This window comes from Zingiber officinale, chromosome 5B (assembly GCF_018446385.1).
Source record: "Zingiber officinale cultivar Zhangliang chromosome 5B, Zo_v1.1, whole genome shotgun sequence".
In the NCBI taxonomy this organism is placed as follows: Eukaryota; Viridiplantae; Streptophyta; class Magnoliopsida; order Zingiberales; family Zingiberaceae; genus Zingiber; species Zingiber officinale.
This window is the reverse complement of record NC_055995.1, coordinates 1,674,781-1,818,959: the sequence shown is the minus strand read 5'-3', so window position 1 is coordinate 1,818,959 and position 144,179 is coordinate 1,674,781. Positions and strand designations below refer to the sequence as shown.

The 144,179-nt window shown below is 36.3% G+C and overlaps 8 protein-coding genes across 12 annotated transcripts; 4 read left to right on the top strand and 4 right to left on the bottom strand.

Moving 5' to 3' along the window:
• Nucleotides 1-6,624: 6,624 nt before the first annotated feature.
• LOC121987195 (probable WRKY transcription factor 72) lies at nucleotides 6,625-8,164 on the top strand. Its single transcript, XM_042541092.1, has 3 exons — nucleotides 6,625-6,687; nucleotides 6,816-7,202; nucleotides 7,288-8,164. The coding sequence occupies exons 2-3, from the start codon at nucleotides 6,855-6,857 to the stop codon at nucleotides 7,999-8,001; spliced, it is 1,062 nt and encodes a 353-aa protein (XP_042397026.1). The 5' UTR covers nucleotides 6,625-6,687; nucleotides 6,816-6,854; the 3' UTR covers nucleotides 8,002-8,164.
• Nucleotides 8,165-46,513: 38,349 nt separating this feature from the next.
• LOC121983887 (protein PLASTID MOVEMENT IMPAIRED 1-RELATED 1-like) lies at nucleotides 46,514-50,409 on the top strand. Its single transcript, XM_042536569.1, has 2 exons — nucleotides 46,514-48,961; nucleotides 49,067-50,409. The coding sequence occupies exons 1-2, from the start codon at nucleotides 46,614-46,616 to the stop codon at nucleotides 50,175-50,177; spliced, it is 3,459 nt and encodes a 1,152-aa protein (XP_042392503.1). The 5' UTR covers nucleotides 46,514-46,613; the 3' UTR covers nucleotides 50,178-50,409.
• A 134-nt stretch (nucleotides 50,410-50,543) lies between these two features.
• Nucleotides 50,544-58,652, top strand: LOC121983888 (protein arginine N-methyltransferase 1.1-like). Of its 2 annotated transcripts, none has more exons than XM_042536571.1 (7): nucleotides 50,544-52,825; nucleotides 53,478-53,529; nucleotides 53,608-53,747; nucleotides 56,688-56,775; nucleotides 56,943-57,058; nucleotides 57,139-57,238; nucleotides 58,320-58,652. In XM_042536571.1, the coding sequence occupies exons 1-6, from the start codon at nucleotides 52,727-52,729 to the stop codon at nucleotides 57,205-57,207; spliced, it is 564 nt and encodes a 187-aa protein (XP_042392505.1). In that variant the 5' UTR covers nucleotides 50,544-52,726; the 3' UTR covers nucleotides 57,208-57,238; nucleotides 58,320-58,652. The 2 variants fall into 2 exon arrangements, with proteins under 2 accessions (XP_042392505.1, XP_042392504.1); XM_042536570.1 differs by lacking the exon at nucleotides 58,320-58,652 and adding an exon at nucleotides 57,340-58,272 and having other exon boundaries at nucleotides 51,544-52,825.
• Nucleotides 58,653-69,079: 10,427 nt separating this feature from the next.
• On the bottom strand, nucleotides 69,080-74,572 carry LOC121983886 (protein HEADING DATE 3B-like). 3 transcript variants are annotated; one of them, XM_042536566.1, is made up of 5 exons: nucleotides 74,389-74,572; nucleotides 73,924-74,306; nucleotides 71,519-72,444; nucleotides 70,422-70,473; nucleotides 69,080-70,341 (listed from the first exon to the last, which is right to left on the bottom strand). In XM_042536566.1, exons 2-5 carry the CDS (start codon nucleotides 74,143-74,145, stop codon nucleotides 69,322-69,324), a joined length of 2,220 nt encoding a protein of 739 aa, XP_042392500.1. In that variant the 5' UTR covers nucleotides 74,146-74,306; nucleotides 74,389-74,572; the 3' UTR covers nucleotides 69,080-69,321. The 3 variants fall into 3 exon arrangements, with proteins under 3 accessions (XP_042392500.1, XP_042392501.1, XP_042392502.1); XM_042536567.1 differs by having other exon boundaries at nucleotides 73,924-74,217; XM_042536568.1 differs by having other exon boundaries at nucleotides 73,924-74,164.
• A 3,946-nt stretch (nucleotides 74,573-78,518) lies between these two features.
• Nucleotides 78,519-86,728, bottom strand: LOC121983885 (casein kinase 1-like protein 2). Its single transcript, XM_042536565.1, has 15 exons — nucleotides 86,532-86,728; nucleotides 86,336-86,439; nucleotides 86,199-86,239; nucleotides 84,699-84,768; nucleotides 84,457-84,605; nucleotides 84,020-84,115; nucleotides 83,864-83,934; nucleotides 82,210-82,271; nucleotides 81,981-82,044; nucleotides 81,817-81,901; nucleotides 81,607-81,733; nucleotides 81,413-81,495; nucleotides 81,269-81,329; nucleotides 80,693-80,838; nucleotides 78,519-79,154 (listed from the first exon to the last, which is right to left on the bottom strand). Exons 2-15 carry the CDS (start codon nucleotides 86,409-86,411, stop codon nucleotides 78,864-78,866), a joined length of 1,422 nt encoding a protein of 473 aa, XP_042392499.1. The 5' UTR covers nucleotides 86,412-86,439; nucleotides 86,532-86,728; the 3' UTR covers nucleotides 78,519-78,863.
• A 2,616-nt stretch (nucleotides 86,729-89,344) lies between these two features.
• LOC121987194 (putative transcription factor bHLH041) lies at nucleotides 89,345-91,279 on the top strand. Its single transcript, XM_042541091.1, has 4 exons — nucleotides 89,345-89,570; nucleotides 89,674-90,108; nucleotides 90,337-90,714; nucleotides 91,033-91,279. The coding sequence occupies exons 1-4, from the start codon at nucleotides 89,514-89,516 to the stop codon at nucleotides 91,123-91,125; spliced, it is 963 nt and encodes a 320-aa protein (XP_042397025.1). The 5' UTR covers nucleotides 89,345-89,513; the 3' UTR covers nucleotides 91,126-91,279.
• A 3,979-nt stretch (nucleotides 91,280-95,258) lies between these two features.
• Nucleotides 95,259-125,127, bottom strand: LOC121983884 (DENN domain and WD repeat-containing protein SCD1-like). Of its 2 annotated transcripts, XM_042536563.1 has the most exons (31): nucleotides 124,753-125,124; nucleotides 123,794-123,887; nucleotides 120,822-121,023; nucleotides 120,568-120,709; nucleotides 120,349-120,449; nucleotides 114,870-114,933; nucleotides 114,555-114,668; nucleotides 111,939-112,159; nucleotides 110,887-110,941; nucleotides 110,717-110,803; nucleotides 109,314-109,509; nucleotides 109,023-109,146; nucleotides 108,812-108,872; nucleotides 108,680-108,724; nucleotides 108,112-108,187; nucleotides 107,944-108,017; nucleotides 107,811-107,861; nucleotides 106,370-106,527; nucleotides 105,320-105,367; nucleotides 104,882-104,939; nucleotides 104,716-104,799; nucleotides 104,396-104,627; nucleotides 104,067-104,275; nucleotides 102,070-102,134; nucleotides 100,191-100,314; nucleotides 99,167-99,348; nucleotides 99,012-99,083; nucleotides 98,777-98,937; nucleotides 98,627-98,668; nucleotides 96,453-96,664; nucleotides 95,259-95,647 (listed from the first exon to the last, which is right to left on the bottom strand). In XM_042536563.1, the coding sequence occupies exons 1-31, from the start codon at nucleotides 124,939-124,941 to the stop codon at nucleotides 95,552-95,554; spliced, it is 3,639 nt and encodes a 1,212-aa protein (XP_042392497.1). In that variant the 5' UTR covers nucleotides 124,942-125,124; the 3' UTR covers nucleotides 95,259-95,551. The 2 variants fall into 2 exon arrangements, with proteins under 2 accessions (XP_042392497.1, XP_042392498.1); XM_042536564.1 differs by lacking the exons at nucleotides 95,259-95,647; nucleotides 96,453-96,664; nucleotides 98,627-98,668; ... (1 more) ...; nucleotides 99,012-99,083; nucleotides 99,167-99,348 and adding an exon at nucleotides 101,877-101,950 and having other exon boundaries at nucleotides 124,753-125,127.
• A 4,678-nt stretch (nucleotides 125,128-129,805) lies between these two features.
• LOC121987193 (DENN domain and WD repeat-containing protein SCD1-like) lies at nucleotides 129,806-134,626 on the bottom strand. Its single transcript, XM_042541090.1, has 5 exons — nucleotides 134,233-134,626; nucleotides 133,274-133,367; nucleotides 130,311-130,512; nucleotides 130,057-130,198; nucleotides 129,806-129,938 (listed from the first exon to the last, which is right to left on the bottom strand). The coding sequence occupies exons 1-5, from the start codon at nucleotides 134,419-134,421 to the stop codon at nucleotides 129,834-129,836; spliced, it is 732 nt and encodes a 243-aa protein (XP_042397024.1). The 5' UTR covers nucleotides 134,422-134,626; the 3' UTR covers nucleotides 129,806-129,833.
• Between the last annotated feature and the right edge of the window lie 9,553 nt (nucleotides 134,627-144,179).

Here is a 144,179-nt window from a genome sequence, read left to right as displayed (position 1 = left end):
GAGTCTGCTTGGCTTGACGGAATCTCAAGCTAAGTCCTCAAGATGGTCAACCTTGTTTAGCCAACCTAACCCCATTCGAGAGCAACGTCCAAATAGACATTAAAGGAAACTCGATCGGTCGACCAGCAAAGCGCACTAAGGGCCTCTCATATTAACGAACTAATATTACTTTTTGGCATCTTGCGTAATTGTTGTCAAAGGGTTAGGGGAATATTCCCCATGTAAGTTGTACACAAGAAGCTTCTAACATATAAAGCGCAAAAATTACAAGCTTATTTTAGAAAGCTTCAGAATGTCATAATGGTTGTCTAGTAATGATCAAAATGTCTGGTATAAAGTCTGGTGACAAATGAATTAATTAGTCCCTTTTAAATGTCATTAATTCATTTTAATAGAAGCTTCTAACATTTGTCAAAATGTCATAATGATCAGTTCTATTTTAGTAATACACCGAGATTCATGCCGATAGGAAAAGTAATATGATATAAGGGGATCTCCACCTACATGCGCAGGTACGTGAGGCTTCATTCTTCTTCTTCACTTTTCTCCACCACTGTTTGCCTGACTTGAGTATCGAAGTACATACGTCGAAGATCCCTTCCTAGTTCAACGACTGATGTTTTTTACCTCTAGTTTTTCTTTATGATACGCAGGTCCGATAACTGTGCTAGGTCCCTATTTCTTGCAATCGATCTCCTCACTATTAACATCGATGCCCCATAATCAACGTACCATCTTTCCGTATTCTAGACAAGATCACCCAGCTTCCTACCAACTACAACTCCTTCCCAAATTAAAGAGTGAACAAGTTCAGTAACTTTAGGGAAAAGTGATTAGAGAGATGAAAAAGAGATGTATTGAAGTTATTCACTGTCATAAATTTTTAGTAAATTTATGATTATAGATAAAAGACAGTTGCTAAATTTTTGGATCCACTGTAATCAATGAATTGAATGAGCATCAATAAACTACTGACAGAGAGACCTGTCAGCCCAACTTAAATGGGCCAATTAGGAATAGATTAGTTGGAATATAATAGATATTAATTCGGTGCAATAAGAATGCTTACCAAACTACTCTGAGATACATCAATAATTCCAAAACTCATTGAAAGTCTGGTGACAAATGAATTAATTAGTCCCTTTTAAATCTATTAAAACAATAACTTTATCCTAATTAATTCAACTAGATATATAAATGCATTACCTACGCTCATATATTTAATTCCATTTTGACGGCCGGTTGGAGTTGAATATATTTAATATGACCAAAGTGTTCGACTTTCTCTCAACTCACTTTTAGTTGACATTTTCTCTGTCTTTTATCGTGGCCGATACGCGTATGCAATTACAAGTCAGATACGAGGATACATGCATGTGTAAGTTGAAACTGCATTAAATGAAATACTTTCAATAAATTATTGTTTTGTTTATAAAGGTATAAGAACATGCAAAAGACTAGACTGAAGATTATTTGACTGGAAAACCTAATAAAGATATGGAAGAACTTGACCATGGATTCAAATGGTTCAGACATAGGATAAAATATTGAGAGTTGTGGAACATGAGTTCCTCATCTAAACAATCACTGACCTTGCAATTTATTAGTGCCAATAAAACCCTAAAATAAATCGTTTCACTGATGTCAACTTTGATCTACATATATATCATATTGGATCACCGTATGACATTAATGCATGTCATTAGAATTCAATGAGTTAGTCAAGAGTAGGTTGATTCATTACAATGTATCACAAAGTTGCTAAAATGAAACTTCAAAGTTCAAACTACTAAAATATAATCTTAAAAAAAAATTATATTAATTCCAATATTCATATATTAGGACAGCTATACGTTGTAGTTGCAAACTTGGAAAAAGGACACAAATTTTCGTCAACGTTGAGAAACTCTTATCATTTTGTATGCAAAGTCCTTAAAATTTGTCTTCAAATATAAATTGTCAACGATGAAATTTTCAACTATCGTAGAGTAGTGCATACTCCCTGTTCTTCTGCCGGTTTGGCCAAGCAGAGAGTTTTATTTCAAACATACTTAATCATCTTGTCCGAAAGCTGTCCGAAAGTCGATAAGACAGAATATTGAGGATATGATATTCCTATTGATCTCTTGTGGATTTCGCTCCCGCATGCAACATAAACGACGTCAGTGTCGAGTCAAGGAAGGGGTCCCCGACGATAACCCTCCGACACTCAAGTAAATTTCCGGCGAAGCAAGAAAAAGAAAAGGCGAGAACTGTAATGCAATAGTAGAAATTAATAGCGAGAAAAGTATACCTCCGTCGATACTTGAACCCCCCCTTTATATAGAGTCCCGAGAGCGCGTATACACGCTTCCCAAGACGAGCACGTATTTCAAAGCTTTTCCTGAAAAGATATGTCAATAAAGTATCCCTGACACAATACCTTAACGGGCCGAGCATATCTTTTAAGTGACAGTGGAAGTTTCAGTCGTACGATCCTCCGTCTAATCATGCTGCATGTCAGTGGCACTAGTTCGCAAAAGGATGTCAAATGAGACCCTATTGCGCCTGTTGCTTGGCCGAGCGGAATGGTCGTTCAGTCGGAATTTTGTTATCCTTGCGCTGTTTGTTGTCCTGCTGAGTGGGATGACCGCTCGGCTGAAAGTCCGCTGTCCAAGTGTCGCTCGTCGTCAGGCCGAGCGGGATGGCCGCTCGGCCACAAGCCCACTGTCCATATGCTAGATTGATGGGCCGAGCGCGATAGCCGCTCGGTGGGTAGTTCACTATCTGCGTGCTCAGTTGATGTCGAATCTGCTGCTAGGCCGAGCGGAGGAGCCCTCGGCTCGGCTTCCGCACGTCCCTTGAGTGTCGGTTTAATTACTCCGTACCCATGGTCGGGATATGCCTCGCCCAACCGATCAACATCGCGCGCTCATTAATCGTCCTGATTTTAACCTCCACCTTGATAACATGGTAGGATCTCTCCTAATCACCACATCAGTTAATTTCATTGTGGTTCATAGTTTCAATTTTACTTGTAATTTATTTTTTGTGACGACGATGAAACTTTGAAAACGATGACTTTAATCATTATTTTAGTCACAGCAATTTATAGTACAGCTTAGAAGTTTGAACATGATCTTAATTATCAGCTTGAAATTATTGTCCAAGTCGGCTGTTGTATCGGTTAAAAGATCTTAATTTGTACTGTTAACACTTATTTAGGTCTAGTCAATATTGTATGGGATTTGAAGGATTAAATTTCGATCAAATTAAAACACCTAAACATAAAAGGGCTTCAAAATAATGATTAAATAATAAAAAATACTAATATGATTCAGGGGGCATTTGGTATGAGCATGGGAATGAGAATGGGAATCGGAATAGAAATCATTATATTGTGGAATGGGAATGGGTATGAGCATGGATATCGTTCTTAAAAGTAATGTTTGGTTAGTTGCATACTTTCTATCGGAATAAATCAATATTTCCTTTTTTACCCTTAAAGGAAAATAAGAAAAAAAAATTAGATGTGAGATAAAGATGAATGTGAGAGAAAAATATGATGAAAGAGAATAATGAGAGAGAAAGTATAATGAGAGAGAAAGTGTGATGAGAAAGAATAGAGAGAGAGAAAGTGTGATGAGAGAAAATGAGAAAAGAGAGTGTGATAGAAGAGAGTATGATGAGAGAAGATGAGAGATAAAATATGATGTGAGAGAAATTATGATGGGAGAGGATGAAGAGATAGAAAATGTAATGAGAAAAAATGAGGGTAGAGAGAGTGTGTAATGAGAGAGATTGAGGAGAGAGAAAGTATGATGAGAGATAAAGTGTGATGAGAAAAAAAGAGAACAGTGAGTGTGATGGGAGAGATTGAGAAGAGAGAAAGTATGATGAGAGAGAAAGTGTGTTGAGGAAAAAAAAAGGGGAGTGTGATAAGAGAGATTGAGGAGAGAGAAAATGTGATGAGAGTGAAAGTGTGATGAGAAAAAAAAAGAGAAAAGAGAGTGTGATGAGAGAGATTGAGGAGAGAGAAAGTATGATGAAAAAAAGAAGGAAGAGAGTGTGATGGAAGAGATTGAGGAGAGAGAAAGTAAGATAAAGGAGAAAGTGTAATGAGAAAAAAGAGGAAAGAGAGTGTGATAGGAGAGAGAAAGTGTGTGATAAAATGATGAGAGAGAAAATATGATGAGAGAGAACAAGGAGAGAGAAGTGATATGAAGAAAAAATAAATAAATAAATTTTGATATTTGATATTAAGGGAGAAAATTTTAGTTTTAAGTCAAGGGTATTTTTGGAATAAGAGAATATTTTGATTGATGAAAATAGGGTAATGACTCATTGAAGGGGAGGTACATAAGAATGAGTTATTACCTAATTTCAAGGATTCATTCCCTTATTTGTATTCATATTCCTATAATTCAAACATTAACAATGACAATCAATGATTCATATTCCCATTCCTCACTCCTATTCCCCTAAACCAAACGTCCCCTCAATTGTGCCTATATATATATGACATGATTTTGAATGTCTTTTGATTATTAAGATATAGGTTTTGGTTAAAATATTTTGAAGAACTCAAAATCATAGTTAAACAACATCTCAGTAAACTAATAGAGATGAAGTAGTGATTATATATATATAAAATATATAATATAATATAATTTTGAGGGCTTTTTGAGCTATCAAAGAAAGGAGCAGAAGTCGTCAATTTGAGTTGAGTCTACAAGATAAATCTATTATGTTAAAATAATTTAAATAGATTGAGTTAAAATTTTATCAACCCATTTTTATGTAGGTCCAGATGGGTGACCCTCCTAAGCCCGTAACCCACACAGATTGGTATGCTATGAATTTAAATTAATCTACATATTGAGAAATATATGTAAATCAAATTTTATTATAGTTGATTATTTTTATTTGTTGCAATCTTAAAATAAAAGTAGCACTTTAATTTCATCAAATATGAGTATCCATTTTGTGTCCATTGACAATTAAAATACTTATTTCTGAAATACATTTGATTGAGATTATCTCATAAAAAATATACTTAGATGGAAATTCATGCTATCTTTCGTAAGTAAACTTTTTGTGAAGTAAAACCTTTAAGATATGAAATAAAAGTAGTACTTTAATTTCATCAAACATGATTATCCATTTTATGTCCATTTACATTTAAAATAATATAAATATCTATTTCTAAAACACATTTGATTGTGATCATCTTGTGAAAAATATGCTTAGATGGAAATTAGTATTATCTTTCAGAGGTAAATCTTTAAGATATGAAATCTTTTTTAATTTTTAATGAGCTTGTGAGTTGGCCCGCCTAACTCGTAACCTGTCTTAGATTAGATTGGATTGAGGATTTTTCAACAAGCCAAGATGATGAATCGACCGGCCTCGTCTAACCATGTCAAATGACTAGCCCATCATAGACCATACCATCCCATCCCATCCCACTACAAGTAAGTCCATCTAACAGCTCTAAGGAGTCTTTTGATCCCATTTGATAAAAATAACATGACAAAAAGTTAAAAAATTATAGTCAAAAGAGCCCCTTAGTTTGAATTAAAACAATCAAAATAATATTTTATCCTAATTTTCATAGATATTTAGCCAAAATTATCATAATATAAAATAAAAATATTCATATTTAGTTAAAAAATATTATACATGAATTTTTATTATATCAAAATATTATTTTTTTAATTTATTTAAAAAAAGTTCAAACTTGATTAAAATTGTTCTAACCTAATCAAATTTACTCCAACAATATTATAATAATTTTCATCAAAATTACGACACGTGCAATATTTTTAACTAAAACTATTACAATAGTTATTTTTAATGAGGCTGTTCACATGAAGCAATTTTAAACAAAATTGTTCATATATATATTTATATTTTTCAAACTTGGATGTCTTTTTTTTTTTACTATAATAAAAAAGGGTTTTATCTAACACGAAATTAAATATAAAAAAAATTAAAAAAATAATAATTTCGATTAGTCTCATTGATTATCTACGGATGATCGATCGACCAAGATAAATCGGAAAGCGCACGTGATGATCAACCCAGAAATTCAACATCTTTTCATTATGCCCCCCATTTAAAGAAAAAATTTCTACAAATATATTGTAATTGGGATTTGAATCGTGAATATTTAAATGATAATCTGAATATTCTATCGCGACATCATGACCTCATATAGTAAAGATTTAATTGACAAATAATTATAATGCCGGAAGGCAACGAGAAGACGACTTACTTTTAAAGTTGACATACGGCATTCCCGAAAAGTGGTATGTTTGAACGCAGGCCGACGAGAAGACGACTCAGTATCAAAAGTTGACAATTAAGTTTTTATGCGGAAAGGTCAACGCCAGAAGCCAATGAGATTGCGCGTGCCTTGCGCGGGGGCGCGCATGACGCAGCCCTACTCTAGCTACGACCTGAACTTGCGTTGAACTTGGAAACCTTCTTAAATTTTGCTTCATCTGGCTGGCCGTTGACATTTAAGCCAATTAGAAGAGATAGGAGCCATATATTTATAGTTTATTAATTGTTTACAAGTCAACAACAACAACAACAGCCCTTGCCTTATCCTATATATTCATGTGGCATGGTCTGGTTCTTGAAACAGGAAGAAGAACTGTATTTTTTGTTGAAAGTTTCAGATATTTCAAGATAAGTTTCAAGGTATTATTGGTGAAACTAATTATACAAGCCTTGTTCTTATTTTCTTCTCATTTATGTCATTATATATGTGTTCTTTATTCTCTTTTGCCTTGCAATCTTCATCTTTCTATATCCTTGATCCTGTACAGGATCCTGAAACAAGATATATAAACAATTAAGAAGATAGAATGAGTCTATTTCTGGAAACCCAAATGAAAGATCACTTGGGATTAATAGCTAAGCGAGAAGAAGGCGGTGAAGAATCCAATCTTGTTCTAAGCCTCGGAACTCTAAGCGCGAAAACCCTGACCGGAAAAGAAGACAGAGCTAAGCAAACCAATCATATCGAAACCGATGAAGTTGATGGCGATCTCTCGCTAGGTTTGGAGTACTTCCAACAAGCTCCGAGTCCAGATAATCACGACAATCTGAAAGGACCTAAGAAGGATGTTGTTGCAGAGGAGATCATATCGCATCAACAAACCAACATGAAGAGAGCCAGAGTTTCAGTGAGAGCCAGATGCGATACCCCAACAGTAAGTAAATTAAAGAGTACCAATTAATTGATGTATATTCATGCATGCTTCTGCTTTAATCAAATCAAATGGTATTTAAACTTAGATGAACGATGGGTGCCACTGGAGGAAATACGGGCAGAAGACGGCCAAAGGAAATCCATGTCCACGGGCGTATTACCGCTGTACTATTGCACCAGGATGCCCTGTGAGGAAACAGGTACAGAGATGCGCCGAGGACATGTCCATTTTGATAACCACCTACGAAGGAACTCATAATCACGCGCTGCCCCTCTCTGCCACGGCCGTTGCCTCGACCACCTCTGCCGCCGCGAGCATGCTCGTGTCCGGCTCGCTGACCTCCTCTGCTAGCCAGATGCAGAGCCAATTCGCATCCTCGCATCCTACCGTCACGCTGGATCTCACGGCTCCTTCCTCGACGCCCCAGTTGAAAATCTCTCATCCCGCGGCCTCGAGGTATTATCCCTCATCGAGCTTCGGCTTCGCCCCTTGGAACCGTAGTAGCAGCGGCGCGCCGTCGCAGGTTGCGGCGAGCCAGTCTGCGCTGACCGAAGCGATCGCGGGGGCGATCACGTCGCACCCGAGCTTCCGGTCTGCTTTGGCGGCCGCCATAACCTCGTACATCGGCGGAGAGCACGGAGCTCCGCCTCATGGCTTGTTCGTCGAGGATGGCTCGAGCCGTATTAATGATGTTCATGTGCATCGTCAACCAGAGAAGGAAAAGGCACTTGCGATGCAAGCACCGAGGTCCTCGACGGTGTTCGATTCTTTGAACCTGAACCTGAACCAGATACAATAGGAACAAAGGTCAGTGACGGCTAGCTAGATTTCAGTTGGACATCGATCGTGTATATATATTTAAGTCGGAAGACATGCATTATATTGGAGCTCGATTGTTAAATGTATTTAGTCAGAACAGTTTGCTTCGTTTGTTTGAGATAAAATTGAAGAAAGAAGAGAGGTTCTAGATCCATTCATGAATGAATTTTAATCTCGTTTTCGTTCGTCTAAAATGGGATCGACCGAATTTTCCTTCCATTAATAAACTTACCTCTGGGAACGGTGCCCACCTAAATTCAAATTTTCAATTAGATTCCCATTATTCTGGTCTGAAAATCTCATCATGATGATGACGTGACGGTAGAAGTCTACCTTGGCACAAAGAAAACGTTGAGGTATCCTTTTAGGTTTCTTTATGTATCATGATGATTTCTGCGATGAGTAACAAATATCAAAAGCTCGCTGAGAGTTTTCCAGTTAAGCTATTCTGATGCCTAAGTTAGCATAGTATTTCAATAGTAGAGGAAAAAAGTATAACATGAGAGATACAGCTAGAGAGTTGGAGAGAAGAGAGAGAGCTCCCTTCCCACCATCACCTACCATCACCTTATATAGGGAGAGAATGATAGAATAAATTGGGTTGAGAAATATCAACATAAAACTTATGCATTCTATTTAAATTCTTAAGAAATTATGAACTGGATAGATAGAAAATTACGGAAGCGTACCAGAATCCATAGTATGCAATTGATTTTGGGCAAGATCTTCAATTTACAGATCTTCCTTAGTATCCAGAAAGTTTTGTCGATGAGGAAACAAAACAAAAGCGTCATCTGCAAACTGGGACCATAACCCTTATTTATAGAAGCATAAGTTGCTTATTTCTAATTTGGTCCCTCAACAAATTAGAAAACAAATTAGAAATTGCACATGGTATCCACATTAATTTATTCATAACAATTAAACCCTTAAGTCATATTCCTTAATCATAAATTAGATCACATTAAACTATGACTTCTTTAATTGATGACATTAGACATTTATAATTACAATTATGGTCCCAAAATTCTAACAATCTCCCACTGGACCATATGTGTAAACTTATAAATGTTAACCTTAATGAGCTCATAACTTTTGTCATCATAGTTGTAGGGTTTCCTTAACAATCTCGTCCATTAATTATATAGACATAGGATCAATGTAGTCTTCGTTGTATCTTTCACAACTAAACCATCAATGGTCACGTACATCAATATAATCAAATGACATAGATCAATTATGAATATGTGGCATGAAAATTACATGCAAGGTGATCTATTCATGTCAATTTTCAACTGGTCCTCCTTATAACCAAGGTGAGATCAAAACTTTAACTTAAGTTATACAAAGTGTAATGAAGTAAACATTGAACTTTATATCTGATCGGATAATCTCCAAATACATATGTTTCATCAACATAACCAAACATATATAGAAAACATATATAGTACAAACTCCCACTAGATTTAGATTTCACCAAACTGAATAACACCCATATGAGTGGTATGCTCATAGAAGACATTGGGTGGTAAACCCTTTGTAAAAGGATCTGTAATCATGGAGTTTGTGCCTATGTGTTCTATCGAAATCTGTCCACTTTGTACTCTTTCTTTCACAACAAGGAACTTGATATCGATGTGCTTCGATTTTGTCGAGCTCCTATTGTTGTTAGAATATAATACAGCTGATCGATTGTCACAAATAACTTCAGTGGTCTTTCAACATTTCCCAAAATACGCAGCCCAGTGACAAAATTTTTCAGCCATATTCCATGATTAGATGCCTCATAACATGCTATAAACTCTGCTGCCATTGTGGAAGAAGCTGTCAATGCCTGTTTGACACTTCTCCAAGAGATAGCTCCGCCGACCAACAGAAAAACATAACCTGAAGTGGATCTCATGCTATCTTGGCATCCCGCAAAATCAGAGTCAGAATATCCCATGATCTCAAGAGTATCTGACCTCTTATATGTGAGCATGTAATCACTAGTTCTCTTTAAATATCTCATTACCCTCTTTGCTGCTTTCCAATGATCCATTCCTGGGTTGCTTAAATATCTGCCCAACACTCCAACAATGTACGCAATATCCGGACGCGTACAAACTTGAGCATACATAAGACTTCCTACAGCTGAAGCATAAGGAATCTTTTGCATTTCTTGAGTCTCGAGGCTTCCTTTAGGGCATTGTTTAAGACTAAACTTGTCTCCTTTAGCGACTGGGGTATTACCTGGTTTGCAATCTTGCATGCCAAATCTTTTAAGCACCTTATCGATATAGTTCTTTTGCGATAATCCAAGAATACCTCGAGAACGATCTCGATGTATTTGGATTCCTAATACAAAAATGCGTTACCAAGACCTTTCATTTCAAAATATCTAGATAGAAATCTCTTGGTATCATTTAACATATCTATATCGTTTGTGGCAAGCAAAATGTCATCAACATATAGAACTAGGAAGATATGCTTACTCCCACTGAACTTATGATACACACAATCATCTACCACATTTACCTCAAAACCAAATGAGATGATTATTTGATGAAATTTGTGGTACCATTGACGAGATGCTTGTTTTAACCCATAGATGGACTTCTTAAGTTTGCAAACCATACTCTTTGGATCTCCTAATACAAAGTATTCTGGTTGCACCATATAGATTGTTTCCTCAATGTCTCTATTGAGAAAAGCTGTCTTGACATCCATCTGATGGAGTTCCATATCGAAGTGTGCAACAAGTGCCATGATTGTCCTTAAAGAGTCCTTCGTTGAAACTGGAGAAAAGGTTTCTTTAAAGTCAATCCCATATTTCTGAGTATAGTCTTTAGCTACAAGACGTGCTTTATACCTTTCCACATTACCATTTGAATCCCGTTTGGTTTTAAAAATCCACTTACAACCAATGGGTTTCACACCTTCAGGTAATAGGACAAGTTCCCAAACATTATTGTCTTGCATTGACTTATACTCCTCATTCATTGCCTCAATCCACTTTTGAGAATTTGAATCTTGCATGGCTTGATGAAAGTTGATTGGATCATCCTCCGCCATACCATCATTTTCCTCATGTTCTTGAAGTAGTACTATGTAATCATCCAAAATAGCACTCCTCCTTTCTCTAATGGACCTTCGTAAAGGCACTTGTTCTACATGCACTAGTTCTTGAGGTTGTTGAGTTTGTTCTTCTGGGAGTTGATTAACAATGTCTTGTTGTTCTTGTATTGCATCCTGATCACTGACAGGAATAAAATCCTGATCATTATTAGAAGCAATCATAGGAATATAAACCATTTCCTCTTGAAGAGTAGTGAGAATACATTCCTCTTCAAAGACAAGGTCAGTTACTTTATTCTTCCCCCCAAACTCAATATCCTCAAAGAACATTGCAGTTCCCGTCTCAAAGATGGTCTTTACTTTGGGATCATAAAACTTATAGCCCCGTGATCGCTCAGAATATCCAATAAAGTAGCTACTTACTGTTCTGGAGTCCAGTTTCTTTTCATGTGGCCTATACGGTCTAGCCTCAGCTGGACATCTCCAAATATGAAAATGTTTAAGACTTGGCTTTCGCCTTGTCCAAAGCTCAAAAGGTGTTTTAGTAGCTGCTTTAGTGGGTACTCGATTTAGAATGTAAGCTGCTGTCTTTAATGCTTCTCCCCAGAGTGACATTGGTAAGGTTGAATGACTAATCATACTCCTTACCATTTCCTTAAGAGTTCTATTACGTCGTTCAGCTACACCATTCATGCTTGGTGAGCCTGGCATGGTGTACTGTGGGACTATTCCACACTCCTCTAGGTATTGAGCAAAAGGTCATGGACGTTGCTCACCTGAACCGTCATATCTACCGTAGTATTCACCACCACGATCAGATCTGACTTTCTTAATTCTTTTGTTTAGTTGGTTCTCAACTTCAACCTTAAATGATTTGAAAACGTCCAATGTTTGAGCCTTCTCATAAATAAGAAATAGGTATGCATATCGAGAATAATCATCAATGAATGATACAAAATATTGTTGACCATTCCAAGAAGGTGTTGGAAATGGTCCACAAACATCTGTATGTATCAATTCCAATACTTCTGTAGCTCTATATGCACCCTCTTTCTTTCTTTTGGTCTGTTTGCCCTTAATGCATTCAATACAAACATTTAGGTCTAAAAAATCAATGGAATGTAAAATTCCATCTGATACAAGTCGTTCAACTCTATTTCTAGAGATGTGTCCTAAACGTTTGTGCCATAAGACACCTGAATTTTCATTATTAAATTTACGCTTAGTACCACGTGATTCCACATTCAGGGTTTCAATATAAGAAGTATTTATATCAAGCATATATAGATTGTCATAAATTATAAGTGAACCAGTTCCAACAATAATAGAGTTAATAGATAAACTGAATTGACCATTTCCAAACGAACAACAGTAACCTAATTTGTCCAAATTAGAAACAGAAACCAAATTCCGTCTAAATGACGGTACAACAAAAGTATCTATTAAGTCTAAATAGTAACCAGTGCTTAACAACAATCTAAAATGCCCTATTGCTTCCACCTCAACCGACTTGCCATCACCCACATAAATGCATCTTTCAGCATTAGTTGACTTTCGGTAGCTCAGGCAACCCTGCATTGAAACACCGATGTTAGTAGTAGCACCAGAGTCTAACCACCAAGTGTTTCTAGGTACTGAATCTAAATTTACTTCAGAACAGACCAAAGTGAAAAATGTACCCTTTTTCGTACGCCAGGCATGGTACTTAGGACATTCTTTCTTGACATGATTAGGCTTGTTATAGAAGAAACAACCTTTCTTGTCAGTATCCTGCTTTTGTTTCTTCATATAAGGACCTTTAGTAGCCTCATTCTTTCTTTTGTTGCCCTTATCTTTAGGGGTGCTTGCCAAATATGCACTTTCAGCCTTGATTTGCTTCAACCTCTCTTCCTCTTGAACACAGTATGAAATGAGCTCATTAAGAGTCCATTTCTCCCTTTAACAGTTATAATTGATTTGGAACTGACTGAACTGGTTCGGGAGAGATATAAGCACTAAATGCACAAGCATGTCATCTGACAATTCAAGATTAAGTGCCTTCAACTTTGATGCAAGGTGAGACATTTCCATGATATATTCCCGAATATTTCCCTTCCCTTTATACTTCATGGAAATCAAGTTCTTCAGAATTGTGCTTGTTTCCGCCTTATCGCTTTTGGCAAAGCGTTTTTCAATCTCATCGAGATATTCCATAGCTTTGGTGACACTATTAGACACTGCGCCCCTAAAAGCCTCAGGTATGCCGCGCTTGATGATCATAATTAAGACTCATGCGGTTAGAGCGATCCCACTTCTCATATTTAGCTCTCTGTTCAGAGGAACTAGTATCTGTAGGAGCAGTGGGTTGCTCTGTCCTAAGAGCAAGATCCAGATCCATGCAGCCAAGAACAATTAGAATGTTCTCCTTCCAATCCTTAAAATTTGTACCATTAAGGATCGGTACTGAACTTAAGTTAGCAGAAATAGTAGCAATATTTGCTGAAAAGAGAACACAAGAATTATAACATAAATAACATGCTCATTTTGAATTAATCAAAAATAAATGGTAAATCCCATCTAAAGATATCTAGTGCAACAACAATATCAAGTCTTTGGACAGTAATATTATTTGCAAGTGGTACTCTTTCTGTAATAATCAAACAGTAACAATAATGCATGGCAAATAATAAACCTATCTTTGGATCGATTTATTATATGCATGAACTATAACAGATAAAACCTTATAATTGTTACGTGTTTATTATCACAAGTAAATGTATAATTTGTTAAGTATAAATCTTCCTTTGGGCCGATTAATACTCATATAAATATATACATTTACACTTTATTTAATACCTCAATAATATCTCAATATTTCAAATAAAATTAAATTCAAATAATAGAGGTCACTTTGGTGACATATAATTCAAATTTAATTTAATTTAAAATAATAGATATTAATAAAACCTATATAATCCAATTAAATTAATATTATAAAATAAATTGATTATTTAATTTAAATAATAAATTTAATGGATTATCTTTTAATGGGAGAAATTATATTACTGATGTGTAAGATTTTGATTCCTCAGAGAAAACATGCACCAAAATCCTTTTATCAAAATTCTAAAATATAAAATTTTATAAAACTTGTTATTCTTAAACGTGGCCTCAGTCCTACGTGGCCATCACGCCATGTACTGGCCTCACTCCACGTTCCACGTACGTGTTTTTTTTTTTTTTTTTTTTTAACAAAGAAACGAACCGTTTCTTCGCCAGTTTCGCCACACGTCTCCACGCCGCATGAACTGCCACAACCATAGTTGCCTACCACGACAACCAATCGACAGGATACCGAAGCAGTCGGCAGCCCTTTCCAGCGCCGAACGTCGGTCACGAAATAGGGAGAGGCGGCCACAGCCATCTCGCCGGCCACAGGCGCATCTCCGGTCAACTGTAACACTTTATTTTGATCCGGAAAACAACCTCCAGTATGAAGCTGGTCATCGGTGGCCTAAGAAACCAGTTGCAAGCAACCTCCCATGACGTTTTCCCTTTCCCGGTGGAATTTGCGATGCAGTCGCAAATTTTTCCAGCCGATTGTGATACAGAATAGTGTCGAAAATCGCGATGAATAAAATCGCAACATGATATATCATGAACCAAAACCGAGATTGCACAAAAATAAAATTTTATACCCAAAATAAAAAATTTTCTTAAGAATTTGGAATAGAAGGCTCTGATACCAATTGATAGAATAAATTGGGTTGAGAAATATCAACACAAAACTTATGCATTCTATTTAAATTCTTAAGAAATTATGAACTGGATAGACAGAAAATTACGGAAGCGTACCAGAATCCATAGTATGCAATTGATTTTGGGCAAGATCTTCAATTTGCAGATCTTCCTTAGTATCCAGAAAGTTTTGTCGATGAGGAAACAAAACAAAAGCGTCATCTGCAAACTGGGACCATAACCCTTATTTATAGAAGCATAAGTTGCTTATTTCTAATTTGGCCCCTCAACAAATTAGAAATTGCACATGGTATCCACATTAATTTATTCATAACAATTAAACCCTTAAGTCATATTCCTTAATCATAAATTAGATCACATTAAACTATGACTTCTTTAATTGATGACATTAGACATTTATAATTACAATTATGGTCCCAAAATTCTAACAGAGAAGACTTCAATAATGCCGCTTTATACCTCATTAATGTGTCATTTGTAACCCTTGTATCATTTAATGTTAGTAACCATTGCATACCTAGAGCTTGAGAGGTTCGTAGGTTGGCCGCTTGGCGAATCGATGAGTCGGAGATCTGAAACTTGGTTGGATCAATTCGACGAGAAAAGAAACTACCCAAAAGAGGAATTTTATTAAGAAATAGAGGATTATCCTTCAAACAAATATACATATATTTATATAGACTTTAAATCTTAATACTAAATAAAAGAAATAAATTTTAATATATAGATTCCAATTCTTATCATGTGAAGCAAAGTAAAAAAATAATATTAACGTACTCATAATTCTAAAATTTATAAACAAACTCAAATCTAAAAAAATACAAAAATAAAAATTGTCAAAGATACTTAAATTTTTAAAAATATCTTTAAAAGATAAAAATTACCAAAAAAATAATAATAAAATTCCTCATATCTTCCTGTATCAGTCATCTCGAGTTGAAAGAATTCATCCTCAGGTTGAAAGAACTTGTCATCAAATTTAAAGTAATATCATATGATAATTCAGAATGAAAATCATCTGACACTGAATCATTGATTCTTTATTATGGACATAAATTAACATATTTGACTACTAAAAAATAGATAGCAAATGCTCCTGTGATCACTAGAGTAGGATCCATCATTCTTTCATACTTTTTGAATTTGACCTTACACTTACCACACCTTATCTTGGAGAGCAAGTTGCCGCTAAAAGTTTACTATACGAGTGTTGTTTCCTCTAGGACTATAAATAAACTAAGCGTTTGTAAACAAGCTTAGTGTTCGATTTGGTAAGAGCTTGTGTATGTTCGTTCAATAGACACAAGATCAATTAAACAAATAAGCTTGAACAACTCATTAAATTAATTAAACAAATAAATAAACTTGAACACATATATATTCAGCTCGTTAGCGTTTGTAAACAATATTCTTGAACAATGTTCGTGAATAACATTCGTGAACAATGTTCACGAATCATATTCATTAATAAAACTCTTATTAATATGCTAAATAAACAATAAAATAAATAAATAAATAAATAAGTTTAAATTATCAAACTCAATAATCAATCAAACAACTAAAAGTTTCAAACAATCAAATAAGCTTGAATTGAAAGTTCGATAACATCTAAACGAACCAAGCTCGAATCAATCTCAAGTCAAACTTTAATTGAAAGCTCGAAAACATCTAAACGAACTAAGCTCAAGTCAAGTTTCAAATAAGTTCAAGCTCATAAAAAATAAACCAAGTCTAGGTTAAATAATCATTTCAAAAGCTTGGTTCATTTTAAGTTCGGCTCGACTCGACTCAATTATCTTATCAAACATGAACAATATCCCAAAGTTTGACTCGGCTCGACTCGTTTACAACCTTAGTTTTCTCTACCAGCACACTTTCAATTTGGTTTTGCTCTTGCTTTTATGCATTTAGAGTGTCCATCCCTCAAAAATTCATGGGCATCTTGCTGTTGCCGAAGACAAATTCTTTCCCATATTGTGTAAATGGAGAGTATCCAAGGAGGGAATAAAGATATATGATTGACCTTGCTTTACGTGCATCATGTGTTGGAAAAGGAATTATGGGAGAAGAAATAAAAGGAATTATAGAAGAAAAAAATATGGAGGAGGAGGAGAATCTCTACGTGGAAGAATAGGAGAAATAAAATAAAACACTCAACTTGCTTCATTTATAAAAGAAGTACATATTTATAGGCTTAATGGATAGGCATCAATTGAATTATTCTACCTCTATGAAACTTCTTCTTCTTATCATAATTGTCACCTCACGAAGTCTAGTCAAACTTGCCACCTCATCATTCTATTTTCACAAACTTTTATCAACAAGTTTTATCTCTAAAATAAAGTTTAATTTCCAACACCCCCTCTTAAACTTAATTTTGTGACTCCAAGTAGATTCCGCATCTTGATGAAATCTTCAAATTTGAGTGGCTTTGTAAAGATGTCAGAAACTTGATCTTTAGTCTTCACATAGACTAGCTCCACATCTTTGTTTTTCACATGTTCGTGAATAGAATGAAAGTGAACATCAATATGTTTACTTCTTTGATGATATACTGGATTCTTCCCCAATGCAATTATCGATTTGTTGTCAATGCAAATTTGAGTTGCTTCATTTTGTTCAAATTTTATCTCCTTTAGTAAGCTTCTTAGCTATATAGCATGACTAACACATGAGGATGTTGATTTGACATCAAGTTGAAATATTTGCCACTTTAGTTGAGCGGCTAAAGAGATTATCAACCATATAGTCTCCATTCGAACAACGGAAGCAAACACTTCTTCGTAGTCAATGCCGGCCTTTTGTTTGTAGCCTTTTGCCACAAGTCGCGCTTTGTACTTTTCTATTTCTCCTTGAGCATTTTTCTTCACTTTATAAACCCACTTCACACCAATGGGTTTGTGGCTATCGGGCAAAGTAGTAAGATGCCAAGTTTCATTCTTCTCAATTGCCTTCATCTCTTCATCCATGGCTTTCTTCCATTTTCTATCTTTAATAGCTTCTTCAAAAGATACAATCTCTTCATTAGCATAAAGACAAATGAGATTAAGTGGAGTTGCCACCTCATATAATTCTTGGAGACTCCTTGTATTTTGTGGTGGAGGATCTTCTTCATCCAAGGGTGATGAAGAAGTAGGCGACGGTGGTGGAGTTGGTTCTTTCTCCTTCACTTGCTCTTCTTCTTGAATCATCACCATATTAGTGTTCCAATTCCAAGCACCATCTTCTTGAAATTCAACATCTCTACTTATGATAATCATTCTGTTCACTGGATTATAGAGTCTATAAGCCTTCGATCTTGTATTATAGCCAATGAAAATGGAAGGTACGCTTTTGTCATCAAGCTTCGTTCTTCTTTGATCCGGAATGTGTGCATAGGCAATACACCCGAAAATCTTCAAATGAGATACACATGGCTTGTATCCGGTCCATGCTTCTTGAGGTGTAATTCCTTCTAGATTCTTTGTAGGAGATCTATTTAGCAAATACACCGCACAGTTTACGACTTCGGCCCAAAATTCTTTAGGCAGTTCTTTCGTTTTTAGCATACTTCGAACCATGTCAAGAATGGTTCGATTCTTCCTTTCAGCAACTCCATTTTATTGAGGGGAGTAAGGTGCGGTTAAAGGCCTCCAAATTTCATGATTTTTGTAGAATTTTTCAAATTCCTTTGAAGTGAATTCACCACCATGATCTGACCGCATTGTCTTGATAGTATAACCGGATTGATTTTCTACCAATCCTTTGAATTCCTTGAACTTCTCAAAAGCATCGTCTTTATTTATCAAAAGATAGACCCAAGTTTTCCTGCTGAAATCATCAATAAAGGTTAGAAAATATCGACGAACTCCAAAAGAAGTCGGAGTGATTGGCCCACATATGTCTGTATGAATGAGTTCAAGAGGCTTCTTAACTCGGTTGTGTGACTCATTTGGAAAACTTGCTCTAGGGTGTTTGCCAAGAAGGCACCCTTCACAAATATCATCTTGGGTATTAATATGAGGAAGACCATTCACCATTCCTTTGCTTGAGAGAAGCTTTAGAGCTCTGAAGTTCACATGCTCATATCTCATGTGCCATAGCCATGTACTATTCTGTATGCATGCACTTAAACATTTTGCAGTAACATGCTTAATATCAAGAGAAAACATCCTATTTTTAGACATAGGAATATGAGCAATAAATTTGCTTTGCTTTCTCAAACGAAGACTACCATCTTTTAGTTGCATATTAAAACCTTTCTCAAGTAATTGTCCAAGACTAATAATATTAGTTTTCATGTCGGGCACATAATAAACATTAGTAATGTATGTGTGAGCTCCATCTTTAAGTTTGATGAGAATCTTACCAACGCCTCTTGGATTTTGGATGCATCTCCAAACGAGACTTGTCCATTCACTATTTCATCCAACTCAGCAAACATATCTTTATGCCTGCATATATGATTTCTTGCCCCGAAGTCTAAGTACCACAAATTCTTGTTTGTGGAATCTCCATCCTTTCTTGCTAGCAAAACTACATCATTGTCATTGCCTTCTTTTGATGCGTAATTAGCATTCCCTTGCACATTGTTAGAGCGGCATTCCGATGCATAATGTCCAAATTTGTTGCAAGTATAACATCTTACATTTCTTTTGTCATACCTCTGGTCTCTACCTTGATTGTTGTCTTTACTTCTTCCTCGGCTCCGAGCAAAGCCCCTGCCACGGCCTCTACCTTGGCCACGTCCACAGAAGTTACCACGACCACCGCCGTTTTCTTGTGAACCTTCGGTCTTTGACTCTTCTTTCTAGTCAGTGATGGTGAGCTTGGTTTGTAGAGCCTGCTCCAAAGCTCTCTCTGTCTTCTTTGCATTCTTGCTTCATGAGCTTATAGAGAGCTTAATAGTTCTTGCACCTTTTTTTCTTTCACATCTTTTGATTCTTCTATGGCCGTAACTACATAATCATACCTTGGCTCCAACGAACGTAGAATTTTTTCTATGACGTGACTATCTTCAATGTCATCGTCATTTCTTCTCAATTGGTTGACAATAACCAATACCCTTGCAAAATAATCTAATACACTTTCAGACTCTTTCATCTCTAATGATTCAAATTCCCCACTCAGGATTTGAAGGCGAATACTTTTTGCTCTTTCATCACCTTTGTATGCTACTTGTAGGATCTCCCATGCCTTTTTGGAAGTTGTAGCTTCGGCTACTTTCTCAAAACGTAGTTTCATCAAGAGCTTTATAGATAAAGAAAAGAGCTTTCTTATATTTTCTCTTTTGTTCCGTCATTGCCGTCTTCTGTGCCTCCGTTTGGTCGACTCATTCTTAAGGCGCTTTATAGCTTCTTTCAACAATATCCCACAAGCCTTCGCTCTTCAGTAAGGCACTCATTTGGATACTCCAATTACCATACTTCAAATCAACAAGACGAGGGATAGGAAGCATTGACATGGCTCTGATACCATTTTGTTGGAAAAGGAATTATGGGAGAAGAAATAAAAGGAATTATAGAAGAAAAAAATGTGGAGGAGGAGGAGAATCTCTACATGGAAGAAGAGGAGAAATAAAATAAAACACTCAACTTGCTTCATTTATGAAAGAAAGTACATATTTATAGGTTTAATGAATAGACACCAATTAAATTATTTTACCTCCACGAAACTTCTTATTCTTATCATAATTACCACCTCATCAATCCTATCATGAAGTCTAGTCAAACTTGTCACCTCATTATTCTATCTTCACAAACTTTTATCAACAAGTTTTATCTCTAAAATAAAATTTAATTTCCAACCTCATGTACACGCTTTCTTTGAATATTTCAAAGAATGAAGACCTTCAAGGAGATAGGCTGACAGTGGCCGAGTAAATTGGAAAGTAGCATTAGCAGGAACCATCACTTCCTGTCAGGTTTCAATCACTTCCTACAGATGTTGACAGGACTTCTAAGGTAGCACCAGAAGCATCATTTGATCTAATTGCTCCTCTAAGAGCATTGCCAATTTCCTAGTATTCCCAGGAAGTGATGGTCTGACCACAACTGCTATTTGATAATTGATTAGAAGCAAATGCTAAAGATCTCAACGTACAAGAAATAAGTGACTGTGTTTCAATTATCATCCCATTAGCAACAGTCATTGACTTTAAAACATCGATCTGGTTAATCAGAAACTGGTAACCAACACATGCATGTGATTAGGAAAGTTTCAAAGACCCTGACTGCCTATAGGCTTCTTGGAATGAACCAATGAGAATTTGTGACACCATCCTCCGTACTGACAATGTCGATCTTCTTTCCACATAGAAATCTCCAATGTCATCCCTTGGAGTAGTTCTCTTTGAAGAATCTTCCTTGGTGAACTCCGATCCAGCTAAGATCTTTGATGCCTGAGCCTCTGCAGCATTGGAACCCAAAAACTGTAACCCTTCATATATTTCTGCAAGTTTCTCTCCACTATCATTGTCGTCTTCATTGTCTCCTCCTTCAGGCTTCTCGGAGAGATCAGTAGCCTCCTTGCGGAGCCTCGCCAGCTCCTCGTTATCATTATCCTGGGAACTATCCCAGGAACCTTTTTGATTGATGATGAAGTTGGTGCTTTCAAAGCCACCATTGTCACTACTGTCAAGATTGCTGCTGCAACTGTCATCGTTACCACTACCTGCAACATTGCAACACTTAAATTACTTCTAGCATCATTGCCTATATATCCATAACTGTCAGTAAGGTTCCTTGATCCTGAATGATCAACAGCAGAGACGAGATGGACCTGGTATGCCCTTTGAGAACGATGTCGCCGTCATTAACTCTCTGGATCTGTTGAAATCCACCAGAAGGTTGGCCGATATCAGGCCTACCGGTCAGAATAGATGGCTGTGGAGGAGGGGCCTACCAGAAGGTTGGATCCCGTGGTTGTTTTGATGTGATCAACCAAGTTAGGTTAGATCCTGTTTGTTATCTGATCTCTGTGTCTAAGTGTGCAGGAGCTTAGGAGCGCAGGAAGTCGAGCAGAAGACGCAGCTAACGAGAAGGACGGCACGGGAAGGGAGCCGACGGGCTCGGTATATCCGAAGGACGAAAGAGCTGTGGAAGAGTACACCGGTGGATGAGAAGAACATGTGCGGCGTTCAAGGGACGAGAAGCCGGGTCGGAAGCCTGCTCGAGGAGAAGGCCGAAAATTGGATGCGGGTGAGCCCTATTTCAGTTGGCCACAATCACCCATGCATTCGGAGCCTCGGAAGAAGAGAACAAGTTAAAAGGAGCTGGAAAAGCTAGCTGGAGGTGCCTTCAACGAATTGCTGAAGGCGCCTACGGAGACTGCAGTCTTGGAGGCGCCTTCATTACCTTGAAGGCGCCCTCAACCTTGTCCAGGGCGCCTTCAATACCATTGAAGGCGCCTTCGACCCAATCTAGATGACTGTTGCGAGTTCAGATAAAGTTTTATTCGTTGACTCGACTGGAGGCGCCCTCAACCTCGTTGGAGGCACCCTCAAGGTTCGAGATAGGTTTTCCAGGAGCAATATAAAGGCCCCTAGAGCTAGAAAATTATTCAATCAACTCAGTATTCAATTTCTAGCAACTTCTGTACTTTCTTAGTGTGTAAAAAGGCTTCTCCGTCTACCGTGAAGGAGACTTTTCTAGTGCACTTTCTAACCACCTTGGATTAACAACCTTTTTGATTGTAACCAAGTCAAAATCGCTGAGTCTTCTTTCTTTTCTGTTATTCTCCTTTATTTTATTTTCTTATTATCATTGTTGTTATTATTTAGACTTGAAAGTTGAGGAGGGTACTTTTCATTTGCAGTCAATTCATCCCTCCCCTCTTGCCGGCCCTGCTGCACCAACAAGTGGTATCAGAGCTAAACCACCTCAGAAGGACTGACCGCTGACTGAAGCATCAAGATCAAGACGATGGCCGGAACAAGCATTCATCCCCCGAAGTTCGACGGTGACTTCGCTATGTAGAAACGTTGAATGGAGGTATTCTTCAAAATAGAGTTTGATATTCTTCTAATTATGAAAATGGTTTCGTAGCCCCTAAAGACAAGGAAAAATACAACTGGATGAAGAAGGAGCAAGTTGATTTCGTGGCCAATGGAAAGGCTGAGTTTCATCTGCTCAACGTTCTGCCGCCCCAGGAGGTAAGTCAGATCGGAAGCTACGACTTCGTTAAAGACCTCTGGGAAAAATTCCTGGAGCTCCACGAAGGCACCTTAGAAGCGAAACTAGCAAGGTGCGACATCCTCCTGCCTCAACTGATAAATCTCTAAATGAACAACGACGAAAAGGTAGCACAACTCCAAGCAAGGATAAAGGAGCTGATAACTCAACTGACAAATCTCGGAGAATTGGTAACGAACTGAGATTCTATCCGGTATGCGCTCAACGCCTTCCCAAGAACTCCAGAGTGGGCGTCCTTAGTAGATGCTTATTACATCTCTAAGGACTTTGAGGTAAGTACTTTAGAAAATTTATTTTCTACTTTCGAACTTCACGAGTCTCAAATTGCAGAGTCGAAACAAATAGAGAAGACAAACCTCAATGTTGCCCTACAAGCCGAGATGGACGATCCTGACTCCGAAGTGTCGATCGATGAAACTGAAGCAGCACTATTGGTAAGGAAGTTAAATAAATTTATTAAAACTAATAAATTTAGATCACAGTCGAGGAAACATCAACGCAATAAAAGGACGGTCCGATGCTACAACTGCAACGAGGAAGGACACATCAAGGATGACTGCCCGAAGATGAAGAAAAAGAACAACGAAAAAGAAAAGTACAAAAGACCAATGTCCTCAAAGCGCAAGAGTCTGAAGGCTACATGGGATGAATCGTCATCCTCATAATCAGAAGTCGAAGCATTCTCAGGTGTAGCACTGATGGCCAACCATCAAATAGAAGAAGATGAGTCCAACTCAGAAATGAGCATAAATGAAGAGGGAGGATCATCAGAAGAAGAAAGATGCGATAAAGGAGGAGAATCAGAAATAGAGGTAAGTAAGGTATGTTCTCTAACTCCCAAGTAGTCCTTTCAGTTTATTAAAGTACTCACTAAAAATTTAGTTAAATTAGAAAACGAAAACAATGATTTAAAACTAGACTTAGCTAAAGAATGTCCTCTTGAGATGTACGATAATCTAAAATCAGAAAATGAAACATTGAAAATTGAAATTGAAAACTTGAAAAATAATGCATGCTTAAATAAATTTTCAAAATCAAAACTTAGAATTTATGGAAAATTGAGTTGGTATATTAGAAAACATCAGGGACAACTTAGAAAAGTTCTCAAAAGTTATGTACCCCCTAAGTTATTGATTAATCCAGTAGGAATGAACCTATACTGGATTCTAAAATCTCTACTAGTTTAATTTTTAAGTTAAACGCTTACAACAAGAAAAATTAAGCAGTTAATTTCTTTTGAGGCTTTGTCTAAGAAAGTGATTATTGCTCCAATAACTAAGAAGACCTAGTGCCTCGCCACTGCCTGGAAGCCAATATATTGAAATAAAATGTTTAATTAACTTACTGAAATAATGCTTTAAAATGTTTTTCAAAACTGCCTAAGTTAGATTTTTTTTTCACTTAGAAAATTTTCTTGCTTAAAATTTTTTTTACTAATTCGCAAAAATTATTTTGTCTAAAAATGGCCTGAGTTAGAAAAGTTACTTAGAACATTTTCTTGCTTAAAATTTTTACAAAAACTTAATTTACTTCTCGAAAACATTTATGTTTGCAAAAACTTAAAAAAAAAATCTTGGTTTTTTCTTTTAACTTAGAAATTATTTTTGAAAATGATTTATTTTAGAACTTGAACTTTTACTTCAAAATTTTTTTATTATTACCCTGTGATCAAAGGGGGAGAGAGAGGTACAAGTTTAGGGGGAATTTTAGGGAAGTTATTATTTTTTTAGTTTTTTTTATTTTACTTAGTGTTGCAAATTCTTTTATTGCAACCTTTTTGCTTAAAATGTTAGTTTAGTAATTTCTTTAAATTACTTGTCTGTTTTTTCCCTAACTTGAACGTGGGTTGAAGCATATCAAAAAGGAAGAGATTGTTGGGCCCCGTGGTTGTTTTGATGTGATCAACCAAGTTAGGTTAGGTCCTGTTTGTTATCTGATCCCTGTGTCTAAGTGTGCAGGAGCTTAGGAGTGCAGGAAGTCGAGCAGAAGTCGCAGCTAGCGAGAAGGACGATACGGGAAGGGAGTCGACGGACTCGGTGCGTCCGAAGGACAAAAGAGCTGCGGAAGAGTACACCGGTGGACGAGAAGAACGTGTGGGACGTTCGAGAGACGAGAAACTGGGCCGGAAGCCTGCTCGAGGAGAAGGCCAAAAATTGGGTTCGGGTGAGCCCTATTTCGGTTGGCCGCAATCACCCATGCATTTGGAGCCTTGGAAGAAGAGAACAAGTCAAAAGGAGCTGGAAAAGCTAGCTGGAGGCGCCTTCAACGAATTGCTGAAAGCGCCTGAGCAGACTGCAATCTTGGAGGCGCCTTCATTACCTTGAAGGCACCCTCAATCTTATCCAGGGTGCCTTCAAGGCCATTGAAGGCGCCTTCGACCCAGTCTAGATGACTGTTGCGAGTTCGGATAAAGTTTTATCCATTGACTCGGCTGGAGGCGCCCTCAACCTCATTGGAGGCGTCCTCAAGGCTCGAGATAGGTTTTCTAGGAGCTATATAAAGGCCCCTGGAGCTAGGAAATTATTCAATCAACTCAGTATTCAATTCCTAGCAACTTCTGTACTTTCTTAGTGTGTAAAAAGGTTTCTCCGCCTACAGTGAAGGAGACTTTTCTAGTGCACTTTCTAACCGCCTTGGATTAACAACCTTCTTGATTTTAACCAAGTCAAAATCACTGAGTCTTCTTTATTTTCTATTATTCTCCTTTATTTTATTTTCTTATTATCATTGTTGTTATTATTTTAGAGTTGAAAGTTTTAGGAGGGTACTTTTTATTTGCAAGCAATTCACCCCTCCCCTCTTGCCAACCCCGCTGCAACAATATTTATACCATGGCTTGAACGGGGAATTGTAGTTGGCTTAGGTCTGGCTAAATGAATAATTTAGGGATTTAATATAGGGGGTTTGATTTGGGTTGAGCACAATGAATTTGCTCCTTTAGACAAGTTGCATCAATTTGGTAGAACTTATTTTGGAATTGGGTTGCTCCCTCTTGAATTTGTTAGGATCCTTCGTACGGCTAGAGAGGGGGGTGTGAATAGCCGCCCCAAATCGATCGCGTTTCTTCCTACAATTCGTTAGTGCAACGGAAATACAACGTAGAAAGAAAACAGAAGAAGAAATCAAACCTCAACACGCAGCGATGTAACGAGGTTCGGAGATGATACTCCTACTCCTCGGCGTGTCCGTAAGGTGGACGAGCCCTATCAATCCGTTGGTGGATGAGTCCCCGGAGAACCGGCTAATATCAACTCCTTGTGGGTGGAGAAACCTCGCCACAAACGTTTGCAACAGCAAACAAAGAGTACAAGTACAAAGAATAAGCAAGAAATACAGTAAGAATACACAAGCACTCTACCAATCTTGCTTTCTCGTCGACTGGAGTCCGGATGAAGCAGCAGCTTCAAAGCAACTGTTCCAGTCGGGAAGCTCACGCGAAGCTTGCGAGGAAGGAACTCAACACAGCACCCACAGCCTCAAGAGAAGAGGAAGAAGAAGTAGTGCAGCTACACCCTCGACCCCTTTATACTGCGAAGAAGACAACGAAGAAACTAGCCGTTCCGTGCCCTGCTCGATCGGTCTGCGGACCGATCAGCCTAGGGCGTGAAGCTTGTTTGTCACCGATCGGTCCCGGACCGATCAGGTGTCGCGATCAGCCCTGATCGGTCCGTGGATCGATGGGGAACCTCTGATCGGTCCATAGACCGATCGGGCTCGGCCTCACGCCATCGATCTATGCCTGATCGGTCTGCCGGATCGATCAGGCCATGGGTGGATCGGTCGGCAGACCGATCCACGGCTTTCTTCTCGCGAAGTTGCGTTGCCTCCTGATCGGTCTCCAGACCGATCAGATTATAATCGATGAGCCATCGATCTGATTACGATCGGACCGATCGAGGCAAACGCAATATCACTGGATCGGTCACCATCCGATCCAACTCCTAGGTTTAGAGTGCCCTCTCTAACCTAGTTCGGAGAACGAGCTACCGAGCCCTCTCCGACTCCATATGCCAAGCTTCACTCACTTGGACTTCTCAACACCGGATGTCCGATCACCCTTGATCCATCTGGATTTTCCCTTGCCGGCTTTACTCACCAGACTTTCCCGGCTTCACTCACCAGATTTCCCACCGCCTAACATCCCAGTTAGGACTTTCCCCTTGCACTTTCACTAGGATTTTCCACCGCCTAACATCCCAGTTAGGACTTTCCCCTGCTTCACTCACCGGACTTTCCCGTGCCAAGTCTTCATACTTGGACTTTTCGATGCCAAGTCTCCATACTTGGACTTTTCCCAAGTCTCCATACTTGGACTTTTCGCGTGCCAAGCTCCCTGCTTGGACTTTTCCGTGCCAAGTCTCCATACTTGGACTTTTCCAGTGCCAAGCTCCCTACTTGGACTTTTCCGTGCCAAGTCTCCATACTTGGACTTTTCCCGAATCAGGTCAACCAGGTCAACCCTGACCTACGGTTGCACCAATAATCTCCCAAACATCTATTCTTGTCCCACATCAAGAATAGAACTCTCTCACGAGTGTCAAACATCAACATGCAACACAACTAGGTCAACCTTGACCTAAGGTTGCACCGACAATCTTCCCAAGTCAAACATCAAAATACAACTCGAGTCACGTCAACTCGAGTCGGGTCAACCAGGTCAACCTTGACCTAAGGTTGCACCAACAATCTCCCCCTTTTTGATGTTTGACAAAACCATAATCAAGTTAGGTTAAACCGATAACCTTAACTCAGGTTTTCCAATGTTCTTCCTTGAACATTCTTTCCAAACTCCAATATTCTCCCTTGAACGTTTCTCCCCCAAACTTAGGTTAACCCGATAACCTAACTTGGGTTCCCCAATAATTCTTCCCTTTTGACACACATCAAAAGAATTCCAATATTCTTCCTTGAACATTCCTTGACATTCTTCCCTAGCTTAGGTTAACCCGATAACCTAACTTGGGTTCCCCAATAATTCTCCAATGACTACTCTCCCCTTTTTGACACACATCAAAAAGAAAAAGGAGGGTATCAAGGTCAAGAGTTTCTTCCTAATGAAAGTCCCATACCTTTCATTTGAAACTCTTAATTTCCCCCTTGATACTAAACTCAACAATCAACTTAGTGATAATCCCATATCACTAATCCTTAAAAGTCTTTTGGAGTAAAAACTCCCCCTAAAAGTCAACTCCCCCTTGACAATTAGGTAAAACTTCCCCTAAAGGTCAACTCCCCCTTGACCATTGCACCAACAATGTCTTGGCGAGTTTCAAACCTTTAGAAATCCACAAAACCCAACTTCCAGCTGAAATTTCAGACCAACAGCGGAAGCTCCTGATCGGTCCCGGACCGATCAGAATCGATCGATCCCGCACCGATCCACCCTTCATCGATGCGATGGATCGTCACCGATCGGTCACCGGACCGATCGAACTTCTGGATCGGTCCGTGACCGATCCATACTGAATCGAGATTTCTGATTTCCCTTCCCGGAAATTCAGAAACTCCTAATAAATTCCAGAAAATTCCAAAAATCGTAAAATTTTGAGGATACATTCCTCATATCATATATTATCATGGAAAAATAGTTTTCTATGAAAATAACTTCCATTTTTCAATCTTGATACAAAGTTCAAAAACTTTGAAATATTTCAAGTTTAACTCAACTTTGTATCACAATGTTCAATGATGAATGCTATCACTAAGATGGCTTCATCAAGGTTTTCTAAATCAATTTCAAAATGATTTTAAACCTTTTAATTTAGGACCATAATCTTAGGGCTAAATGTACATGACTTGTACACAAGCTTTCCCTATGATCCTCCATTTCTTGAATTAGGCTCATCTAGGTACAAGAACTATGCACCTTGATCCTAACTCATGATCCTAATATCTCACACACATCTAAAGTGTATCAAACACATCCATGTCAATTTTGATGTGAGATATGGGTTTAGGTATCTTAGACTAAGGTCTCATGCATTTTCTAAACACAAATTTGATCTCAATATCAAAATGTGTTTTTCATCCTTAAATCAATTCAATTGATTATTAATGCAAGAGATGATGACATGACATAAAATGATATCATAAATGGAAAACATGTGTCAATGTCATGATGTCATGGCATAAAGTATGAAACTTAACTAGAGCATGACATATAATAACCTAAGCATTATCATGACATTTCAAATGATCATAAATTAAATATGATGTCATGACATGGCATATGACAAACAACCATGGTAAGTTAACACAAATAAAATACCTAGATTACCTATCTAAGTATCCTTAATCACTTAGCTAACTTAAATTCTAATCCTAGATTGCCAAAAGTGCTCCAAGAAAATGTCAAAACCCAAATTGGCATTTCTTGATCTCTTGTTTGATTTATACCATTTAAAATTCTACAAGAGTAGCATTTCTAAATTAAGGCCCGGATTGCCTTGATTACCTAAGAGAATATCAAAATCCCAATTTGATATTTCTCTAGGTTTTTCCAAATTGTGTCAATTTAAAGTAAGATTAATATATTCTCACTTTGGCACACTTTACTCTTCCAAGGAGTGAATGATAAAGATTATTCCATTTCATTTTCAAAGGTTCCCAAAAACCTTGAAAATGCTCCTTGAGTGTCAATTTCCTCAAAGTTGGGTTAACTACCCTTCTTATTGGAGTTGACACTCTCTAACCCATCTATGGGGTAGAGAAGATGCTCCTAGGAACCCAATACCTACTTGAGCTCATTGGGTTCACTAAATATTCACTAGGGATGACTTCCCTAGCAACAATCCTAATGACCCTCTTAGGCTTTGAAGCCTTGGTCATTTGGGTCTCATCAAGGTCAACTATAGGGGTGACTCCCCTTGTAACCTTGGTAATGGTCTTCCTAGCCCTAGGTTTTATTCCATAATCGAATGGAACATTGTGGTAAGTGGGCTTGACCACTTGGGACTTAGGTTTGTGACCCAAACCTTTCTTGTCCTTGGGCTTTGGTTTTTGACCCTTAAACCCTAGAGATGACTTCTCCAAGTTCTTAAGAGCCTTTTCCAAAGTATCAAGTCTTGACCTCAAGACTTGATTCTCCTTCTCTAATACCTCAATTTTTTATTTGTCATTTTTCTTTGAGGCATTCCTAGGCATGTGTCTAGTTGATTTGGGATTCCTACCTAGGTTCTCCTTAACCTTAGATGAGGTAATTCTAGGGTTGGCATTCCTAGTAGTATCCCTATCTAGGTTGACATGTTTAGCACCTAAGTACATGTGTTGATTTCTAGTGTTATCATGCTTGTAATTATCGACAAGTGCAATAAAATTCCTAGCATGCATTTTATTAGAATTGCAAAAATGAACCTTAGAGGTTACCTTAGAGTTTGCCTTAGCTCCCCCTATCGATGTGCTCGGTCTCTTGCCCTTGTGAGGTTGCCTCCCCCTCGGACAATGGCTCCTATAGTGTCCCCTTTGCTTGCATTGGAAGCACACGATGTGCTCCTTGCCCTTGCGTTTCGGGACTCCGGCTTCCTTGACCCTTGGCGCCGGTGGAGTCTTTCTTACCCGCTTTGGACACTTACTCTTGTAATGTCCATATTCCCTACACTCAAAGCACATAATGTGTAATTTAATTGAGCTTAAATTGCTTGAGTTACCTAGGGTCGAGGGTGGATGCGAGCTCTCTTCTTCATCCCTTTCGGAGGTAGAAGCTTCTTCTTCTTGCTCCGAACTTGAAGAAGAACTCTCCTCCTCTTCGTCCTTAGATGTTGAGTAACCCTCAACTTCTAATTCCTCTCCTCCATGATGTGAGCTACTTGATGACTCACTTGTCTCCTCTTCATGGCTTGAAGTGGAGCTCTCCTCATGGTACTTGGCCAAGTTATCCCATAATTCCTTGGCATTGTTGTAACCTATCTTACACAAGATGTTAGTAGGCAATGAAAATTCAATTATTCTCGTTACCTCTTCGTTGATTTCCGATTTGTGAATTTGTTCTTTCGTCCACTCCTTCTTCTCAAGAGGTTTTCCTTCCTTATCCACCGGAGGAGTAAAACCTTCTTGTACACAAAACCAATTCATTATGTTAGTCATAAGAAAGTACTTCATCCTTACCTTCCAATACGCGAAGTCGCCGCATTCGTAGAAGGGTGGAATGGTGACGTCTTCTCCATAGAGATCCATCTCTAGCCCGTGCTCCCCCGGGTGTTGATCCATCGAAGAGCGACCTCGCTCTGATACCACTTGTTAGGATCCTTCGTACGGCTAGAGAGGGGGGTGTGAATAGCCGCCCCAAATCGATCGCGTTTCTTCCTACAATTCGTTAGTGCAACGGAAATACAACGTAGAAAGAAAACAGAAGAAGAAATCAAACCTCAACACGCAGCGATGTAACGAGGTTCGGAGATGATACTCCTACTCCTCGGCGTGTCCGTAAGGTGGACGAGCCCTATCAATCCGTCGGTGGATGAGTCCCCGGAGAACCGGCTAATATCAACTCCTTGTGGGTGGAGAAACCTCGCCACAAACGTTTGCAACAGCAAACAAAGAGTACAAGTACAAAGAATAAGCAAGAAATACAGTAAGAATACACAAGCACTCTACCAATCTTGCTTTCTCATCGACTGGAGTCATTGGAATGTCAAAAGTTAATCAGTCGAGAAGCTCACGCGAAGCTTGCGAGGAAGGAACTCATCAGAGCAGCTCTGTAGCTGAAGAGAAGAGGAAGAAGAAGTAGTGCAGCCCTCGACCCCTTTATACTGCGAAGAAGACAGTGAAGAAACTAGCCGTTGCGGCAGCTAGAACCTCGATGCGGACCGATCGACCTAAGCGCGTGAAGCTTCGTTTGTCACCGATCGGTCCCCGGCCGATCAGGTGTCGCGATCAGAGCTCTGTGGTTCGGCCGATCGAACCTCTGATCGGTCCATGGACCGATTCGGCTCCTCACGCCACTGATCTATGCCTGATCGGTCTGCCGATCGATCAGGCCATGGGTGGATCGGTCAGCAGACCGATCCATGGCTTTCTTCTCGCAAGTTGCGTTGCCTCCTGATCGGTCTCCAGACCGATCAGATTATAATCAGTGAGCCACTGATCTGATTCTGATCAGTCACCAGACCGATCAGGGCAAACGCAATATCACTGGATCGGTCACCAGTCCGATCCAACTCCTAGGTTTAGAGTGCCCTCTCTAACCTAGTTCGGAGAACGAGCTACCGAGCCCTCTCCGACTCCATATGCCAAGCTTCACTCACTTGGACTTCTCAACACGGATGTCCAATCACCCTTGATCCATCTGGATTTTCCTTGCCCGGCTTTACTCACTTTCTTCACTCACCGAGATTTCCACACCGCCTAACATCCCGTTAGGACTTTCCCCTGGCTTCACTCACAGGATTTTCCAACCGCCTAACATCCCAGTTAGGACTTTCCCCTGGCTTCACTCACGGGACTTTCCCGTGCCAAGTCTTCATACTTGGACTTTTCGATGCCAAGTCTCCATACTTGGACTTTTCCAGTGCCAAGTCTCCATACTTGGACTTTTCGCGTGCCAAGCTCCCTGCTTGGACTTTTCCGTGCCAAGTCTCCATACTTGGACTTTTCCAGTGCCAAGCTCCCTACTTGGACTTTTCCGTGCCAAGTCTCCATACTTGGACTTTTCCCGAATCAGGTCAACCAGGTCAACCCTGACCTACGGTTGCACCAATAATCTCCCAAACATCTATTCTTGTCCCACATCAAGAATAGAACTCTCTCACGAGTGTCAAACATCAACATGCAACACAACTAGGTCAACCTTGACCTAAGGTTGCACCGACAATCTTCCCAAGTCAAACATCAAAATACAACTCGAGTCACGTCAACTCGAGTCGGGTCAACCAGGTCAACCTTGACCTAAGGTTGCACCAACAGAATTGACTTGAATTGACTTGACTTGATCAAATCATGTATCAATTCAACATCCTACAAGACCAAATTCAAATTATGAGGACTAAATTATGAATTAAGAGATACAAATCATCATAAAGCTCATATCAGTCCTTGCTTTGTAAACATGATAAAAATTGTAATTTAAAACACACAAATGTATAGAGAACACCAAATAATAAGCCAGAAATAATATGTCTAATCATTTCTTATCAGTATCACCCGAGCATCTCTGATTTCATAGGAGCACATATAGACTCAGTGTATGACTCGAGTATCTTAGAGTTTGTGGGAGCACACATAAATCCAGTATATGACGCGAGTGTCTTGGAGTTCATGGGCCCATGCATGGACTCGGTGTATGACCAGAGTGTCTTCGATGATAACTCGATTTGTGACTATGCAGGCCGACTAAAAAGCCATCGTATGGCGGGGCGGAATGGGTCAGCTAGCCATTTTGACGGGTTGGGAAATTTCAACCCAACCCAAGGCGGATTGCGGGTTAGACAAGCTAGCTCACTAGCAACCAATAGATAACTGAAATAACTAGTTATAGTAAGCATAAAAAAGCTAAATTAGATATGTTCCTTTGCTACATATGTTGATAAGGCACTTACCTAAATTAAAGCCAGTCAAATAATAAAATAAAAATACAATTATACATAGAAAAAAAATAAAAATTTAAATCTAAATTATGGATTAAGCGAACCAAGTCCATGATCCCATTAAGTTTTTCACTTTAGTTTTAATTTTAGGATAATCCTATGTATGAAGCTCCTGTCAAGGTAGGGTCCCGATGCACTTTAGTTTTAAATTTTAAATTTTTTTATCAACTTGCGGGCCAACTCGACCCACCACGAGTTGACCCGTATGGGTCGTAGACCTAGGTGGGTCAGCCCACCTCGACTCATCTTAAAATGGGTTATAAAAATCAAACTGAACTCACTTAAATTATTTAGTGGGGTAGGCTAATCCGACAGCTTCAATCCAAATTAAAAGCTCTAATAATAATGTCGATCTCTCAACTCCCAAGTACCCATAGAGTCTGAGAGAGAATAATTCTATCCGCGACTATGTCCCAGTCATGAGAGAATAATAAGATCAATTTCACGACTCTCTATAAGATCGAGAAAAGCATTAGAGGGGGTGAATAATGTGTGTCGCTTTTTCACGATTTACGAAAACTTGAGAGATAGTAGTGGAAACACAACTCTTACATGGATTTGTTTTACTTGGTTCACAGCTTGTACTGTTAGTTCAAGGCCTGCGGTCGTTGATTGCTTTCGTTGGATAATTCACTAAATATTTGATAAGCTCAAGAAACTGAATATGAAACACAATTAAAGACAACAATAAAAGTACTGAGAACAAAAGAAATAGAAGTTGGATCGTCGTTGTCGAAGCAGCACTTCAGTGGAATTTCAAAGCAGCATGAAGATCGTTTAAGTGTAGAAAAGTGTTCTAGAGTTGTTGGTCGAACATTGTTTTTATAAGGCATCCGGGGTGCCTTGAATGACCCAGTGCACCTCAAGTGAGCCTCATCTGATCTAATGCAATCACACATTATCATCTTGAGATAAACTTCCTAGTCGCGCTGTAATTCTAGGTGCCTCAAAACTAAGGGTGCAGACGAATCGAATCGAACTGAATATTATGAAAATATTAATATTCGAATTCTAATTCAAACTCAATATATATATATACTATTTGAATTCGATTCGAAGTTCGAAAATATTAATTAACATTGATTCGAGCTCAATTCAAAATGTATTCGAATTTGATTCAAATTATTTGAACTTTGATTTGAACCTAATCAAACTTTAGCTCGAAATGACTTGAATTCAAGCTCGATTCGAATTATTCAAATTAGATTAATTTACACTAAAATTTTATGCAATAGAATAAAAATAAACAAAATGACAAATGCATCAATAATATAAAGACAAAATAAAATTTTCATACAACACCCCTTTCCAATTCCTATAATGTGGATAGAAATAAAATAAATCTGGACAAATAAAAACTAAGGACAATAAACAAAATGATAGTTCAATAATTTATAACAAAATAGAAGACCACTAACTTTTATGTTTTGAAATATATAGCTCCCAACATCCAAGTTTAGCAAATTAAAAGTTTAGCTAACATTACATTTCAGAGTTCAGAAAGCAAACAAAATCTAAAGATAAAAAGTTTATACAGCCAATTTGCCCCCCCCCCCCCTCCCCCCTTTTTTTAATCTACCATCTTTATTCTGCCCTTATATTTTTTAGTTCAAAAAAACATACAAAAAATTGATGAAAATAAAGAGTTTATGCTGCCACCCCCCGTTTAATCTACCATCTTCAACTTACCATTATAAAAAAACAAGCAAAATTGATGAAAATAAAAAGTTCATACTTCTACCCCTCTTCAATCTACCATGCACTACCAACAATTTCAGTTCAGCAAAGCATACAAAAGCTTCATAAAATAAAAGAGTTTGATACTTCCACCTCTTCAATCTGGCAAAACATCACAAGATAAAATGTATAAGTGTCACACATGTTAGTAAACTCAAATATAAAAGGCTAAAAATTAAACTGAATTTATACCTTAGTGGCATGATTGGTTTTTCAAATTTCAACCTAGATGATTCCTTTAATCAATGACCAAATCAATTGTCAAAAGTTGTTTTTCAACCTACGACAATAAAAATAAAATGTATTACTTATTTTTTTAAATATACTTTATGATTGGAAGCTAAAAAACATAAGCAAAATCTTTCAACGACATACCTTAGTCTTTTTAGTCACTCCATGTTGTTTTTGACATCAATCTCCACCACACATCAACATTTCTATTGTTGTAGGAGCTAAAGAAGCATGATACTTATCAATAACACGACCTCCAGTGCTAAAGGTTGCCTCTAAAGTTACTATGGTAATGGGTATTGCTACTATATCTATAGCCAAAGTTGACAACACTAGAAATTTGTATGTATTAAGCTTCCACCAACCAAGAGCATCAAATGCATCATTTAGATTATGTCTATGACACCCTTCCTTTAGATACACATCTAGCTCAAAATTTTCAGATTGTACCATTTCAATTTTTTTTAAATAAGATGAGAATTCATACCATCCGGAAGAAAAGGTAGTTTTCTCTCTATTATTTTTAGTTGGGTTGTTGTTAGATTGAGATTCAAAATTAGATTTTGATCCTTGAAGCTTTTCAACAACTACATCTGCGCATTCTTTATAAATTGCATACAAAAGCTTTTGAACCTTTCTAATATTACTCTTTGATTCAAATGCGTTATAAAGTTTAGGAAAGTGAATTCAAGTAGTCACATTTTGCATCTAGGATCCAAAACTAAACTAATAGCCATTAATAAATTGTATTCACCCCAATATTTATCAAACTTTTCCTTCATTTTTTGCACCGTTGTTCTAATAAACTCTTCTCCATGACAAGATTTCTCATCCAAGTTACTTTTACTCGATAAACTTCATTTAGAAAAAAGTTGGTAGTAGGATACTTCCAGAATTAATTTTGGTTGCTTGATAAAAAACTTTCAAAACTGAAAATACTTTAAGCAATTTCTCCCATTCAGATTCTATTGGACAATGAATGTAGTTAGGCTCCCGATCTTTAAATCTTGGAAAATCTTCTTTGAAAGCAATTGCTATTCTCAACATCTCATAAGTTGAATTGCATTTTGTTTTACAATCATCAATCAATTTTCTTTCTTGTTACTTCGATTGCTTCACAATTTTAGCAATTGAATGAGTCTAGCATGTGTTCTTTTAATGAAATCCACACTCTGAAGAATAACATGAATAATATCCTTAATTTCATTGAGAGCATCTTGAACTATAAGATTTAAAATATGTGCACAATATCGGACATGGAATAATTTTCCCCCACAAATCAAATTGTTATTTATTTTCAAGAAATCTTCCTTCATATATTTAATTGCAACATCATTAGTATTTACATTATCCATAGAAACAATATATATTTTATTTTCAATCTCCCATGTCCTTGCACACTTTAGAATGTTATTTGAAATTTGAGGACCCGCCACGAGGAGGAAGTATATAAAAAAATTAAGAACACGTTTATTCAATTTCCAAGAAAAGTCAATCTAATGACCAATGATGGCCATGTACTCTATTTTTTTTATTTTTTGACTTTAATAAATTTGTCGTGAGGCTAATCTTTGTTACATTTTTTAGCACTATGTAATTTTTCTTCTCAACTTCATATATTGCAAAACAAGTCTTTTTCTTGTTGTTCGTGATATACGAGTCCACTCAGGCATTCCACATCTACAAAACATATTAAAACCTTCTTATTCTAATAATGTAAATGGATGTTCATGCATTAAAATCCATGAGGCAGCTGCTTCTTTCATGTGTTCCATACAAAATTTTGCATCATGTAACGAAGGTGACATAGTTGTATCAACACTTTCAAATCCTAACAATAGTTGTTGTTGTTTGAATTTATTTTCAAGTTGCTTTTTAAACTCCAAGTGTTTAACACAGTGATCTAAGTGTCATTTTAAGTGCGTTGTAGTACCTGATTTCATTTTTTTCAAGGAATAGTTGACAATGTTTTCACTTATACTTGTCACCTTTTGGATCCTCAACCTCAATCATTTCTGACCATACATGAAATCTCTTTTGTTTCTTTAACTTAGGACTTAAATTATCATCCTTAGTAGTGTTATTCACACTACCCCCTTTATCTCTTATCTGTTCTGGGATTTCATTTGAATCTAACGAAGCTTGAATAGATGAATTTGCTGTTGGAGCATAATCATCCATATTCTTTGAAAATTGAAAGAGAAATTATCTTATGAAATTAACATATCTTCAAGATGAAGGAATAATTTTTCTCAAATAAATTTCATGGAAACAAATATTTCTATACTTAAATGTGCAAAATTGTAAACTCAAAAAGTTATCAAAACCAATACTATTCCACTAAAAACAATATCTAACCGCTTTATTTCTTCAAGAAACAAAATGAGTATGCAGATTAAAACAACAAGAAGCTATTTCTTCTAAAAGAAAAAGGAACAAAAAACTAAGAATGATGTTGAAAACTACTGGCGTAATTCTATTCTTTAACAAAAAAAAAAAACAGAGATAGATTGAGAAGAAAAAAAAGAGACTTACTTTTCAAATTTTCCTTGATTAGAATGTCAAGGGCTTGAGGTAGAGAAAGAAGTCCATGTGTGGTCTCCACTCTTTAGATCCTAAGTTACCGGCCACTAGAAGCATGATCGCATGAACAACTTCTATTTCATCAAGAAATAAAATGAATATACCGATTAAAACAAACAGTAAGTAATGTTTTCTAAAAAAATAAGGCAAAAACTAAGAATGATGCAAGAGTAATCTGTTGGGTTATCGGACCGCGAAAATCGCGTTTTCGCGTCGCAAAAACCCCGAATCACCCATGCCACTGGATCTTGTGCGAAGGATAGATTTCAAAAATTTACATGTACGAGTTTCTACTTAGATCTACTTCTAGATCTACATGAAAAAAAGGTTATACCTTTGATGCGCGCCCTTCGCGTATCCCGCTCGTCCAAGGTACGCCGGATCTCGAGATTGTCAACGTAGACAATCCTCTAGAAGTATCCACACGAACAAGATGTGTTCTCTAACACTCAAGGATGGAGAAGAGAGCACCACAAGTGTGCTAGCACTTTCTAGGGCTCTCGGGTAGGATTTAAAAAGGGAGAAAGGAGAGAAAGTAAAAGGAATCTCATACACTCCTCTAGGTACCCTCCTTTGTGACCTTCACTCCACCCTATTCTCTTGGAACTCAACTCACTCACCTTCACCTTGCTTGGAATCCACGGCAACAGCAGCAAAGGAGGAGGAAGAAGCCAAGGAAGAAGATGCCACCATGAATTCACATCAATAGCACAAAACAAAACCTCCGCCCACATTAGTGTGGCCGGCCACATGTTGTAACTCCCCTCATTTAATGTGGCCGACCACATTAAATGGAATAGATGTGTAACCTCCATGAGGTGGCACACCTTGATGAGGTGGAGATGATGTGGCAAGGTTAGTCATGCCATGTAGGATGAGTCAACCTTCATGATGTGGCAATACATCAAGTCAAACTTGATGTTTCAACTTCCATTTGGTCAAGTCAAAATTGACCAATTTTCTTCCTTGATGAGTTAAATCCAACCTTTGATTCAAGTCAATTTTAATTTAATGAATCTCAATTCATTAATATAAATTGACTCAATGAATCAAATTTAAATTAGACTCATTCAACAATTGAATCTAATTGAGTCTAACTCAATAAGTCTAATTTTAATTAATCCGAATCCAATCTTTGGTGCATCATATGAACCTAATCCAATTGGTTCATCATATGAACCTAATCTCAATCCACTTGTTCTTTGTGTGTGACCCAATAGGTTCTTGTAACGTTGACAATGTTTTTAAACTCCTTTAGAAATATAAGCAATGAGCGACATCTAGCAATACATCATTGCTACTCAAGTTACAAGAATGTTGAGATCCAACATCACCTTGTGACTACTAATTGTGACTCCTCACAAAATATGACAAGTGTCCTTCTATCCTAGACATCTAGATTGATCAATGTGAGGCATAGACTGTGTCATCCTCTGACCAATCTAAATCTTGAACTCCAAGTAGACTCACTAAATCAAATGAGCTCAATATCCTATATTGACTCATTTGGGCATGGCCATGCACTTCGTGGTCTCACTCTATCAAGAATACCGATGTCTCTCCCGTCATATAGGAGGGATAGATCACATCTACATCACTCACATCCCTCTGCATAATTCGTTACATACCCAGTAATCGTCTTTATAGTCCACCCAGTTACGGGTGACGTTTGACGAAACCAAAGTACATAACTCCTTATGTAGGGAACTATGGTGACTTCAGGTCTAAGGACTAGTAGTCATACTAATAGCCACATGAGAAAGTATATGACACTCATATAACGATCCATGATACTTTCTCATGGCGGGTCATTCAGTATACATTCTCCAATGCATACCCATGTGTCAACTTGATATCTCTATATCCATGACTTGTGAGATCAAGTCATCGAGTTGACCTACATGCTAGTCTTATTGCATTAACATTGTCCCTAAATGTTAATACTCGACTAGGAATAATTAAGAGTAGTGTTCCCTATATCATCTCACTATCGGTTCAACTAACCGATTGATATAGGTGAGAACCGTCTACTCAAGGACGTTATTATACTTAGTTTATTTGGCACCAATACAAGTAAGTATAATAACCAAAAATCAAATGCCTTTATATATAGAATATGATACAATAAGTCCAAAATACAATCATCAAATGATTGGCTCTAGGGCTCTAGCTAACATAATCCTATACTTTAGCCAAAAAAAAAAGAAGAAAGAGATTGAGAAGAGAAAGGAGGAACTTACATCTTAAATTTTCCTTGATGAAGAATGTCGAAGTAGAGAAAGAAGCTTGCGTATGATCTCTACTCTTTAGATCCTGAGTTCCTGACCACTAGAAGCACTATCACACTCAGTTTTCAATCGTCGGCTCATCACCTTCAACCTCCTTCCACTGGTTGATGTTTGCAGCAACGATGTCGAAAGCTCAAAGCAAGGCTACCTCCTTCCACTCGTTGATGTTTACAGAGGCGGTGTTGAAGGCTCGAAGCAGGCTAGGGTTTGTAAACATTAGAGTTACACTTATATGGTTAGTAAAAGGTGCAAATAGTAATGGATGGGTAATGACTTAACCCTTTAACTCATTAACCCAATAATCCATTAATCATTACTAAGTTATATATAAAAAATAAATATATAATAAATTAAATAAAAGTTCACGAGCGGCTCACGAACACTCAAACAAATTATTGTAGATTCGAATTTGCCTCAAAAATATTATCAAACATGTTCGAGTTCAGCTCGAAAAGCACGTAAGTGTTGTTTTGTAAGTTTATTTGTACAAGTTACAATATCGAACAAATAAGGTCGAAAAGCTCATTACTACCTATATCTTATCATAAGGTCAACGATAGTAACCATTTGGAATGAGTAATATCACTTTGAACCTTACATAGCATAAAAATTCAGTTATTATTATTCAGTTATTGCATCTCACCAAACAGAAAGTGTTGTTTTGTAAGTTTATTTGCTCAGGCCAATGCGACAACAACTCAAATCAACACTTAATAAATAGAACCACTGTTCTTTGGATACCAATGTGGGAAGCAAAATTAAAGCAAATGACATTTGAACTGAATTGATTAAAGCATGTTCAAGTCATTGATTCAAATTATATGGTGCAGAAAAAAAAATGTCAGAATAAAAAGGAACCTAACGCTTAAAGCATCCATCATAGTAAGCAGTCATTAAGAGCATCTCATTTTTCTAAGGGAAACTACACATCACTGCTCTATTGCCACTTTATAAATCTGAGTGAGGCAAAAATCCTGAATAGTACCCCTTGTTAGTTGGAAATGATCAAATTCAAAACATCCGCAGCACCACCATCAGAAACATAATGCTCGGTAGCATACTGCTTATCCCAGATTTCTCAACCAATCTTAGTAAGGATCTTCATCATTGTACTAGAACAAATAGCTGAGAAAATATGGAAGTGTGATAGATATATCTTGATGTTGATTGCAATATGGGTCGTTCATTTAATAATGCCAAACTATATGGTTGATTAGGCAGACACTTGGGAATAATTATAATTCCATCTAGCCATCAAGAAATCCAATATTTACCTCATACCCTCGCTTAGAGAAATCCAGGAGAAATACTATTAACTATCATCTTCTATATTGAACTCAGCAGCTTTGTATTTAAGATAATCACAAACAAAATATGAGGATCCAATGGATGCCTTATAAAAAGATTAATCATCAGTTACCGAAGGAAGCAATGCGAGATTATTTGCTCTTTTACTAACTCCCGAACCATATAAATCATTCATGCAATAATCTTATAAAATTAACCTAGGAGTTTTGCTCAAGGCAAACAATCTTAAGCACTCCTTTGGAGAATGCCTTACTGAAAAAGGAATTACAATTCGATAACTATAAGTTCTGGTAGACATTATACACCTTATGCATGAGTAGTGCATGCACTAGGAAGATGAACAACATGCATACCATAAACTGCATCAGTTGGAAGAAATTCCTTTCACCTGATATACTGCCCATGTCGGTAGCATTATCCAAGTTGACAGATGTGGTGAAGATTATAGCCCAACTAGCCTTAGAATCCCTAGGGACAACAGCATGACCTTTTGGGGCAAAGGTTTACTGATTCGGTGAGAATAGCTCGATCTAAAGCAGAGTTCCAAGCTCCGGCGAGGGGTTCACACTCGGGAGCCATCGTCCCTCCACCGGAGGGCACCAGCCCGTGGCCGTGTAGGTAAAACTGAAAGAAAAGTTGCATACCTGAGTCGAGATGAACTTTCCACTAACAAGAGACAAAAGAGCTTGCCAGAGAACCGGCATCATCTCGCCTGCCCTCAAGCGATGATCATTATGACAATATCCTAACGGTCGCGGAGAAGGAGATGCCACCAACAGTCACTGAGAAGGTGACGACGATTACAACAACACACCAACAACCTCAGAGAAAGGGGAGATCATCTGAGAAACATAAAAGCAGACAAGGAAACTGTTATATTATATATTTATTTATTTATAATTTTTCGGATAATTTGAATTTTTTTTTATAGAGTTTAGAATTTCTTAACTTTATATAAAATCTTATACTTGATTAGTTTTTTTCTTCTTTTAATTTTTACATAGTATCAGAACGGTTCTTCTTCTCTGACCTAATTTTTTTTCTACCGCTCCATGTTATTACTTTTTGTTGCCGCTGCAGTCTCCTACTGCTGCTACCAATTTCGACGCCGACATTATTTTCTGCCGATTTTGGCACTAATGTCCTTTGCTACTGATTTTGACATTGACGTCCTGTGCTACTAATTTCTACATTTGACATTCTTTTCTGTCTCAGATTCTTTGTATGACCACGGGTTGCCTGATATCAGTTTTTACGGATCATACAAATGTGTATCCTTATAGTTTGATAATTCTGAGAATTATTTGTTCTGTCATCGTGTCTGGTCGTGCAAATGTTTCATGGAAATCTGATTCATATATGCTTGAACAGTTTCAACAGTTCATTGCTTCACAACCCTTTGCCATGTTAGCTTCCTCTCATATAGGTTTGTCGTTGTCTGGTATTTTAGGTATATCTTCATCCTTGTAGATTTTGGACTCTGGTGCCTCCCATCATATGCCATCCAATTTGTTATATTTTGTTTCTTTTTCTCTCAGTTCATCTATATCTATTGTAACTGCTGATGGTACTTAGATGTTATTAGTAGGTATTAGTTCAATTGTTACTTCTTTATCTCTTACTAATATTTATTATATTCCGAGTCTTACTTTAAATCTTATTTCTGTTAGTCAATTATGTGAGTCTGGATATCTAGTCTTTTTTTCTTCGTCCAATTATTATATTCAGGACCCGCAATCTCAGAGGCTAATTAGGGCAGACCATAAGCAACGAGGACTCTATGTTTTAGATCAACTCAAATTACCGGAAGTTGTAGTTTCGAGTGTGGATTTATTATCTTTTCATCTGAGTCGTTCATCTTCTGATTTTATTTGTGGTACTCTTGCTTAGGTCATGTTTCAATGCCTCGTTTATAGTTTTTAGCCTCTACAGGAGCATTAGGACCTTTAAAAAGTTCTGATATTTCTGATTGTAGTGGCGGTAAACTTGCCAAATTTTCTACCTTATCATCAACAAACGAAACATAATACCTTGACCCCCCCCCCCTTTTGTAGGAATAGGAGAGGGTCCCCACATATCAGAATAAATAAGATCAAATGGAGCAGAAGAAAAAGTAAGACTTTCAAAAAATGAAAAGGCAGAAAATTTAGCCAGTTTACAACCTCACACAATTCAGGTTTGTTACCTTTTGAAAAATTATATGGGTATGTTCCTGTCTATTCCTCTTTGCGTGTTTTTAGTTGTACTTGCTTTGTCCTTCGTCCACATGCAGAGCGTAATAAGTTAGCCTCTCGGTCCGCTCTTTGTGTCTTTTTGGGTTATGATATTAGTCAAAAAGGATATCATTGCTTTGATCTTGTTAGTCAAAATTGTATGTCTCTCGTCATGTTGTGTTTCTTGAGCATATTCCATTCTTTTCTATTCCGGCTAATTCGCATAATATGATAAAGTCAGATCTACTTTGCATTGATCCTTTCAATACCGATACTGAGAAAGATTCACCCACAAATCCTATTGGTAGTTCAACTGAATCTGGTACTTTGGTTCCCAAAATATCCGCTCCACATGTTTCTCCTTCTGCCACTACCCAATTATCTCCTGAGGTTGTGGATGATCCTTCTCACCACCGTCGTCAATCCAATCGTGTTCATAAGTCTACTAAACTACCAGATTTTGCTTACTCTTATTATTCTGTTTTTTTGCTTCATTTGTTGCATCTATTCATTGTCTTTCTCAGCCTGAATCCTATAGAGAAGTTGTTTGTAACCCACTTTGACATAGTGTTATGGCTGAGGAACTAACTGCTTTGTATCAGAGTCATACATGAGATTTAGTTCCATTGCCACCAGGAAAACATACTATTATTTCTCGTTAGGTATATAAGATCAAAACTAAATCTGATGGATCTATCGAATAATACAAAGCTCGTTTTATTGCTAAAGGTTATTCTCAGGAGTATAACATGGATTATGAAGAAACATTTGCTCTTGTTGCAAAAATAACAACTGTTCGTACTCTGATTGTTGTTGCTTCTGTTTGTTGATGGAGAATATCTCAGATGGATGTCAAGAATGCATTTCTAAATGGTGATCTTCATGAAGAAGTTAATATGACACTTCCTCCTGGTATTTCACACAAACCTGGTGAAGTTTGCAGACTTCGTAAAGTGTTTTATGGTCTCAAACAAGTACCTCGTGCTTGGTTTGAGAAGTTCTCTATAGTGATTACTTCGTTTGGTTTTCATCCTAGTAATCATGATTTAACATTATTTGTCAGATGTACGAGTACAGGTCGTATTTTTTTATCATTATATGTTGATGACATGATTATTATTGTTGATAATTCTGATGGAATTGCTTCCTTGAAGACTGAGTTGACTCATTGTTTTTCTATGAAAGACTTGGGTATACTATGCTACTTTCTAGGCATTGAGGTTGCTTATTCCCCCAAAAGATTATCTTTTATTTCAGTCAAAGTATATATCTGATCTGTTTGAGCGTACTCGTCTCACTGATAATAGAGTTGTTGATACTCCTATTGAGACTAATGCTCGATATTCTTCATATGATGTCTCACATTTGTCGGATCATAATTTGTATAGAACTATTATTGGAAGCTTAGTTTATCTCACTGTGACTCGTCCAGATATTACGTATGCTGTTTATGTGGTTAGTCAATTTGTCGTTGCACCAACTACAGTTAATTGGGTTGTTGTTCTTCGTATTCTCAGGTATCTTCGGGACACTCAATTTCAAAGCCTTTTATTTCCTTCTACTTCATATCTTGAGCTGCGTGCATATTTTGATGCAGATTGGATTGGTGATCCTACGGATCACAAATCTATCACGGGCTTCTGTATTTTTCTCGGTGATTCCCTCATTTCTTGGAAGAGTAAATAGTAAGATGTTATTTCAAGATCTTCCACAAAACCTGAGTATCGTGCCATGACCTCAACTACTTGTCAGATAGTTTGGTTGCGTTGGTTGCTTGCGGATATGAATGTCTCTCTTCATCAATCTACTCTGTTATATTGTGATAATCAGAGTACTATTCAAATTACACATAATTCAATTTTTCATGAGCGGACGAAACATATTGAAATTGATTATCACATTACTCATAGATTTAATCATTAGAAATGTCTTTAGTAATCGCTATATGTTAGGAGCTCGGGAGGTTCAAAGGTCGTAGTATATCGGCCAATCAATGAGTCAACAACTCAGGAGATCCAAAACTTGATTGGTTTGATGAGTCGAAAAGTCGAAAAGATGATTCATTTATGTTAATATTTTCATCGGTCTATTTATAAACTAACACAAAATAAATCATAATAACCGATAATCATTAATACAGGTGGCTAAACTCTCAAAATATTATATAATAACACCTCGTATCTAAACAATAGCATGCCAGGGAATCATATGACTCATTGTTTACTGCGCCACCACCACCCTTTCAATTTATCATATCAAATTAATTTTATTTTATGTAGGTTCTATTTTTTTAAATTAATTAACTCTCGCAAAAAAAAAAAATCAATTAAACATAAAGGACCAAGAACACCTAAAACATTCCGCCAATCGAACGGCAGTGGAGAACCGATCGCTGTCTCCGTCGGATATTAGCGATTCTTGTTACAACGCTCAACGAGAATGCCCGCAGTTTTACCTGAATTGTTAGTGGAAATGAACTAGGAACTGGAAGTGTAGGTCGATGGGTAAATTAACGTGGCACGAGGAGCCAACCTGGCGCTGGTCCACGTTAATTTAATCAGTTTCTGTATCTTTTCTCTCGGCGCAAACAAGGACGAAGAAGTGAAGGAAATCTAAAAATAGCGACATTCGACGGAGATAAGAAAACCTTATCGGTCTCCGTCTCCTCCTCCTCCTTCTCGTCCCCATGATAGGGAGGGCTGCCTCCGGCCAGGGGAATCGCGAATCGCCCCATGGTGGCCTACCAGCCGCCGGCGACTATGATCACCTGGAATTGCTCCATGAGATCGAAGCCTTGGGAAAAGCCCTCTCCCTCGACCCCAAACACCAACGTCGCCGCCTTCCTCCTCCGCCCTCCTCCGAAGAACGAGTCGCTCTCTCTGCCGGTTGTTCCTCACCTGCCTCCTCTGTCTCTTCGTCTTCATCCTTGAAGGGCAAAGAGAAGAAGAAAACATCGTCTCTGTGGGGATGGAATCCGATCAAAAAGGCGCTTTCTCAGATCACCGGCCAGCGTCGCTTCGTTTGCTGCTTCTCCCTCCACGTCCACTACATCGAGGGCCTCCCCACTGCCCTTTCTGGCGTCCCGCTCGTTGTGCAGTGGCGCCGCACCACGGATCCTGCCTCCTCTTCCGTTTCCACCAGCCCCTCCCGCGTCGTCCGCGGAGTCGTCCAGTTCGAGGAGACACTTACCTACCGATGCGCCGTGCAGGGCGCCCGCACCGGTCGGAGTGGAACGGCCAAGTACGAAGCTCGGCATTTCCTGATCTATCCCTCCCTCGCAGGTGGCGTCGCTGAGCTGGACCTCGGTCGCCATCTGGTGGATGTTACCCGTGTGCTCCCGGCCACTCTAGAGGAACTCGAGGACGAGAAAACATTTGGAAACTGGAGAACCAGCTACCGGTTGTCCGGGAAGGCAAGGGGCGCATCTCTTAATGTTAGCTTCGGGTTCTCGCTTGTTAGGAATGAGTCCTTGATCGGGGCTGGTCCTCTGGACTGGGAAAAAGGAGAGAGAAAGGTCTCAGAGGATTCTGAGCTTGATTTGATGAATACGCAGAATAGTCCGCTAGAGGAAGTGAAGGTGCTTCATGCTGTGTTGCCAAGATCAACAATAGAGATCTCACAAAAAGCTAACGTGGCGGGGAAATTAGACACACAGAATCTTAATACCTCTATGGATATGCTGAAGCCTTGTATGTTGCCGGAGCCTGACAAAGGAAGTGATGAATGGGATTGCAATGATCCTGATTTTATGGTGATTGAGCACGGTGCAGAAATTTTGTCAGGAGACCAAACATGCAAAGCTGTGGTCGATGCCACCACCTTTCATGCCGAATACAAGGGCAATAAGGAAGGGCCAGGTATGAAGCTCGATAAACCCGATGGTGAGGCCAGAATTGAAAGGCCCATTATGGAATCAAGTAAACCGCATATAGACGAAGCTGCTCTTCGGGATAACCTTGATCTGCAAGTGATTTTGCAGGAAGAAAGGGTGGGCACCAAGTCATACGAATCAGCTCAGGAGGGGTCTTGTCATAGCAGTCTTAACATGCAAGAGTCTACATTGCTGAATGTGGATACTATGAACCATGCTGATAAAACTCAAGGTGATGAACAACTAACCGCGGATTCAGCAAGAGAAGAGCTGAACACTATCTTCCAGAGTACATCAGCTCTCGAGCAAGGGGAATTTGACACCTCTAATATTGGCTACAAGCCAATGGAGCAATTAAATCATGGCGACGTTGATTCTAGTTACAAGATGGCAAGCTTGAGCAGGTCACGTAGCATAGATGCTGTCACAGAGTCCGTTGCCAATGAGTTCTTAAGTGTGCTAGGCATAGAACACAACCCTTGTGGATTGAGTACAGACAGTGAACCAGAATCACCCAGGGAAAAGCTGTGGAAGCAATTTGAAAAAGAATCCTTGGCATCAGGAAGTGATTTCTTTGGTCCTGATCATGGAATAGAACAACTCTCTTACTGGGGCGACTTCTCTGACGATCTTAATCTTTCACTGATGGTCCATGAAGTAGAGAAAGAGCTTCAGAAGATAAATATGAGGATGAACAATAGCAAATCTAGGGTTGAAATACTGGAGGATGCAGAAACAGAAGTTTTGATTCAGGAATGGGGATTAAATGAGAACAATTTTAATTTTTCTCCACCTAGAAGCAGTGGGGCATTTGGTAGTCCTATTGACCTCCCATCAGAGGAACCATTGGAGTTACCACCACTTGGTGAAGGGTTGGGTCCAATTGTTCAAACCAAAGATGGAGGTTTTTTGCGGTCCATGAGCCCTTTGCTTTTCACAAATGCAAAGAATAAGGGTAAGTTGATAATGCAGGTGTCTAGCCCTGTAGTGGTTCCTGCTGAAATGGGTTCCGGGATGATGGAAATATTGCAGAGATTAGCTTCAGAGGGCCTTGAAAAACTATCAAGGCAGGCAAGTAAATTAATGCCTTTGGAAGATATAACAGGGAAGACCATGCAACAGATTGCATGGGATTCTGTCACTGCTCTGGACTCTTGTGAAAGGTTTGAAAATTTTGTTCTCCGGTTATTTTTAGTTTAATTTCTTATGTGAAACCTTTGTATTCTATGGTTCTTTGTTGTCATACTAAACTCTTTTTGTTTGGACAGCCATGTCAAGAATCATTATCCAAATGCTGTTCAGAATGTTTCTGTAAGGAGGAAGAAAAGTAACAGCCTGGCTTTGAGTTTCAATGGCAGAGAAGTCTCAGAATACATTACTTTAGAGGATCTTGCTCTACTTGCAATGGATAAGATTGAAGTACTATCATTTGAGGGTTTGAGAATACAAACAGGCACATCAAATGAAGAGGCGCCTTCAAATATTATCCCCCAGTCTATTGGGGATATTTCAACATTGGAGAGTAGAGGAGCTAAAAGCAGCTGGTCACTAGATTTGGAGGGCACAAGTGGATTACAGCTTTTGAATGTTAAAGAAAGTGATGATGACACTGATGGTTTGATGGGCTTGTCTCTCTCGCTTGATGAGTGGATGAAGCTTGACTCAGGCATCATCGATCATGAAGATCAGGACAGTGATCGAATTTCAAAGATTCTGTTAGCGCATCATGCTAATTCTGTGGATATGATTTGTAGTGGGTGGAACGGAGATAAAAGAGGGAAAAGATCAGGAAAGAAATGGGGGTTTCTTGGGGATAACTTCACTGTAGCACTAATGGTACAACTCCGAGATCCCTTACGAAACTATGAGCCAGTTGGCATGCCCATGCTTGCTTTGATTCAAGTTAAGCGTGTTTTTCTTCCTCGAAAGCCAGGAAAAATTTACTGCAATGCCTCAAAGAAAGGAAACAATGAAGAGCAAGACGAGGTTGAGACTGAAACCAAGCCATTGGATAAGCAGGAGAAACATGAAGAAGAGACTATCCCTCGGTTTAAAATCACTGAGGTGCTTGTTGCTGGTCTAGATACTGAACCTAGCAAAAAAACTATCTGGGGTGATCCCAAGCAACAACAGTCTGGTTCTGGGTGGATGCTTGCTACTGGAATGGGAAAGCCCAAAAAGCGTCAATTAATGAAGTCAAAGACAGTGGTAAACCTTTCTCAAGGAAAAATAGCCACATCACAGCCAGGAGATACACTTTGGAGCATTACATCACTAGTCCATGGCAATGGTGCCACAGTGAAAGGCCTAGCATCTCCAAAGCCTCACACAAGGAATCCCAATATTACACTTCCAAATGGAATTATTAAACTGTCTTAAGTGCATGAAATATGTTACACCACTGATCCACTAGCATACGAGTCTTTGTACAGACGATACTAATGAGACTGATGTGATACACTATATCCATTGTACAAACCTGCAGCTAATCACCACATCATCCCTAGTATGTGTGATTTTCTTTTGTAATCTTGTAGATATCCAAAGTATTGATCTGTCTTGTGCATCTTTTAGCACATTGTTAATAATATCTTAATTCTCATTCCTACGAGGCTATCTGTGCATATTTCTATAGAATGTTTTCATACAAGTTACTTGCATTGCTCTTGAACTAAGGATGAACAAAGTTAGATTGGGGTATTATTACCATTTCTGTATGACAATTGCTTGTCTTGAGAACCTTAGATCTTTTAAAGATATTTTCTATGCCATGAGTCACATTATTTTAACAACTATCTAAACATCATCAGGGTTATGTAAACTTGACAATGCTATTTTGTTTGAGTCTAACGATCAGCAGAAGTTTATTGGTTGACAAGTTCAAGGAACAGAAGGAATTAATGCAAGTATAATAGGAACATGCCGGTTGAAGTCCAAAACATGTGAATTGTTGTACTGGTGACTAATTTCTTTACTTCAACAATTGGCATTATTTACTTTATGAGATTGCTCTCTACGTTGTGGAAGTCTTGGGTGTAATTTATTTATTTTGGACAAAATTAGCAGATGAATGTGGGTTAAAGCTCAATTATATATGTGTTATTGGCTGCGTCGTGGGAGCTAAAGTGGGAGTGAACGACAAGGAGATGGAGGAGAGGGCCGAGAGCTCCAACCTCGATGACTCTGGTTCGATTGGCGCGGACACACCAGTGTCGATTACTACTTTGATTCCTACTCCTACCTCAATTTGGTACTGCTCATTCTCTCCTACCTCAATTTAATTCTGTATTAGCTTCTTGTCTTAAGAAGGGGAGCCTTGATCCAACGGTAAAGTTGTTATTTTGTGACCAAAAGGTCACGGGTTCGAATCTTGAAAACAATCTTTTGCAAAAAGTAAGATAAGGCTGTGTACAATGGATCCTTCCCCGGGACCCCGCATAACGGGAGCTTCGTGCACAGAGATTTTTCCCTTATTTTTTATGGGTTAATTGCTATTTTTTTATATACTTTATAACTTCTAACAAATCTATCACATATTTTTAAAAATAACAAATCCTACTGTATAACCTCAACGTTGTATCAAAAGATGGACTTTAAATTTGATATTTACCAAATCATGAATCATAATTTTCCAAATTTACCAAAGGGTGTGACTCATTCTCAAAATACCCTTGCAATTCTCTTAACGACTCTTAGAAGATCATTTGAATTATTATTTTAAAATATTTACATCAAAAGAGTTATGTATAAATAAAAATGAAATTTTTTAACCGATGTCTATTAGTACATTCATATTTACATTTTAGCCCTCATGCAAAGGACCGTTGTGCTAAGGCAAAATGTACCTTGTGATTTACCTGCTTGAATCTTGCCCTTGCCGTGGGACCGGAGATACTGGTTGATATCACCTTTTGCTCCAATATTTATATTTTAACTCCTTTCCTCTATTTGGTTATTGGGGAAGCCAGAATAAATACATTCTAGGTGTTTTTTTTGTCTAAATGGAAATTTTTAAGTTTTTTTTTGTGATAATTTAAGCATCAACAAGTTAACTACGGGACTGACTCCGTATTTTGTCTTTCTATTTGTAGGTATCCATCAAGTAATTTATGCATTTCTGATTCATGAGCCACTATTGGTTGCCATCTTGTGTAATGTGGTGGTGTAATGTTTCTATTTAGTGAAATTCTTAATATTATTGATTTTTTAAAATTTAGCTTATATTTACTCAGGCAAACAGTTTCTTTGTTTGTTTCTGATCCTTCGTGTTTAGAAATCACTTGCAGATAAACTAAAAGGGAGGCAATAATACTCATCAATATTATCTGCTTTCTCTTGTCATGATTCTCTGCAACCATTTTCCTCAAATTTTTTCTGACAATAGACAACAACCTCCAGTTATAGTGATTTGCTAGTAGCTGAATATTATTTGACTGGTTTGGAGATCTTAACAATCTTATCATGCGTAGAAGGGCTATTACAAGCTAATAATAGACCTTATTAGACATGACAAGCAGTTAAGGGATGTGGCACATTTGAGAAACGTAAGATTAAATGTAATTTTGTATAAGTTGTCTCCTTTGCTAAGTAGGTTACTTAGAAGCACTCAGATGCTTTTTTTATTGTTTATGCACGTTTAACTGTTGACAAAACGTTCTGTTATTTCTTTGGAATATTTAGTAGCCTAAACTAAATGTTGTAAGGGAGGCATCTGTATGACATGAGCTTCTTGGTCTGCGTCATAGAAGCATACTCAGTCTGCGGTTATATGCTTAAATTGTTAGTATATTTGTTTACTTGATTTATACTGATAAATTTCCGGGCATCATTGATGATAGTAGGATTTTCATTCTCTTTTAATTGTTGTTGGTATTTCCTATTGCTATCTTTTGTGCTATTTCGAAATCATTTATCTTTTTTTTTTTTTGATGCACTCGATTCCCTTAACTTTCTTTGTCCGGCAGGAAATGTTAAAGGATGTTGTTAGGACAGAAACATATCAGAATGCATTTCTATTCAAGAACAAGGTTGTCCTTGTCTCCTTGATGTGGTTGCAGGAATAGGAATTTTGTCTCTGTTTTGTGCTAAAGCAGGGGCAAAGCACGTATATGCAGTAAATCATTTTCTGAAATACCTTCTCTTCTCTGATCCAGTGCACCACTTGTGAAAGTTTTGGGTGCAATAATGGAATGCAAATGGAATAATTAACTGCATAAATAGTTGGAAATCCTATCACATTTGTGAAATGAGCAATCGTGTAATAGGAAAATGATAGTTATTCCCGAACTAGTTTTATATATGTAGAACTGCTCTTTGAGCATCTTGAAAGGGATTTCTTTTCCCTAGTAGCTTATAATTTTCTTCCCTGTTTTGTGTGAATTTCTGAACCTCCATGTGACTAGATCAAACATGCTACCCGACACAGTATATACAGAGAGTAATCACAAGTATAGACTTTCCGACTCTGGAGTCTAAGTGTCTTTTTTCTTCTTGTGTCCTTCCATGAACCAAGTTATCTAGTATTCTAGTTCCTACTTGCATATTACTTTAGAATACAATGTTTTGTTTGGAACATGAAACAACAAAAAGTGATTTGTTGCTGTCCTTATTAGTTTTTCTTCTTATTTTTTATTATTTCCCTGATTTGATTGGTGTTCTTGTGTTAAATCTGATGTGCAGGTTGAATGCTCTCAAATGGCTGACATGGCAAAAGAAATAGTTCGATCTGATGGTGACCAGTGATTATCTAAATTTGATGATTGCACTCCTAAGTTCCATCTTACTTATTTGTCATATTTTATCTATACAGTTATAACTGTGCTAAAAGGGAAAGTTGAAGAGATTGGCTTCCAGTCTCATGTAGATGTTATCATCTCTGAGTGGATGGACTATTTCCTGTTGTTTGAGAACATGCTAAACACAGTTCTTTATGCGCGCAATAAATGGCTTGTAAGTGATATTCCTGTCAATTTCTTTTCCCCAAACATCAAATTTGCATTTTCTTTCATTGCCATGATCGTACCTACTTAGTTCTTTATATGGTGCTAGGTTATGTTTACTATCTCTTGATGTGCCTCACTAACCCCTAGTGCTCGAACACTGAGGCTCAGTATAATTGCTCTTAAGTCTGATTAAAACTTAATGGCCTATAGTCAGGCTAAACATAATGACAGTATCAAATCTTCCTCTAACTCTTCAGTTTATTTTGTGGGTAATTGTTTTTTGAAAAATTTGTCAAAGCAGGTAAGCTTCTTTGTGTGCACCACTAGCGTAATAACCACATTTGATGTCCTCCAATGATACACCAAAATTCATGTGCAACTTGTAAAAGGCAAAATATAATGATCAATGAAACACATACCACATCATTGTCTCAAAGTGCTGATTGGTATTAGTTGGTATGACTGAAACTTATTGTTCCAACGATTGACTATTATTGATATTGTTAGGTATCAATAAATGTCACTATACCAACCTTGCTGACATAGTTTTACTGGCATCAATTGAGATAGGCTTGTGGATAGTATCCAAATTGACCGAGATAAAAAATTTGACCAAGGTAGGAATATTCTCAACAACATCAAAGAGGACCAATTATACCACGGCAAAAGAAACTCAAATGAATTTATATCGTGTATTTGTGCCACTTTAATTCTACTTGTGCCAATCTAATTCAACTCCTAATGGTTCATTTAGAGATATTTATGGACATGTAGGGAAATTAGGTTTGACATTGAATTTCCTAGGAGCATTATGTAAAATTATGGACTAACCTTATTAGAATGTTATAAGAATCAATACTCTTATCTGTTGCACAACATTCATTGTGGTATTAGGAAAAAACAATTATTAGTCAAGATGCATGCTATACTTCTATAATGTTTGGCTTTAAAATTTTAATTTAATTGACTCTCTAATTTTTATAGGCTTATATTTGGAGATGTAAACAAAGTAACTAACAGATTAAAACTCACGAGTTGATCTTGGGCTGAGATAAACTTCAGGAATGAATGATGCTGGACCTTGCATCCCGTAATTTGATAATTCAAAGAACACATACAAAGTTCTTTCCCAAGCTGTTTGTTTCCAAATTTATAAATAATCTTTTCATTAAAAAACCAACATGTAACATGAGTCAAGACTGCCCTGCAGGTCTAGAATATTAAGTTAAATTAAAAAAATAACAATTATGAAAAATTCACATTTAAGTCTAACAGAAAATTATCTGCAAAATTACAGAAACAACAAAATATACTCTCTTTTTTTCATTTTTTAAACAGAAGCACCACAAATAATTATAAATCACAGAATGGATACTCAAATATCTAAATTGAATATTCATTAATACTTGAAAGGAACAACCCAATATAACACTTCTTTACTATATCTAATAGACGAACATCCTTTAGCTCTTACCATAACACAATGTCTCATAAAATTCAATGTATATTAAAATGCCAAATAATAAACTAAATATATAAAAAGACAATGCGATAAATCTCAAGATCCACATTGAACTTTACCCTTACTCTCTATACATCAATCATAAAAGCACATCTCTTAATTGAATTAACCCTTCTCTCTATTTGACTTGAGAATTAATCTTTACCCTTACGTGGCAAAAATTTCATTCAATCACCAAAATTGAATCAAACCTCCATCCAATCAAAATCAAAACTCATCAAAAAAAGAAAACTCACCTAATAATAAAAGTCTAGCAAATAGTCAAGACTCAAGGGATGCATTTATATATTAACTCAAATATTGATAATTGACTCCAAAACATAACACATAGCTCAAAATAAGTCTTTGAATAACCAAATAATAAATAAAAACAAGTCTAGGGCACAAAAGTGATGCATGCATTTTTAATGTTTGGTAGCTTAACATGCATTAGGCAAAAAAATAGTATTCTTTTGAAGATTTGAAGACAATTTTTTGAACCAAGAACCATCTTCTGTACCAATATTGATTTTTTCATTCAACTCAGTTTTGAACGCTTGGGGTGGTGATGAGATTATATAACACCATCAGTATCTTATAAAAGATTAAAAATCACAATATCTGTAAGATAATATATACTTAGTTTGTAAAGACAATTTAAATAGTTTGACCATGTTAAGTTGTGCCATGTTAGGTTAAAAATTGAAAAATAAAATATTATTAGATTGACTAATTTATGAAATAAAAACTAAGATGGGATAGATTGAGGATTGACCAACGTTAGGTAGTGGTACTTGTTCTATGGACTAAATATGATATGTTTTATATATATTGAACTACCATAAAATTTAATATCTTACTCCAATCATTCAAGCAGATATTATTTGGCAAAACTTATGAATTGCAGGAGATAAATGACATGTATTATGGATTTTAATGAGAAAAACATTATAAGAGCGCCTTTGTAGCTATACAGATGTTTGTTTAGGGTCAATATCTTCATCCAATAATTTGAAAAGATGTACAATCTTTAGTAATTTTTATAATCTAGAACCACCAGAGCTGGGAAGTAGGATAGAGGTGAGGAGAGGGAAAACTGGACAAGAGAGAAGAGACGATAAATCCAAAGTAGAGTAACCCCTTACGATCGAAATAGAATACCAAGTATGGTACAAAAGATGCCTTATGTAGACATTCCCATAAGTCCATCAAACTCTCCACTGAACCCACTAAACAAAGGCGCCATCTGATTGCACCAATTACTAAAGTATCCATATAAATTAATTAAATTCCTGCATCGTTGCCTTTTCTTTTGTCTTGGAAGTGTTTAATTTTTTCTTGTTTCGTGGTGTTTAACAAAGATGCGCTGTTACTAGGCTTGCTCACTTATAAGGCTGATACAGGCAAAATACCAGTTTTATGTTTCTTGGTTTATTCTTCGTCCAGATCAACAATGGCGTTATCTTACCAGACAAAGCTTTACTATTCTTGACAGCAATTGAGGATGTTGAATACAAAGAAGATAAGATTGAGTGTGAGTCTGTAGACCTTTCAGTACTTGATATTCTAATTATTCCTTTCAGTTATTAATAATTTTTCTAATTATTCCTAGCATTTTTTTATGGTCTTATCCCAGCAGATTCTCTTTTGTCACTTTAAGTGATTTGACTGTTTCTGTTGGAACTATGTTCCTTCTTCCAGTTTGGAACAATGTGTATGGTTTTGATATGAGCTACATCAGGAAGCAACCTATGGCCAAACCACTCGTTGATACTTTTGATCAAAAACAAATTGTTACCTCTGATGTTTTAGTTAAGGTGATTGCTCTTCCTGTCTCTCTTTCCTCCATATGGTTGGATACTAACTCCATGGCAATATTTATGGTTGATTCTCATAGACGATGGACATTTCTGAAATGGCATCTGATGATGTGTCCTTCCAGACCCGGACCTGGGGTGAGGTCTAGGAGACGCTTGCCTCGTGCCCACTTCTTAGAGGTACTCAAAAAATTAATAATTTATTATATTATTTAAATTTTAATTAGAACAAAAAGTGTTGATCCTCATCAACCTAATTTCGCCATGACCTCCTCTTCAAGGGTTCTTGTCTCCTACACGGCCGGTGATAGCAGGCTAGCAGCCTCTTCAATTCATCTTTTTCTCAAGTCTGATTCATCTTTTTTCGCAAGTCTATTTTATCTGTCCAGGTTTTGTTTCCGATCAACTTCGTTCTTGCTTGCATAGTTAGTTCTCTTGCTTTTGAAGCATTGCGTGTCTTGTACGGTTACAAAAGCAGAGAGTTACAAATTTGTTGTCTTTTTCATTAAGCTTTCATGAGGATCCCTCGAATATGAAGGCCTTATTTGGCTGTTCTAAAACATAATTGCCTAAAACAAACAAGTTTTTTACATTCTCAGAAGGAACTCCAATCAAAATTGGATAAGATTTTGTACTTAAATTTTCGAGATTTAACATCAAGAGTATTTCTTGGAACTCTTTCAGACAATTTTATTCGTAGTTGTGCCTTCTTTGTACTTTCTCTCTCCACGGCTCCACCTCATCTGTGCTTTTTGCAAACATATTGTCAGGATAACACGTGAATTCTTCTGAGTTGAAGGATTTCTCATAATTTGTGAATCGGATAACGGATTCTTTGCTTTTGTTTTTGTAATTTGCTTCGGTCATAAGGAGAACTTGACGTAACGATAAAATTATTATTTTGTGATCAAAGATCACAGGTTCGAATTTTGGAAATAGTCTCTTACAAAAAATAGGGTAAGGCTACGTATAATGGATCCTTCCCCGGGATTCTATATAACGGGAGTTTTGTGCACCGGACGATTTCTTTTTTTAATTTGCTTCTCAAATTCTCCTTTTACCTTATATAAGGAAGTTGATTAGTGGTGTACCATATCAGCAAGAAAAAATTTAAAAAGTTGTTAAATCAATGTAGCAAATCTTGTTGAATATGTATTGTCAACATAAAAACTGGAAGCAGCTATTAGCTACAGATCAATCTTGTAGTAAATGCTCTAGCTCACACTATACACAGTCGATATGACTATGAGTCATATGACAGGAACAAGAAGTTGGCAACATGATGAAGAGGAAAAGTTAATAAAGGCATAAGAAATAGTCAGGTTTAGATGTGATTGATTGATGTTGAGCTAGCAATGAATAATGGAGTATATATGTTGCTTGATAGTCTAGGGATTAACACATGCATGGCTTGTAGCTCATAGCTAATGAATTAGTTGTTAATCAAGTTGTGTTTCTCCCAAGTATTTGGTGTTGATTACTTTTTATCCTGCCATTGAGCTATCAATAAACAATGGAGAAAATGTGTTGGTTGATAGTTTAGGGACTAACTCTTGCATACCTCATAGCTAATGGATTATTTGTTGTTGACCAAGTTGTGCTTCTCCTAATGATTTGGATATGTTCTTTTGCAAATGCTTACGGTATATAATCATGTCTCTAAAATATTTATTTGGATCTCAAAAAAGAAAAAGAAAATAAAAAAAAGAGACGCTTATTCAAAGTCAAGCAAGAGATATTAATAAACACTTTAATATCAATTACAAAATGACTATGAAAAATAATATTAAAAATATGATGGGTGCTAAATAAGAAATTGTGAATGACTTGGATGAAGAAAATAATAATAATAATATTTTTGATGTTCAACCTGAAACTATAAACCAAGAGATTCCTTCACATTTAAATATTGATGATCCTAAAAAATGAGAAAAAAAAATATCAAAATTTAAGAGATTTTTTTAGTGGAAAATGGTCCGACTAAAATTGATGGCATCTTGTGTCCTAAAGATAAAACTAATAAGCATTTTGATGCATTGCATTATGAACGGATATTGCAAAATGGAGAAAAAAAGATAGAAAATGGCTAGTTTATTCATTTTTCTTGGATAGAATATTTTGCTTTTGTTATAAGTTGTTCATAAATCACAACAACACGAATATAATTAGTCAATTAACTACTAAAGGTTACAAGTGTTGGTCCCTTTGGAGGCCGGCAAGAGGGGAGGGGTGAATTGCCCTACAAGAAAAACCACAAACCTTTCTCGGATATATCGACTAATGTAAAAGAACTCGTAATAAAAAATAAAGAGACTAATAAAATGTAAGTCAGACACAGAGATTTACTTGGTTTGTAATTAGGGGATTGCTAATCCAAGGAAAGTAAGCGCACTATCTGATGATCTCTTTCGGGCGGAGTAGCCTCTTTACAGCGTTGACAGCACAAATAAAAAGAACAAAAATGAAAGCACAGAGAAAACTGAATACAAGTGACTTGATTTAACTGTGCAGATCAGTGCTATATTTATAGCACTGGTCGAGGCGCCCCGAAGGGGTTCCGGGCACCCTAGGGGGATAAAATTTTATCCCCCAACGATCAGATCGCGTTTGACGCGATCCTGGTCAAAATCCGGGTCGGGGGTCCCGGACTGGTCCGGGACCTCTGCTCCGGTTCAACTCGTCTCGGTCCAGGTCTTTCGCTTCAGCTCCGCTAGCTTGGGTGATCTCGACCATCCGGAATAAGGCTCACCCGAACCCAAGTTCCGGCCTTCTCCTCGAGCAGCCTTCCTTTCCGGTTTCTCGTTCCTCGAACGTCGCGTACATTCTTCTCGTCCACCGGTGTATTCTTCCGCAGTCACCTCGTCCCTCGGACGCACCGAGTCTATCGGCTCTCTCCCGTGTCGTCCTTCTCACTAGCCGCTTCTTCCGCTCGACTTCCTGTGTTCCTAAGCTCCTGCACACTTAGACACAAGAGTTAGACAAAGCAGGACTTAACTTGTTTGATCACATCAAAACACCTTAGGGTTCCAACAATCTTCTCCTTTTGATGTGAGCAACCCAAGTTAAGTTAGGGTAAAACAGATGCAATAAAAAACAGTTGATATACAAATAAGTCCAAATATTTTTCAATTGAAAAATTATATACCTCCCCCTAGACTTAATATACTTCTCTCCCTTTGATCACATAAAAAATGGGATTTCTAAACAAGTCTAAGGTAAATTCTCTCTTAAAAAAATCTTAAGTGTTAAAAAAAAATTTAAGTTAAAAAAATTTCCAAGTTTAAAAGAAAATATCCATAAGGTAAAAAAATTTCTAAGGCAAATTTAAAAAAAATTTAAATATATAAAAAAATGATGATTTTTCAAAAGTTTAAGTATTTGTAAAAATTTCTAAGTAAAATAAAATTTTGTGCAACAGAATAGAGACCTTAAAAAAAATCTTTAAGAAAAATTTAAGGCAATTTTTTTTAATTTGCAACGTAAAAAAAAATTCTAACTTAAAAGATTTCTAAGTTTTTTAAAATATGAGTAGTTTTGCATATATTTTCTAAAATAAATTGAATAATTCTTTTAAAGCATTAAGTAATTTGAATTAATGTTTTTTCAGTTAGTCAATTAAACTTTTCATTTCGATACTTGACTTTCAGGCAGTGGCGAGGCACTAGGCCTTCTTGATTATTGGAGCAACAACCACTTTCTAGACAAAGCCGCATAAAGAAATTACATGTTTAATTTTCTTGCTGAAAATGCTAAGTTTAATTTTAATTTTTAAGTTAAACATGTTTTCGGAACCCAATAGAGGTTCCTACCTACAGGGTTAATCAAGTATTTTCTAGGTACATATGCTTTTGATATTTTTCTAATTTGACTTTGATGAAATCTATAATACCAATTTAAACCTTTATAATTTCTAAAGTAGAAATATTTGAACCATTAGACTTTTTCAATCTTTCTATTTCTTCTTTTAGTTTTTCGTTTTCAATTTTCAATTTATCAAAATCCTCTATAAGACATGATTTGTCAAAATTCTTTTTGTTTCTAAAATTTCATTTTCTAATTTGATATTTTTATTTTCTAATTTATACATGGATTTTGCCATAGAATTAATTCCAAAGTAAAGTTGATCAGGGGGTAAGAGGCATACCTCACTTACCATATCAGACTTGAAGCCTGAATCTCCCCTGCTTCGCTACTTTCATCTGAGGTCGCTCCCCCTTCATCGATGCTGGGTTCTGATGTGCTTTGCCCTTCGTAGCTTGCCATCAACGCTAGCCCAACATATTCTTGAATCTCGGACTCAGATGATGAAGTGTCGTCCCAAGTAGCTTTTAGGTTCTTGTGCTTCTTGGGAATCTTGCCTTTGTCCTTCTTTAGTTTTGGGCAATCCTCTTTTAGGTGTCCTTCCTTTTGACACTGGTAGCAACGCATCTTTTTTCTATTTCTTAGATTCTTTTTATTCTGCATTTCTTTAAATTTATTTGATCTAAATTTTTTTTAAAAGTTTCTTATCATGTATGCTTCCTGATCCTCTTCTGAGTCTGACTCGGGTTCATCCCTTTTGGTTACGTTTAGTGCGATCATCTGACTTGATTCCTTTGTTGTCCCTACACACCTGGTTTCATGCAATTCAAGAGTAGAGAACAATTCTTCTAAAGTACTTACCTCCAGGTCTTTTGAAATATAGTAGGCGTCGACGATTGATGTCCATTCTAGAGTTCTAGGAAACGCGTTGAGTGCGTAGCGTATGATGTCTCGGTTGGTTACCGTTTCATCGAGGTTCTCGAGACCAGTAATTAATTCCTTTACCTTCGCGTGTAGATTGACTACCTTCTCACCTTTTTCAGACGGATGTTCATCAGCTTGTTCCGGAGGATGTCTCTTCTAGCGAGCTTCACTTCGGACGTGCCTTCGTGGAGTTCCAAGAACTTCTCCCAGAATTCTTTAGCAGATGAATAGCTTCCGATGCGGTTGACCTCTTGAGGCGGTAACACGCTCAGCAGGTGATATTCCGCACGGTTATTTGCTACAGACTCATTCTGCCCCTTTTTTGTCCAAATGCTCTCTTCTTTTTCTTTTCCATCTTGATTTGTCGGAGCTAAAAAATCATACTTCATAATAAATCGAATTTCGAAATCAGTTTTTAGGAATACCTCCATACGATGCTTCCAGTCTGCGAAGTCCCCCTCGAATTTTGGTGGAACGATGCTTGGTCCGACCATCTCGTTGCTTCGATCGGCGGTTAGTCCTCCTGAAGTGTCTTACTCTGATATCACTTGTTGGTCCCTTTGGAGACCGACAAGAGGGGAGGGGTGAATTGCCCTACAAGAAAAACCGCAAACCTTTCTCGGATATATCGATTAATTAAAAAAGCTCGTAATAAAAAATAAAGAGACTAATAAAATGCAAATCAGACACAGAGGTTTACTTGGTTTGCAATCAGGGGATTGCTAATCCAAGGAAAGTAAGCGCACTATCTGATGATCTTCTTCGGGCGGAGTAGCCTCTTTACAGCATTGACAGCACAAATAAAAAGAACAGAAATGAAAGCACAGAGAAAACTGATTACAAGTGAGTTGATTTAACTGTGCATATCAGTGCTATATTTATAACACTGGTCGGGGCGCCCCGAAGGGGTTCCAGGCACCCTGGGAGGGATAAAATTTTATCCCCCAACGATCAGATCACGTTTGACGCGATTCTGATCAAAATCCGGGTCCGGCGCCCGGAATGGTTCCGGGTGCCCAGACCAGGAAAGTCAACAGAGTTGACTTTTCTCGGTCCGGGACCTCTGCTCCGTTTCAGCTCGTCTCGGTGCGGGTCTTTCGCTCCAGCTCCGCTAGTTTGGGTGATCTCGACCATCCGAAATAGGATTCACCCGAACCCAAGTTCCGGCCTTCTCCTCGAGCAGCCTTCCTTCCCGGTTTCTCGTCCCTCGAACGTTGTGTACGTTCTTCTCGTCCACCTGTGTACTCTTCCGCGGTCACCTCGTCCCTCGGACGCACCGAGCCCGTCGGCTCTCTCCCGTGTCGTCCTTCTCGCTAGCCGCGTCTTCCGCTTGACTTCCTGTGTTCCTAAGCTCCTGCACACTTAGACACAAGGGTTAGACAAAGCAGGACCTAACTTAACTTGTTTGATCACATCAAAATACCTTGGGGTTCTAACAACAAGGATTGACATAATTTGATTCGATATCTTACAACGCATGAAGGAAGTAAGGAACATATTGGTTGTATGACAATATGGAATGAATTGAAAAAAAGACTGAAAAAATAAGACAATTGATGAAAGAGGTTAATTGTAGAAATTACAGGTCATCTTAACACCAATTTTTCCTCATGTTTCGACACTTCGGCTATGCTTGCTCTCAATTGTGGATTCTTTCGAGTTTGCAATAGTAGTCGAGATTCTGGTTGTAGAATTGATACCATCAGGAGTAGTCGTTCGTGTATTTACTGTGATCATTCCAGCCATGCTTCCGAAAAGTGTTGGATAAAGTTTGGTAAGCGAGATTGAGCTAATAATGCATCTACCAAACTATCGACTCCATCACTGGACAGGATTATGAGAAATTGCTTCACTCTTCTACTAGCATTCCCTTCACTGTTGTCTCATCCTCCCCAAGTGTGTTTGTTGTATTTCGTGATACGCCTTAGATGTTGGATTTCGGTGTGTCTGCTCATATTACTAGTAACAAGTCTATTTTCTCTTCCTCTTTTATTTCCTCATCTTGATTCCCTATCCGTCTAGCCAATTGTACATATTCTCCGATTACAGAAAGAGGTGTTGTCTGACCCATTGTAAATATTACTCTTGATAATGTTCTCTTTGCACTTAAGTTTCTTGTTAGTTTACTATCCATAAGTCATCTAACAAAAGCTTACAATTGTTTTGTATCTTTTTATCCATCCTATTGTATTATTCAAGATTTGCACATGAAGAGGATAATTGGTGGAGGACATGAGAGTGATGACCTATACTATCTGGATTCGGTTACACCTGTAAGTTTTCGGGCACTCTCAGTAATTATGTCTCCTTATCAGTGGCATTATCTTCTAAATCACTCATCTTCTTCCCCTCTCAAAAGTTTAGTTCCCATTGCATCTACTAATTTCCAATGTGTCCTGTGAGTTCGGCAAACACCATCGTACTTCTTTTCCTTATAGAGTTGATAAGTAGTTCTTTTACTTTTGAACTTGTTCATTGTGATGTTTAGGGACCTAGTAGAGTTAAGTTGAGAGGAGGTTTTCAGTATTTTTTAATTTTTGTTGATGATTATTCTTACATGACTTGGTTATATTTACTCAAAAATAGGAGTGAGGTTCTTGAGATGTTAACATCATTTTATAACAAAATAAAAACTCAATATTCTTTTGACTTGCGCATTCTTCATACTGATAATGCACTTGAGTTCACTCAAAAGACAGTGTCTACATTCTGTAATTCTCATGGCATAATTTATCAAACTTCTTGTTCATACACTTGCCAACAAAATGGAGTTGTTGAATGCAAACACCTTCATATTTTAGATGTAGCCCATACTCTTCTTTATCACATGCATGTTCCTAAGTTTTTATAGGATGATGTTGTACTCACAACTTGTTTTCTCATAAATAGGATGTCTTCTACTGTGTTACATGAGGATATTCCCTTCTTTTATCTTCATCCTGACAAATCTCTTTTCTCTGTACCTCCTCGCATATTTGATTGTTTATTTTGTTCATAATTTTATTCTTAGCTTGGATAAATTGTCTTTTCGCTCTATTAAATAAGATACTGCTATCTTGATTCACTCACAAAATGCAGTTACACATGTGCTGATGTTACGTTTCCCTCGTGTAGCTCAATCACATGATACATTAGCATCCCCTCCATTACCTATCCCACCATCCATGTCTCTCCCACTACAGATGCTCTATCCCCTAAACCATTGTAGGTGTACATGAGGCATGCTTGGCCAGAACCAGATTCATGTCCCTCACCTCCTTTTCCTGAAAATCCTGATGCTCCTCGCCCCTCCAATATTGATTTGTCTATTGCTCTTCGTAAAGGTATTCGGTCTTGCGCTACTCATCCTTTATTTAATTATATTTTGTTTGATTACATTGGCCCTGCATTATGCACTTTTGTTGTTTCTTTATCATCTACAAAAGTTCCAACTTCCTACTCTGAGGCTTATCAACACTCGGCTTGGCGAACTACAATATATAAGGAAATGTTTGCCCTTATCTCTCATGATACTTGGGAACTGGTGGTCGCACCACATTTTATTGATATTGTTGTCTGTCATTGGGTATTCTGAAGTTTAAAGAAGATTGTATTATTAATTGATACAAAGCTCATCTGGTGGCCAAAGGATTTACACAGACTTATGGTGTTGATTACTTTGAGGCGTTCTCTCCTACTGCTCGCTTGTATTCTATTAGAGTTATGTTCTCCTTGGCTGTCAATCAATCTTGGTCAATGTATTAGCTATATGTAAAGAATGTCTTTCTGTATGGTGATCTGCACAAGACTGTGTTTATGGAGCAACCTCCAGGGTATGTTTCTCAGGGGGAGATTGCTACTATGGTTTGCAGACTTAAAGAGACTATTTTTGGCCTTAAACAAAGCCTTAGAGCCTAGTTTGATAAATTTATAATTAGTGTTGTTGGCTTCAAACAATATAAATTAGATCATTCTGTATTTGTACGAGCATGAATGAGATTATCATTCTGTATTTGTACGACAGAGCACGAATGAGATTATCATTCTTATTATTTATGTTGATGACATCCTAATACCCGACAGTGATATATGTGGGATAGATGAAACTAAGAAGTATTTATAGCAATACTTTGTGACGAGGGATATGACATGTCCTAAGTATTTCTTGGAAATTGAAATTGCTCACAACAAATATAGAGTTTCATTATGCCAACGGAAGTATGCTATAGATTTACTTAAAGAAACTGAATTGCTACGAAGTCGGTTGATACACCTATAAATATCAATTCAAGTGTTTCTGATGATATTGGAAAGTTCTTTGAGATAAGACAAAATATACACAGTTTGTTGGGAAACTCATCTACTTAACAATAACGAGACCTGACATCTCTTCTATAGTTGGAATAGTCAGTCATTTTATGGATAAACTGAAGCAAGTTCACTAAGATACCACTATCAGGATTCTTAAGTACATTAAGAAATCTTCAAAAAAAAAGGGTTATCATTTAAGAGAAATGGACATCTAAATATTGAAACTTATTCTGATCCCGACTATGCAGGATCTAAGATCGACACACGGTCCACTTCTGGGTATTGTACTTATGTAGGGACAATCTAGTAACATAGCGAAATAAGAAACAATATGTTGTTGCTAGGTCGACTGTCGAAGCTGAGTGCAAAGTCATGGCTCACACTATAATCGAGATATTATGACTGAAGATTTTACTTGAAGAATTAGGGTTCACCTATAATGAGATAGCAAGAGTTTTTCCTGATGAAGTAAACAATATGATTCATGTGGACTCCCATGCTTAGAAGTTGGAATTGTTGTGTTAAAATATTCTATAGTAGTTGATAAGGTTTTAGGAAATTATATAGGGAATCTTTTTTAGTAAAGTGTGATTATGCTCATTTTAGGCACCCCTCGCACTTTGTCCTTGAGTTATATCTATATGAATAGAAATAAATCACGGGGTCAGTTTATAACCGACTGTCAAATGGATAAAGGGTAAAAGGAGTTTTTGTCCGAAGATATACGTCCGTCGAAAATTATATCATCCTTGTTGATTAAGATAAGAGATATATTAATTGATGTTCCTTTATTTGAAGCTTCTTCTCACAGGACAGTTGTTGCCTCCGTGGTTATGATACAGCAGTAGGGTATCCAGCCATCCAGGTTGTCATCCAGGTACTCGCGGTTCGAGCCCCAGTTATGACGAATTTGTAAAAAAAAATGAGAATTTTTTTCTTTTAACACTTGGAACCCACTCTTCTAGATTCTAGGCCTTTTCGAACAAAAAACACATCTGAGCTTGAGTTACAATTGGAGTTTGGAGTCAATTGAGGAGTATGTTTATTTTTTTTTCTAGGACGAGTAATTCAAGTTCGGGGGATCGACTCCGATTTTTTATTCTTAAATAGTCTCTCATTATTAAGAAAGGGTAACAAAGAACGAATTTGCAGGAATTTTTTCTCCAAATGGGACACGCAACTATAAGATGATGGGCTCCTGGATTGCCTGCTGCGAGCGCTTCCAGATTTACTCTGATGACCAGTGGGAAATTTCTGTAGAGTTGGATCGGTCACCTCAGATTCAACGTTATCCAGCCTAATTAATCATTTTTTTTTTCTCACAAATAGTTGTATCTTGTATGTGATCGTTGAATTCGGTTTGCTTAAAATGGTGTATGAATGACTTCTTTAGATTAACCTTATTTGTTACCATAATATAATATGACATTAGTACTAGCGAAAATAGAATGAATACACAATGCCAAACATACATCCTCTCAATACACAATCAGAACTTTTGATTTTTTTTATTTTTTATTTTTAGCTAATTCTCCTAATACACAATCAGAAAAAAAAAAATAAAAGAGTTTTTTTAGCTACATGCTCTCAATACACAATCATCGGGAAAACAAAATTAGTTTTCTTAGCTAATACACATCATTAAATTATACACAATCATCAGAGATCAAATTCGTCGTCCAAAAAAAGTTGATCCAGGTCTTCCTAGCTACCTGAATCACTTGCTTGTCCTTGGTGAAGTGGGCATTCTCATGGCTTATAACGTCCGGAGTGGTGAAGTTACTGCGTTCATTTTCTTTCTCAAACTGAATCAACGAGGTAAGAATCTGGTCCCAGAATGCCTGGTCCACATGTCACAATCATGGGTAATGGTCGAGGTTGGCAGTCAAATACATACTCTCTTGGGTGGTAAAGGTATATTTGGTTGATGAATTTAGAAATGAAAGAATAGAATGATAGTAAAAAATAATGTTTGGATTATGGGTTTGAAAATGATAATTTAGGAATGATTTTTAGATTTATGGGAATCAATCAAACCCATATAATTAAGTCGGTTTCATTTCCATTTCTATTTTCATTCCACCTTACTATCAAACTTATATCCATAGTCATTTCCATCATTTAATCAAACGTCACCTTAGTAAACAAAGCAGCGGAAGCAGACGTTCTAAAGTTGTGGCCTCCTGAGATCCATAATTAAGTCGGTTTCATTTCCATTTCTATTTTCATTCCACCTTACTATCAAACTTATATCCATAGTCATTTCCATCATTTAATCAAACGTCACCTTAGTAAACAAAGCAGCGGAAGCAGACGTTCTAAAGTTGTGGCCTCCTGAGATCGCTTCTTACGTTGCCGGAGGAGTAAAGTTCATATTTGTAAATTATCCCACCCACGACGATCTTCCGTCCATCGGTATCTAGCATGGTCACATATTCTTCTTTTTTACTATATGGGGTTCAAGTCTCTGTTCGATTCCTTCGATCCACCCAGTTCCGGCAGCGTTATTGTGCTTTCTCACCGTGAAAAAGTAGGCTCTAAACCCCTAATAATTAAATGTGTTAATTTTTCAATCACAATTATATAAAAATTTTTTTGGTAGTTTTTGTAATTTTTTGGGAGTTTTGAAAATTTTATTTGTGCATTTTTTTTTATGATCACAAATGTTTTGATAAAATTAAAAAATTAATTTCTTGAATTGAATTATTCATTAACCTGATTTTCTCCATTTTTACTTGGGTAAATTTAATGTTTTACTAATTGAAAAGCGGTAAGAATAGACTGATCATCCCAGGATTAAGGATTAATTAGTTTGAATAATTAGATAACAAACTAAATAAAAAAAAACAAAGCATGGTAAAAGAAGGGTTTGTATTAGTCTCTAAGATTTTTCATAACAAATTCCATGGGGTTTGACTTGACATTGCGAGCACAGAAGAGTGACCTCCACACGCTCACAGTTATGTCCAGGTCAAAATTTGACCGCATAGCTATCGAGACAAATGCTTATATCAGAACACTGGGCTTCCATATATGTACAATCAATTCTGCAACTATAATACCTATGAGATAAAAGCTAAAGAGCATTACATTACTGATGTTGTTGTATTCATGCGTAACTTCAGTAAGTTTGTATATCAAGTTGCCAAACAAAAGATCAAGAGCATAACTAGGCGGCAGAAGAGAAATATTAGCAAGTTATCAAGAAATTCAGGAGGAAGTTGATCCCAGTTCAGCAAGTCTATTGATCAAGAGTCATGCTGCTGCCTCTCTTGTTGTATCGATTGGAAAATCCGGACAGCGGACTCTGTGGCAGACCTAGCATTGTGAGGCACAACCTTAATGACCCGAGTTTGGCTATCCCTTCCACTGGACTGGGATGGGCAATTAAGGCTGTTAGCTACTGGAGATGTAGGAAGAGGAGGTATTTGCAATCTTCCTTCTGGACGTGCTGCTGAAATTGGACTGCTTGCAGTACTTCCTTGCAACTCGCTGTTCTTTGATGCCTGAAACTTTCCAAGATTGCCAGAAAATACTTTATCCCTTGGAGGATGGAACATGTTACAAGAGCCCCTGGAGTACTGAACACTTTGGCCATTGGCTTGTGAACCAGCTAGATTCCTGACCTGTTCAACAGCAGAACTTGAGATGATTGGGTTCAAGGGTCGGAGGTTGTAAGGTAAAGGATAATAGTGGGGTGGAATCGCAGACGGACCAGACAAACCCATGTTTGGTGGTTGATGAGATGCTGGAACACCATAGGCTGGGTTTACAAAGTCCACAGGAAGAGGAGATAGTCCAAGAGGAGTGCAGCCTCCATAAAGAGGGGCCATGAAACTACCAGGTGATGGACAAGGTCCAGAATATGGTTTGTAAACAAGTCCCTCTGATGGTGACATAACTGGAACTAGCCATTGATTTGCCAAAGGAGGAAAACTCCAAGGACTTTGTTTGTCATCAGGAGCCATTGGCAGTGAAGAAGGAATAACAGAGTTTTGCCCAACTTTAGAGACTCGAACTTGTGGACTCATTATTGATCCATCCTCATATGCAGGGAGCACTGGGACTCCATCAATGTCATCCTCTGTTGGCTGCTCCAAAGTATGTTTTGTTGTATGAAGATCATCTCGTCCCCTTAATTCCACTGGCTGTGAATTAGCATTGCACTGAGGTAATATGGTATTATGTGGAGATTTTACCAATGGTTTGTTTAAGTAAGTATTCCCTTCAAGAAGTAACTGAGGTGATGCAGCTATCAACTTCTGAACCTGTTTCAGTAGAATGTTATGGACAGCGCAAGAAGATAGAGGACCAAATGAACATAATTAGCTGAGCTGTTGAAACGAACCTTTATCAACCTGTGAAGCTCAAACACTTGCATTCCAAACACTCTCTGCTGACTAAAGAATAGAACAAGTGTCATTACTTGACAGCATTCCAAGAAAAATGACCCAAAATGCAATACATTTAACCATTGATATCACGTTTGAGGTGTAATGGCAGGTGTAATATGCCAAAAAAGAGTGCTTAACATTTTATACATATATGAGCACTGCCTATTGGGTAAAAGAAGTTGAGGAATTACTATTTCGTGAACAACAAAAAAAGAGCCTTCCCGATTTCACATTTTTTGTGAATTGGACAAAAGAGGTGGTGGAAGTGATTATGAAATTTCAAAGATAACTACTGTGCAGTATGTGAACCTCACCTAGTGGCTAATTGACTTTTGATGCTTACAGTACCTCACCATATCTCTGCCCGCATATGCGCATATGCATTGTAACTGCATAATTATGCTTATACTGGTTTAGATTATCTAGACTTTAGTATCATCCCGTGACCGCGAAGGAATAGAGATGGCAAGGGTCCAGAAACCTTTGCTAGAGCCCTTTCCCTGTCACTCCTATAAAGATAATAGTCTAATTCACATCCAAACACCCCTAATACCTTCACGTTTCTAAAGCAACAAACTACTTGTGCTAACTTCTCCCCAAGTTCATGATCTTAATGGCCTATAATGAACTTATCAGAATGAATAAGCATTTTTCTGCCAGAGTGTATGAAATAACCATGCATTATTTAAGACAATTCTAATGCCCTTTTCCATATCTCCATAATTGATTGACTCAGATCTAGACTAATCAAACAGTGGGCTCTACCGAACCAGTAAATTGATAGGTCAGTTCAATTGCATTGGAAGAGTCAAGCCCATTACTTAAAGCCCTTCAATTGGTGCCCCAAATACGATTCACTGGTTGTAAATAGTATCAGACATACAAAGGACAAAAATTTGGTCACTCATAATATGAAACAATAAAGAGAAACAATGCTTATTGGTAATCTAAGTAAATGCCACCTAAAGGGTAAGGCACAACATAGATTGTGAAGACCATTCTCAAGAATGTGCCTCTAGAAATAGTAAATCAGTGAAAGTTTTATACATACTTGATAATAGCTCTTCGGGCCTTCCAAAAGTGCTTGGTACCAATTACTCCAACAATATCATCTGGGGATATTTCCAAGCTTGAGACTGTCTCACCCATTGAGGGCTCATATGCATCATGTTGCCTCTCAGTGACACCAAATACCAATGACCCATTTATCTTTGCATTGTCCTTGTTATGGAAGTCCTTAGATAAATTTTTTGAACTTTTTCTAGATGACAACTTGGAATACAGATCAGTTTTGGCCTTCAGAGATTTTCTACTATCACTAACACCACCATTTTCTCGACATAATATTGTATCTGACTTATCAGTTAAATGAAAATTATTTGTATCAGTCTTAACAAAATCTTTTGAACTGTTTGGTTGTTTAGCAATATTATTGGATGGAGACTTTTCTTTGGTTTCCTTGGTCTTATCAATTGCTGAAATTTCTTTAAGATCTTCAATATGAGTTCTATCAGAATTTTGTAATCTAATTTCTGTAATTTCAGTTTCTTCTAAGGACTTCTCATCTGAATTTGGGTATTGAAATAAGGAATTAACAGCTGTAAGATTCTCCTGCATTTTTGATGAAATGAAGGTAGTTAACATTCCTGCATTTGTCATATCTGTATCCTTTGGCATGGATGCAACCATTTCTGACTGATCAAAGGAAGGAACCACTATATCATCTGCATCATTCAAAACATTCTCACTAGAATTTCTCATCCCAGGGTTTTCTTGTCTCTGAAAGCTACATTCAGCAGCTGATCGTGTGCCAAACAAATTCCCAGAACTAACTTGCTTTGAGGGGTTTCTCCCCAATTCTATCCTTTTTGTGACAGGATTCATACCATCAGAAGTTCTAGAGGTTTCTGCTGAACGAACAGGCACTTGAGGGGTCATACAAAAAGGAGAAATTATCTTCCTCAGCTGACCACATCCCTAAAACATAAATGCTTGTCAACTCTTAAAAAAACTGAAGAGATTCAAATATATAATAGCAATCACCTTTTGCTGCTTTGATTAAAAAAATATATGGAATAAGAGTATTCTAAGTACACCATGGTTTTAATACTGGACCACACGAGATGATACGGTCAGTATAGAAGCTAGCACATCATTGAGGTCCCAACAAGCTTAGAAATACTTAAGGAAACAAAAAAAAATACCAAAAAAAAGTAGCCTAGGAAAAAAGATATAAAATCAACAGCATAGTTATTAAATGTATTATGCAAGATTACTACATGCAGTTTGAATCTTCTTTGAGGATGCTATGTGCACATTTCAAACTCAGATGATGCAAGCAGAGTTAAGCCCTAGTGCAGGTACATGTAATTTCATTTTCAAAATGAAGTCAATCATGGTTGATTTGTTATGCAAAAACCCAAACCGACTACCAATATAGATTAAGGCTTAAATGTTAAGTATATGCATGCTCCTTATATATATTATCTATTTTACATCATTGGTTAATATTGGTTTATTCCTATTAGAAAGTATAGTTTAGATGGGTGGATTAATATTCTTTATTAAATCTATGAAGTTTTAAGATTTTTATGCTTGACAGCATATACTGATCACCACAAACTTTTTAATTTTTTCATGCATTTCTGTTAACCACCACAGTTTGGATTTGAACATACACTTCTTATTTGGCCTAGGCCAATATAATTCGTTAGTGTTTTTCCTCCCCTTACTGCTCATTTTACCCATCTAGCAAACAAAATTAAAAGATGATACATCATAAGAAAATCTTCCTGTCTTGGTTAGTTTCAAATAGTACCGACTAAGACAAGCATTGTCTCTATTGGTACCATTTAGATTCTGTTGGCATAGACAACATAATGACATTTACCTTGTGTCATCACAATTTTGGTACAATTAGAAATAGAACAATACATTCAACGTGTCGATTGATACCAGTTGATACTTGAAACCATGCTTGGATGTTGATATTTGATGAGCTCATCTATTGAGAATTTGAGATGTGAAAGGGTGGAAGAGGAATCAAGGTGACAAAAATCAAAAGAGTACATACAAAGAGAGTGTGGCGTGCATGCAAGTTAATTTCTTTCTGAAATTTCACATTTCAACAATAATTCAAAAACAAGTGTCATTATATAGAAAAAAATAAGTTTTGTTTAAATGAGTTAATTAAAACTTCAAAAACAAATAAGGGTAGCACATATTACACTGCTCCAAAATTGCAATTAATATTTTTACCATTCCTTTGTGAATTGTGGTCGTACCCATTACATCCGTTTTAACTTCAAAGGAAAAGAATAAATTAAGTTTACAGCATTACAACGATGTGTCATGCAAAACTTACTTCTGTGCAATACGTTAGATGAATAATAGCAGCAAGATAAACAGTTCAACAAATTTAACCAAGCTAGAAAGTGGACAAAGGGCATCACCAACCTGACTGGACGAAAGTGAAGGAGCCAAACTGTTGGCGTTCCGAGAAGGAAATGGCATGGCAGAGGAGGTCGAGTTGATCCTCTGAGAAGGGATGGTGAGCTGCTCGTATAGCGCCATCTTGTTCCTCGGAGGCGCCCTCGGACCCCCTTTATCGGTGTCTTTCACGTGCAGCCTCGGAAAGAGAGGCCCCATGACCTTATCCTCCTCCCTCGCCCCTTTCATATCACTCGATTCCCCCGATCTGGAAATTCTAAGAATCAATCCGTCTCCACCGAAAACCCCCTAATTAACCCACTGAAAAGAACAAAACCCTCAATGAAAACTGCCAAAGAAAGCAGATAGACATCCAATCCCTCAAAGAATCCTTAACCAGTGTCGGAAGCCTACGACAATCCTTCTGTTAATTTGGGTAAAAAAAATCCAAACTTTTCGGCAGAGTTCGTGAGGGAAGAACAGAAACAGTACCTGAAAGCGCCAACTCGAGCATCATAGACTCCACCGCGACAGCTGAGCGGCAATCTCGTGACGAGGAGAATCTATTAACAGTAATCCAATAATCGGCGGAGAAGTAGCAGCTATGAATCGGACCGAATATGGGAGAGAGAAAGGGTTTGGGAAATAAAGATTCGGTGGAGATCAATCGGGAGTCGCTTTTAGATCCTCATCCCATTTCATCAATTTATAGATGCGAATAAAATAATAATTCATTTTACAGCTCATAATTTACTTATTTATTATTTTATTTAAAATATTACATTTTAACTTTTAGGGCAATAATAATAATATTATTAATAAATTCTCTTCTGCTGCGACGCACACAAAATTTAATTGACGTTATAAAATAGGAAAATTTGCATGCAAATCTCCGAGACAAAACTACTTTATCATCTCTATTGCCAAAAAAAAAAAAAAATTTATTTCCGTTCCCTAACTAAATATAATGAATATTAATTTATCTAATTATTTTTTATATTTTTTAAATTTAAAAATTATAAAAATAAGTATAATTGTACTTAAATTTAATATATTAAATTAGAATCTAGTATATTTTCTATCAAATTGAATGACTCTTTTACCATCTCACTGGGATAAAAAAACTAGATATTTTTAAATAGTACTCAATTAGATGAAAAATATATTAAATTCTTTTTAAATTGTATTGAATTAGGAGTAATTATATTTAGCGAGAAAAAAAAATCATGCTCAATTTTTACTCCCTAACCAAACATAATGGATATCAATTTATCTAATTGTCTTTCATATTTTTTAGATATAAAAAGTATAAAAATGAGTATAATTCTTTTTAAATTCAGCACATTAAATTAGAATCTAATATATTTTCTATCAGCACAACTCTTTTTCTACCTCAACTAGATGAAAAATATACTAGATTCTTTTTAAATAGTGTTCAATTGAATAAAAAATATACTAGATTCTTTTTAAATAGGGTTAAATTTAGGAGGCATTATATTAAGTAGTAAAAAGAATAGTGCTCAATTTGATAGAAAATATACTCGATTCTAATTAAAGTACTGAATTTAAGAATAATTATATTTATTTTTAAATTTTTTATATTAAAAAATATGAGGGATAATTAAGTAATAATGTTTGTATGAGAAAATAGAAGTAACTAAAATTTTATATATAGAGAATGAAAATAAATTTTTTTAAAGATAAGAACTATATGTAAAGTTAAAGTTTCATTTAGGGACTTTTATCTAATTTACCGTTATAAAATATAATTTCAATTTACATATTTAATTGTTTAACTTACCTCTTAAATCTTTCTGCTCTTAGTGTCATTTTTCTTTTTCTCAAACTATTTTAGTCAAATCATCATATAATTTTATTGTTTGGATATTGTTATTACATGATCTATTAATTATGTCCGACAAAATGATGTTATTATGATCATAATAAGCACATCACTTAGAAAGGCAATTAGTGAATTAATGAGACCCTAAACACATACAAGTGCCTGAAGAATTACATTTAATCACAGATCTCTGCGATATTTGAGGGATCCTTAGATTCTTAGAATTTTTTTAAAATCCTTTTTATGGTGGAAAAAGTAGATTTTTGTAATGAATTTTAATCCTCATGTGAAAGACTTTTAACTTCCTGCAATGGTAGTTACATGGAACACAAAATTGTGAGCTTCTTTTAAACAGTCCCAATTATTTAATATTGAGAAACTTTTTTTTCTTTTTATGTATCCAGATTTTTGAATTTATCAAAAACTATTTTATTATTTACCAAAAGGTGTTTTTATATATATATATTTTCATTCTACCCTCCTCATTATTTTTTTTATTTCCTCTATCATTTTTCTCTCTCTTTTCTTTCCTCTTTTCTTTCTTCCTATGCATGTAACATTTTTCTCTTTCCTCTCCTCTTTTTTCCTCTCTTTTACACGTCGATTCTTCTAAAAATATTTTAATACATCTGAGAAATTAAAATAAATAATAGATAGCATATTTGAACTCCTAACAACCTCAGAAATTCATAGAAATTGAAATGGGTACAATCGGAGCTCCTCTAGGTCCATTAGTGTGTTTCGACTAAAACCCACTAATGGACCTAGAGAGCTCCGATTGTACTTATTTAATTCCTGTGGATTTCTGAGGTTGTAAGGAGTTCAAATATACTATCCATTGTTTATTTCGACTTCTCAGAGGTATTAAAATGTAATAAGGAAGAATCGTTAAAATTCTCAATGTTGGACATGATATCATTCCATATCAGGCCTAACGTGGGTCTGATGTCATTCTATATCAGACCCACATTGAGCCTGATATCATTCTATATTAAGCCCAACGTAGAGAATTTTGACGATGCTTCCTTATTACATTTTCAATACCTTTGAAAAGTCGAAATAAACAATGGATAGCATATTTGAACTCCTTGCAACCCCAGAAATCTACAGGAACTGAAATGGGTGCAATCGAACTCTCTAGGTTCATCAGTGGATTTTGGTCGAAATCCACTGATGGACCTAAAAAGCTCTAATTGCACTCATTTCAGTTTCTGTGAATTTCTGAAATTGCAAGGAGTTCAAATATGCTATCCATTGTTTATTTCGACTTCTCGGAGGTGTTAAAATGTAATAAGGAAGAATCATCAAAATTCTCCACGTTGGGCCTGATATAGAATGATATTAGAACCACGTTGGGATTGATATGGAATGATATAAGGCCTATGTTGGGTCTGATATTATTTCATATCAATGGATTTTGACCGAAACCCACTAATGAACCTAGAGAGCTCCGATTGCACCCATTTCAGATCCTGTAGATTTCTGGGGTTACAAGGAGTTCAAATATGTTATCCATTGTTTACTTTGACTTTTCAGAGATGTTAAAATGTAATAAGGAAGAATCGCCAAAATTCTCCACGTTGAGCATGATATGGAATTATATCAGGCCCAATGTTAGGCCTGATATGGCCTGATATGAAATGATATCAGGCACACGTTGAGCTAAAATTCTCCACGTTGGGCTTGATATGGAATCATATCAGACTCATGTTGGGCCTATATCAGGCCCAACGTGGAGAATTTTGATGATTATTTCTTATTACATTTTAACACCTTTTAGAAGCCAAAATAAACAATGGATAGCATATTTGAACTCCTTGCAATCCCAGAAATTCACAGGAACTGAAATGGATGTAATCGGAACTCTCTAGGTCTATTAATGGGGTTCGACCAAAATCCACTAATGAAATTAGAAAGCTACGATTGCATCCATTTCAGTTCCTGTGGATTTCTGAGGTTGCAAGGAGTTCAAATATGATATCCATTATTTATTTCGATTTCTCAGAGATGTTAAAATGTTTTTAGAAGAATCGACATGTAAAAGAGAAAAAAAGAGGAGATAAAAGAGAAGAAATGTTGTATGCATAGGAGAAAAGAGAAGAGAGAGAAATGATAGAAAAAATAAAAATAAAAGTAATAAGAAAGATAAAATAGGAAAAATACTATAAAAAGATCCGTTTTGGTAAATAATAAAGTAATATATATCTTTTGATATATTTAAAAATTTGGATGTGCCTTTGATAAATTATTTTTTTTAAAAAAAATCAAATATATAAAAACTGATTGGATTGGAGTTTTGAGGGTCGGTGATGCAAACGAATTGAGCTGGTTAAGTTTTTCCAACAAGTTCAAAAATTATTTAATTTATATTTAAAATTATCAAAATCAAACTCAAACATGTTCCATAATTTTTTCAAGTCAAATTTAAACTCATAATATTTTATTCAATTATACACAAACCATTTACAAGCTGAATTCAAATTAAATTCTAATTATTTTTACATAATTTTAATTTAAATCCACATAAATTAAAATTTAAATAATTCGAATAGAATTCAAATTTAAATCTTTGCAAGTTCATAAATTTTATTTCGAATCAAATTCAAACTAAAATTATTTATATTTTTAAATTTTAAATCAAGTTTCGAATAGCTCAACTCAAATATTAATATTTTCTTATTATTCAACTCGATTTAATTTGTTTACCCCTAGTCACTATATTGCAATAATCTAGTTTGAATCTAACCACAACAAACAGTTAATTAGTGAACTTAATAGAAGCCATGATGAACATTTAATTAGTGAACTTAATAGAAGCCATGATGAATGGTTTGTTATCCAATAATACTGGAAGGCTGGTAGCCAGCCAACCTTTTACAGCAGAAGCAGAAATAAACAAACAATACACAGTTATAAAAGCGGAGGAGAGATGGCAACTTCTAAATAAATTTACAAACAGTGACAGCTCCTCAGACCCACCATCAATCTACTGTCTGTGAAAGAAAATTTCTCAAATCCAGTTATCCAGAGTAATATACCAGATCAGGTGAAGGCTGCTGCAATCCTTGTGTTCTAAAAATTTTACAAAGATAAGAGACCGCGGCGTGAAGCTTTCTTGGCAAGGCTAATACTGGATCCGCTCCTCGTCGTCAAAACTAAGGCCCTCGATCCCTCTGAGAGTGGACTCGAAGTTCTTCAAGTTTGGTTGGTTCCTTACCTGGGAAGAGTGTCTGGGTTCTGCAGAACTAAACGGGGAGCTTCTTTGGGAACTTGAAATTTTACGGAAGGTCCCAGGACTGGCCTCCGTAGTACGAGTTCGTGATTGATCAGCCTCAGAGCCTATTTCTCGGCTGCTAGAAACAACAGCTCGCCTTGAAGATCCGCTTGATTGACCCAAAAAAGTTGAACTGGAAAACTACAAATGCCTTTTCAGTGTTAGAAGACATAGAATCAATTAGCAAATGCAAAATAACATGCCCTACTAACGACTTGGAAGCTAGACAATGTAATCAGTAGGTAAAAAGAGCATGACCAAATGAGGTCGTAAAGGTTGTTAAACATTCCCGCTTACAACAATAAATCACCAAGTCGATGGCATAGACAAACAAGAGCTTGAACAGAGAAACTCTACTAAATGTACTATTGCAGAAGAAGAACAAGACATATTCACAAAAGTTCAAGGCAGGCATGTAATTCAAGGTTTGTGGAAACTATGCTCTCATAGAGCATTGATTGTCTGAACAAAGTTCACAGCCAGGAATCCAATACTACAAATAGAAGGACAAGGCCCATTAAAAATTCACTTGTATGATGCCCACCTTAGTAATTGACATGGCTGAATAGGAAAGATAAAAGCAAGGATGAGCATGAGCGATTCCAAGCAACTTGGGTAACACACACATTAACTTCAAGAATGAGAAATGTTCAATAATATGATTTTACAAACATGTACATAACAATTGTCTCAATTGACTATCTTCATTCTTCACATCCCAATTAAAGAAACAGAAAGCCCTCAAATTTCTAATGGGCCCAGAAACGAGGCAATTAATACATGATATGAATATTCAAGATCGTAGAAAAATTGTTGCTAAGTGAGACACAAAAAAGTTATTCTACGAAGAGTAATCCTAAGCTATGTGTTTTAGTAAGTCATTAAAGTAGCTGAATTACTAAGCAGGAAAACCTTAAAGATAATCACCATCATTCCCTTATTAAATTACAAGAACAAGAGATTATATCTACCTGGTTTTTGCACCACAGAACCAGGAATAGGGTAAATCTCTAAAAATTTAAAGGTAGATACAAATGAAAAACAAGAACCAGGAATATAAATTTCATATCAATAGAGGACCATCCACATGGAACAAATTTCAAAAAAGGCATTTTTTTTTAAAAAAAAACAGAATTAGTTTTGTTTGGATGGAATAACAGTAATGTTGGACATCTCAAGCATAGGAAAGTTACAAATTTCATCTCCTAAATGGGTTTTGTGACAGAATGGGATTCTGCCAAATTCTATGAAATCTTGACTAAATCAAGCCATGTGATTCTTGTCAAATCCCATGTTTAGAGAAGATTCTTTTACAAGGGCTAAGTCGCAAACTTGAGTGACTATGCAATATAAACCATAGTTATATCAAAAAAATGGTGTTTATTAGATGTTATAATAGCCCAAACATGATAAGTGAGACCTTTTCCTAGTCTAACATACACAAACTTCTAAGCACCTGATACCGACTTAGTTTGATGCATGTGAATTCACATCTTTGTCAAACTTTGATACAATAGACCATACTTATATTAACTAATTCATCTTAGTCCATATCCAAAACAAATTATTACAACCATGAAATCCAACTTTTATGAAGACGACTTTTGAATATCTATTCCAACAATCATAAACCATGCTTGCTACTACACAGAAAGGTGAAAAGAAGATACAAAACTCACAACAGCTTCTTTGTTTGCAGGTGAATCATGACCAACAGGAGCCTTCTGCTTGGTCAAGTTCCCAGGATGCACAGCTGGAGGTGGAACTCTTGGGCGATAAGTGGGGTCCAATGTTGCCCAACCACTTGTCCTTGCTTCTTCACCACCTAACAGAACAAAAAAAGAACAAATTAATCTGTTCAACCAATAATGGTTGGAAGAAGTTATGATCTGCAACCTCCAATTGGAACACAGACTGCACTACTTTGAATGTTGTGTCAACAACAAGAACATTCAGATTAATAAACTATCTAACAGCAAATTCATGTGAAGGTTCTTTTCTAAGTAATGATATTTCAAATGTTAGTGAAACAATAATTCTGCATTGATTCACAATAGCACAGAAGTTATTGCTTATTTCTGGGCAGATTATAAGTTGGTAAAGACATATGAGCAATTTCTAAGAGACAAGACAACATATATGTACTGAAATCATGCTAAAAGGATTAAATTACATGAAAATTATCAGATTTGCAAAATCTAATTAGATATGCAAGCTAAAAACCAGTAACTATAGCACCAGGTAAACAGGCATACCAGGCTGTCTATCATTTGTAGTAGCATGAGCCAAGCCAGAACTAGGTCCCACACCTGGTCCCTAAGAAATAAGAGATAATACAACTTAGTCACTAATGCAAAAGACTATTTCAATTTATAAGTAAACATGTTCTTCAAACTAACAATAGCTCGTGAAGGAGCATTAGCACTCTGTGATTGTTGGTACTTCAAAATTGTCCAATCAAAAACATAATCAAACTGAAATCCTGCAACATATAGCAAGTGTTACAACCATTCATATAAAGATTAAAAAGTTATCAGTTATGAGATATCTGACACAAGTTTGGAAAAAAAAAAAATCTAAGAAGAAAATTAACCTTCTCGGATGAAGAGGTCCCTGAACAATCTCTTAAGGTATGCATAATCTGGCTTATCATCAAAACGTAGCGAACGACAATAGTGGAAATATGATGCAAACTCTGAAGGATAACCCCGACATAAAGCCTGATTGCACCAATAGCTCTCCATCCTCAAGTGAAAATGTCAAGGGAAAAAGAACTCAACTAGTGACATGAATAAAAACAAACCTCAATGGATGTGGCAACTTTTCTTTCACTAATCTTTTCATACTTTTGTTTCTTGGTTCCAGCTTTCAGACCTTGCCATGGAAGACTGAAACAAAGAATCAGCAAATTTATATTAGAAAAGTTAACAGATATAGGAAAAGAAATTTTGGGAAACCCAAGTGCACCTTCCCCTTAAGAAGTACATAAGAACATATCCAAGAGATTCCAAATCATCTCTCCTGCTTTGCTCTTTGCAGTAAAAACCAGAAACATAGAAGTCAGACTATGGATTCATAATGAAGAGCAAAACTGAAAATAAATCAACCAAAATTCAATTTAGCAAATATTTATCATAACAGATAGATCCAGATTAAACATATAAATATTGAGTGAAGTAAAAATTAGGTTCCATACCTATGCCAAGATGTGTGTTAACACTTGCATACCTTGCTGTTCCAGTCAGGTTCTTATTCTCTCTGCGAAGAGGATATTGACAAATGAAAAGGAGCATCAAGTTCAAACAACATGCTAATGAAAATGAGGTAGAATATAAAGAGACTACTACAACAACAACAACTAAGCCTAATCCCACTAGGTGGAGTCGGCAGTATATAAAGATACTAAAAATATGAAAAAGAAACAATGTTAAAACATGATAAAATACGCACACTAAAAGGAGAATCCATAAATGTAACCCCACTTAGTAGGTTAAAGGCTTGATTGTTATCATTGTTGTTAGCAACTGAAACTGCAGATTCTGCTGACAAAAACTAGACAACACCGTTGCAACTATGGACTGCTTGGTTAAGAACTTGATATAAACTAGTACTATCAAACATTTTTTTTTACTTGGAATTTTTCGAGATGTCACATAACTGTATATGGATTTTGCCAACCAGTATTTGCTGATACAGATACGAGAGTGGAATGACCATTCTTGTTATGCCTTCCTATAAGACAGCTTACTGGTGCTGCAGATCTTACAAATTTGATCATGTGCAGAAAACCTCCAATATTTACAATGATTCTAATAGATGAAACCTATAATTGCTAATTCTCCTTCTGAATAATATATATGCTATAAATTCACACAATTAACTTCCTAAACTGTAAGTTCACTTAACTAAACGCACAAAAGGTTCTAATACTGACTGAAATATAATGTTGAGCAAGATTTTATGTGATACAATTATTGCTAATTATTACATTTCCTCAACTCTGGGGAAGAAAGGTCATCTCAAATCCTTGTTAGTTGGCAGTAATTACATTTATCATCAAAAAAATTCTTCTTCAATCAAATAATTAATCTTCCTTTCCGATATGTCACATGGAAACATAAAGCCTGGATGGGGGAAATCGATGCCAATGCTACCAGCTGATGGCGGATATTTCATCTATCTTCTTCGTCTCTCCTCTTTCCTCCTCCCTCACCCCCATATTCTCCTCCTTAAAGTAAATAAGATTTAATCCCTCTTCTCCTCTCCCCTCCCCTCCTCCCTCCTCTCCTTTCTCTCCAACTTCTCTTCCACTAAGTAAACATAGCTTAATAATTGGAAGGAATAGACATTGTCCTATTTTGCATGTAAGACCAAAAATAACACTAATATGGAAAGGCTATGACAAAGGAATACCTGGAATTTTTCTCTAATAAAGAATAAGTATATGGGATTAGAAAAAAAAATTCTAAATCCAAACCAAGTGCTCAAGTAAAAGGGGAAAAAACAAAAAATTATTATTTCCACAATGATAACTCTTGGCATAACAAAAAAACTAATTTTCCCATGATTTGGACATACAACCATGATTCTAATGCCTAATACCAAAGAAGCAGCCAAAGCACAAAAGGGTCATACCAATTCAGATATTGGGAAGTGTCATAAGGAATAAACTCCACTTCTCGAGGCACTCATTTCTATAAGCCTCTACTTCAAAAAATAGGATATTAACATGTTTACAAAGTACATCACAATAGAACTATAGAAGTCTCTAAAAACATGTCAGCTATCTGCTAGTGCTTAATGCAATAGTTCTGATCGAATAAATAGAAGAAATGGCCATAAAGACTTACCTATAAGGAATATGCTGATGAGTAGAACTATCTCTATACTTCTTGGCAAGTCCAAAATCAATAATATAAACCTATATGAAAAGCCAAAGTAACTTAACAACAAAGCATAACACACGTGTATTTTATATGCATGGTAGAGGGAAGTTAAAGTCTTACTTGATTAGCTCGTCTCCCAAGACCCATCAGAAAATTATCTGGCTTGATATCTCGATGTAGAAAATATTTTGAATGAACAAACTCCACTCTATTTATCTGATAAAGCACAGACAAAGGTTCAATTCTTTGAAAGCAATAATGGGGGTAATTGACCAGAAATAAAGATTGATGAAGTTAGAAATGTTGGTCTAAAATTTTGAGAGTAAAAGATGGGCATCAGCTGCATTCCAAAGGGAGTTCCTAAGATTACAAGGAATGAAAAGATTCATCCAACAAGGAAGGTGAGCCAAAGTTGTAATATTAAGTACTGTGCAAACAACAAACAACGTGGAAGTCAAAATGGCAGGTGCATGGAAGGCAAGAATCAAGAACAACAAATAAGTTGGAAATTGCTCAATAATCCCCAAAAAACACATTATTAATATGAATTTGCATACCATCTGGTCTGCAAGCATTAACACCGTCTTTAACGAGAATTTTCTGTTACAAAAGTTGAACAAATCTTCAAGACTAGGTCCTAGTAAATCCATCACCAGAACATTGTAGTCACCCTCAACACCATACCATCGAACATTTGGAATTCCAGCTGCCAGATCAATGAAGGAAGAAAAAGGAATGAAGAATTAGATTGGCAAAATCTTATTTCCAAAACTAACAAAAGCAGAAAGCAGTTTCATACTTCCTCCCTGTAGAATCTTGTATAGCTTTGATTCATATATCAACTGTGGATGCTTCGTCTTAACATTTTCCTAGGAAAATAAATAGCAAGTGGCCATCTTAGGGAAGGTAGAAAATCCAAAACTTGGACCAACAGAAAGAAGCTCTTGCGATCCAATGGGAAAAAAAAACTTACATATTCTCTGTGTAGTGTGTTGCATATACATTAGCACAATTTCAGATTACAAATAAGGAGTGTGAGGTATTTATTTCATTTAACAGGTGAATCCAACTGTAGTAGCCATCTTCAGGGTTTGTGTTAATTTAAGTTTTTAATGGCTAAGATGTTGATCAAAATGGCATAATAATCCGAAGATTAATATGCAGTCTAGTTTGCCTACATTTAATCAATAGATTAAATGAGAAATGCAATCTAACTATGTATTTATGTATAAGGTGGGCTATGTAATATAATTAATAAACAAATTTAATTAATATATAAAGTAGTTTATATTATTGTTACAAATGTCTCATGACAATCATTGAGTATTATGTTATAAATGCTTGTATAATAAATATTAATCTTTTGAAGTTATATTCTATTGTGTTAGTTTATTCTCTGAAAAAAAAATAGTTTCTGAAAAGAAATCAAAGCATCCGTTATGTTTGAAGGAAGTTTCTTGAATAGTGTGAAAAATTAACTAGCAATTTGAACATTAGTATGTTACATTCAACGAAAATTATTATTTATAAGTTAAATGCTTCAATATAACATCAAAGTTAAAGAAAATATTTCTAATTATAAATATAATCAATGATAATCAACAAAATATAATACCATCTACAGAAATGAGCATGTTCAAGTGATTAATAGAATAAATAACTTATCTTTAATAAAGTAATTCAAAATAAGTGAAGATAAAACAACCAGAAGTCAAGTCCCAACTATTTGAAGTAAATTATATTACTGACAAAAGACAATTATTTTCACTAATTATTTTAATTATTTGTCAAAAAATCTAATTATCATAGTTAATTATTAAAAAAAACATTGAATCAAAGAGGATAACACTAGTTGTCTCATATCATGGAATACAAAGGGCAATAATGCTATCTTATATGCCTGAGGTTTAACTTCCCAAGAGTTTCTTCACAAGTGATGCTTCAAGCGTCACCCGCAAATTTCAATCCAAACTTTCCTGTAACAAGCTCCAGGGTGAAAGCTACTGCATTTTCCCAAAACAAGCACCCAACGCTAAGAGAGACACAAGTAGATGATGGTAAAAAAAAAAAAAAACCGATTTTGTTTCTGATTTTCAAGCTGAAACTATCTATTTCAATGGTGCCCTAGCTTGAAAAGAAATAAATAAATTTCTATTTCAGCTAAATCAACTACATACGCAAAGGCATCAAAGATACACAAATACCTCGAAGCCCACACTAAACACTCCAAAAAATAATTTTCACACTTTCATTGATTGCTGAAGAAGGCAAACTATCCTCGTCAAAACTCTACACTTACAAGTTTAATGGCAACTTCTTCGTTCGTTTGGATATTTGTTCCTGGCAAGCGAAACCACCACAGAATCAGACATCCCAATTCCTACCACAAAATAATAACAAAAAAAATCTCGATTGCAAGCTGAATCAGCGACAAACCTAAATAAATCTCGCCGAAGGACCCGCTCCCTATCTTTCGGCCGAGGCGGAATTTGTTCGCCACGCGAGGCTCCATCCGAGCGCGATCGGAAACCGGATACAACCTGGCTTCAAATCAACCCCTAATTCGATCATTTAAACTGGAGAAAAAAAAAGGTAGGTAAACAACAATAACGAAATCTCTGCTCCTACCCACCGCGACGATGAACAAAAGGAATCTAGCAGCTCGATGGAGAGAGGCAGCCGGGCTCAATCGACGGAAGAACCGGAGATTGGATTGAGCGGGGACCTGCCTCGTCAATTCGTCGCTCAGAAACGAGAAGAAAAGGGGGGAGAACAAGCGAGGCGATGGCGTATTCTCGCACGCTTTATTCGCACTGGATTCTGAAGAAAGCGTAGTTAGTACTGTTCGGTGAAGTCGCCTGTTTAGCGGAGGCCGAGCCTATCCGTTTGTTTCCGGCCTTTTGTGTTGTTTTCAAAATAACGGCGTTTCATTTCGCCGTTAAAAATTCTGAATTAGTTCAATTGATATATCTTTTAATATTAATTTATCTATTTTTCATTTTTCAAATTCTTTTTTTTCTTTTTGTGGTTTGGTAAACAAAGACATCAACATTTTCTCAAGCTGTGCATTTATTATAGTATTTAGGCAATTTTCCAACTAAAAATTTAAAAATTGACTAATTTTTTAAAAGTTATAAATTGTTTGGATTAGGTAGAGATGCCAATAGGCGTGACTGAGCCCCGCGAGGAGACATGATGAGTCAAGCCTAACTTGGACTCAAGTTGGTCGGAGTCTAACCCAACATGAGCTCGCGCCTAATCGTTTGGTTGGAGAAGGGAAGAAATAGAAATAGAATAAATAATTTCGTTCATTCAGACACAATAAACAACAAATCTATTTCTTTCTTCTTCACTCCACGCCAAGCCATGAATGCAGTGCGGCAACAAATCGCTACCTTCTGGCAACCAATGCTCGTAGTAATTGATGTAGACACCATCCTGAAATTTAATATGACCTTTCAAGTATCGAAAGCTTATAATTTTTTATTCATGATTCATAATTTGAAAACTTACATTAGGAGGCGTTTGTTTTATATTTTTCATGTTATTTTTTATTTTTCATGAGAAAATAAAAAACGTAATTGATTTACATTATCCATGTTCATTTTCAAGAAAAGATAGAGCAAGAAAATAAAAAATATAGAAAAGTTATTTTCTGAAAAATGAGAAAATATGATTTTCTGAAAAAAAAATGAAATGAAAATATAAACAAACCAAATACATCCTAAATTTTGATCCCAAATTCATCATTTAAATTATTTTGAGTCTTTTTTTTTTGTTAATTTTTATTTTTATGATATTTAGGATAATTTTAATATTCTTGATATTTAAAATAGAGAAGTTGTCTTTGATTCGTATCCCGTTTTGAGTTAAGATCCTTAAATATTATACTTTTGTTTTCAAATAAAAGTTATATATTTTTTAATATTAGAATTAATATTTGATTCGTGATTCGAAATTAGACTCTGTCGAAGGTTACATGTGTAGAATTCGAAAATCTATATTTTTATGGGTAAAATCGTAATGGTCAAAATTTGACCCTAAATTTCACCATGTAAATTCCTTTTAGAGGTTTTTTTTATTATTTTTGATAATTTTTATTTTTTATAATATTTAGGATAATTTTAGTATTCCTTATATTTATAAGAGAGGAATTGTCTTGGTACTTATCTTGTTTTGAGTTAAAATACTTAAATTATGTACTTTCATTTTTAAATAAAAGTTTTATTTTTTTTAATATTAGAATTAATATTTGATTCGTGATTTAGAATTAGATTCTGTTCACGTGTAAAATTTAAAAACCTATATTTTTATAGATAAAATCTTAACGGCCAAATTTTGCTCCTAAATTTCACAATTTAAATTTTTTTCAAAGTCTTTTTACTATTTTTGATCATTTCTATTTTTTATGATATTTAAGATAATTTTATTATTTTTGATATTTATAAGAGAGAAGTTGTGATCCGTATCCTGTTTTGAATTAAACTCATTAAATTATGTACTTTCATTTTCAAAAATTAATATTTGATTCGTGATTCGGTATTAGACTCTATCAATGATTACACACGTATAGGATTCGAAAACCTATATTTTTATGGGTAAAATAGTAACGGTCAAATTTTGACCCCAACTTCCATCATTTAAATCCTTCTGAGTCTTTTTACTATTTTTTGTTTTTTTTTTATTTTTTATAATATTTAGAAAGATTTTAGTATTTTTTATATTTATAAGAGAGGAGTTGTCTTGATACATATCTTATTTTTTTTTTAGTTAAAACCATTAAATTATGTACTAAAGTTCTGATACTCGATCCTCTAATAAATATGAAGATGAAATAAAAGTTAAATACCCGACAAATATATAATAAATGAGAATAAATATAATGAATATAAAATCCGATCCAATTCCAATTCATTTTCATCCCTAACCAAACTTTGCTTTCTGCCATTGTCATGATAATTATTTCACGAGGTGGTTGAATAAGAATATATCTACTGTTTTTTTTTTTCAGCTGCTTAATGATGTAACAAAGTTAAAAAAAAAAAAAACATTAACCAAGAAGCTATTTGTTCCCTATTACTTTTGAAAATTTGATCAAGTGATAAAAAATTCGATAAGCATTTTAATATTGCAAATTCTATAATCTTGCAAGCTCGGTCCAGCAGTGGAACGTGGACTTTGAATTCCGCGTCGCGTGTAGCGCAGACTTTTGACAGTCTCTATTATTCAGCAAACAGTGTGTTTCAGAATCAACCTCATCACTCAAATTAACAATATTAACTAACTTGGAATTAAGAAAATATACATGAAGCTTAGAAACAGTGTGTTTCTATATATTTCTGTAAATCAAATTTGTCCACTTCATGGACTCAGTCAGTGGACGACTCCGTCTTGTCCTAATTAGCTTAAAGCAAGAAAGAAACATGAAAAAAGGAAAAGGTTTGCTGATGCTCAAATCCTAATAAGAGTTTCAGTGTAAATTAATCTCTTTTCAGTTCGATCTGTTAAACCACCGTTTCTTGTAAACACAAGAAATAAAGCTCAGCCACTCCACAAATATTTCCATCTACAAGTTCCAATTTACATTATATTCCACTGATCGACTAGACTCTCCATGCATTCCATGATCAGAGCTCTTGATTCACTAGAACAAGAACAATTCATCTACCAGGTGAGTTACGTTCTTCCCAATTTGTTGGAGAATAACTGAGAAAATTTGTTCCGTGTGCTCTGTTTAGACGAGGATTAATTCGATTTCATATTTGTGTTGGCAGGAGAAGCCGATGAGCTTTGGCCGGCAGCTGCAAGGCGTGCAGTTTCCGGCGGATCGTGACGAGGCGGCGATCATGGCGGCCATGGTGGCCGTCATCGCTTCCGCCGCCGCCGCCTCGTCCGCTAACTCTTCTTCCACGTCGGCGATGTCCAACCCGGCTCGAGAAGCTTGTACCGACTTCAACAACTTAAACGAGAGAGCATTTAGGCCTTACAGCTCTGCTCTGGCTCCGAATTATCAGGAGCCCAAAGAGTTCCTGTGGGGGCAAAAGATGATAAAGAACTCTATCTGTTTTCTGAGAAGAGTAAAGCGCGATCAAGAGCCGCCGCCGTCAACAAGCAGCCATCAGCAGCACATGGTATCGGAACGGAGGCGTCGCGAGAAGCTCAATGACAGCTTCCACAGGCTCAGCATGATCCTCCCTCCAAGTTCCAAGGTAATTTAGCTTCTAGAAGGGGAGTCTTGACGTAACAGTAAAATTATTATTTTATGATCAAAAGATCATAAATTCGAATTCTAAAAATAGTCTTTTGCAAAAAATAAAGTAAGACTATATATAATAAATCTTATATAACGGGAATTTCGTACACCGAACTGTCCTTTATAATTTGACTTAACTTCTATACATTTTTCTATCATCTTCACTGTTGACGTGCTTTTACAGAAGGATAAAGCTTCGGTGTTGATCGATGCAAGGAACTACTTGAAGACCCTGAGAGCTCAAATTTTGGTGCTTCAGGAGAAGAACCGAAAACTGGAAGCACATCTGCCAAACAAGGAGATGGCAGATCAGGGCTACAAGGCGGGCAACGTTCAGGTCGAAGTCCTGAAATTAGGCTCAGAAGAGCCACGCTCGCAGTTGGAGCAGATCCACATCAAGATAGCTGTGGGAGTGGAATGCAACATTGTGAACTTGATCCTGCATGTTCTGGAATGCCTCAGAGGGATGAGGGTTGTGAGCATAGCTTCAGTGGATGCTCGTGCCTACTCCCCACAGATGCAGCAGATATCTGCAGGAGCCAATCTGAAGTTACAGATTAAGGTACAAAAACTAGTTGCCAAGTAATTTTCTCTTGGTTATTATTGTGTGCATGAGGAAAGTAGAGAGAGTTTCTGATAAGTTTAGCAAGTCAATGGAGAAAAGGCCAATAATTTTAGGGAGAGTAGTGCAAGTTGCATGCATGGCTGATGGGATGGACCACTGCAGTCCAATTTGGACCTTCCATGAAGCTACTTATTATTATATATATATACGATAAGAGTGACTTGCAAGGAAAGGAAAAGGAAATGAACTTTACATTTCTTGACTTATCCGTTATAGTTGATGGGTGAATGATTAATGAGTCTTTTGGTGGTGCAGAGGTGCGATTGGAACGAGGCGCTATTCAAGGAAGCCATGAACAGGGCGGTTGGGGGCGTTGCCGCAAGTGTTGAAACTCTTTTGGTGGCGTAGGTATATATTGTGCAATGAAGGAGGTTGAGATTAATTATAAAAAAAAAACTGCAGAATAAGTATTCCAGTAACATTTTCAATTTGTTTTCCCGAACAATGATGTAAGAATTGGAATGATAATTTATCTTTGGCGAACATGATGTCTTCCACAGTTTGGCATTGAGATTAATTAAGAGGTCATTATATTAGAGCAAATTAAGATAAACTGGCATTTTAACTGTCCGATTTTACTTTTTAAAAAAGTAAATTATGGGGACATTTATTTTAATATAATAATTCTTTGTATAAAGAGGTTAAATACATAACTAAATATTTTACATCGATTGAGAAATAATCCTAAAATTTATTAAGTAAATATTCACGTATATAGATACCACATGCATTATTGTGGATAAAAAAAACGTTACACTTTTTTTTTTACATAACTAGTGCATTATATACAATAATTTTATAGTAAATTTTTATAGTTTATTATAATTTAGGAGCCTTTAGAGTTCTTTTCTCTTATCCTGGTAAAAACTTTTAAACAGGTAGCCAATCTGCATGGTGCAGGTCTCCTTTGTAAGGATATCAACCAATCGAGTTAAATTCAAACTTATTTGATAAGAGTAATTAAGTCAAGCTGAATCTCAAGTTATTAAAATAATTATTTAAAGTTATTTTATCTTATTTTATTATTATTTAATAATTTTTTTTTCTTCCTCTTTCTCGTTTGATATGCATATTTATCATAATTTAATATCGTCTAACTAGAGCATTTATTGGTCATCTAAGTACATGTTCGTACCATCTTAAATGTGTCTTTCGGAGTTTTTCCTCAATAGATGCAACTCTGACTTTCTCTCTAATGCTCTTATTTCTTATTTTGTCCATCCTCGTATGTCCACACATCCACCTTAACATCCTCATCCCTGCAACTCTCATCTTCTACTCATATGCTTGAGTTTTAATCTAATATTCAGCTTCATATAACATAACAAGTCTAACTGCAGTTTTATATAACTTACCTTTAAGTTTAAGACGTACTTTACGATCACATAAAACACTCGATGCTCCTCTCCATTTCAATCATCCTACTTGTATTCTATGTAATACATCTTTCTCAATCCCTCCATCGTTTTGTAAAAATGATCCTAAATATTTAAATCTCTTGGTTCCAGGCAACTCGTCCTCTCCTATCCTAACAATTGTCTCATTAATTCTAATATTGCTAAACTTAAATTCCATATATTTTGTTTTTAATCTACTAAGCTTAAAACATTTCCCTTCTAATATTTCCGACCAAGATTCTAGTTTAGCATTTACTCCTTCACGTATTTCATCTACCAAAATAATATCATCTGCAAACAATATGCACCACGATACTGTGTCTTGAATGTGTGCAGTGAGTTCGTCTATAATTAGTGTAAAAAGATAGGGACTTAGAGCTGATCCTTAATGTAACCCTATCTTTATTAAAAATGGTTCAGTTATTCCGCCTAAAGTCTTTGCTCTGGTCGTTACATCCTCATACATATCCTTAATTAGTTCAATATATGTTACACTAACACCTCTCTTTTTTAGAATTCTCCATATAATTTCTCTTGGAACTCTATCATAAGGATTTTCTAAGTCAATGAATACCATGTGTAGATTTTGTTTTTTCTCCCAATATTTTTCAATTAATTGTCTAGGAAGATGTATAATTTCTATTGTCGACTTTCCAGCATGAACCCAAATTAATTTTCGGTCACTATGGTTTCTTTCCTTAATCTCTTTTCTATTATTTTTTTTTTCTAAAATTTTATAGTATGACTCATTAGTTTAATACTCCTATAGTTTGCACAATTTTGTACGTCTCCCTTGGTCTTATATAAGGAAACTATAGTACTTATCCTCCATTGATCAGACATTTTTTTTTATTTTCAATATCATGTTAAATAATTTTATAAGTCATTCAATACCTTGTTTCCCTAAGCACTTCCATACCTCTATCAAAATATCATCTGGTCCAACGACTTTTCCATCGTGCATCTCATTTAAAGTTTGATTTACTTCTGAAGTTTGAATTATACAATAAAAATTAAAATTTCTATGCTCATTTGACCTGCTTAAATTACCTAAGTTAAGTTGGTCACCTAAACCTTCATTAAAAAGTTGATAAAAATACATTTTCCACCGCTCTTTTATTTCTCCATCGTTTATTAATACCCTATTACATCATCTTTAATACATTTTATTTGGCTAAGATATCTTGTTTTCCTTTCTCTCACTTTAGTTATTCTATAAATGTCTCTTTCTCCTTCTTTTATATCTAATTTTTGATATAATCATTCAAAAGTTTCATTTTTTGTTTCACTCACTACTTTCTTAGTTTCTTTCTTAGCTATTGTATATTTTTTAAAAGTTTTCCTCGTTCTTATAAATATATAATTCCTTATAAGCTATTCGTTTTTCCTTCACTTTCTCTTGTACTTTCTCATTCCACTACCAAGATTCCTTACTTAGTGGTACATGTCCCTTTGATTCACCGAGTATACTCTTAGCTGCTATTTTCAACTTCGATACCATCTTATCCCATGTTGTATTAGAGTCATCGTATATTTCACTTAATACTTGTACTTCTATCTTCTCCTTAAATATATTTTGCTTCCCATCCTTTAACTTCCACCACTTAATTCTAGGAATTGTATATATTTTCTTTCTATTGATACTATGTTTGAGGCGTATATCCAACACTACTAACTCATGTTAGGTAGTTAAGCTTTATACAGGGATGACTTTGCAATCTTTACAAATCTTTCTATCATTCTTCCTAACCATAAAAAAGTCAATTTGCGATTTATTATTCCCACTTTTGAATGTGACTAAGTGTTCTTCTCTTTTCTTAAAAAACATATTGGCTAATATAAGGTCATATGCTATCGCAAAATCTAATATAGTTTTCCCTTCCTCATTTCTCATTCCAAACCCATAACTCTCATGTTCCCTCTTATATTTCTCATTTTTACTCCGACATGTCCATTTAGAACACTTCCTATTAAAATCATTTCATTTGGTGGAATATTTTGTAATATTTCATCTAAGTCGTCCCAAAACCTTGATTTGGTAGTTTCATCTAATCCTACTTGTGGTGCATATACGCTAATTATGTTCATAGTTTCTTTTGTCACTATTATCTTAAGGGCTATAATTCTATCTCCTTTTCTAACTACTCCTACAACTTCATCCTTTAACAAACTATCTACAATAATACTCACTCCATTTATTGCTTTACTCTTTCCAATGTACTATAATTTAAAACTCAAGTTCTCTATCATCTTTGCCTTCTCGCATATCCATTTTATCTCTTGTACACACAAAATACTACTAATTTTTCATCTAATCATCATATCTACTACCTCCATTGATTTACTAGTGAGAGTTCCTATGTTCTATGTTCCAAATATTAAATTATTAATTTTTCTATCATATTTGTTCTTATCCAAACTATAATGTGAGAACTTTTACTTATTTAACACTACACTAAGTTCTCATGGAGATGTAACGGTCCTTGCTGAGACGTTACAGTCGGATCCTGTAACACGAACTCTTGCATATTTAGCATATATTATACCCGAATTCTAGAGATGTAGCGATCTTTACTGAGATGTTACAGTTGGATCTTATAACATATTCCTTCCGAAGAACAATCTAACATTAGCACAATAGTTTAATTGATCCATTCATTGAATATTTACTATAATTTTAATGTTGGCTAACAACCTAACACAACCCTCTTTTATCCGGACTTAAAATCGACCATGACCGATCGTCATGAGCAAAATTAAATTTTAAAAAGAAAATCAACCAATTTTTTTTTTTTACGTATAAAAATGGTCACTAGATTACCTGACACTCCAATATTCCAATATTAGATTAACACCATTGATCAAATATATTTCTCTCTATCGACTGATATTATATATGCAAGCATAATTACACATTTCTAATGACATTTTTAATATTTAAAACATGTTTAGGGGTAGACGCTAGAATCATATTACCACCCAACTCAAACAAGCAAATAGTGAACTTAAACAAACAAATATTTTAGAGGTTTATCTTGACCTACGCTTTTAAATAGCAAACGTTTGTTTCGAACTAACAAGACATGATAAATCTCTGCATAGCTGCAGGAAAGACAGCATATTATTTAGCAAACAGTGGTAGATTCACCGTATGAGTTTAGTTACAAACTACAGAAAAATCACTACATGGGAACCAAAACATTCAAGAGAAAATGATAAGAAACAACCCTATCCTAAACTTAAATGCTAGTCCAAAGAATTACGATAACTGCAATAAAGAAGCAACAAAAAAAAATCATACCCAAATACACAATTTTCGTACAAAACATGTCTGCATTTTTGTCCGTGTATAATCTAATTGAGAATTTGGAAAAATATTAGATATTAATGGTGGCTTCCCAAAGTCGGAGTAGTCCATTGCGGCCACCACTGCATATCCTTTTCCTATCGAGGTCAGAAGATACACAGCGTACCTGATACAAAACAATGAATAAAGAAACTAAATTATAAGGGATTAAAAGAACAGATTAAAATGTCTCATACTAGTGAAGGCTCTAAATCATTTAGCAGATGAAAGAACTAAAAGTTTTAGTAAAATTCATACACAAACTTCAGGTGAATATACTCTCTCAAGGTCGTTAATTATTGTCTCGTGGATTTAATATTTTTTTTAATCATTTTATCTTGTGAATTTTTTATCTTGTTTCCCGGATTCTAGGTATTACAATGTTTAGCTTCTACAGGACCTGAGACCCACCCTAAGAAGATTGAATCGGAACATAAGAAGGAATGTTTTGACAAACTGAAATGCTGATTGTTGATCAACCTTTGCTTCCTACTACTACTGATTTAAGAAATCTGATCTCATCTAAACCTTTTATTTGTTTATTTTTTGTTTGAGAAATGTGATCACACCTAAATCTTTTCCTTTTAAATTTTTGTTGGTAAAATGACTACCTTGAATTATATAATAAGCCACTAATAGATTTAGGTAGAAACCACCTTTCACAGTGGTAAATCATGTAACCTTGACATTCTATAACCTCGGCAACTAGGAACAATTATCATAGTAACAACACAATTATCATAGTAACAACAAATAAGTGAGGTACGCCAGCAAGATTTTCCCATTCAAGATTTAAAATGAATAAAATTTTCCCTGGATTGGCAAGATTGATTTTTTTTTAATGCATTTGATAATTCTTCTCCGCAAAAGTCGCTAGACATGTTCATTTATTAATCTTTACCCAAATAAAATTGAATGTGATGTGAACATACCATAGCAACTGTTTTTTGAGGAGTTCTATACAGTTGCCAACCAGTGGTCTTGGCTCCTGTGCTGGAGAAACCACCACCTAGTCTTTCCTGAGGACGATGGAAAAGGGACATGGAATTGTCGGCTGCTCCAATGCCCAGCCAATGTTCTCCAGCAGTGATTGATACAATAGAAGAAGAATGCAAGGTCAAATTTTTAACACATCGCATTCGTCCTGCAAGTAGAGATGAAAAACAACAGATGAGATAATATAAAAATTTCCATTCTGAACATAGGTGCTAAATTGTCAACATGGAAATTCCATGATCACCATTTGTCATCACTGGTTTGTCATATTTAACAACATAGTATTGTGCCTCTATGTATTTGAAAATTAAAAGGTCTATGAAGGAAATTATTATTTCATTAAGTAGCTCAGTTGTAAATTATAGATAATATGATAATGCTGCTGCCTTTGTGCTCATCTCCTCCGTTTCAAATAGGTAACCAATTTGCTGCAGCAACTTATCCACCTCTAATTCGATGCTAGCATCACAGATTGAGGAAGATCCAAGTGAGGGGATGCCGGAGAAGAGAAAGGAGGAGTCCTGGGGCTTGCTGAGTAGTGTGGCTGCTTGGGGACATCCAGGAGATCTTTATCTTTGCAAGGGACATGTGAGGGAAAAGACATTTCTGCAAGTGGGATGGAAGAATTTTTACATAATGAAGGGGAGTGAGGGTGGAGCATAGGCCTGCACTGTCATATCTAACCCATGGTTAGGCATCTGCGGATCTGCCTACACATTTTGGCAAGGGATTGCTTCGTCTAGTTGCTATGTGATCCTTGCTAAACGGCTCTTTTAAATAGTGATCTAGGTAGACTGCTTTGATAACCAAGGTGGTGAAAGTAGGTCAACAGAAAAAAAAAAAAGAAGATTTTTCTCAATAAATTGTTGGTTGATTTGAGATATTAAAAACCAAACTTAATTCTCCTCATTGGTGAATCCAATACTTATAATACTTATTGTTCGCTTGATCCTCCCATCCCACATGATTTTCACTTCCCCTTTTCCACTAAATATCGACAGCCTAATAGCCTATACTAATTTTTGGTCATTTTCTTGGCTATCTTTTCTTCCTTGTCTTCCATAAGTGTGCTCTTTTTTCTTATCTTTTTTTTCTCCTTTATAATTAAATTTCAATTGCAATACACTAAGAAAGTTCGTTTTTTTTTTTAAATTTTTGTGGTTTATTTTTCTTAATTGCAATGTGAAATATTAAATGTTCAGTTTTTTGTGCTTAGTGTTTACTTATGGCATGCCTATTTGTAATTATAAACTTACATTGCATTGGTTGATTAAGAATGAGTTACACACACACATATATATCATTCTTAATTTAATGCTTTTATTTCCTATTTTAATTTTTTTTTTCCTACAGCCTAGGCATTAGACAGTGCGCTGAGTATCTACTGCATGAATTTACATTTTAATAACTTACATATATTATGACCAACATATATTTTATAGGTACCATGGTTGTCTAGAAAAGTGAAGCATAGTAACTTCTTCAGAAGACGGATTCAGTATCAAGTAATGGCTCACTAAGTGTAAGAAATAATGTCCACTAACCCTTGAAGGAAAAGTTTGGTGCAAACCATCTAGATTGTGACTAAATCCAGTCTTCTATGAACATAGATGATTTCAATTTTATTTGTGATGAAATTCTCTCCAAGAAATTATGAACTTACAATGTCACACAACTGAATCAAACATCAAAATCACAAAAAAAAAAAAAAATACATTAGCCATTCTGGAGTTTCTCATTTTTCAAAATGATGTAACAAACTAACTACCCTCTAATGAATATTTGAATTTGTGGTGTATCACTTTGCATCTCCTCTCACAATATACAGAATAGTGTTATTTGATTAGATTTATCATATAGGATTTTTACTTCCGACTACCAGTGATCAAATGGTAATAGAAATGCAACACTATAAGAATTGCATGAAAAAAGGAACACGCCATATTCCATGATTTGGATCATCTTGGGATAGCTTGTACATGTTCATGAGCAATTTGATTATCTACAAGTTGCCATGAATAAAAAGGTATATTCATTGATCAATAAATGGTAATAAAAATACAGCATTGGAAAAAATTGAATGGGAAAATGCAAATCAAACTGTCCTTACCTTCTTCATTTTCCCAAAATTTTATAAGACCGTCAGTTGAACCTGAAAAGAACCAAGACAGTACCATAACAATTCACAAATACTAAATGGTATTTGACTGATAATACACTGAACAAAAGATTTGAATATAAAAAAGCAGAAATGACAAACCGGTAATAACTCCTTTATCAGATGGTGAGTATTCCACACAGAGAATCGGACCAGTATGACAAGACAAAACTGCTTCACATGTTCCACGTGAAACAGACCATGTACTAGCCGTCCAATCATCACTTCCAGTAAGTATGGTGTCTCCTACCATCCGTAATGACCTGATAAGATATGGTGACTCAATCAATAGAAAGAAAAACAAAGATGATACAAGTTATATCTCCTCCCAGGTTACCGAATCCATTTAGTGTGGCCAACAAGTTTTTGCATTTGTCTGCCAGCACGTATATCCCAAATATTTGCTACCCTGAGAAAGTGAACATATCAAAAACTCATCACACTATCTTTGTTGACAAGTAACATCATTAGAATGCTTTGTGCATCACGTACACATCTCTTCCAGCTGCTGCTAATATCCCTGTGGAATCATCATATTCCATGCAAAGAACAGCATTTGAACAGCGACCAACTGTCGCAACACAAGTATCAGTTCTGACATCCCACATCTTCACAGTACCATCATGTGCAGCAGTCAAAACGCGTTCTCCAGAAAGCATCCGGACACAACTGACCTATGGAGTTCAAAAAAGATTAGCTCAAACATCAACTAATTAAGCAACATCCCAAGCAGCTCAGTTGTGTAATCTAGTTTTGCTGTTCAAGGTGTCAAGCCCAAATATTAAGAGACGTGTTAAATAGGAGATTAGTTGGTTCTGAATTTTTTGTGCTTCTGAAAGAACCCAAGAACCACGACCCAACTAAGTTCATGATGTGATCTGACCTCAACCAGACCTGACAAATATTTTTGAATTGTGACTCAAATCTTAGTTTTCAGGTCAAAACATTATTGATTAAACTGGGTTATTTAGTGCTTATTTTAAGCTTTTGGAATTTTTTTTTCTAAAAAAAACTAGTCTTGTGGTAGGTTGGGCTAGATCGAACTGGGAATTTAACAAATTGTTTCAATTTTATGCATTATTCTAAAACAGACTCTGCTGGTACTTCAGAATCTCTTTGTACAGTGAGAAGGTACAATATGGTATAACATGCTAGGCAAAATGTGCTGACACACTTGTGAATGAGAAATACAGAAATATATTATGAGTTGGGAAGTTAACAAATTAAGAATCATATTCTGAGCTGGCATGTTAACACGTCATGTATTCCAGATTTTTTTTAATATTACAGTTCGAAGTAATAGTTTCTGTGTAATTTTATGGCAATGAAGCTGATGCTGATGTTCTAAGGTATCGAGGCCTAAAATTAGCCAGCAGGGTTATATACCATACCAAACTTGTGTGACTTTGCAAAATCAGAGACCCTCTTATGTAAGAGATTCAAAAGGATAAGCATAAGCACGTCTATGGCCACGGTTATTTTATTTGCATAATCAGTTCATAAATCACTAAAATACCGGTGCTTCATGGCCCTTTAGTTCTTCCAGAATCTGAGAAGTTTGCTTATCCCAAACTATGATAGAATAATCATCAGATCCTGATACCACTTTACTCCGATCAGAATTAATTGCACGTACAGGCCTGCAGGAAACAAAAATGTTATAGATGAATGTTTATGTAGAAATGACCACCTGAAAGTCCTAAGCAAGTGAAATATCTCATAGAATGAGAAGCAAACTTAAATATTGAGTACATTGCAACTGAAGGTTGAGAAATAAAAATCGCAAAGGAATTTGACCATCATACTTCTTACAAAATGGAACATAGAAAAACTGACCACCTTGCATGCAAACATAGGTTTTGCTTAAAAAATAATGAACTCTCTCTGAATTATGAGTGAAATTTGGGTCTAGCTAGGAATGGAGCAAGAATTATCAAAGATGATTTTCTGATCTTTACATACAGATTGAAATGTGCTTGAACAGACACAGCAGGGACCTGCACAAGATAGAAGCCTGCGTGCAGGCGTATAAATATGCCATTTATTTTTTTGGGAGCTAACTGGCCTACAAGAAGTGTTGTTTACCTATCCAACAAATAATATTGTTGTCATTAAGAACTATGTTTGTGCCAAAAAACAATAGCATCTGAGTCCCATAATGACTCATCAAAAGTTTCAGGTTTAGATCAGGTTGGAAATAAGTGATGTCCGTCCAATACTTGAATTCATTCATACTGAAAGTATATACCTCAGATAGATACAAAACTGACAAGTACTAATTCTTATTGTTTTCTTACCATTAAATATATAGGTTTAAGGTCTCATTTGGTGACTCACCGCAACAAGATTATGTAGGTGCCATCAGTGTACTGTGTGACAGTGTGAGGTGACGTCGGTTAGCACTAACTAGGAGCAACAAAAAGGAGAGGAACAAGATAATAATCATGCAGAGACATCATTACAGAGCAACCTTGAGAAATTGATTAACTTGGAACAACGGCATGATGTTGAAGCCTATTTCAAAACAATATTCATTTTAGGGAAGAAACATCTTCATAAGGCAATCAATGGAATGATGGATGAACTGGTATTCTCGTAGAAATCGCAAACCCTAGCAGTGGGTGGACAACCAACACATATAAGCCTTCTTTTTCTTATTTTTCCCCTTCTAATTCTTCTTAGTCATCTTCTTCTTCTTCCCTATTTGCCCCCCTTTCACTAGACTACCAGATCAGCGTAGCTAATCAATGCCAATCTATGTTATGTGTCCACATTGTCGGTACTTATACGGACGGGATCCTGTCAAGGCCTGAAACCGATTTCAATATAAATATTTTAAACCTTGACAATATCCTCCAAAATTTCATAATTGTAAAAAAGCACTTAGAGTTCCGTCTTCCTTTACAAGGGTCCTCTGATTGTTGCTTCAAATCACTTTAGTTAAATTAATTTTATGAATAGAATTAGTGATTAGAGTTATTACTAGTCATGAGTTTAGTCCCATATTCTACATCTAGTTATCATGTTAGTTGTTCCCTTTTTACAAATAAGATAATAATTTTCCCTTTCAATTACTTCAAGATATGGGAAGTAGTATCTCATTCATCAGAATTTAAAATACTACTATTGTTTCTAAACCAAATAATTATTTAATGCTAAATCACAATTAACAAAACTCTAAGAATTGATGTTCGGATGATACCTAGATTAGTGGAATCATGTGTTGGATAAAGAGTTCTATGCTATAATGACTTGTCATGACCAGTTAACTGTTGCCTGGCACAACACAAAATTCAAAGCATATTTCGAACAAATCAAATCATTTTTTAACAACTTGGAATAAGTAAAAATACGGATGATAAAACAAGATTCTTTAGGGTAAATTAGACTATTACCCAGTGTGCCCCTTGAGTGTTGTTTTAAGTTCAGAGCCACGTAGACTAGGATCCCAAATCTTAACCTGCAAGAATATAGGCATCACATATTCAGAAAGGGATCTTGTGATCCAAATCCACGTGAAGAAAAAGGAACCAATAAATTGACTGTTTCCCTTCAAAACAAACAGAAGCAGGACCTGCAGAGTTAATTATATAAAGCAACCAGAGTGAAATCATGATCGAAGGGATTTGGAAAGCACATGTTTTTACAGATGTCATTATTAATCTTGCACCACTTAAAATAGAACTTCCTATTTTCTTGCATTGTATAATATGATATGAGAGCTCCTACATGCTTCTTCCCTTTTTTTATGCACATCTACCTTAGTAAGCATATAGGATGTGGCTACTAGTAGTAAAACTAAAAAAATTGTGACCCAAGAGCTAATAAAAAAGAAGGCATGATAAATATAAGATGCTAAAATCAAGTAAACAACACTAACGGAAGTTGCTAGTGAAGTTTATCTTTTACTAGACACAATACATCTTTGTTTGTTGGTCAGCATATACTCTGGGAACAAACTTATTGATGTTTTTGACAATGATGATGTCTAATAGGACAGGTTTCTTTGAAGATAGAGGTCAACATCTGGATAGACATCCAACAATCTGAATATTAAATATTTGCTGGTAGTAAATTCACTAATTTGGAGGAGGAAGAAACAAATTATAAATGCAAAGATACAATGATAAAGGAGAGAGTCATGCTATAGTTCATAGTGTCACTGAGTTGTCGTGTTTAACAACTTATAAATGAATAACTTCTGCTTCACTGAACCTGAGCTTGTACTGTGACATTTGAGCAGCTATTTACATTGCTCACAACCAAATCTTCAATGAATGAACCAAGTATATCAAGGTCAGTTATCATTAGGTTTAAGATGTACTCATGAATTAGTATCTACCATGCACTGAAATGCTATTCCATTTTGGTTGGCATGGAAAAACATACCATTCCTGTTGCATACCTTGTATTTTATCTTATTTCCTGTTAAATTAGGATTAATTGTGTTTTTAATGGCTAATTAATGCTACATCAAACCAATTAGGATTAACAGGGGTTTTAATTGGAAAGTTAATGGAGTAAGTTGGTTAAATTGGATTCAACTTCGGTTTGTTTTCAATTCAAATTAGAAGAATTTGCATTATCCAAGGTTAGCTCAAGATAATTTGATCAGGTTCAGTGGAAGAAGCCCAGTTTTGATTAGGTTTCTTCTGTCAATAGCTGTAACAGCCAATCTTTATCTCTCCCGCCTAGTGATTTCTTCCTCCCTATCCTCTAATGTGATCACAGTTCTCCATTTTTCTCTAATCATAGCTGCAATATAAGTTCTCCTTTCTTCGATACTCAAGTTCTGGTGGTTTCTCCTCCAAGCTAATCGACGATCGAGCAAGATTTGCAATGGCTCTCTCTCGGACAAGCACCAACCACAAACAAAGGAGCAGAAATACTTCTCTTTCATTTTCCTTTCTAAAGCGACTGTGAGGAATTCTTCCTCTCTAGTCATGTGTAGCAACCAACCTTCCTTGAGATGAGCTTTTTCCTCTTCTTTTTTGTTCTTTTTCTCCCAAACCATGAGCGATAGAGGTGGTGAGTAGCAAGGTTGTAAGTAGCTTATTCTTCTTCTTTTCTTTTCAATCTCCAAAAGTGAGCTTTAGATCAGCCTTTTGCGAGTTGATCATCAGACGTGAACGTTTCTCTTTAAGTTATGGAAGGTTGAACCCTTGAAAGCCATCCTAGGTTGGTTGATGTCTTGTTATAGAGTTGTAGCTTTACTAAGGTGTCATTTGTACAAATTGGATATAAGATAGCATTCTTTTGGTAGGACTTTTGGTTCTGCTATCTGTTATAACATTTAATTGGATATGTTTTGGTTATCATATTAGGATCAGCATTTTACTAGTAAGCACTAAAATTATAATAGTATGAAACAACACTTAGTATTCAAACCAACCAAGCAATCAGTGCTTCCACTGATGAAAAAACCAGCATCTTCACGGTCACCAACAAGATCCCAAACTTCCCGTCTTGTAACACAGTGAAGAGCAGTGATAGCGCCTGTATGACCTTTTAGTATGCGCATGCTGGACTGAAGTTTCTTCTGCCCAGGAGTAACGTCTCCCTTTGCAGAATCAGCACCAGTCTTTGTGCCATCACTGGAAACTGATAAAGAAAGCATGTAGAATTGTGAGATACCTTATATTATTTAGCAGATCAAGTACAACTCCAACACAGCTTGGTATTTTCGTCTTTACAAAACATGATGGTGAGCATCCGACTTACGAACTCGGCCAAAAGAATTAGCTCTTATACTTCTGTCTCTGCTAAACATGCTGTGCACCCAACTCCGCCCAACAACAGAGGCTTCTGTAGGTTCATGACTTCCATCTGCTCCATCCTGTAAATGAGGCGAGGGCAATCCATATGGTGACACAGACTGGCCTTTCCCAGACGAGAATCCCCAATAACCCACCCGAAGTTGTTGGATATGCGACAAAAATGCCCTGAGCTTTATCTGAACAATGTATGGATAAGTGGTAACCAAGATAAACAGGAGGGATATAACATTTTCATAGAGCTGATGAAGAAATATGATAACTCACAAGCTGTTTGTAACCTAGGTTGTTTTTCTCCGCAATTTTCTCAATCATGTTCCAAGCATCAGAATCAGGAAGTCCTAGTCCATCCTCCAGGATGAAGTAGAAGGCATAATTAAACAGGGAGATTAAAATGAAACCCACAGAACCCCAGTTTAGGAAAAGTAGGTACCATGTGAGTTGCAATTACAATGAGCTGAGCAGTGACTAAAGTTACATAGTTCGCTGACCTGAAGATATGATGGCACTAAATTATCAAATTTAAAATCAAAGTGTACAAACAAAATTCTTGATGCATAATTCTGCAAATACGTCAAAGACGAAGGCTTACATGAAGTTTTTGTATGAAAGAAAGGTTCAAAAGTGTGTGTCTATATTATCAAATTTTCTCAGCCAAGAAAAGCTTATTTTTCAGGAAAACACTTGGTTGAAACTTGAACGTACATTTTGATACATTCTTTCCTTAAGTAAAATTTAGAGCAAAGATAAGCATCTATATGTTGAAGGATTTGTATTCAAACTGAATGAAGACATATTGGAGAAACAAAACTAGAAACCAGGAACCAAGGAAATAAACCAGATGTTACTAGCAAGAAGAATCAGAACCTACTTGTTTGCAGACTGCTCCATTAGATACTCAAAATAGGCATCCCAGAAGCTGCAGAGAAAAAGAAAATCCAAACTTAAAAGTAAGACTGATGATAGGAATGACTTTTCTCGTCTAGACAACAGCATGCCTAGTTAAAATCCATGTATTAACACTTTAAGGGTATTGCTATAAGATGCAATTTTGTGGCATTCTGGTAAGTATAAACACCAAATGAATGTTGCTGCACGAGGCAACTTCTTGGCATTATTACTTGGCTGACCTGAAAACCTTCCGAATCCCCTTTTTAATAACATTACCACTTCAGATATTATATGAAAACTGTGAGACCTTCAAAATGAATAAAATGTCCTAGACTCATAAATAAGAATATGAACTATTTCCTACCCTCCGTTCATTATGAATGGTTGAGCAACTGGTTCATGCGACTCAACTCATCTTCCATTCATTACATTAAGCAGTTTCTCAGATACATTACAAGATAAAATGACAGTAACAAAACATGCAATCAGATATTTATGCCATATCATCACCTTCTATCTATTATGCAAAATAAAATTTATATTGGTTTATGCAAGAAATTACCTAATACAAATCATTTAGTCAGGTTGATGCTGGTTTTAGAGAGAATGTAGTACTAGAAGAAATAGAATGCAACAGAAAGATTGTTTAATTGCAATAAGATTATAATGGAACTCTTCTGCACACATGATAAAGAATCACTAACTGACATCAATCAAAAGATCATTCTTATGTTTTTTTGGGTACTATCCAAATTAAATAGAAATTTGAATCCAGGATAAAAGCTGTACCACATCAATATCAAGAACTATGCAATGTCAATTCAAACCTACTGGTTTAAAGTATTAGACAGACTATTAGATATATGTTAATTGTGTAAAAAAACTATTTGAAATTACTTGAATTTTTATCCATATTAGAATTGGAATAATAATTGGATATCATGTTTCTGTATAGCTATAAAAACCATTCAAAAACTCTACTGCTGTATTTGTTCAAGTAGCTCAAATAATGGTTCATAAAACTAAATACCGTAGCTCATCCCAAATGCAGAGAGATAGAAGATGGCGTTGAACATAATCTGGAACATTGTTGGAATCCTTTCTATACATTTCAGCAGATACTTCAAGAGCATCTCTGATGGTAGCAATGTCATTTCGAGAGGAAGCTCGGTTTATAGCAGTTTTGAGCTGGGCAAATATTTACAACTTAAGTATTTAAGTTAAATAAAATGTTTATATGGTAGTTGCAATCTGCAAGCAATTGTAAATAGCAGCATATAGAAGTAATGAATGATTATTAAAGATCAAAGTAGCTAAGCTAATCAAAGCAATAATCATCTTTTAACTGTCTGATTGGAAGCACTTCAGTGCCACCAACTTGACATCTCAACAACAGAAGTTAAGCCTATTAGCACACCCCATAGGTCTAAATGTGGAGCCCATGTCTCCATATTGTGGATAATCTAATCCAAGGTACATGAGATTAGTTGGAAAATTGCAAGTTCAGTGCCACTAATTTGACTTCTCATTTGTCCTTAAGTGTCATCAGACAATTTCTTGAGGCTTTATATCATGATCATTAGAAGGAATCATCAATGCAGACTCTGCAATACCACAACAATGCTGGAAGAAATTATCACTTGTATTGTGATTGTGGCCATCTTTTGATTATAAGGTAGGCATGTGAAGTTTGGACAAGTTCTCAGACAACTAGGCAACCCATATTAATCTATTGTGTTTTCTATGAGACAATCCGATATCTTGTTAGAGTAAGAAACAAAGTGTGATGATCAAATTTAGTTCACAGGTAGAATACAAGGGCATGGCTATCTCACATGTGAGTTTGTTTGGCTCAAACAATTGATGACCAAGTTGAGTAGTGCCTCTGCTGTGCCGATGAAACTATATTACAACAATCAAGTTGCCTTGCACATCAGTTCAAATCTAGGAAAAAGGTACGATCCAAAGAGATCATTTCCTTTCTGAGTTCTAGTGACTAGCTAGTTAAAGAGTAAACAAGTAACAAGGCAAAACAAAAATATATGGAGGGGAAAAGTTTGGGGATTTACCCTAAGAAATTCTCCAACTTTAACTGAAGAAATTGACAAAAGTATCAACATGTATTTCAACAAATTAATAGTTCACAACATCAGACCCTATGACTCAAGCATTTGTTTGCCATAATCTGGAATAAGGTAAATATTGATTATAAATGCAAGACTTATATCTATCAGAAGTTCTAATTAGTATATTGCAAACAGCTAGGATCCATCACTCTATGACCTCCATCACTCTGATATGGTACATTTTACATTGTACTGTACTATACTAGTCTGTCTTATCCAAGAAACACAAAATAATTCAACTTCAGAGCAATAGAATATACACAGACTAAAGATGGTCTTTTATCCAGCACAGACATAGAAGACAAACATGAAATAGCAATTAGTCAGAAATTATTATTAACCCACCAGTTCTTTAACTGCGATGAATTGTTCATCAGTCAAACGGCATTGCCAACCCTGTAAAAATAATTTCATTGTTAATATATGCAACTACTAGATTACTGATTCAATATTCATCAAGTTCGATGATAATATTTACCGAAATAATATGCTCCCTTATACATTCAACAAACCCACTACCACCAATCCCCTCAGCATCAGATTCAATTAGAGCTGTAAATTGTGGTCATAAAAAGAAATGAGACTAGAAAGATATACCTCACAATTAAAACAAAAAATATCAGTAACACATTTATGTATTTAGTACCAAGAATGGTGCCATATTCGAAAGATGAAAGAGGATCCTCTGTTGCCCCAAGCCTTAGAAGACGTAACCATAAGCCCTAACCAACAAACAATTGTATGATTGTGAACGTCTAGTGTGCTTAGATCAGAGGAAACAAATCAAAGGAATAAATATAACATCTAGCCCAAAGAAATTATGCATGATCATAAAATGGATATAGATAGTAAAATACAAAAAAAATCAAAGAAAGCAATAAACATTACTATCAAAGAGAAACAAATATAAATTATAGCATACCATGTGTGATTGTTCTTTTCATAACTCCATTGACATCATATTAAATCAAAAGTCTAAGTTGTTTTTGACAAGCCCTTTAAGAATCTGATAAACACTAAATAAATCAAATTTGAAGACTTGTAAATCCCACGAAATAAATTCAGGTAAATTATGTGAAACTAACAAAATGCAAGACAGGACATGAGCAAATTTACAGTCACACAAAAAAAACATTGTTGATTTTAAGAATTGTAACTTCACGTCCAAGTTTGTTTTTGAATAAATAAAAAATGCTATTGATTCAATAACCCACCTGCAATTTCACTTTTATATCTAAGACCATCCTGTCTCTCTCGGCCTGCAGATAACAACCCAAAAGATCGGTCAACGACTTTACTGATGCTTATATAGAATCCTTGCCCAAAGATGACTGCAGAGAACTTACAGCTCTCTCCATTGAACTTAAACTTTCTGCTTTTGGATCACCATTGGCTAGCATTGGAGAACTGGAAACATGAAAACAGAAAGTTAAGTCTAAGAAGAGAATATGACATCCCTGAAAAAGCTTTTAAAACTCATATTTTGGCAGGTAAAACAAAAATGCCAAACTTTCAAAACATAGTTTAACTGGAGATGCAATAAAAATGAAGTTTCACCTAATTGTGTGTCTCCCAGAATAAGCAGAGTTTGCCAATGCCAGAATTGACCTGCGCTTCTCTTCTTGCTCTTCTGTTCTAACTGTTGAAGGAAACCGCTTATAACAGTGCCTAGAACCTGGTTCTGAGAAACAAAAGAAAGAGTTCAACAGTGGAGGAAAATATCAAAGTTACCACCCCAACATAATCCTTTAATTAAATAGTAATCAACAATATAAAATTCAGTGTGCCTTCAAACCTGGAAATATTGTAATTAATTTGTATGGAACATTATATGGACATGACTGTTACCTGAAACTTCAACTTCAGTCACTGATACAGTAGTGATCTCAAATTCTGAAGATGGTGTTGGAAAAATTGAAATAGGGTCCTGACCCCTCCCTGTGGCATCTTGTAATTTGTCCAGTAGGTTATTGCCGCTTTCCTCTGACATGATACATCTTTCCAAATAGTCCATAAAACCTTGCGACTCTAAGAACTGAGTCATCTGACAGGATAAGAATAATGCAGAAGAACCTCTCATAAGTATGATAGAGAATCAACTCCATATGTCTCGAGACCATTCTAAACTTGGGCATTACAGATTTTGCCCATAGCCAATAGTAGCCTGATTCAGCTGATTGGATTGGACTAAGCTAAGCTAAGCTATGCATACAAATCAATTACTGCGTTATCCAAAGCAACATTTAGTTACAGAACCGTCAAGAACTAATGAGTTATCCAACTGAGGATCCAAAAATTTGCTTATATCTGAATTCTGATAATAGAAATTATGGAAACACAGATGGTTTAAATGACAATATGTGACGCAATAAATGAGGAATTCAATGACTTATCTTCTTTAAAAAAATTACCATTTTTGCACAAATATTTTTTAGCCTTTTTGTATAAGTACTACATATTTTGTCAATTTGTAAGTATTAGAAACTTAAAATATATTAAATATAGTTAGTGTAAACTTTTACAATGGATTGTCCAAACAATTATTTAATATTATATTGTATATTGGCTGCATATAGAGATTGAACCAATAGCCTTCAGGAAATTAGCCAACCCCTAAATCATTAACCACAATGACAATAGTGCATGTCGACAACTATATACTTATATGGATATAACTAAGCAAAAAAATGCTAAAATGGTTTCATAACCAATGGCATATTGACTCACATATTGGAAATATAAAATAGTTATTTAATTAATTCTTTATGGATACAATTGATGACCACAAGTTTGCTAATAATGGATGCATATACACTAACATATTAACTTGCATATATATGATCTAAACTGCATGCTGATATACACACTTTTAAAAATCTTAAATATTCTAAAAAAACAGCATCGTTGTTTTGCTAAAAAGAAGAGTGTGCTTTGTTGAACAAAATTTGGTAGTCTTAAAATACATAGTAATTCATAAAAATTCACATTGACAAACATTTCAATCTTATTGATGCTTGACAATTTAGTAGAAGGAACTACAATGCATGGAGATGTAATTCAATATGAAAATTTTATATCCCATCAAACAAATAGCACCATTAAGTTGATAATAAATGTGCAATGATATGGAAATTAAATTTAAATAAGAATATAACAGGAACAATCAAACTAAATTCAAAGATGAAGCAAATTTAAAACAATCCAAGAAAGTAGAATTTAGCAGTAAGTGCACATAGAAACCAAAATCATACCATTAACATTGATTCAATAGGTTCGCCAGTAGCGCGAGAACATTTCTTCAAAAATGCTTGAGAATTGAACACATTTGTAGTTGGTTCCTGGAAATCAATGATACTAGGACCTTAGGAAGTTTGTTGATATGTACAAAAACATTTATAAAACAATTTTAAGAATAACTTACAATGAAGTTACGATATCCGCTTAGGAGCAATGCCAAAAACCTTAAAAATATCAATCTGCACAATTATATTTTTGAGAAGATCATTCAAACAGCCACATGGAGAGGTTAAAAATACCAGAAAGATCCCGTGTCATTAGTATGTTATTATCCTCTAAAAAATTAGAACAGAAATTAACACAAAAAAAAGTACGTGAGAGAGAAGCACTCAAATTTTCTGCAGTTAAATTATCAGAGTACAACTGATTCATAGAATGTGCAAATTACTTTCACATTTAGATAGTATCAGGTGTTTTACAAAAAATGGGTTTTTCTTTTTGAACTATGAAGCTTTTTTTCAACATCTTAAAAAATGCAAATCTAGAAATAGAATAATATTTCTATGAGGGTGCACCAAATGGCCAACTAAATTTGCAAAAAAAGATGCATCAGCGAATATTTCCTAGTCCCAGGTTGCCATGGACACCCGAACAGTACGTTCAGAGTCATGCAGTCACTTTCTGGATGTTGGAAAGCAGAGGCTCCCCACCAGAGACGGACAAGAGTATCAGGAGGATTGACAATGCACAAAAGTATATGTTCTTCCGGTGCCCCCCTATTACGGACCTATGGAGGAGGATTTGAACTTCATATGCGTCCATAGATGTCCACCTTCAGTGTATTCGGACGGCATTACAGAGGGAGCAGAATGGTGATAAAGGCTCGTTATTTGGCTTTGTCATCGTTGATACATTATATGTTGATGGCTCAAAATAGTAGTTTTTTTTGTGAGGGTATTGAGAAGATATTCAGGAGCATGCAAATACATGTATACAAGTCTTTAGGTATCTATTCAGACATAAATAGACCCTAAAACCTCATTTTGTACATTTTGGACGCATGATATACCACTTTTACTTATACAAAAAAATATAGAGTACATCAATGGACCAATCAAATTTGAAAAAACAATCCACCAGATTCAATAGGTAATTAAGATTGTGACATCCAAGTAGGGAAATATAAGGTGCTAAAATGAAATGCCCAGTGCAATACTGTAAGAAATAGAAGATCACCTAAGTTGAAAGTTATGCTCCTCTCCCCAGGGTTTGTTGCCACACTTAATATACTGCTCTGACATACTACCAAAATTGATCTTCAAGTGATCTATCCATGTGACATTTGGGTGTAGCAGCTTTAGTATCTCACTGCGTAAGAAACTTAGTTCAGGCTCTGGTATTGGAGGTATTTCTTCTGATGTGGTAATGCGATTGTAGTCAAGATCCACAACAACTACCTGCAGATGGAAAACAGCAAAATAAGGTTTAAGGTTTATTATTTACGATGGTATTAAAGCAATCTATCCTATAAACTATAAAGATCATTGAAGGTAACTGCAAATCGGCAACAAGGACCCATTTAAATGGAGGTAACAAACTTATATTATGACCACATTTCCTTCAATACATCATTTATTTCTCTTGAGAAATAAACTGTCAACAAAAAATAAACAAGAGAATGTTTGAGGTAAGATTTCTGCGATTTTGTTAGCCATTGTAGGATGAGTAGAATGACAAAATTTCTGGTAAGATAATATGATAACTTTAAAATGAGTGATTCAATATACTCAGCTAGGGATTAGGATAAGAATGCGAGATCACTTACTTTTGAGTAATCCAATGATATTATATAGGATAGGAATAAGATGACTCCTGTAGAACAAACAATTGCACACAACCTAAGTTAATCCAAGTCAAAAACTGAATGCTACCCTCCAGTTACAAGATCAATCCTAATAATCCATCCTACATGATAGTGGTTACAATTATGAGGATACCGAACCTAATAAGTGCAAGCCCTTTCCATTATTTGTCTAATTGCTTAGGCTATCTCCATTTAAGTGCTTAATGAGCATAAGACATCAAACTTGGTGAAAAATAATGATAACTGCACTCACTAAGCAATCAACTTTGGGAACATATTTTAGGATTTCATATTTTTGAGTGGATAAGCCAAAGGGAATCCAAATGACTTAGTTGATTAATTTAACACATTCTAGTGGAATTTTATGTTCTGAAAATTATTGAATGTCACAATGGGAACTAAGTAGGTTTAGAATATAACTAAAGGGCCCAGAAAGATCCAAAGTTAGTTTAAGATTATGAATTCGAGTAAAAGCATGTGAGAAACATTTTGGGTACTGAACTTGCTTTAATGGATGGCCTAATGGGATCTTTTTATGCTTTCCAATATTCTAATATTTGAATTTGATGTCAACTTAAGTGGCTCAACAAGATCAGCTCAATTGGAGGCATATATTATCCAAGAACTTTGAGCTCAATTGATCATGACAAAGACTAGGGCTCTGTTTGTTTCATAATAAATATTTTTAGGAAACAAACAGAATTAAGTCGGATCAAGTGGCTCAAAGGGGATTAGATAGGATTTTCTTACCAAGTAGGCTATTGAGGAGATCAGATTGGCAAGATATTTAGCCAAATGTCACAATGGAGTTTGGGTAACTTTTGTATTTGGCCATACAATTAAGTGATCCAAGAGGTCACATGGTAAAATAACTAGCTAACAACTCAATGAGGTGTGATGGGGCATGAGAGAATAATAAGATTCACCTCCCCCCACTAATTCATGATTATGTGAGACTCTCAAACAGGCTTAATGGTCCAAGTAATCTTTCAACTATGTGCCTAAGGATCTCGGGCTGGAAAAGGCCTGGGCTTCTGCAATTTGCACTTTTAGGATGTAATATTTAATGAAACACAAGAACATTTCAATACTAAATTGATCAGCACAAAATGATGTAGCACAAGAACACTCTGTCAAATTGATTCAACAGTAAATCGAACTCTTAAATCACATAGAACATTAACGAAATTGAAAAAGAAAAACCAATAGCTTTGTCACACAGACAAAAAGACCCTCACATAGAATAAATGAAAGGAAAATTTTATTATTCAAAAGTTGCAAAATACATAGAAATGAAACTTTTTGATACACTCAACTCTAACCAAATCAGGAAAGAAATATCATTAATTCAGAACCACAATATCCCTATTATATAGTGTTACCAAATCAAAAAAAGAACTAACTACCCAAAATTCAATTGCAATTCAAAATTTAAATAAATGCTATTTTCCCTAATCTGCATCAGTATTATACAACATAATCATGTATTTATTTATCAGTTATAATCATGGATTTATTCCTTCTGAATTTTCATGGTAATAAAATTTTACACCACACATCAACATCAGCACATATGAAATAATTAAACTGTTCAATATGTTACTGAATAATAATTTCTGTATCACAAATAATCTCATGCTGATAAAATGAAAACAGTGAGCTCATACAACATAATCATCTAATAACAAACAAGTAATCTGAAACTTTTTAACTAGATTTTTTTTTTTAAAAAAACTGCACGAAATATGAGAACAATAAAAAAGAATTTCTACAAATATCACACAATTTACACACCCTATGTTATATGAACATACAATGAAACCCTAATCATGTGAAGGTTCGACTGAAACAAAACTCTCATGTCAAGTATCAAACTCTAAATGACGAGTTTCTAGGTAGAACAACCTAGAAAATTGGAAGAACACATACTTGCATCAACTAAAGGTTTCAAGAAGAAAGGAAAAAATGTTGGCTTGTGTAAAACTTACACCATCCATCGACAAAGAATATGTGTCAACGCCTGAGTGAAGTCCCATCATATATGGTGTAGGAGCATCAATGTAGTCTACTCCACTAAAGAAAAGCAGTGGAATATAGACATGCTACAACATGAAAAGAATAAAATTTTAAAGAAAGCTAGGAATGAGCAATAATAGAAAAAAAAAAGCTAATCAAAATAGAATCAATATATGATTAGAAGTTCAGTGCCACATAAAAAAAGAGCCTCTCAACTAACTTGTTACAAGTCAATAAAAATTTTCTTATGTAAAGGAAAAAAGAGAAGTAACGTCCCTATGTCTGACCTGCCATCTGAAAGGATATATCAAATGGCAAATTGCTTCCGACGCTAGAGTTAATAGTGAATACCTGCAAAAGTTAGAAAGGAACAAACTTTGAGAATGTTATAACACAGACGACAGCCATGTACTTTATCTAGTCAAATACTCCAATAATGTAACAACGTGACTTCTAACCAACCAATCCCACACAAACCTTCGTCAACCTATATACATTTAGGCAACATCAACAACAAATGTCAGCATCACAATTTCTATGTCAACTGGTTGACATAATGACTTGGTTCAAAGCTTTAAGATAGTCTTGTGCTAGTGTTTTGGTGCCTGGCCAGAATAATATAGTTTCAGCAGTGTATAATGCTAAGACTTGGCACTCTTCGGCATAGATTTAAACATGTTAAATTGAATTTAAATAAGTTTTAATCCTTTAATTCCCTTCCATTCTTCCACTTTCCACTTAGTTTATTTGCTTCTAAACATAAGAATATAATAATTAGACAGTTAATTAAATTAAAATTCTATGGTAGCATATGCCCTACCAATACTTGACATGTTTCGACATGTGATAGTGTACCTAGATCAATTGATTTTACTCATTAATCCTTTACTAGTTAGATTTTTTACTTTTAGCAATTATCTCAAACAATGGAATTAAAAATGAGGGGGTTTTGTATTGAGATGAATTTAGATAAGTTTGCATATTCTACTCCCTTCTTCCCATCTGACTAACATTTGATTGGATGTTACTTCAAAAAACTTTTTCAGCAAGGTCATCATAGGTTGAAATCACAATGATGCACTCTCAGAAGCTAGTAACTTCAATACAGATACTCTACAACTAGTAAACTGTATTTGGTGTAGTACATGCAAGCTGATTGCCTAAAAGATTTTCATGAAGACTATTCCTCTTATTATAAAAAGGCATGTAGAGTGTATTATGTATCCTGTAAATGTCTTTCATTTTACTATAAGTGCGCACTTGAGATGACTTTGGCCCCTCCATCTCCTCCGTGACTACTATAACCACTCCCATTATCAATAGCCCACTCTTGGAGCAAGAATAAAAAGAGTAAAATCAATCTTGCATAGTTCAAAAGGTATGTGATTGTAGTCGAGGCACACATCATGCTCATGAGAATGACAAGTAGAATAAGAGAATGTCTAAATATTTTTTTCATTTATCTTCTCCATGGTGATATTCATAGAGTCAAAAAAGTTAAGAAGACTGTAGAAGAAAAGAATGTGAAGTAGTCAAACAACTTGATATATTTTTGAATATGGACAGCCCTTAGTGAATGACTCGAATGAGGTTCAGATCCGGTGCACAAGTGATAGAGATCTTCAGCAAATCAAGGAACCAAGATGGAGGAGGTGTTGCAAGCCATTCTGTGAGGAGATCAGGAGGGATATGACCAGGTGAGTTAAAAGAGGAATTTGATTAATGATGGTCAACTGGAAGAGGATTCTGTGCGAAGATATAAAGTAAAAAACTCACGTTGCAGAATGCTGGAGTGCACTTGCAATGAAGAAGATGGAAGGAAGAAGACAGCTGCTATCAAAGTGCTGTGAGGAGATGGCTGCAAAAGCTTTAGGAATCAGAAGGGAAGGGTTGTGATCAGCAAAGAACCGTAGGGAGTTTTCCATTCAAGGATATGATGGAGAACTCAAGGCTGGGAGAACTCGCAGAATCCAATATGCAAACAAAGACAGTCAGAAGGATGCTACAACGAAGGAGGAAGAAATTGAGGCAATGTTGCATCAGAAGCATTGAGGAAGAGGTAGAGAACTCACATTGCAGCTGAGAAGTGAACTAGCAAGGATACATGTGACGAAAAGGTGAAGTTAAGGCATCTTCTCTAGGAATCAATCACTCTAGATAGCCACTTCCAATTTGTTATGGCCCTTGGATCTAGATCACATAATGGGACGGTTTACCGGCTGATCGGTGGAATTAATCTTTGTCTTCTTGGTCTTACGACCTTGACGGCCTATGGTGGTGGGGATAATTTGAAGCTCATTGGGATTAGAGAACCTCTTGATCTAGGGGGTTTGATTTTTTATAAACTCAGTCGTAATCTTTATTGCATTATTCCAATCATTTAAATACAACTACTTACATTCCTTCTCGACAAAGGAAGAAAACAAACATGGAATAAGAAGGTTTTATTCTTACTTTAAAAAAAGATACTAGACTCAATTCTACTGAAATCCTACTAAAAATAAAAAATACTTGACTTAAATAAAAATCAATTACTATAATTGAATCAATTCTCTTGATATGCATTCTTCTTTCTAAATCTGTCGTGTGTGTATCTCTTGTATTTGATGGACTCCAAATGAGCTTGCCTACAGTCCATAATATTATTTGTTATAGCCCTTGGATCTGGATCGCATAATGTGACGGTTTACCTGATCAGTGGAACCAATCTTTGTTTCTTGATTTTACAACCTTAATGGCTTATGGTGGTAGGGATAATTTAAGGCTCATTGGAATTAGAGAACCTCTCGATCTAAGAGGTTTGATTTCTTTTTGTAAACTCAGTTGTAATCTTTATTGCATTATTCCAGCCATTTAAATACAACTACTTACATTCCTTCCCGACAAAGGAAAAAAACAAACACTGAATAAGAAAGTTTTATTCTTATTAAAAATAAAAGATACTAGACTCAATTCAATTTCAGATACTCGACTCAATCCTACTAAAAATAAAAGATACTCGACTTAAATAAAAATCAATTACTATAGTTGAATCAATTCTCTTGATATGCACTCTTCTTTCTAAATATGTAGTGTGTGTATCTCTTGTATTTGATGGGCTCCATACGGACTTGTCTACGGTCCATAACATTACTCCCTCCCTAACAAACGGGTTTGTCCACAAACACGAATGATGAGTAACGTCCCTGGTAGCTACTGCCCTTGGATTTAGATCGCATAATGGGATAGTTTACCGACTAATCGGTGGAATCAATCTTTGTCTTCTTGGTTTTATAACCTTGATGGTCTATGGTGATAGGGATAATTTGAGGCTCGTTGGGATTAGAGAACCTCTAGATCTAGGGATTTGATTTCTTTTCGTAAACTCAGTCATAATCTTTATTGCATTATTTCAGCCATTTAAATACAACTACTTACGTTCCTACCCCACAAAGGAAGAAAACAAAGATTGAATAAGAAGGTTTTATTCTTACTATAAATAAAAGATGCTAGACTCAATCCTACTTAAAATAAAAGATACTCAACTCAATCCTACTAAAAATAAAAGATACTCGACTTAAATAAAAATCTCTTGATATGCACCCTTTTTTCTAAATTTGTCATGTATGTATCTCTAGTATTTGATGGGCTCCAGATGGGCTTACCTACGGTCCATAATATTACTCCCTCCTTGAAAAACTGGTTTGTCTGCAAACACGAATGATGGGTAACATCCCTGATGGCTACTGCATCTTCCCATGAATCCGCATGGTTTGAGGAGAGTGGGTGCCTATGATCACATTGAGGGAAATTTCAACATCCTCGACGTGGTCTTGTTCATCAGAATCTTCTAATCCCTTAAGCCAGAAAAGACATTTGCAACGCTGGCCAAGAGTGTAAAGTTCATCACAATTAAAACAAAGACCCTTAGCATGTTGTTATTCCATTTCCTCCCTATTTAATCGTTTGATAAATGGTTACTTCGGTGGTTGGATGGGGGCGCATCGTGATTGGATGGGGGCAAAACTCATAGCCGATGTGAGATCTTTTGGGTGATGAAGCTCGACGATATGATCTTGGAGGCCACTAATGAATATTTGAACTTCTTGTTCTGATGTTAAGGCTCTTGCTCGTGTCACCAATTGTTTGAACTTTCGCGGGTAGTCTTCCACGAATCTTGATTGTTGAAGTTTGGCAAGCTCACCCAATTTGTTGTTGCGAATAGGTGGCCCAAACCTCAAATTACACTGATCTTTAAATTCCTCCCATTGAATATGAGGTCGATCACGTTCTAGATTGATGAACCATAATTAGCCATCTCCCTTAAGATGGAACAAGGCTAGGCCAATCTTTTCTTCCTTTGGAGTGCGTTAATGGTGAAAAAAATGGTCACATCAATTAAGTCATCCCAAGGGATCAAACTGACCATCATAACACGGGAAATCTAGTTTCGAATACCGTGGTATACATGAGGATCCCTCCTCATTGCCATAGTACCTTTTCGAGCGATGCCCTTATAGGTCAGGATGGTTGCTGCTCTCTTCACCTGGATGATTGTTGTGCGAGTGTAGCTTAGAGAAGCCTTTGGACAATTCCTCTAGTTGAGTGTGGATGAGTTGTTGTCGCTTGTCATTGGCGACTTTGTCCTCCCGTTAAATTTTGAGAAAAGCATCAAAGCGTTGTGGAAATGCTTGTGAGTCACGACGAGCTCAGATACCAATTTGTTATGGCCCTTGGATCTAGATCACGTAATGGGATAGTTTACTGGCTGATCGGTGGAATCAATATTTGTCTTCTTGGTTTTACGACCTTGATAACCTATGGTGGTAGGGATAATTTGAGGTTAATTGGGATTAGAGAACCTCTCGATTTAGGGGGTTTGATTTCTTTTTGTAAACTCAATCGTAATCTTTATTGCATTGTTCCAGCCATTTAAATGTAACTATTTACATTCCTTCCCAATAAAGGAAGAAAACAAACACAAAATAATAAGGTTTTATTCTTACTTAAAAATAAAAGATATTAGACTCAATCCTACTGAAAATAAAATATACTCGACTCAATCCTACTAAAAATAAAAGATATTTGACTTGAATAAAAATCAATTACTATAGCTGAATCAATTCTCTTGATATGCATCATTCTTTCTAAATTTGTCGTGCATATATCTCTTGTATTTGATGGGCTCCAAATAGGCTTACCTACGGTTCATAACAGAAGCATTGAGGTAGAATGTGGTAGAGAACTCACATTGCAGCTGAGAAGTGAACTAACAAGGAGAAGAATACATGTGACAAAAAGGTGAAGTTAAGGCATCTTCTCTAGGAATCAATCACTGGAGATAGCCACTTCTACCTAATATATATATATATATAAACTATCTGCAGATAGGTCTCCCCAAGAGGCACTTGGGATCTAGAAAAGCAAAAACAAAAAAACATATAATTGGCACAAGGAAACACAATGAAGCCAAAAATACACAGTTTATTGATCAAGTGAATGCAATGTTGCAGTGGAAACCCATCACAGGAGTTTCTAGTCTAGGACTAATTGGTAAATCAATAACAATGGCAAAAACAGATAAAGCTATTTCATGTGTCTATAACTAAATGGTAAATCTATAACAATGGCAAACAGATAAAGCTTTCATGCTTGTGAAGAAAGCTTAGACTAAAATTTTCTTATCAAGAATCTCATTGTGTATTATTTGAAGACTAAAGAAACTATTTTCAACAGAACTATTACTAAAAAGAACACATAGTAAGGAAAACCAAGTATGATTATTACTTATTTGCTCGGAGTAATATTCTTCTTTCAAGAAGCACAGCGGTAAAAAATTGAATCAGGTTATCCACATCAAGGCACTGTACCAAGGGTTGAAATGAAATCTGCACATGATGAAATAGCTACATCAATATCAACACCTTGATCTTAACAACATCCATGAAAGTGAGCAAAACAACAACAACAACAACAAAAACATAACAGAAAAAGCAAGATGTATACATCTGCATGAGGAAGCCCTTCCTTTGGTGGTGTTTCCGCACAAAGAAGACAATTTTCAATAGCAAATAAAACTCGATCTTTTCCCGGTGTAGGTAAAGGAACATTAGATACCATATCAGCTATTACATCCCATAATGGCTTGCTGAAAATTTGACAAGATATTGTTAAAGAAACAAAGAAAATCCCTATATTCAACAAGTCCCCAAATCAACCATAAAAATTTGCTGGATTCTTATGTTACAGAAATAACTTACCTGCAGCCAGCAGGAGAAAAGCAGAGAATGAACAGCTCCTCCAATGCATCCTTGAGAACCTGAAAACTGGGAGAGCGAGATACAAGACATATGCATTTGTCGGCAAATGAATTTGCAGGTATCTTATATGCTTCAATAATATCATCGCAGACCAGATCACGGAATGCAATGCATGCAACATAAATTTTGGACCCATCCCCCTCTGCAATTGAAAACAATGTCAAAGCACTAAAAAAAAATTCTGTTGTAATTCTTTAAAGATGGTATATGAAGATGGAAGCAAACATTTTTTATTTTGCCATCAATAGGTGCAGACAAAATGTTCCTAATCAATTAATACAAGTCTAGTTAAAGGGCACAACTTCCCGCAAACAATTTTGAGGAAGCAAATGAAAAATAAAATAATTAAAATTTGACTAAAATTGTTACAGATTGAACTTCCTAACAATTTTTTTTTGTTAGTTTGGAGCAAATGGTATGGAAATTAAGTTGATTAAATTGGTTAAATTAAATATTAGAAAATAATCTTCTTGATTTCTGATATGACAAAATACTATCTGTATATCAACTGCATTCACCAACTCTATTATTTTTAGATTGGGACAGAAAATAGAAAATTTTCAAAATGGAAACCAAATGACAGATCTGTATATGAGAGAGCCTAAAAACTTGGTAACCTCTTCAATCATATTTCCCCTGGAGTTTAGTACAGAAATACATTTCAATAATCGTAAAAAAGACAATTTCTTTGAGAAAAACAAAATATAATTCAAGTGATTAAATGAATTGACCTTCTATTTCATAAAATAAATTTCTCTATGCAAAAGTGAGTATGAATATAAATTGGGGGGGTACATCATGCCATCTTAAAAGGAAAAATATTAATTCTCCCTATGCATAGACAAATTTATACAGCACAACAAACAAATTAATAATATCATCACTGAAATGTATTAGATCCCAACTTGGGATCACCTATATGAATTTTACCCTCCATTGACCTCTATGCAATGCTATATCCCTACATTTCTTTTATTCAAGTCTCAATAAGTAACTTCTAATTTAGTTACCTAGAGATTTCTTTTGTCTCTCTCTATTTCTTACACCTTCACATCTAAGTGACTTAGCTTATCTAACTACAGATCCTATTAGTTGTCTTTGAATATGATGATACTATCTCACCTATTTTTGTCTCATTTGATCATCTATACAAAGTACATCTACACCTAATTTCTAGCTCCAAATAGCAGTATCTTTTATCTTCCACATGAAGGAATTTTACCATGGAGATGCTGTAGGCCCAAATAACGACTGCGTTATTGAAGAAATAGCAAGTCTGAGCTAGTAGGAGAGATAACTCACGAAGTAGTTATGTTTGAAGATCTAACATTAATCATGGGTAGAGGAGTTAAGGGCAAGTGCAGCAGCAGAAAGATGGTGGTAAAGTGAAATGAGATGAGAACATTTGTGGCAAGGGTTGAGGATCGAGAGTTCAGGTTGAACATCCTAAATACAGTTAGATTAAGAACGTGCCCAGATTCAGAAATGATTTGTCATTTTGGGATGAATTAGGACATGTCTAACTCTAACATAGTATTAGAGTGTGCGAAAACCAATAACTGGGCATGGGGAAGTTTGTGGATGCTAGTGGTGGAGGGCAGCGTTCAAGCATGGATACTACACCACAGTCTCATATGAGCACTATAGGAGTCCTTTATGCTTATGTAGACCATCCCCTCCCAAAGCAACTAGGCATTTCAGGATAAATCTGACTTAGCCTTGCTTTATTATGATATTAGAGTCCTAAACTATACCTCTCAATCTAGCAGGCAAGAGGAGTCCAATTGAAAGAAGATTGCTACACTCATAGTTATGGCAAAGTCTGGCCATTATAGGTATTCTTGTGTCCCACCCCACCAAAGGCTCCATTCGGCTTCAGCATATTATAATGGACACAACAAAATTTGCAATTTGGTCAATATTCAATGGACATGACGCTAAAAAAATTTCAAGTTAATCAGGTTAAAATGAAGAAAGATTCAAGTATTGAGCTAGTATGATTACCAGGGTTATTAATTGCATTTAATTAATCTGGATGCATTGTTAACTTAGTGTCAATCAAGAGGTCTTAAGGTGAATCATGTTAATAGGAGTATCTTTTGGCTTATGCACAATAAATTCCATAGCCCCAAAGTTAAGGTCAGGGTCAGAACTATAGAATTGAAACCTTTGGAGAAGTTAAATACTGACACCTAAATATCTCAACATTAGAAATGTATGACTATTGATAAATGTTGCTCCTTTGCAACTTTGGTAACCAAAGTTTTTTTTTTTTAATAAGTAAAATGTATATATCTCCAGAGTACAATACCCGGTAATTAGTAGCGTCCCATGTCTGATGTAATGTCAAATCAGAAAATACTCCCAATGACCGGTAAACATGGATTTGTACATTTCTAAAAATCTTCTCACTCTCCAACTGTCTCTCATCAAAGATACAACTGCTCCTAACTCTCTATATAAAGTGTATCAAAGCTGACACACTGGCTTTAGCCAAAAGACGCCGTCCTCTAGTTACCTTAGTCTGGTAACCAGGGTTTAAGTGAGAAAATAGTTTGTTTCTGCTTGACATGGAAATTTATATCTTACTAGACCCCATACACACAAGAAACTCATAAAGTGAATTGGTCTTGATTGGTTTTATTAATAATAAGTTGGAACTAAGCATGCTCCATAGATGATCTTTTTGCCCGTGCCCTAGGGCTAGAAGACCGTGGAGTCATAAGCTATATCTGCTTAGACAATTTGACAACAATATACAAATTTCTATGAGCAGACCTAAATGAACAGAGATTTGCCCGATGTCAAAGTGCTGAAGACATTTTACCAGTGTCGATTTAAGCTGTAAAAAGAACACCTTGTAAACCATTCAATGTTTCTCCTAGTGTCAAATTAACCAGGCTATAAAATACCTGTTAAAACAATTGGATAACTCCGAGGATAAGTTGCAACATCATCAGAGTTAAACCCTGAAGTATAGAACTCCACCCCTGCAGGTAGAACACACTGCAATAGTAGCTCATCGTGAGAAGAAAGAAAAATACTTATTCAACAATAAATTGTGATAAGAGTTAACATGAATACTACTTATGTGTTTAGATAAAAAGCATAGAATGTCGCATGAAAAAACCAAAGTCTAAATATCATAATAAATTGACAAGCTCAACAAAATTAAGAATCTTGGCTCCTGTAAGACACGAACCCAGAGTAATTGAATGTTGGAGAATCAAATCCAGGGTGCTAAAGGGCCTAAATTAAGGTGAATTTATTTAGTGGAGTTGAATAAAGTTAAATTGATTTTTGTAGCAAATCCCTTGATAATTTTTTAATTGCACCATATATGTATTTTTGATACTTAAAAGACAATGGCCTTTGTGACAATTACGAATTGAAACGTAGTATTTACTATTTAGTTTTTGCAATGAAGAATGAGCACATAGAAAATAGCGACCTATGCCAAGACCTTATGCACAAGCTCAACTTAAACAATCCAACTTCAACAAAGTCAACACGAGGGAAAGTAGATATGTGAGTTGAGGTTGTGGTCAAAATCAAAATAAACCTAGTCAGATTCATAATAACGCAATTTTTAAATGCCAAATGATGTAGCGAGTAATCTGATTGATAATATTACAAAAACGCACATGAAAACAATTGCAGAAAAGAACCACTTACTATTATCTCATGAGGTATTTCTATAATTCGATAAGAGTTGCATCAAAATCCTGTTGCCTTAACACACCAAATTCATGTTCCGACATCGTATAGAGATAGTCTAACTAGTCTATCGGTCGATTTCTCACTTTTAATAAGTTAAATCAAGGAGATGCAAAGAGAAGCTAGCAGGAAGAAAGGGTCGGAGTAAACTTACGGTCGGCAGCTGCGGCGGAGGGGGAGGATAGAGAGACTGGTTGGAAGGAGGGTACTGGTCGAGGAGGGAAGGCATGTACATGACCTCCATTCCCTGGAACCCCTTGTTCCCCTCCAGGGTCGCGATCTCCGGCCCGATCCCGCACACCACGAAATATTCGAAGATCTTCGCCGGAGAAGATGCCGCCATCAGATCCGGCCGAGGATGACAACGAATATCCTATCGCTATAGCATCCCACCGCTTAGCCTGCGATTCTTCTATCCGATCTCAATGCTGACCAGTTCCTGTTGGAGATTGATCCGCCAACGTCGCTAGATCTCGGTTTCGGAGTAGACGGAAAAGAGCAACAGATTTGCTCGAGAGTGCGATTTTCCTTGTCAATGGATGGCTTTTTTTTTTTTTTTTTTTTTTTTTTTGTAACGGTGACCAGGGAGCGGGTCGCTGAGCGAGGGATGACTGACGAGTCTACTCGGCGCACGCCCGGTCGGAGAGATTACTCTTTGGGTTTGGGTTTGGGCTTGGGTTAAGAATGATGAAGGCGAGGAGGATCCAATAACAGGGGATTCGGACACGTGGATTTGTATCATAGACCGGAGAAGTGGAAAAGAATGAAAAGACCACGGTGTCAAAAATAAATCCGATGTATTAATTCGATTAGAGTCGATATTAAAAAAATTAGATTTGGATTAAAAGTTTTTGGATTCGGATTAAGAGTTTTTGGGTTGATTTAGTTTAGGTCAGATACGGATTAGTCTGAGTTGATCTAAATATACAATTTAAGAATATTTAGGGTTTAAATCTAATCTTATTTTAAAAATTAAAATATTTTTTAGAATACAGTATAACAATAATAAAATATTAAAATAAAAGTGAAAATTATTAAAAAAATAATAAAAAAAGTTTTTGGTATCCGGATTTGAATTTTAGATTTTTAGATTGAGTTCGCTTCATATTTGAGTTGATATTTTTTTATTAACAGATTTTTAATTTAGTTATCTGAATTAATATCCATTAAACTGTTTACTTAGATAAATAAATTATTTATTGTCTAAAATATCCTATCTTAATACAATTTTGTTTTCGACAATTTACCAACAGTATATGTTATTTTGGTAATGTCCGTGTTAGCTTCTATGGTAAAATTACCCTTACATATTGACATATGTCTGAAGCAGGAATTAAATGGGAGTTTGAAGCATATCATTGAACCACTTGTTTTCATGTAAAAAAATTACGATACTTCCTCACTCTCGCTTCATCAGTTAAAAGACAACTTTTACTTTACCGGGTCAGCTCTATTTAGTATTAACAAACGCTTTTACTAGACGAGCTCAAGTATCATCAATGAAACCTTGAATGGTAGGTCTCAGTGCTTCACCAACGACCGTATCATCCCCCACTGGCACAAGGCTTCCATCCCTTTAGTGGTGTTTGTTCGTTAGAAGAAGCGGTTCTGAGTGAGTGGTGACCAAAGGTGACAGTGTTAATGTCAGTTTAAGACAAACTGACATTAATTACACTTAGCTTGAATAGCCCATCAGTTACATAACTCTTTACTAAAAATATTTTATTTTTAGACAGAAAAACTCTATCCGACTAAAAAATAATGTAAAAGTCATACTTGTTTAGTTGTTTAACGATATCCAGACACTAATTTTTTTTTCGAATATCCGGAACATATAGCATTGATCTAGGGGTTTGATTTTTTATAAACTCAGTCGTAATCTTTATTGCATTATTCCAATCATTTAAATACAACTACTTACATTCCTTCTCGACAAAGGCAGAAAACAAACATGGAATAAGAAGGTTTTATTCTTACTTTAAAAAAAGATACTAGACTCAATTCTACTGAAATCCTACTAAAAATAAAAGATACTCGACTTAGTAAAAATCAATTACTATAATTGAATCAATTCTCTTTATATTCATTCTTGTTTCTAAAGCTGTCGTGTGTGTATCTCTTGTATTTGATGGACTCCAAATGAGCTTGCCTACAGTCCATAATATTATTTGTTATAGCCCTTGGATCTGGATCGCATAATGTGACGGTTTACACGATCGGTGGAACCAATCTTTGTTTCATGATTTTACAACCTTAACGACTTATGGTGGTAGGGATAATTTGAGGCTCGTTGGGATTAGAGAACCTCTCGATCTAAGGGGTTTGATTTCTTTTTGTAAACTCAGTTGTAATCTTTATTGCATTATTCCAGCCATTTAAATACACCTACTTACATTCCTTCCCGACAAAGGAAAAAAACAAACATTGAATAAGAAGGTTTTATTCTTATTAAAAATAAAAGATACTAGACTCAATTCAATTTTTAGATACTTGACTTAAATAAAAATCAATTACTATAGTTGAATCAATTCTCTTGATATGCACTCTTATTTCTAAATATGTAGTGTGCGTATCTCTTGAATTTGATGGGCTCCATACGAACTTGTCTACGGTCATAACATTACTCCCTCCCTAAAAAACGGATTTGTCCACAAACACAATGATGAGTAACGTCCCTGGTAGCTACTGCCCTTGGATTTAGATCGCATAATGGGATAGTTTACTGACTGATCGGTGGAATCAATATTTGTCTTCTTGGCTTTATAACCTTGACGGTCTATGATGATAGGGATAATTTGAGGCTCGTTGGGATTAGAGAACCTCTAGATCTAGGGATTTGATTTCTTTTCGTAAACTCAGTCATAATCTTTATTGCATTATTTCAGCCATTTAAATACAACTACTTACGTTCCTACCCCACAAAGGAAGAAAACAAAGATTGAATAAGAAGGTTTTATTCTTACTATAAATAAAAGATGCTAGACTCAATCCTACTTAAAATAAAAGATACTCAACTCAATCCTACTAAAAATAAAAGATACTCAACTTAAATAAAAATCTCTTGATATGCACCCTTCTTTCTAAATTTGTCATGTATGTATCTCTAGTATTTGATGGGCTCCAGATGGGCTTACCTACTGTCCATAATATTACTCCCTTCTTGAAAAACTGGTTTGTCTGCAAACACGAATGATGGGTAACGTCCCTGATGACTACTGCATCTTTCCATGAATCCGCATGGTTTGAGGAGAGCGGGTGTCTGTGATCGCATTGAGGGAAATTTCAACATCCTCGACGTGGTCTTGTTCATCAGAATCTTCTAATCCCTTAAGACAGAAAAGACATTTGCAACGCTGGCTAGGAGTGTAAAGTTCATCACAATTAAAACAAAGGCTCTTAGCATGTTGTTATTCCATTTCCTCCCTATTTAAATCGTTTGATAAATGATTACTTCAGTGGTTGGATGGGGGCGCATCATGATTGGATGGGGGCAAAACTCATAGCCGATGTGAGATCTTTTGGGTGATGAAGCTCGACGATATGATCTTGGAGGCCACTAATGAATATTTGAACTTCTTGTTCTGATGTTAAGGCTCTCGCTCGTGTCACCAATTGTTCGAACTTTCGCGGGTAGTCTTCCACGAATCTTGATTGTTGAAGTTTGGCAAGCTCACCCAATTTGTTGTTGCGAATAGGTGGCCCAAACCTCAAATTACACTGATCTTTAAATTCCTCCCATTGAATATGAGGTCGATCACGTTCTAGATTGATGAACCATAATTAGCCATCTCCCTTAAGATGGAACAAGGCTAGGCCAATCTTTTCTTCCTTTGGAGTGCGTTAATGGTGAAAAAAATGGTCACATCAATTAAGTCATCCCAAGGGATCAAACTGACCATCATAACACGGGAAATCTAGTTTCGAATACCGTGGTATACATGAGGATCCCTCCTCATTGCCATAGTACCTTTTCGAGCGATGCCCTTATAAGTCAGGATGGTTGCTGCTCTCTTCACCTGGATGATTGTTGTGCGAGTGTAGCTTAGAGAAGCCTTTGGACAATTCCTCTAGTTTAGCGTGGATGAGTTGTTGCCGCTTGTCATTGGCGACTTTGTCCTCCCGTTAAATTTTGAGAAAAGCATCAAAGCGTTGTGGAAGTGCTTGTGAGTCACGACGAGCTCAGATACCAATTTGTTATGGCCCTTGGATCTAGATTACGTAATGGGACAGTTTACTGGCTGATCGGTGGAATCAATATTTATCTTCTTGGTTTTACGACCTTGACAACCTATGGTGGTAGGGATAATTTGAGGTTAATTGGGATTAGAGAACCTCTCGATTTAGGGGGTTTGATTTCTTTTTGTAAACTCAATCGTAATCTTTATTGCATTGTTCCAGCCATTTAAATGTAACTATTTACATTCCTTCCCAATAAAGGAAGAAAACAAACACAAAATAATAAGGTTTTATTCTTACTTAAAAATAAAAGATATTAGACTCAATCCTACTGAAAATAAAATATACTCGACTCAATCCTACTAAAAATAAAAGATATTTGACTTGAATAAAAATCAATTACTATAGCTGAATCAATTCTCTTGATATGCATCATTCTTTCTAAATTTGTCGTGCATATATCTCTTGTATTTGATGGGCTCCAAATAGGCTTACCTACGGTTCATAACAGAAGCATTGAGGTAGAATGTGGTAGAGAACTCACATTGCAGCTGAGAAGTGAACTAACAAGGAGAAGAATACATGTGACAAAAAGGTGAAGTTAAGGCATCTTCTCTAGGAATCAATCACTGGTATATATATATATATATAAACTATCTGCAGATAGGTCTCCCCAAGAGGCACTTGGGATCTAGAAAAGCAAAAACAAAAAAACATATAATTGGCACAAGGAAACACAATGAAGCCAAAAATACACAGTTTATTGATCAAGTGAATGCAATGTTGCAGTGGAAACCCATCACAGGAGTTTCTAGTCTAGGACTAATTGGTAAATCAATAACAATGGCAAAAACAGATAAAGCTATTTCATGTGTCTATAACTAAATGGTAAATCTATAACAATGGCAAACAGATAAAGCTTTCATGCTTGTGAAGAAAGCTTAGACTAAAATTTTCTTATCAAGAATCTCATTGTGTATTATTTGAAGACTAAAGAAACTATTTTCAACAGAACTATTACTAAAAAGAACACATAGTAAGGAAAACCAAGTATGATTATTACTTATTTGCTCGGAGTAATATTCTTCTTTCAAGAAGCACAGCGGTAAAAAATTGAATCAGGTTATCCACATCAAGGCACTGTACCAAGGGTTGAAATGAAATCTGCACATGATGAAATAGCTACATCAATATCAACACCTTGATCTTAACAACATCCATGAAAGTGAGCAAAACAACAACAACAACAACAAAAACATAACAGAAAAAGCAAGATGTATACATCTGCATGAGGAAGCCCTTCCTTTGGTGGTGTTTCCGCACAAAGAAGACAATTTTCAATAGCAAATAAAACTCGATCTTTTCCCGGTGTAGGTAAAGGAACATTAGATACCATATCAGCTATTACATCCCATAATGGCTTGCTGAAAATTTGACAAGATATTGTTAAAGAAACAAAGAAAATCCCTATATTCAACAAGTCCCCAAATCAACCATAAAAATTTGCTGGATTCTTATGTTACAGAAATAACTTACCTGCAGCCAGCAGGAGAAAAGCAGAGAATGAACAGCTCCTCCAATGCATCCTTGAGAACCTGAAAACTGGGAGAGCGAGATACAAGACATATGCATTTGTCGGCAAATGAATTTGCAGGTATCTTATATGCTTCAATAATATCATCGCAGACCAGATCACGGAATGCAATGCATGCAACATAAATTTTGGACCCATCCCCCTCTGCAATTGAAAACAATGTCAAAGCACTAAAAAAAAATTCTGTTGTAATTCTTTAAAGATGGTATATGAAGATGGAAGCAAACATTTTTTATTTTGCCATCAATAGGTGCAGACAAAATGTTCCTAATCAATTAATACAAGTCTAGTTAAAGGGCACAACTTCCCGCAAACAATTTTGAGGAAGCAAATGAAAAATAAAATAATTAAAATTTGACTAAAATTGTTACAGATTGAACTTCCTAACAATTTTTTTTTGTTAGTTTGGAGCAAATGGTATGGAAATTAAGTTGATTAAATTGGTTAAATTAAATATTAGAAAATAATCTTCTTGATTTCTGATATGACAAAATACTATCTGTATATCAACTGCATTCACCAACTCTATTATTTTTAGATTGGGACAGAAAATAGAAAATTTTCAAAATGGAAACCAAATGACAGATCTGTATATGAGAGAGCCTAAAACTTGGTAACCTCTTCAATCATATTTCCCCTGGAGTTTAGTACAGAAATACATTTCAATAATCGTAAAAAAGACAATTTCTTTGAGAAAAACAAAATATAATTCAAGTGATTAAATGAATTGACCTTCTATTTCATAAAATAAATTTCTCTATGCAAAAGTGAGTATGAATATAAATTGGGGGGGTACATCATGCCATCTTAAAAGGAAAAATATTAATTCTCCCTATGCATAGACAAATTTATACAGCACAACAAACAAATTAATAATATCATCACTGAAATGTATTAGATCCCAACTTGGGATCACCTATATGAATTTTACCCTCCATTGACCTCTATGCAATGCTATATCCCTACATTTCTTTTATTCAAGTCTCAATAAGTAACTTCTAATTTAGTTACCTAGAGATTTCTTTTGTCTCTCTCTATTTCTTACACCTTCACATCTAAGTGACTTAGCTTATCTAACTACAGATCCTATTAGTTGTCTTTGAATATGATGATACTATCTCACCTATTTTTGTCTCATTTGATCATCTATACAAAGTACATCTACACCTAATTTCTAGCTCCAAATAGCAGTATCTTTTATCTTCCACATGAAGGAATTTTACCATGGAGATGCTGTAGGCCCAAATAACAACTGTGTTATTGAAGAAATAGCAAGTCTGAGCTAGTAGGAGAGATAACTCATGAAGTAGTTATGTTTGAAGATCTAACATTAATCATGGGTAGAGGAGTTAAGGGCAAGTGCAACAGCAGAAAGATGGTGGTAAAGTGAAATGAGATGAGAACATTTGTGGCAAGGGTTGAGGTTCGAGAGTTCAGGTTGAACATCCTAAATACAGTTAGATTAAGAACATGCCCATATTCAGAAATGATTTGTCATTTTGGGATGAATTAGGCCATGTCTAACTCTAACATAGTATTAGAGTGTGCGAAAACCAATAACTGGGCATGGGGAAGTTTGTGGATGCTAGTGGTGGAGGGCAGCGTTCAAGCATGGATACTACACCACAGTCTCATATGAGCACTATAGGAGTCCTTTATGCTTATGTAGACCATCCCCTCCCAAAGCAACTAGGCATTTCAGGATAAATCTGACTTAGCCTTGCTTTATTATGATATTAGAGTCCTAAACTATACCTCTCAATCTAGCAGGCAAGAGGAGTCCAATTGAAAGAAGATTGCTACACTCATAGTTATGGCAAAGTCTGGCCATTATAGGTATTCTTGTGCCCAATCGACTAGGCTCCATTCAGCTTCAGCATATTATAATGGACACAACAAAATTTGCAATTTGGTCAATATTCAATGGACATGACGCTAAAAAATTTCAAGTTAATCAGGTTAAAATGAAGAAAGATTCAAGTATTGAGCTAGTATGATTACCAGGGTTATTAATTGCATTTAATTAATCTGGATGCATTGTTAACTTAGTGTCAATCAAGAGGTCTTAAGGTGAATCATGTTAATAGGAGTATCTTTTGGCTTATGCACAATAAATTCCATAGCCCCAAAGTTAAGGTCAGGGTCAGAACTATAGAATTGAAACCTTTGGAGAAGTTAAATACTGACACCTAAATATCTCAACATTAGAAATGTATGACTATTGATAAATGTTGCTCCTTTGCAACTTTGGTAACCAAAGTTTTTTTTTTTTAATAAGTAAAATGTATATATCTCCAGAGTACAATACCCGGTAATTAGTAGCGTCCCATGTCTGATGTAATGTCAAATCAGAAAATACTCCCAATGACCGGTAAACATGGATTTGTACATTTCTAAAAATCTTCTCACTCTCAACTGTCTCTCATCAAAGATACAACTGCTCCTAACTCTCTATATAAAGTGTATCAAAGCTGACACACTGGCTTTAGCCAAGACGCCGTCCTCTAGTTACCTTAGTCTGGTAACCAGGGTTTAAGTGAGAAAATAGTTTGTTTCTGCTTGACATGGAAATTTATATCTTACTAGACCCCATACACACAAGAAACTCATAAAGTGAATTGGTCTTGATTGGTTTTATTAATAATAAGTTGGAACTAAGCATGCTCCATAGATGATCTTTTGCCCGTGCCCTAGGGCTAGAAGACCGTGGAGTCATAAGCTATATCTGCTTAGACAATTTGACAACAATATACAAATTTCTATGAGCAGACCTAAATGAACAGAGATTTGCCCGATGTCAAAGTGCTGAAGACATTTTACCAGTGTCGATTTAAGCTGTAAAAAGAACACCTTGTAAACCATTCAATGTTTCTCCTAGTGTCAAATTAACCAGGCTATAAAATACCTGTTAAAACAATTGGATAACTCCGAGGATAAGTTGCAACATCATCAGAGTTAAACCCTGAAGTATAGAACTCCACCCCTGCAGGTAGAACACACTGCAATAGTAGCTCATCGTGAGAAGAAAGAAAAATACTTATTCAACAATAAATTGTGATAAGAGTTAACATGAATACTACTTATGTGTTTAGATAAAAAGCATAGAATGTCGCATGAAAAAACCAAAGTCTAAATATCATAATAAATTGACAAGCTCAACAAAATTAAGAATCTTGGCTCCTGTAAGACACGAACCCAGAGTAATTGAATGTTGGAGAATCAAATCCAGGGTGCTAAAGGGCCTAAATTAAGGTGAATTTATTTAGTGGAGTTGAATAAAGTTAAATTGATTTTTGTAGCAAATCCCTTGATAATTTTTTAATTGCACCATATATGTATTTTTGATACTTAAAAGACAATGGCCTTTGTGACAATTACGAATTGAAACGTAGTATTTACTATTTAGTTTTTGCAATGAAGAATGAGCACATAGAAAATAGCGACCTATGCCAAGACCTTATGCACAAGCTCAACTTAAACAATCCAACTTCAACAAAGTCAACACGAGGGAAAGTAGATATGTGAGTTGAGGTTGTGGTCAAAATCAAAATAAACCTAGTCAGATTCATAATAACGCAATTTTTAAATGCCAAATGATGTAGCGAGTAATCTGATTGATAATATTACAAAAACGCACATGAAAACAATTGCAGAAAAGAACCACTTACTATTATCTCATGAGGTATTTCTATAATTCGATAAGAGTTGCATCAAAATCCTGTTGCCTTAACACACCAAATTCATGTTCCGACATCGTATAGAGATAGTCTAACTAGTCTATCGGTCGATTTCTCACTTTTAATAAGTTAAATCAAGGAGATGCAAAGAGAAGCTAGCAGGAAGAAAGGGTCGGAGTAAACTTACGGTCGGCAGCTGCGGCGGAGGGGGAGGATAGAGAGACTGGTTGGAAGGAGGGTACTGGTCGAGGAGGGAAGGCATGTACATGACCTCCATTCCCTGGAACCCCTTGTTCCCCTCCAGGGTCGCGATCTCCGGCCCGATCCCGCACACCACGAAGTATTCGAAGATCTTCGCCGGAGAAGATGCCGCCATCAGATCCGGCCGAGGATGACAACGAATATCCTATCGCTATAGCATCCCACCGCTTAGCCTGCGATTCTTCTATCCGATCTCAATGCTGAGCAGTTCCTGTTGGAGATTGATCCGCCAACGTCGCTAGATCTCGGTTTCGGAGTAGACGGAAAAGAGCAACAGATTTGCTCGAGAGTGCGATTTTCCTTGTCAATGGATGGCTTTTTTTTTTTTTTTTTTTGTAACGGGAGCGGGTCGCTGAGCGAGGGATGACTGACGAGTCTACTCGGCGCACGCCCGGTCGGAGAGATTACTCTTTGGGTTTGGGTTTGGGCTTGGGTTAAGAATGATGAAGGCGAGGAGGATCCAATAACAGGGGATTCGGACACGTGGATTTGTATCATAGACCGGAGAAGTGGAAAAGAATGAAAAGACCACGGTGTCAAAAATAAATCCGATGTATTAATTCGATTAGAGTCGATATTAAAAAAATTAGATTTGGATTAAAAGTTTTTGGATTCGGATTAAGAGTTTTTGGGTTGATTTAGTTTAGGTCAGATACGGATTAGTCTGAGTTGATCTAAATATACAATTTAAGAATATTTAGGGTTTAAATCTAATCTTATTTTAAAAATTAAAATATTTTTTAGAATACAGTATAACAATAATAAAATATTAAAATAAAAGTGAAAACTCTTAAAAAATAATAAAAAAGTTTTTGGTATCCGGATTTGAATTTTAGATTTTTAGATTGAGTTCGCATCATATTTGAGTTGATATTTTTTTATTAACCGATTTTTAATTTAGTTATCTGAATTAATATCCATTAAACTGTTTACTTAGATAAATAAAATAAATAAATAAATTATTTATTGTCTAAAATATCCTATCTTAATACAATTTTGTTTTCGACAATTTACCAACAGTATATGTAATTTTGATATTGTTCGTGTAAGCTTCTATGGTAAAATTACCCTTACATATTGACATATGTCTGAAGCAGGAATTAAATGGGAGTTTGAAGCATATCATTGAACCACTTGTTTTCATGTAAAAAAATTACGATACTTCCTCACTCTCGCTTCATCAGTTAAAAGACAACTTTTACTTTACCGGGTCAGCTCTATTTAGTATTAACAAACGCTTTTACTAGACGAGCTCAAGTATCATCAATGAAACCTTGAATGGTAGGTCTCAGTGCTTCACCAACGACCGTATCATCCCCCACTGGCACAAGGCTTCCATCCCTTTAGTGGTGTTTGTTCGTTAGAAGAAGCGGTTCTGAGTGAGTGGTGACCAAAGGTGACAGTGTTAATGTCAGTTTAAGACAAACTGACATTAATTACACTTAGCTTGAATAGCCCATCAGTTACATAACTCTTTACTAAAAATATTTTATTTTTAGACAGAAAAACTCTATCCGACTAAAAAATAATGTAAAAGTCATACTTGTTTAGTTGTTTAACGATATCCAGACACTAATTTTTTTTTCGAATATCCGGAACATATAGCACATTATTGAGAGTCAACTCCTTGCCAAAGGTCAACTTCAATATAACTTTTCCTTTGACCATGATATCTAAGGTTGCTGAGTTTTCCATAAAAAGTTTCTCCCTAACTTTGATTTCTTTAAAGTTGTAGAGCAGTTCCTTGTTATAGCAGGTATATCTGGTGGCATCAGTATCGATCCACCATTACTGCATATTTGAACCCACTAGGTTCAGTTTAGAGACCACGATGTAGTGGTCGTCCATTTCTAGTCTCTCATTTAGGCTGGTCTCCTGCTTCTTCTTCTATTTTTTGCACTCCGAGGATTTGTGATTGATACGGTCATAGTTGAAGCACTTCCTAAAGAATTTTTTTCTTGATATACCTCCTTTGAGTCCCATCTTGGAAGCTTTGAAGTTCTTCCATTTTGAGTTTTGACCGTGTTTAACTATATTGGCTTTTATAGTAACATGAGAGAACAACTTTCTCTTAAACGTTTCCGTGGCCATGTCAATAGAACATATTCTGTTTCAAGATTGTTGAACAATCTTGTTGTCGGAGATATTGGGAAAATATTCTGAATTTGCAAAACATAAATTCAAACATATCTGTTGAGAAGCCTAAGCAGATGATCTCAAGCCCGCCAGGAGGGTTGGTTTCTGCCAAGTTACCGACTGCCGACTATGAGTGTCAAGTTTGAATGCTTAATCCAAGTGTCGAGCCGGCTGGCTGCTCAAGTCGGGAAGAAGTCGTAGTATCACCTGATTTGATGTCGAGTGTAGCTGAGTCATGAACAGAGTGCTCCCGAGTGGGCAATGAGTCTCTCAAGTGATGTCGAGTTGGGACGCAAGTCGTCAGAATCAGGAAAGATTCCCAATTGCTTGAAAACTGAGACGTCAAGACCTGCGTTCAATGTAGTTTCCTTGAAACAAATTCGTCCACCTCCGATTGTGCTTCAAGGTTCTCTCAGGTCGTCTATTTCCCAAGATACAACGGATTGCCACTAAGTACTGGTGAATTGCGGTCAACTGAGATGGTACCTGATTACTATCACGGGTAATTCTGTAGAGCGGGTGCATGACAGAGAGGAACAGAGCGAGGGGGAATACAAGTGGATGGAGATTTGGGTCTTTGCTATAGCTTTCGTTGCTATCTCTTTTGCTCAAGATCTAGCCTCTTTATATAGGAGTGTCTTCCCTTTGGTTGTGTTAAATGACCGATTAAAGGTTATATATTTTACTACCATTACCGCCCGAGTGAATGATCTCAGGCTGCAAGTGAGGCTAGTTTCTACCAAGTGATGTCGAGCCACCGACTGTCGACTACAAATGCCGAGTCCAAGTGTCAAATCTGAGTGCCTAGTTGGCTGACTGCTAGAGTCAAGAAGAAGTCACAGTATCACCCGAGTTGATGTCAAGTATAGCCGAGTCAGAATAGAGTGCTCCTAAGTGGATAATGAGTCTCCTGAGTAAATGTTGAGTCGAGACACAAGTCGCCCAAAATAGGAAAGATTCTTGATTGTTTGAAAATTGAGTCGTTGAGATCTGTGTTCAACGCAGTTTCCTTAAAATAGATTCGTCCCACCTTCGGCTGTGCTTCTAGGTTCTCTTGGGTCGTCTGTTTCATAGGATACAATGGCAGATCATGATCGCTACCAAATAGTGGTGGATCATAGCAAACTAAGAAGGTACTAGATTGTTATCACGGGTAATTTTATTGAGCGGGTGCACGACAAAGAAGAATAGAGCAAGGGGAAACGCAGGCAGATGGAGATTTGGTTCTTTGCTATAGCTTTCGCTGTTATGTCTTTTGCTCAATCTAGTCTCCTTATATAGGAGTGTCTTCCCTTTGACTGTGTTTAATAGCTAATTAAAGGTCATTTTACTGTCATTACCGCCCGAATCAATCACCCAAAAGGTTACGGATATCCCATTAACATTAGTTAATACATCCTTTATTCACCAAAGCAAGTAGCAAAAATGTTTCATGTAGCAAAATATTGGTTGACTCACTTAGGTAAATTTTGTCCTGACCGGTTCGACATTTGACTCACGTAGATCGTGCTCGCACAAGAGTCAACTTAATTCAATACAATTTGAACCCTGAATTTACACCTCCCGTGTATCCACGCATGAGATAGAGTTTTTTCCTATGCATTTGTTCACATCATACAACATACACGTGTAACAATATATACCAACTAACTAACCCTTAAATTACCAATGTGAAACTAAAGTTCTCATGTAAAATGAAATCCTCTCCCTAGACCACTTGGTTTCATTCAAATTTCAACACATACTTCACTAACTTGAGCCTTAAATATAATTTTTCCTAAGCCAGGCCTAAAAACGAAAAGAAATATTTTGGAACGGATTGAAACTGATAAATTCTCAAGTTCCAAATGTTTTGTTATGATACTCCTATGCTTTTAGTAGAGTCAAAGAAAATCTAATGATGAACCGTTTCAATGATGTACAAATTATTCCATAGCATAATTTGATACTCACTTGTAGTAAATGGACCTTCAGTTCAATATTTTTAGACTAATCAACTGTCCATCGTTGAGATTTTAATTTTTAAATATCTAAAAAATTAAAAAAGATGTTTTATCACCGTACCATTGACCCCCGCCAAATTTTCATCTATTTGAAACTCGAAACAGGGAGAGAGAAGGTACTTTTACTTGAAAATTAACCTAGGAGAAGTAGTCCTGGAATCATGGATGGAAGACTTGGAATTTGAATGCCTAAAGGAAATGCGTTTGGTGTTGTGCCACCTCCAGCGATAAAACTTAATTTGAGTTTTGTGGGCACGCTAAATTGATAGAAACCCACGTCCAATCTTACAGGGAATCGATGAATTAAGGAGAGGGAAAGGAGACGAGATGATGGATGGACGCAATAATTTAATTATTTAATTGAATAACTTATCTATATATAACCATACAATAATTTTAAATCAATATAAAAATTTATTTGGAGATCCTATCACAAATGCACCTTCAGGAGTACGACCAAGAACGATCTAGCTCCGCCAATTCCCAAGCCCTATTTGCATAATGTCGTCGTAGAGTTGAGCAAGGATCGATCACCATTCAAAGCAGATTGGTGTCCCCTGACTCTTGAGTATGCAAATCGACCGGCAAACTGTGCGTAGGCGGTCAGAGGTCAAGCTTATGTGGTGGTCAAAAGTCCGGCCTACGTGGAGGTCAAAAGTCCGGCCTACGTGGGATGCAAAGGGCCAGATTACATGATGGACCTGGTCGGGCACAAGTGCCCTTCCGGAGATAAGCCTACATATCAAGTAGGGGTCAAGCATAAACTCAGAAGGTAAGACCTACAAGTCAGGATTTACGGACTCGCGACACAGGAGATACAAGGACTAAAACGTATAGGTCGGGATGTGCAAACCAAAGACCTACAGGTCAGGGTTTACGGACTCGCAACACAGGAGATATAAGGACTAAAGCGTACAAATCATAATATGCAAACCAAAGACCTGTATGTCAGGATTTACGGACTCGTGACACAGGAGATACGAGGACTAAAGCGTATAGGTCGAGATATGCAAACTGATGATGGCAAGTCAGGGTTTACGAACTTGCAACACAGGAGATACACGAACAAAGCGTACAGGTCGGGATATGCAAACCAAGGAGGGCAGGTCAGGATTTATGGACTCGCGATATAGGAGATACGAGGATTAAAGTGTACAGGTCGGGATAGTCAAACCAAGGATGACAGGTCAGGGTTTACGGACTTGCAACACAGGAGATACACGGACAAAGTGTACAGGTCAGGATATGCAAACCAAGGAGGGCAGGTCAGGGTTTACGGACTCGCGATATAGGAGATACGAGGATTAAAGCGTACAGGTCGGGATAGTCAAACCAAGGATGACAGGTCAGGATTTATGGACTTGCAACATAGGAGATACACGGACAAAGCGTACAGGTTGATATATGCAAACCAAGGAGGGCAGGTCAGGGTTTACGGACTCACAATATAGGAGATACGAGGATTAAAGCGTATAGGTCAGGATAGTTAAACCAAGGATGATAGGTCAAGGCTTGCGGACTTGCGAAACAGGATACAAGAACAGAGCGCATAGGTTGGGATATACGAACCAAGACTGGCAAAGCAGGATACGCAGAGCCAAGACACAGGTCAGGATATGTGGAAGAAGGTTTACAGGACGGCAGACACAGGGCTAGATATACCGGGATAGACCGAAGGGCAAATACAGGGCGCGATGTACACGTCTGGATTTGCGAGACAACAAACAAGCTAGGGCATGCGACAGGAAAGGCAGTCCTAGGCCTACAGGTCACGATTTACAGGTACGAAGACTCAGTCTAAGAATTAACAGACCAGAGCGAACAGGCACTACGTGACAAACAAGTCAGAGAATTGTAACAACCTGTCAAAAGATAATTACCACATGTCAGGGAATATGCTAACGACCTGTGGCTCGTTGTCTCCGGATCCCTTCTCAGACCTATAGAAAGGTGTCACATGTCATTCACTGCCAGAGAAAGCGTGACACCCGACATTCCCTGACACTCGTCGGACTCCAGAAGCACCTACTGCCATATAAAAATGGAGGCTTTATCTCTACGCAGGTACGCTCACTTGTCATTTCATTCTCATCTTTTACTTTTCATCCTTTCACTGTGCTTCTAGGAAAAAGTACCTGACTTGAGCGTCGGAGGGCCTAACCTGGGGACTTTTTCCCTGGTTCTTGGTCTCTAACGCATAGGGGGCACGTCTGAGTGTGCACAGGGCCCTTGCGTCATCATCTTCGTCATCACCCCTCATCATCCGCCCGTGTAAGCCCTTCCGGCAGGTGTCAGATCGACCAGGTTTCGCAACGACTTTCTGTCAATCGCGAGGACAGCGCGGCCCGCCTCCATCCGACTCAGCTTCCGGAAGGGATCATGCGGAGTTTACGACGCTCGGGTGTCTCTCGGACCACTCTTGTACCATCGTGCATACTCTAGCGAAAGATCGACCTTCAAACCGACCTTTCAAGTTCCTTAATATGTGGTCACTCAAAGAAGGTTTCACCGAGCTTGTGTTGGACTCTTGGTCGACGCTGATTTTTGGGAATGCTCAATATATTCTTAAAGCAAAGTTGACCCGTTTAAAGAGCAAGTTGCATGAGTTGAATAAAAATCATTTTGGCACATTTCAGAGAAGGCGAGAAGAGCAACTGCAGATTTAGAAGAGATACAGAAAGGGGTCCTAGCAGGAGGAACAATTCTCATTGACTATGATTATATACAGAGAAAGGACACTCTACTTGCGGAAGTGGAGAAATAGCTTTACCAGCAGCGTGTGAAGAATGTTTACTTAAGAAGTTCTGATAAGTGTACTAAATTCTTCTATGATGTGGTGAAACACAATAACAAGAAAAATGTAATTATTACACTCACAAAGCAGAATGAGGAGCAAACAACCAGCTTGGATGAAGTGGCAGATGAATTTGTGGGCTTCTTTCATGATCTACTTGGGCAAAAGGTAGCATTAATCCTATGGACAGCGGTGGACTTCCTGGAAGAAAACTCACTCATGGCCAATCTGCGGACTTAATCAGGTCGGTGTAGGTGGAGGAAATTAAAGCCGCCTTATATGACATCGGGAGCGACAAGGCACGGGGCCCGGATGGATATAGAGCGAAGTTTTTTACTTTATCTTGGGATATTGTTGGGCCAGATTTTATCGTAACTGTTCAAGAATTTTTTCTGAATGGTGAGCTCCTCAAACAGTGGAACACTCATTGATATCCTTGGTGCCAAAGGCGGACCATGCCCTGAAGGTTATGGATTATCGGCCTATCTCCTATTGCAATGTGTTCTACAAAGTCATTGCAAAGGTATTGGCTGGCCAGTTAGCAGGAGTTTTGGGAGACTTGTTGGATCCGGCGCAAGCTGCTTTTGTCAAGGGGCGTTCTATTGGCGATAACATTAATCTCACTCTGGAGTTACTACGGAAGTATGGTGCAAAAGAATATCCCCGAGATGTATGATCAAGGTTAATTTACAGAAGGCTTTTAATACAGTAGATTGAGATTTTCTTATGGAGGCTCTGGTTGGTTTTGGTTTTCCTCAACGATATTGTGGATGGATTAGGGAGTATGTAACTACAACCTCTTACTCTATTTCCCTAAATGGTGGTATCTATGGATTTTTTAGTGGGCGTTGAGGTCTAAGGCAAAGTGACCCCCTATCTCCTCTACTTTTCGGTTTATGCATAGAGGTATTATCTTGTAAGTTGCAGGTCGCTTCCTTGATATCTTCTTTTCACTTTCATCCTATGTGTAAAGAGGTCGGCATCATACATCTTGCTTATGCTGATGATTTGATGTTGTTTGCACGGGCAGATGAGTCATCAATAAAGATATTGACGGATTGTTAGGAGGTTTTGGGCAATAAAGCAGGACTTCGGGCTAATTCATTGAAGTCTCATATGTATATGGCGGGGATTGATGATAGAATGAAGGACTGATTGCTCCAACTTATTGGTTCCAAGAGGGTACATTTCCATTCCGGTACTTGGGGATTCCACTAGCAGCAGAGAAGTTGCAGATTGCAAATTATGGAACATTACTTGATACTATTACAAAGAAGATTAATTCTTGGTCAAAGCATACCTTATCTTATGCGGGGCGCTTAGAGTTGGTGAAGACGGTGCTTCAAGGAGTGAAGTGTTATTGACTTTCTATGCTCCCCATTCCCGGTGGTGCCATTGACAAGATCAAAAGTAGATGTCGTGCATTTGTGTGGTCTTCAAAGTATCCTCCTATTTCTTGGGTCACTTTATGTCTTTCAAAACAAAATGATGGTTATGGACTTCGCAACCTTCATGCATGGAATGAGGCTCTTCTTAGCAAAACACTATGGGCGATACAAACTAATGTGGATTCGCTATGGGTAAGATGGATGCACCATCATTATCTCAAAGGGGTTAATTTTTGACAATGGGAGATCAAAGCCTTGGGCTCTCCGCTTATCAAAAGACTTGTGGGCATTCGGAACAAAATCCAAGGGGTTACAAGTGGAAGTGGAGAGGCGAACATATTGATGGTTGAGTGGTTTGCGACGGGGAAAAATAGGACAACAAATGCATATGACTTCTTTATGCCGAGAGGTCCTGAAGTGTCGTGGGCATCATTGGTTTGGAGGTCGAAGATTATGCCGAAACATCGATTCATTCTTTGGTTACTTGCCCATGGGAGGCTACAAACAACTGATAGATTGTCATATGAGGAAAACAAGACATGTGTGCTTTGCCACGGCCAAGACGAGTCGAATGACCACTTATTCTTTGAGTGCCCTGTCAATGTTAACTCAGTGGTGGAGCTATTCCACATTCTCGGTCAGCACTATAAAGGTGCAAGTTGGAAAATGAAAGCTCGATATTTTGGAGTTTCTTGTATGATATATGTTTTGTCGAAATCTCGTAACAGATATCGCTATGAGCGAATGACTCCTGATATTGATAGGATGTTGCGGAAGATTCAAATTCATGTTTATCGTTTTGTGGACTTATGTAAAGTTGAAGTGATTGTTATCCGTGAGGAGTTTGTTGTCCGCTGGTTTTGGATGTCCGTGGTTTTGAAGCTTTTTATGCTATCCAAGTTTTTGAAGCTACCTATACTGTTCGTGGATTTGAAGACTAAAGATGTTTGTGGTTTTGTAGCTTCTGTTGTTATCCGTGCTTTTGAAGCTATCTCTACTGTTCGTGGAATTGAAGACTCATGGTTTGTGTGTGTGCATGCAAGGTATGTTGAAGACTTGAGTATATGCAAGCTAGTTCAAATGCTGACTTATGCATGTCTTGTGATTGGTGGTGAGAGTCAAAATGTTGACTTGTGAGAGGATGTGTGTTGGGGGCATGGGAGAGATGGTGAATAGATCCATCATAATTGATCTATCTAATCCGCAGCAAAGAGCTCGCGGTAAAGATAGTACCAAATCCGTTGATGGTTGAGGCTTTGCTAAAAAGCCCAAGAGGGTGAATAGATCCACCATAATGATCTATCTAGTCTGCAGCAAACGACTCGCGGTAAAGACAGCACCAAATCCGTTGATGGCTGGGGTTTTACCAAAAAGTCCAAAAGGGTTCATAGATCCACCATAAGGATCTATCTAGTCCGTAGCAAATAGCTCACGGTAAAAATACGACAAATCTGTTGATAGCTGACTACTTGCTAAAAGTGGGACGATGTTATATGAAGGGATGCTTTCTGTTTGCTACCCGTATTTTGCAGCCATTGTTTGTGCAATTGCT

What these genes read in the sequence shown, in the direction of transcription:
- LOC121987195 (XM_042541092.1), top strand. Translation starts at nt 6,855, where the DNA reads ATGAGTCTATTTCTGGAAACCCAAATGAAAGATCACTTGGGATTAATA. An exon ending in CCAGATGCGATACCCCAACA is followed by an intron (nt 7,203 to 7,287) that starts GTAAGTAAATTA and finishes ATTTAAACTTAG; the next exon opens with ATGAACGATGGGTGCCACTG.
- LOC121983887 (XM_042536569.1), top strand. Translation starts at nt 46,614, where the DNA reads ATGATAGGGAGGGCTGCCTCCGGCCAGGGGAATCGCGAATCGCCCCAT. An exon ending in GCTCTGGACTCTTGTGAAAG is followed by an intron (nt 48,962 to 49,066) that starts GTTTGAAAATTT and finishes TTGTTTGGACAG; the next exon opens with CCATGTCAAGAATCATTATC.
- LOC121983888 (XM_042536571.1), top strand. Translation starts at nt 52,727, where the DNA reads ATGCACTCGATTCCCTTAACTTTCTTTGTCCGGCAGGAAATGTTAAAG. An exon ending in ATGCGCGCAATAAATGGCTT is followed by an intron (nt 53,748 to 56,687) that starts GTAAGTGATATT and finishes TTCTTCGTCCAG; the next exon opens with ATCAACAATGGCGTTATCTT. An exon ending in CAAAGAAGATAAGATTGAGT is followed by an intron (nt 56,776 to 56,942) that starts GTGAGTCTGTAG and finishes TCCTTCTTCCAG; the next exon opens with TTTGGAACAATGTGTATGGT.
- LOC121983886 (XM_042536566.1), bottom strand. Translation starts at nt 74,145, where the DNA reads ATGAAAGGGGCGAGGGAGGAGGATAAGGTCATGGGGCCTCTCTTTCCG. An exon ending in CTTCACTTTCGTCCAGTCAG is followed by an intron (nt 72,445 to 73,923) that starts GTTGGTGATGCC and finishes TTTATGTTTTAG; the next exon opens with GGATGTGGTCAGCTGAGGAA. An exon ending in GCCCGAAGAGCTATTATCAA is followed by an intron (nt 70,474 to 71,518) that starts GTATGTATAAAA and finishes TCTATTCTTTAG; the next exon opens with TCAGCAGAGAGTGTTTGGAA.
- LOC121983885 (XM_042536565.1), bottom strand. Translation starts at nt 86,411, where the DNA reads ATGGAGCCTCGCGTGGCGAACAAATTCCGCCTCGGCCGAAAGATAGGG. An exon ending in AAGAAGTTGCCATTAAACTT is followed by an intron (nt 84,769 to 86,198) that starts GTAAGTGTAGAG and finishes TTATTTTCCTAG; the next exon opens with GAAAATGTTAAGACGAAGCA. An exon ending in GGACCTCTTCATCCGAGAAG is followed by an intron (nt 81,496 to 81,606) that starts GTTAATTTTCTT and finishes TATATGTTGCAG; the next exon opens with GATTTCAGTTTGATTATGTT.
- LOC121987194 (XM_042541091.1), top strand. Translation starts at nt 89,514, where the DNA reads ATGCATTCCATGATCAGAGCTCTTGATTCACTAGAACAAGAACAATTC. An exon ending in AAGAACAATTCATCTACCAG is followed by an intron (nt 89,571 to 89,673) that starts GTGAGTTACGTT and finishes TTGTGTTGGCAG; the next exon opens with GAGAAGCCGATGAGCTTTGG. An exon ending in TCCTCCCTCCAAGTTCCAAG is followed by an intron (nt 90,109 to 90,336) that starts GTAATTTAGCTT and finishes GTGCTTTTACAG; the next exon opens with AAGGATAAAGCTTCGGTGTT.
- LOC121983884 (XM_042536563.1), bottom strand. Translation starts at nt 124,941, where the DNA reads ATGGCGGCATCTTCTCCGGCGAAGATCTTCGAATATTTCGTGGTGTGC. An exon ending in ACCTAGGTTACAAACAGCTT is followed by an intron (nt 104,628 to 104,715) that starts GTGAGTTATCAT and finishes TACATTGTTCAG; the next exon opens with ATAAAGCTCAGGGCATTTTT. An exon ending in TAAAGGGCCATGAAGCACCG is followed by an intron (nt 99,349 to 100,190) that starts GTATTTTAGTGA and finishes TGAACTCCATAG; the next exon opens with GTCAGTTGTGTCCGGATGCT.
- LOC121987193 (XM_042541090.1), bottom strand. Translation starts at nt 134,421, where the DNA reads ATGGCGGCATCTTCTCCGGCGAAGATCTTCGAATACTTCGTGGTGTGC. An exon ending in TTATCCAATTGTTTTAACAG is followed by an intron (nt 130,513 to 133,273) that starts GTATTTTATAGC and finishes TTTCAATTGCAG; the next exon opens with AGGGGGATGGGTCCAAAATT. An exon ending in AAGGGCTTCCTCATGCAGAT is followed by an intron (nt 129,939 to 130,056) that starts GTATACATCTTG and finishes CATCATGTGCAG; the next exon opens with ATTTCATTTCAACCCTTGGT.